A 144,179-nucleotide genomic window follows, 5' to 3' on the forward strand; every position below is an offset into this window, starting at 1 on the left:
TCAAAACGCATCTCGAGAGAACATGCGGAGACAAAGAGACAGATGGCTGAAGATGAGCTAAATCTTACCACTCCATCCTGCAGGGCAAGTCTAACCCCCAGTGCCTCTGCACCATTGCAGCGTGGTATTGTTCTCCCCTTCTGTTAAATTGAACAGGCTCCTACAAGTCTGTGTGACCTGTGCCTTAAAACAGGCTCCTCTCCTCCTCTGGATGCCTGCCCCAGACAACCGGATGGCCTCTGAAGAGTTGATTAATTTGGTGGGTTGGGTTAAGGTGAGCTGGTGGGCAATCTAGGACAGCATTCTTCATCTTCACCCACTTCTGCAGCAGGTGCCTGCCCCACTTCTTAGATCGCAGCCCCGCTGTACAATTAATGTTGCCATCCCCATCAGCAAGGCCGTTCATTTAGCACGTCTAGCCTGCCAAAGCTTGGCACGGGGCCCTGCTTTGCAAATGTCACCATGGCAGAGGACATGTCTGTTTATGAGAGGTGTTGGGTGAGAAGTTCATTTCTCCTTGATCACATCAGCATATAGTGGTTCTTTTTCTCCTATCCAACCCTTGTTTTTACAAATTCAGAGACATCGCCTACAAGCCAGAAAAAAGACTCCCGACAACTGGAGACAAGACAAATCCCACCAGGATGGTAAATATTACTGCTTGTGTGGAGTTAACCTTGCCCCAGCTTATTTGCAATAAGTGGGTCTGGGTTTCCCTCTGCTGGTGTTTCTGTGTAAATACTATGTGTGATTTAACATCCACAAGATGACGCCACACACTCCTAATAGAAGGATTTCCCCTACGGTGCACTTCTTTATCAAACACGGAAGTCATTCTTCAGCCAACTTGTTGCATTTTGAAACTGAATATACCCAAATGTACACAATATGTTGATATTATAGTCAGATGCCCATCAATATTGAGATTCTATTGACCCTATGCATCATATAACATTGGGACTGTTTGCAATTTTATACAACCCTGCATTGCTATTATTAATAACAGCAATGCAGTAAAGGTTTGAGTGCAGGTTTTCTTACTACATCGTTTTGAGAGCATGGTTGGTGGTTACTTAAAATACAACCCACCACAAAATTAACTTAACATAGAATGAGGATGGTGAGCACTGATAAGGGAGAAAACACTGCCATCTTTACTAAGATAACGATTAACTGCATGTCTGTTCGGTTGCATGGTTTGTATTGATTCCTATGTGAGTATGGATATATTTATATCAATAGTCACCACATTTATTAAAAAAAACAAGATATATTTGATTCACTTTTATAAATGCTTAACCATTGCTTTTAGATTTAAATGACTTTGGCAAGCTCTTCTTTCTGGCCCAAAAAGTTGATTTGTTTATTAGATTAGATAAGATTCACCTTTATTGTCATTGCACAACGAAATGCAGTTTGCATCCAACCAGAGAGTGCAAATGTTAGTATTGTGCATAATGTTTTAATACATTTACATAACATGCAATGTTGTAGTAATGAACATAAATGTATATATGAATACATATCATAATCATAAATGTACTTTTATATTAGGCTATTATATCATTTATATTGATACATTTCCGTGAAAGCTGAAAGGAAGATTATCTCCAACACTAGGCTAATTATTTTGTCTAAATATGTTCATAGACGTAAAAGATGAAAGGACATGTATCTTATCTTTGATATAGCTGTTATTTTACAGGGGTATCTTGCGGAAAATTGAACGTAGGCTACAGATCACACATTGGCCACTCATCAAAGACAGCTTTGGCAGAGAGCCTGCTATCTCTGTGGGAATCCAGATATTGTCACATGACCGAGGAAAACGCTGCTATTATGTAACAACATGTAGGCTGCGTGCACCGGCAACTCATCGTACGATTCAGCAAGCGTCAAGCTCGCCATCAAGAACGCACATTTTCATGTTTGTTTTTTTCAAAATAAAACCAGCGACCACAATCATGTGTTGCAAGGACTTTTATTAGCACTACTTCCTTTCCTTCGCTGTGTATCTGTTTTCTTCGGCCGACTTGACGTAGCGCGTCGTGCGTCGTTGCGTCGCGGGTCGCGGAGGCGTTGGCGCATCGCACGACTTCTGCCTCTGGTGCTGCTGCTGCGGACACACAACCCGGCTGTCCTGCACTGAAACGGGGCACGCAACTGACACTGTCACCATCTTAACTGGAGGGGTTCGCTCTGTGGATACAGTTGCACTTTAATTGATCACTCATCAGCTTCACAATGATCAAGAACGGTCATCACAACCACCAAGTGAGCACGTCAGCGGGGAAAGACGCAGGGACGACCCCCAGCGCTGCAGCCTGCAGTCCCGAAAAGAGGAGGCGAAGATTCCGAGTGTGGTGTGACGGCTGGTGAGTAGCTCACCGGATGAACGTTGGTGTAAGGAAGATGATAACAACGTTGGTTGTTCGTGTACATCGAGCCCGTGTGAATGAATGTGTCAGCCTGTGTTATCGTCCAGCACCGGGACAGGCCTGCTGTAGGTTACACAGCTCTCACATGACTGCTGCTTCATTCTCCAGAGACATCAGTGTACACAAAACTTTTAATTTAATATTCTCTTGTATATAGACCATGAGAGCTGCAATGACCATACACATAGTCTCAGTGGATCAAGATGTTTTATCACATTGCATTACTTTTATTTTAAATTATCACTGGGGCATCACAGTCTCAATTGTCCTCCTCAGTACATCAGGACAGATTTACATTGATCTTTACTGCTGAATTGTATCACAACCCACTGTCATGTAGATAGAGTCTTACTATTAACAGCAATGATAATACTCCATCTGGCAAAAACACATTATCGGAAGTGCTTTGGATGAAAGTGTCTGCCAAATCAATAAAAGAGGCAAACACAGTTTTTTTTTTTTACAATTACTACAGGCAACAAAACTATTCAAATCAATAAACCATTATCATCAAGGTGGCTAAATGTTGAATTTAGTGTAAAGTTTCACATATCTTGTAACAAAAATCTATCGATGTGGCCACAAAGTTTGACTGCTTCATCCTCTAAACAGTTCATTTAATGAATGAAAATCATTATAACGGACACATACTGGTATGAAATAGTGTTAGCTTAAGGATAGCTTCGCTACGTGTAATAATCCAAATCTAAACTTTGAGACAAAACCCAGAAGGTCCTACTGCCACAAAGATGTTAACCTGGTGATACATGAAGTTTAAGTTTATTTTGATCTTCAGGAGGCAAAGCAAAATGATTTTAAATCGATGGTAAATATGTCTGACCATGTCAATTTTATACATTTTAAGACCGGATTAATTACAGCACATGCGTCATTACTCAGTTTCAGGGTTCAGGAATGTTGTATGCTAGCTCACTGTAGCTGTGATAACTGAATAGCATTGTTAGTAACACCTGTTCTTCAAACTCAAACGGAATATCCTACACGCACAATGATAATGTACACAAACAATATTTATTTACAATTGATTGACGGAGATGTTCCAACCCAGAACAATAACACATCATTCACCTCAGACCACTTATTTACCAGTTCCACTCGGAACCTACTTAGTTTGACTCTTCAAGGTGTTACTTTCATGAAGACATAATGACACCTCCACAAACAAGGTGTCTTCTTTCATCAGTGTAATGGGAAAAAAAAACAATATGATATGTTGAGCAAGGTGCTTACAGAGCACCAGGTGTGGCCTTTAATGCAATAGAGGTGATTAATGTTAACACAGCTGTGGGAAGGGCAAGGCTAACCGACCACCGATTACTCATTAAAGATGCTGTTTCCAGCCTCTGAGAATCAAGGTGATTGAATGCCTTTCATTTGAAACTAAAAATGGCACGGTTAACGATGTTCATGATGCATAAAACTAATAATTGATAGTGAATGTAATTTAGCTGCAGCCATACAACTGATCAATTAAAATGCCAACTCCATGATGCAGCTAAATGAATGTTTTGAATTTCTGTGCATGTAGGCCAGGATTATGGTGTCTTTCTCTAGTAAAATTCCCACTATTTAGGTGGGGCTGCATGTCCATGCTTTGATGGAATGTTGCAGAATATTTGGGATGCCAGAATATTAACCGGTGGGGTGAGCATGCAAAGAGAGCCAATGTCAACAGAGCCCATGTTATTAACCCACTCCAACCCCCTCCGGCCCACACCTGCTCCGGCCACTGTATCTCGTCACTGAGCACATTGTTTCCCAAAGCCCTGCTGGACACCACCACGCTCTTACTGACACCCAGCACTGTCAGCAGTATGTTAGGAAAATTCCAAGAAAAGAGCATAGTCACTTCATCTGTTGAGACATCTTTGACCCTGCCCCTTCTACTCTGCACAAAGCAATGATTCGTCACAATGAAAAGACGTGATGGGGGCTAAAGATCAGTTCTCAGGGAAGCATCATCACTAGAGTGTAAGGTCCACTTTCACTGTGATTCTGCTGATGGGATTTTATCCAGACATGTCAGTGAATGTCAAATGATTCAATAAAAAACAAATACACTACTTTTCTCAAGTTATTTTAATGTTGAATTTGACATAAAAACTTCACCAAAATGTCAAGAATATCATTTTCGTACTCTCTTAAAAGGTATTTCCTACCTATTTGTCATCACTGTGTCTACAGGTGTCTGTCTGGTGTTGTTCTTGAGAGGTGCTGTTGAGGTGTCCGTTATCAGGCTAAGCTAATTAATATTTCACTATCCCACAGTCATGATCCAACCCTGCTAAAAAATACAACAGGAATACGGTAACACATGTTGGGCATCCAGCTAGTATAACACCCACAAAAGCAGCCTCCTGGCCTTATATAACTCTGTCTGGGTCTCCAAGTTTTCTTATTCATCCACCTCCAAATGCTCCCCCTTACATTATTCTGACCCTGCACTATCCCCTCAGACCTGAACACGTGGATCCCATTTTCACGCATTGACAGCACAAGACACAGAGAATCTTGCGTCCTCCTAAACAAGCCTGTGTTTGTGTTTTTCAAGTAGTGGATACTGAATCACACAGACAAGCCCTGCAGTATGGTAATGGTTGTTTTTGTGTTACAATACACTCAAGTGCAGTCCAGGCTGTTTTCCGTCAGGCTGTGAATAGTGACACCGCAGATGCTGTCTTTCATTAGCATAGCCTGGGGCTGAAAGCAACATGGGATTCTGTTACTGTTGTGGCTGTGTACATACTGCGGCTCTGGCAGCGCTCATCTGTTTTCGTATTGATTTTGGAAAATGCCGTTTATAGTGGTGTTTTGCACTTGACTCCTGGGAGAACTCACGTGTAATTTAATGTACTACAGAGGACACAGATGCCAATTTCAATCATTATTTTTAGACTTCAGCCATCTGAAAAAAAGTTGTGCGTCATTATTGGGAATCTTCAATTGAATTGCTCTCACAGATTTGCCGAGGGTTATAGTTGCTACAGTAACTACACGACTCTGTAATCAGATCTTAATCAAGTTGATGCATCTTCCGTGGCACCTGTGGTCACTTTCATCAGTCATCAAACTTTCCTCTCTTTTTTTTGCTCATGTTTAATTAGAGCAGAAAGAAAAATGACTGATGTCAGCTGTTGGCAGTAGTACAAGTGATGGAAGGCTAGTTCCCATCTGTTTTCTATTACTATGCTAGATTACCATGTTACAATCTCCGTCTCCAATCTGTGCTAATCTAATTATCTACAGATGGTACCATAGCCTGGGTGGAGTGAGACGAGAGGAAAAACACACTGACTTTTATGTTTAGACTTTGATCAGAACACATGATTACATTGGTGGGTCAATAATAATATCAGGAATATCTGCAATTTTGAATGTTTTTGTAAGATTGTTGCATACATATCAGGTGGTGATTGCTTTTTATTGATTTATGGAGTTCTTCTATTACTTTGTCAAACTTCCTGCAAGTTGACAGAATAAGTTATTGGTGTACTTAAATACACTACCTAAGTGTTTAAGAGAAGCTGCCGTTTTTAACTTTGATAACATTGTAAAACTCATCCCAATGATTCATTCTCCAGATGTGTTTGACTGGAATCAAGCATTGTGTACTGAAAAATAGTTGTACTTTGATAAGAAAGCAACTACCAACCCTTTTTACTATATGTCAAGATAGGCTTTTTCTTACAGCTCCTGTAACTCACTACCTCGCTATAACTTTAATGTGACATCTTATCTTCTTTTCCTTCTAGCTATGACATGGTTCATTATGGCCACTCCAACCAGCTGCGACAGGCCAAGGCCATGGGAGATTACCTCATCGTTGGAGTACACACAGATAGTAAGACTCAGATCTATGGAGTTATTGTCCCTCCCGTACTTACAGCACATGTTGAATTACAGCCTTCCCTTTAAAGGAATACTACTTTACATTTGTAAAGAAAACCTCTGCATTCTGAATGTTGAATGAAAAATCAAAAACTGGAGAACATTCTTGATCAATTTGAGTAAATGTTTAATACCATCAAAAGTGAAATAGAAAAGTTGCAGCAAAAAAAGTGTGTTTGAAACTACTTGGGTTAGAGTGCACATGTCAAGTGAAAGTTTGTAAACAAATGTTTTGAACCTAAATTCTTCAGTAATCTTCTCCTTGTTAAAATTGATCTGTTCACCATGGAGGCAACACAGAAAGACACAGTTTTCTCCAAGGATGTCAGGACACATGATAAGTAATTGGAGTATTTGTTTCTAGCTCATCTGCACATGCTGTTTTTATTACCAACTCTGAGGCTCCGTTTCTTCTCTTGCACGATTCAGCCTGTATCTGCTGGGTCTGGAAAGCCATGCTTCCTGTAGCCTCTGCTTATGTTCCCATTGTTAGCTGGCCTAGCTGTGACAGTAGTTCAGCGACTCAGTGATTTTGCCTCACTCTCCTATGGGACACTATTCTGAAACTATGATACCCCAAATGAGTTCGTAGTCCTTGCCAGCAGATATCAGTAATCTATCCCTCTGCATAAGTGATAATACATTATGTCTCTCTTTTCCAACAGTTTCCTTTACGTGTACATGTTTTGTTTTCAAGGTGAGATCGCGAAGCACAAGGGTCCTCCCGTCTTCACTCAGGCTGAAAGATACAAAATGGTGCGGGCCATAAAATGGGTGGATGAGGTCGTTGAAGGAGCGCCTTACGTCACCACCCTCCAGACCCTCGACAAGTACAACTGTGACTTCTGTGTGCACGGAGGTACAGGATATCACCACCTCATGTCCTCAGATACAAAAACAACTAAAGTCATAAACACTTCCAAGAATGTTTGTAGAATGTTGATTTTGTTTATGTGTAAATAGTTGATATACCAGGACTTGATTCATTTCTACACTCGTATGTCATTAATGTTGTTATTTCAGATGATATAACACTAACAGTGGATGGAAAAGACACATACGAAGAAGTGAAGAAGTCAGGGCGGTACAGGTGAGTTCCCTTTGCAGGAGATGTGATAAGACAGGATAAGATGTTCTGTGTGAGTCTCTAAAGCTGTTGATTGTGTATTATGTTGTTCCAGGGAGTGTAAGAGAACCCAGGGAGTTTCAACTACAGATCTGGTCGGCAGGATGCTACTGATGACCAAAGCACACCACAGCAACATAGTGAGTACAACCTTATTGTCCCTGTATGTGCTTAGTACACAACACACACCTAATACAATCATTTCTTCCTCTTTTAGGATAGTTCAGACTATCAGCAGCACACAGACAACTTTGGAAAGGTAGGTAACAAACCCTCGGCTTACTGCCAAACGTTCAACAATAATATATCTTAAATGATTTGCTCTCTAGCTTCCTCCTCCTCAACTGTTTTGTCATTCAAGTGGTCAACGTGGTTATATGTCCAGATGTCAACCATTCTTGCACAAAGGCCTCTACTGGGGACCCACTTTATAATCAAGTTGCAGGCCTTGCCAATAAAACAGTGAATGCCACTTCTGTCCCTGGGTGGTTCAAGTAGCTTAGAATCAACATGCTGGGGATTTAAATAGTGTGATGGCAGTAGAGGGTCGCTTTGCATTTGAACATTTAAGAACTGGCGATGGTTGAATAAATGTGGTGGGGATTTGTGGGACAGCCTTGTGTTAGCTATAGAGCAGATGTGACGTTGCTACTCGCACCAATAGGTGGCAATGATGTAGCATTGTGATTATTTTTGGCACACTGCTTGTACTCATTGTGGTGGTTTCTGGATTACGGGGGTCACAGGGTCAGAAGGGCCACAGTCCCTGGACAGGTGTGTCTCAGTTCCTGCAGACTTCACAGAAAATCATCCAGTTTGCTTCAGGACAAGAGCCCCAACCCGGAGACACAATTATCTACGTGGCAGGAGCCTTTGACCTCTTCCGTATCTTTTGAGAAGCTCACTCTAAATATTATTGGATTTCTGAATTGAACTTAACTAACTGCCATTTGTAAAGCAGTGGTATCATGCACACATAGTTTAAAATATACATAATTATATCATTTGTTGCAAATAAATCATCAGCTTTTTTTAAATGCCTAGTCCTTGACTTGTCACCTCTAAGACATTGGCCATGTGGACTTCCTGGAAGCAGTGCATAAGCTCGCAGAAAAGCCATACATTATAGTTGGGTTGCACTTTGATCAGGTGAGTCACCTCCCATTATTATCACCTATGCTGGCTGCCTGCCTGAGTCTAGTGTTGACATCTCCCTTTTGCTTTTTCTCTTGGTTGATATTTGTCAGGAAGTGAACCGCTACAAAGGGAAAAACTACCCCATCATGAATGTCCATGAGAGGACGCTCAGCGTGCTGGCTTGTCGAGTAGGTTCCTCTTCCACCATCAAAACAGTGTAGAATTATTGTTGGTCTGCTAACAATTTGTGTGCAATTGATTTCTAATTTATTTGTGCATCCTTACAGTACGTGTCAGAAGTGGTGATTGGTGCGCCATTTGCAGTCACAAAAGATTTACTGGACCATTTCAAGGTGAATACAAGCAATAAATGTATCTCTCATCACAATATATTCTCTTCTATTAAGGATGGCTAAAACAGCAACATTTTCGCTTAAATGCAGGTGGATCTTGTATGCCATGGGAAGACAGTAATATATCCTGACAAGGATGGATCTGACCCTTATGCTGTAAGAGCCTAATCACAGTCATAGCCAGCTTTTTAAAAGAAAAACATCTCTATAAAATACTGTGATCTGCAGAGATGATGAGTCTCACTCATCTGGAATTTTTTTCCTTCATTTTCAGGAGCCGAGAAGAAAAGAAATCCTGCGGACTGTTGACAGTGGGAACAGCCTTACGACAGATGCCATTGTACAAAGAATAATCAAAAATAGGTGAACCAATCGGCATAAATAGACCATTTTATATTATATCCACAAGTCAAAAACATATTGTTCTTAGTTTAAATAAATTGGCACATAGTTTTACTACTGCTGTAATAAATATCACATCAGATTGATTCTTATTTTCGATTTTATTTGTTTTGGATCCAGGTTGCTATTTGAAGCAAGGAATCAGAAGAAAGAGGCCAAAGAGATTGCTGTGATCCAGGCCATGAAGCGGCAAGAAGAGGAGAAAACTAAAGAAAGAGTCCAGGCTGTCGTGTAGGAAGGCCGTGTAAACAAGCACCATCGACTAAGTGTCAACATAACACTGATAATTAATCTAAACTCAACATAACACTGACAATTAGTCTAAACTCAACATAACACTGACCATTAGTCTAAACTCAACACAACACTGACAATTAATCTAAACTCATGTACAATGAAATCAGCTCTTACTGTATATGTATGACTAACCTCCACACAACAATCCTGGCTGATAACAGCAGTCCTTAGAGCAGCCCGTTTATAGCCAGAAGGATAAAGTCTGCTGTGTGATCATCAGGTATATAGTGTGTGTGTGTGTGTGTGTGTGTGTGTGTGTGTGTGTGTGTGTGTGTGTGTGTGCGTGCGTGCGTGCGTGTGTGCGTGTGTGTGTGTGTGTGTGTGTGTGTGTGTGTGTGTGTGTGTGTGTGTGTGTGTGTGTGTGTGTGTGTGTGTGTGTTTCTTTGTGTGTGGGGCTCTTCTGTGTATTATATTCGGCATATGCAAATACATGTTCATGTCAGTCACATGTACAAACTATGAAGTTATGGACTGTATAGGTTGGAGCAAGAAAGACAAAACTGTGTTTCTAAATATCCTTTTTTTGCCTTCAGAAATATATTGGGATTTGGACATATGAAGGGCAAGTGTGTGTTAAGATGTGGGCAGGCATTAAACTGTAACAAGGAAGTGATTTGATTAATTAATACCCATTGCTGCTTTTTTCCCAGCAATGGGTGTGGACCCACATCTGATCTATCTACTTATAAATTGTATGTACTGTATATTATAGAGTGATGACTGGCTCTCTGGATGATGCTAAAACCACTAGAGAATTGCTTCACTGAATCTAACTTGGGTTGTTTGACTGTGAGAAAGTGTTGAAACTCTTCCGGGACCTCATGTACATATCAGAACCTTTCTCTAGACTGCACTGACTGCTCAGAAAGTCATCAGAACTATTCTGTTTTACAGGTTTTACAGCAGGTTTTTAACTCAAAAATGCACACTGTCCAGATTTGCACGACTGGCCTTTTGAGTGGAATTGTAATTTTTCTTTAAACACTCCTTATCCTAATATATAGAAACACTACAGAGTTCTAAGAGACTGCTTTTAATCATTCGTTTTCTTAGTATAACTAGAGGACTATGACAGATGCTCAGTGACGTTAACTTAATCATGAAATAGATATTTTACTGTCATTGAGCCTTGAACAAACATCTGTCTCTATATCAAATGGGATTAAATACTATATTTTTTGTAAATGTATATTTTACTCACATCCTCTCCATTAACTATTGTATAGATGGTTTCATATTGTTACAAAAAAGCTTAATAATATGTCTGTATGTCAAGTTGGAATGTATTCAGTAGAGTATAATGTATTGTGCTATTGAAATCTCCCAGTTGATGAATACTGTAGAAACTGATTGGACTACAGCAGTGTATGAAATTCGGCCAAAATAGGAGCTAGACCACAGGGCTAGTAACTTTCAAAAGTTACTAGCCCTGGTGTAAAGTTACTAGACCAAGCAAATCAATGTATGTCGTAGGCACGCGCATCACGTTTTCACATCATACACCACAATTTTCATAATAATAATAATAAAAAAAGTGATTTGGCGGACTTTCAGCTCAGAAAAGATCAAATTGGACATTATTGTTATTTTGTATTTGTGTTTTCAGCTATTTTTGGCATGATTGTATTATCAGTATACTTTAGGCTGGGATAAGTGACAGCGCTTTACATTTTCTTCTAAGAAAAAACACAGCAGATTACAAACAATAATTTATTAAAGTAGAACAACAGACTGAGAACAGGGGACATGAACAATATTAGCAGTGGATCAAACGATCAACATCAGTTCATTTAGGCAAAATGGTAATACAAACCGTAATACTTGCTGTAATAGCAGTAGTAATTGGTCTACAACAGACTACCACAATCATTCCTCATCCTCACCAACAAGACCTCTATCTTCCATCTCACCATCGTCAGAATCTACATTATCCTCCATGTCTGTAAACCAGTCTGAGTCATCAGAGTTTATCTCCTTGGTTTCAGCTTCAACTACTGCACCCCCAGCAGCTTCAGCAACCATTTGAGCACCATCCACTCCGTCAACTCCATCAATCTCTTCCTGCACTTGTTTGGCTCCCTCCAAAGCTGCCATTCTGCCTTTCTTTCTTCCCTCCATGAAGTTGGGTCTGCGATTGTGGTTTTGATTCCACTGGTGAATGGCAGATGATGGATCAAAATCCTTTGTAGGTTCTGAGTGCAGCTGAATTGTCATGAGCATTGTCATGGTGGTAGCCTTCAGTCTATTCCTGTACTGGGACTTGGTAATCTTCATTTGAGAGAATCCTCTCTCACACTCAGAGGTGGCGGCAGGGAGTGATAAGACCAGATCAATTACATGCAGGATATTTGGAAACGTGCTCTTGTAAAGCTCAAACACAGATGGCCAGGACATGGAGTGAATCTTGTTCCCCTGGTTTTCGTACAATGCTTGTTTGAGGGAGGTCCACTCTGCTTCGATTGCACTTACATCTACTCCAACATTGTCGAAGTGCTCCCTGTAGTGGTCGATAATCACTCCAATGAAGTCATCCCCAAAATCATCTTCATGCTCCTGAGGCCATGACTGCATGTCCGCTATTTTTGTAGCTTTGAGGACTTCACCTCCCATGTCACTGAATCTCCGGGCTAGTGAACCAACCAATGCCTCAACGACCTTCTCAATCTGGCCTGAAGAGTAGTCTACCCCTGTTAGGGTCTGACCTTCAAAGGAGTTACAGTCTCCCTGCTGGAGTTTCCGCTGCTCAGGTCCTGCCCTGAAATAGTGAAACCAGCACCAAAACCATCACCACCAAAAATAAAGGCATAAAACAGTTGTGATTTACAAAAGAACCAGCAATAGCAAAGAGCATTTACGTAAATAAGCAAGTGGTTAAACAACTAATTAGAGCAGGAAATGACTTCATGATTTAATGAGCAATGTATCTATATTACCGGTCCTTGAATTTGTTGATGCTGGTCATTGTGGCCTTCAGTGCTTCATGTACATGATAGGTACAAACTTCTCTCTGCTGCAGCGTCTTCGACAGTTTGGAGAGAACGGCCAGAATGTCACTTAGGAAGTGGGCAAAAGTCATGGCATCTTTGGAGCGCAGCGTTTTCAGGAGACCTTTTGCCTTTGCTTGCATACCACTAGCTGTCCTGGTGGTGGCAACCTGCAATTCATTTAATATTTTTTTTAATTTCAATTTACAAAAATGTATTTCAATATGTTGCCACAGTGGATATCAGATGATATCATTCATGCAACAGAAAATTCATCGGGCTGTTAATAACATGTTATTATTATCAAATGTCTTACTTGACTGAGATGAAGAACAATTGCACGGTAACCACGCAACATGTTTTGCAGTGCTGTGTGGGTATGGCTAACCCAGCGTGTTCCTCCAACTCGGACAGGCCAGATCTTGGAGATGTTGGTGGTACTGAAAGCTGCCTTCAAACCAGCGGCCTGTTTAGGGATCCTGTAAAGCTTGTACAGAGCATCCAGGAGGACATAGACTTTGATGAACAAAGAGGCTTGTTTCATGGCTTCTTTGAAGGCCAATTCCACCCTATGGGCCATGCACTGCACCATCAGTATGTCTCCACTGATTCTTTCCCGCATGAGAGCGATCACCCCAGCCTTTTTCCCGGTGTTGACAGCCGCCCCATCGCCAGCAAATCCCACAATCTTCTTCATCATTTCTTCCTTTGGGATCCCCGGGAGCTTTACAGCTTGCATTATAGCATCATAGATGCCATTGGCATCTGGTTTGTCACACTGTACAAGTCCAAGGAAATTGCAGTGAGTCTTGCCATCCACTGCAAAGTGCAAGTAAACAATCTCTTGTTCAGTGGCAGAGACATCTGTTGATCCGTCGGACATTATTGTGATAAACTTAGCACTCTTTACCTTGTCTTCAATTGCTAGACGGGTGATTTCGGCTATAGCAACCAAAAACTCCTTACAGCTCTTTTCATTTCTGTAGGTGCTGCCGAGATCCAGGCCCTTCTTCTCATCCATCTCACACATCCATTTGAAATCAGAAACTGGTCTGCAGTGCATGGCAAGGGCGTGGGCATTTATGAAGAGTATCTTGAGCTTCTGAAATACTTTAGTATTCAAAGTCTCAATGGTCTTCTCGGCTATGCTCTCACCTTTCTTCTTATTCCTGGCCTCATACTTCTCCTGGGCTTCCTTGTGGCCGTCAGATCGTTGGTGACAGACTAAAGTGTCATGCTTCAGGTTTTGACACCCTTTGACAAAGGAACCTTGACTTCGCTTTCTGAAGATATCCCTCTGTTGTTGGGTTTCAGCATGGGGGCCGTATACAGTTTGACATGGCAGGCAGAATAAAGTTTCACTTTCGTCCACAATCAACCAAGGAAATTCTGCTTTCCATGCAGGCACTACACTTCGTTTCCTTTTAGTGGCATCGTATGCCTTATTCACTTCCTTTAAATCCATTTTCTTTTTCTTTTCAGGTGGTTGGTTAGGCGTGAGACCACACCACTGACGGAGCATGATTTTGCTTTGTTATTGTCAACCTCTCTTGCACAGCATCTATAAGATTGATTGTGAACATGTATTTATTCATTCTTTATACAGTACATTTAATGCTAGTTCTGATTATATTACTACTATTACTCACAGACTTGCAGTCAGGGGAGGCAGAGGAGGCAGAGCTAAATGTGGTATAGGGCCAAGCCCTTGGACTACTAAACTTGTTGACTTGTTATAGTCATTTTTTTTTCTATAGGCCTATTATTATTATTATGGTGGGTGTATGGAGTTTGGAGTTTTTTTGTATAATAATCTGCGAAATCCCTAAGACAAACCTTAAATAAAATCAAAAGTGAATAGGGCCATTACTAGATCAACTGCAGTGAAAACGCAGAAGGGAGGCAAACACAGTAGCTAGCTCTGCCTCAATGAGGGGGACGTGCGAGAGCGCACCAGTCGGGGTTATGCTTGTTCTGCCGTTGATCTGAGCTACGTTATGAGGCTACGTTATGTCTTTGACGTTTATGACCTTGTTCGTCAAAATGGCAGATTTTATAGTGATTAAGATAGGCCTACTCGTAAATCTGACTGAAAGTGGAAGTGTCTGCCTCGCCAGCCACGAACCTCACCGTATGTCACTGCTAGATCTAACATCTCCTCATTGACATCTCCATCCATTTTTTATGTTTTACAAATGATTTAAAAGTGCTAGTTATACAAATCACCCAACATTTAACAGTGTACACGATTAGCATTCAGGCAAACTCATTACAAATATACTCCTGTGTGACCTTAACTTCTAAAACCAAGATTATGTTCACCGTAAAATGACGTGGCTTACCTATAAGATTGAACGCTAACTTTATTACATGTTATCGTGGGCAACACACAGCATGAACCCTACGGGTTATCAGAAGGGACAAAAACATTTGAATAAACAAATTATTAAGACACGAATGCAGCGTGTGCGAAATAAGACCAATCTTATGTTGTGCAAGAGAGGTTTACAATAGCAAAAATAGGTTCGCGATGACGGCCGTAATGCTTGTAATAGACGCTCCGTGCAAAGGGGCTGTAAAATTGCCAGACACACGGGCAGGCAAGTGCATAGAGTTACTAGCCCGGTAAGAAAGTTACTAGACCCGGGCTTGCGGGCGTGTCGTTATTTCGAACCCTGACTACAGTATACTAATGCTGGTAATAACAACACTTTAATCTGAAAGGCTATGTTTCATCCCTTTTTCCCTGAAACAGAAAATGTCTTGTTATAGAAACACTTCAATGTCAATGTTTTTCCTACAGCTTTTGAGAGAACTGAGCAGGGCGTTTTTAGGTTACATTACAAAGTATGGATTTTTTAGACACAAAAATGCTCTGTATTTTGCATCATATCAATGAGTCACGTTGGTAAATGTCAGGCCATTAAGAGAAATTTGCTTCAGTAGCAGCTTGGTAAATAGTAATGTTCTGAAAGCTTTTCCCAAAAATATTAAGGTGCCTATGCATTTTGATCAACGTGAATGTCTGTTTAATCAGAAGCATATCCCATGCTGGCCTCTACCGGTGATATTCAAGCATGCTGCAATGCTTTGAGTGACATCTAGAGAACTTTTTATGAAGTACATCAAGCAAGCGGTGGTGGAAGGTGGCGTATTGTTGTTTTTTTTAGCGAGGCAACGGCAAAGAAATAATACTCTATTAAAAGTACAAATCATCCATGCATGTGCCCAATAAGTTTTCCAGTATATTTACAAGTGTGCGCACTAACGTGAAATGATGCTCTTATTTTGAAGAAAAGCTGTTCTTCCTTTTCAGAGCAGCTCCGCTTTCAAAAGACAGGCTGTGCACACATGCTCCCAATTAAGCTAATTAGCCCTTCCGTGTGTTGCTAGCTCTTTTTGTTGGCAGTTCAGGCTGTGAATCAAACGACACCGTGATGTTTTGTTGTCTAAGTATACTGCCAGTCCCACTACAGGTAAAGCGTTCATCTAATTGTACAACTCATTTATAAATGTTTTCTGGTAAAACTAACCATGATTTTGGTTGATAATTTTTTCTAACTTGTAAATTGCCTTCCTATCTAAATTGATCTATGGAGTAAAGCTTCAAGTTTACAGTTCAAGTAAAACTTTTTGTCAAATGTAAGTTTGGCAACTTCTCTACATCTATTACACAATTTATTAGAAATAAACGAACTAGCCTGCCATTAAAGGAGGCACGTAAGCTTCTTTTGAGCTAGTAAAAATATAAAGAAAAATACATTGGACTATTTTAAGATGACCTTTATGGTACAAATGCCAGAAAATGTTTTCTTGATGCTTATTTTTTCAGGACTGTCTTATGCAAATGAAATGTGTGTTAGTTTGAGGAGTATTTTTATTTTAAAGTAGTCCCAAATCATACATGTCAAAATGAAAATCTTCCTCAGGCCTGCATGGGAATGTGCCCGGATATCACAGAAGAGGGCAAGAAGGCTAAACTCAAGAGCTCTAAAATAGAGCAAGACATTTTTGAGCAAGCCAGGACTGAGATGAATGTGGTTAAAATTCTCATGCTCGGTAAGTTAAAAGCATTTGAACAGTACTGCAATGCATCAGGTTTCTCTGAAGTAGGCCTGTTGGCCTTTTTGAAGTTAATATTTTTATCTGGTTTGTCTGTTAGGAGCTGCAGAGAGTGGAAAGAGCACCCTCATCAAACAGATTAAGATAATCCACAGTCATGGCTTCTCCAAACAGGAGCTCATAAGTTTCAAGGTACTGGAGAGCATTCATTTTAACACCCTAAAATGGTATAACAATCAGAATCTAAAACAACTTGAAGCACCTGAGTTATGATGAAAAAGGTTGATTGTCATTCCCTCCACAGCCAGCAGTACTAGACAATTTGCTGACCTCTATGAAGTTTGTTCTTCGAGGAATGGGGATGCTGAGGATTAACCTTGCTAACAAGAAGAACAAGGTAAGGAATGACAACACAGTTTTAGATTAAACATAAAAATCTGCTTTGGTGGTAGACTATTTCTGTTTGCAGTGCCTCTTTGTCACACTAGATGTCAGTCTCCATCTGTACACTACATTTGTGAGTAGAGAAGATCTGGATTGTAATCCTTATAACTTCTGATGTTGAAATCCACAACATATTGGTCCTCTTGTACCTTAAGGCATTATATTATTTTTCATTTAGGAGGAGGAAAATGACATAATTGACTTAAAATGTAAATGTATATAGTGTCATTATCTAATGACCTTTTGTCCTTTACTACAGATGCATGCTCGCTCCATCTTGTCCTGCGGTCAGTGTTTGGGGGACGACGACGAGCTGCTTCCTTTCGTGGCTCATGCCATATGTGCACTTTGGGGTGATCAAGGGGTGCGGGCAGCTGCAGCCAGAGGTTACGAGTTTGAACTGAATGACTCTGCACTGTAGTGAGTAGAATGACCTTAAGTGACCAATTATGACGGATGGGGGGGTTATGCACAGTAAGAGTTGTGTCGTCACACCTTATCAATACAGAGCATCAGTAAAGCAGGTGCTGGAAAAACCTTGTCTTCAGGAAATTATTCATGTGACATTTGTGGATCGGGATGCCTAATTGGGAGCAAATTAAAAAGCAATGTTTGCAGATATCCAGGTAGATGGGAATTAGGGTGGAGAAGATGAAAGGGACTTCATTAAAGAGTCTTGTTTAATGAGAAAGAAGTCAACAGTATCATATGTGTGAAGCTGTTGGGTGAGGGGGAACTCCTGTAGAGGTTTTGTTGAAGTAGCATTAGCTTTTAATTTAAAGTTTTTAATATAACTGTATTTTCAAACATTACATCTCACTGTTTGTTCTTTAGAGACCATTTAACAATTGTAAACACTCAAAATATCTCCCAGTTAATGTCCTGTTGCAGAGCAAGGAACCCATTAACTACATTTATATATTTTAGATTTTTGCTGTTGCAGTGTAAGTGAATAACATCAGCTGACAGGAAGGAAACATGGACCCAAGCTGTTTCTAGAAAAGCAATTTAATTCAAAAGGTATTTACTAAGCAAGTTTCCTAGAATTAAATTTTAGAAAAAAGGCGATATGTCAACCTTGCTCACAGTATCGCACTAGAATTCCATATAATAAATAGTATCATTAAACAAATTGCCAGATTATCGCCAACACACATCCTAGCAGAACCGATTTTTTTTCCAACCAGTGTCCTTCAGTAGTTGTGCCCTATAATTTGTTTATCAAAAGAAAAAAACGGCCTGTGAGTGTCATGAAATCCAAGCGTACCCACTCTGCATGGATCCTGCTGCTGAGTGTGTGTTGTGTCATCAGCTGAAGTGTGGATCATTAGCTGAAGTGTGGACACATTTAGCTAAATGGCATTTTTAATTATTTATTTAAAGATACTCCAGCTTACCAGACTGACAGAAATGATGTGACGGATACAATACCAGAACTCTATTAGTCTTGGTGCTGGAGGATGATGTGAAACCCACTAGCAGTCTTGCAGTGTTCTCACTCGGCTGGACCCCACACTGATTTCTCCCTCCAGAAATATTGGATTGTACGTATCGTGAGACACTTGACTTCTGCAGGACCTGAAGGCATATCAGTGTGTAAAAAAACTTTTTGGACATTAGCTTTGGCATCAACCGAACTCTTAATGTTGCTGCAACGAAATTTGAAGTTACAGGGAATTAACGATAGATTCAACCTGTATTTTAAACCTTTTATTACCTTGAAAGGTTTCATGAATGTAGATTCATTCAACCAATGACCCTACTGCAAGTCTCACTTTGTAATACCTGACATGACAAACATTTTTACTTGACCATAACTAATGGTGTTAAATCAATATTAAAAAGTGTATGTATACAACAAAGGTCTAACATAATACACTTTCCTGCTGCTAGAGCGCCACACCTGGTGGACAGAGGGCAGGTTACGGCACATATTGGTGCTTTGACTAAAGCTTTTGAGTTTTTATAGATCAAAAGTGCTCCATAACTTTAACATTTCACTCTCATAGCATTGTCAAACCCATGATTGACAGCTAGAAAGCAAAAGATACAAATGTTGTTATTTTTTTTCCATCTACGCGTTTCTTTGCCTATCAAAAACTCAATGTATGTCGGCTTGATAAAAGTACCATCACTTAAGGGAATTTATCAGAGTTCAAGCATCTCCCTCTGGAGTCAGGCAATACTTTTTCCTGCTCTAATACTCCCCAACACCTTTTTAGCAGACTTTGTGTAAACTTATTGCACTTCGCTTTAACTTCCTTACCATGTATGTGTCTCTCAAAAGCAAAAACTGGATGTGTGTCTCCTAACTGACTTTTTAAGATCCTAGTCTCCACTAGTTGATGCAGTTTCTCATTTTCTTCCCTCCCCAGTTTCTTCGAGAACATGAGTCGAATCATTTCTCCCAAATATGTTCCTATGGAGACCGATGTTCTGAGGGTGAGAGTGCGGACCTGTGGAATCATTGAGACGCAGTTTCAGCTTCAGGACGTTATCTTCCGGTAAGCAGTGGTTGAGAAAGGAAAATTTGAAATAAAATAAAACCAGAGGAGGATTGGGAAGGGTAAATCTATTTCCGACATTTTAATTATATGCCGAATTGAAAGGTGTACACTGTGATTTGGATTGTTCTAATTTGTATCAAACTGTATGGTAACTTTTCACTGAAACTGGTTTTATCAAGGATTTTAGTGTTCTTTTCCAGCAGACTTCCTTCACTGTTCATAGAGTTGGTCTACGCTCTTTACAATTTCTGCTGTCAAAGCTAGCTGCTTGTTGAGCCTCTGGAGCTTCAGCCTCGGCACCAACTCTTGAAGGGTCGCTGAAAAAAGCTGAACCCTCCTGAGCTGAGGGAGGCAGCTGCCTGAGGTCCCTGCCTGAGCATGACGCAGACATGAAATATTAATGGCTTCACTCTGCCTGGTTATTCCAGGAATTATAACACGCATGTAAAGGAAGTGTAGACATAAAACATACAACAAAAGTCACGTTCCTTTCCCATTGGACCATTTTTATTTTCAGAGTAAGCAACCATTCAGGATTCCCCTCCACCGTGTGCTGTGAAGGCATTCAGTGTGGCTTGTTATAAGAAATCTAATCCATACAGATAATGACCTGATTTATGTTGCACTTCTTCGTAGTTAGAACTGCATCACAATGCTTCACTTAAGAGATGTGAAATAATTGGACAATTTTATAACGCTTTCTTTTTAGACCATTTCAAGAAGTATTTTCTCAACAAAACAAAAGTACATCTTTTAAAATGATGATCTAGATCAGGGGTTCTCACTCTTTTAAAAAGAAATCGGACACTTTGGGAAGACACTGTGCTTGAGTGAAGATAATGTGTTCTTGAGAACAGACATAGCACAATAATAAGGATGGCTGAAGTGAACAAGTCTTATGTCTTGGTTAGTTTCCATTTGATTGCTAAATTCAATAGCGATATTTTCTTTCGTATTCTGACCTGTATACGTTTCAAGGACTGTTCTTGCTTGCATAGGAAAACGTTAAAAGCCTTCTTGTGGTCAGGTGTGGACTTCTTTCTTTCGTAAACGCAGAAACTATTACAGTCAAACGCCACAGTTGAGGCTTTTTGTCCCCTAGCTTGTTAAACCTGACTCTTGCCCCGGAGTATGCTTCATTGCCTTCATTGACATGAGTACTGCAATCAGGCACCTGGAGACTGTCTGGCCCAAATGGGAACTCATTACCTGTGTCAGCAAGACCCTCCACTTCACTTAGTGCCAGATCTCTTTTGAAATGGATTGCCCCAATATTTGAAATGGGTTTGGATTATCATTATCATTTTGTATTGAGGGTTATTTTCTTATTTTGCCTATCATATAAGGTTTTATTTTTCATATAACTCTTACGTTAGATCTTGCAAAATCCGAAACATCTTTTGATACTACATTGAGAAAAAAATTATGCTTTTTATCAATGTAAGCACATGTTTGTTTAACATGTCTTATTCCTTTCCATTTTTATATTGCCTTTAGGGATTTTATTTACTTGTGTTGTTTATTAGTTGTTGGCTTTAATGTTATTGTAGGCATGAAATGTTTTGTTCCGGTTTAAACTATAAACAAAAAGCACTTTAAGTTGGTTTTAAGAAATGCTGTTTAAATCAAGTTTATTATATAGTTTATTTGTTATTGTTCCTTAATTATAATGTGCTCATGTGACTACTCGCATGTGAAATGGTCATGCACAATGATGCAAACTTTTCTATGTTCATGCACAAGTTGTCTGTGACCAGTTAAAAGCAACTCGTTGTATGGATGGATTTGTTTTTGCTTATTTGCAGGATGTATGATGTCGGGGGTCAGCGCAGTGAGAGGAGGAAGTGGCTCAGCTGCTTTGACTGTATTCAGGTTGTGCTGTTTGTTGTGGCCCTGAGCAGCTATGATATGACGCAGACAGAGGACCCTTCAGAGGCATGTCATAAAAAAGACAATTTGCCTGATCACATAAATCAAGTGTTTTTTTTCTTTCTTCAGAATATAAATGTAATTTCTATAATGTAGTTCTCTGCCTCTCCTTTTCATATTTTTAATTTTATTAGAATCGACTGCAGGAAAGTCTTGAACTTTTTACATCCATCTGCACCAGCACAGTCTTTAGCAGCACTTCACTGGTAAGTTTATCTGCATGTTTTTCAGACGGCAGTATGCTTAAAATAAAATACAGTTTGCATACTGTAGAGCTATGTGTTTATTGCCTTGCCTGTGTGTTATGCTCTTACTGTCCAACATGTCTGTTTTTAAAACTCATCTAAATGTTTGGAGGTCACTGAAGCACTGAGTGGAGCTTTCGGTAATCTTTCATGCCAAACAGACTGGACACAAACTGACTATGATTGTGTCTGACGCGTATAATTGGCAAACCAAGTTTAATTGATCTGTAGGGCATTAGGTTTCTGTTTAGTAAGCCTCGATGTACAGCAGGATACTTCCTATGTATGTACTGTGTCCCTTGTGAGTGGAGGGATTCATAATGTCCTCATTTCACAGGATGTATCCTGAAATCTGTTTATATACAGCACTACGGGAATTCAATTTTATTTATGAGGGGGATGCTGTCATTTCTTATTTTCAAACTTTCAAACTAATGTTATGCTTGTAAAACAGCCTTTGACAATAGTACCAATGTAACACTGTTGCGTGGCAGGGGCAAAAATCCACAAGGTAGTACTAGCCACTTTACAGAGTTTTTGTACACTATTAAATTAAACTTTACAATGTTGGTGTATCTCTCTCCCCCTCTCTCCTACAGATTCTGTTCATGAACAAAACTGACCTTCTCCGGGACAAGATCCTACGTTCCGGAAGACACTTGAGATTTTACCTTTCTGGTTACAAAGGTAACAAAGACTTTTTTTCAAGTTTGTATGATGTGTGAGCTCAATTCTTACTACTCTGGTTGCCACCTTGGACATATTCTCTACAGCCTCAAATTCCTTTAGGAATTGGTTGTATGTGTCTTCTTTTTTCTTTTTTTGTTGCTGGATGTGTCAAAGGATACCTTCGGTCTGTGGGGTAATCAGAATTCCTTCTGGCCAGATGTTTCACACAGTCCTCTTTCTGTTTGTATATAATTTATTCTGGCCTGTCATGGTCATGCACATTTCCAACTCAGTCGCAGCAACTGACAGGTGAACTCTGCATCATGTTTTAATTGGGAATTTTGGAATTGAGGAGGAAAACCTTTGTACAGAAGTACAAATCACTGTAAGCCATGTTCTTGTTTTATCGATATTAATGAATCAGACTGGGTATGTGGGGTTTGAACTCATCAATTTACTGAACTCTGTTGGTCTCAAGATCTGTCAATATTTTTCCTTGATCCTCATCCAGGAGCAGATGGTGACGTGGATGCTGCAGCCCACCACATAACTTCCATGTTCTCCTCGTGTAACAGCAGTCCTGACAAGCCTGTGTACCACCACTTCACCACTGCCACAGACACCTCCAATGTGAAGGTGGTCTTCCACATGGTCATAGAGCAGGTCATGAAGGCCAATGTAGCTGATGTCCAGCTGCTATAATTCTGCTGAAGGCTGTTGAAATTGTTAATAACTTTGAAGTGAATTTTATTTAGTTTTCCTGTGAAAAATGTTTTTACTTTTTTAAAATTTCATTTATACATAATTTATTTATGCAGCTAATAAGGTAAATATTATGAGGCTGAACTGTCCCGAATTCATTTTAAGACATTTTAAATAAAAATATTTATTGATATGGATGGCCTTTTTTTAAAAAGCGATTTATTTATGAAATCTCTTATCCATTCACTTTTTCTTTTACAGTTAGAATAAAAAATCACCATATTTAACACATATGTTTATTTAGAGATGTGTTTGATAAATGAATGTAAATTATACCTTTTTTAAAGAAGTTGTTCTGGTTCAAATCTTACACATGTACTGCGTTTTGTCATCACCCTACACTGAACTTGTGTGCTGGTGTACAGAATGTAAGCTGAAAAAAATATAATTACATTCTGATTTGTTTCGCATTAAGTACATTCAACACAAGGTTGCAATATGATTCATTTATTAATGAAATCTCAGATCAAAAATGTACATTAATACATTACTTTTACAGATTAATGTTTTAAAGACTTGTATAATAAATAAGTGAAATGGTAAACTAAAAATAGCATGTCTTCTAACTAATACAACATGGCGTCAAAATAAGCTCACTCTAAAAGTGAGAGATAGCCTACAGTTTTATAAATAAGTAGTCTTCATCATCCGGCCCAGATGTCGGCTTCATGGCTCACTCTCCTGCACAGTCTGCGGAGTCCAGTGTGAGGAGGACGTCTGCTTTGCACTTAAACGAACCCTTGCTTTCCTGGAAGAGTTCACAGCTCTGCAGGTCGGGTGTGATGTCTTTGATGCAAACAGGCTGTTAGGAGACAAAAATATAAATGATGCTCTTTACACACGTTACCTTTTTGATTAACCTAAACTAGTCCATGTTTGATTCCCTAACGTACTGTATATTCCTGCAGAAAATTACGCTAGTAAGGTGTTTATGGAACTAATAACAATACTTATTTTTCTCCTCTTCATCTCACTACAGCCCAATGACGCCTTACTATTTACTACCTCAATGTTTCCATTTTTCCATTTCACTGCCCTTTGTTCTATACTATTGACGGTTTCACTTACTACTAACTTTGCCGAATGATTTAACATTTAAAAAACATTAAGCTAATAAATTGAATGTAATTTATTATTATTTAAAAGAAGGATATAATATCGTTGAAATGATCTCGACCCATACCAGCTAGATTAAATGCTAAATGTATGCCTCAGTAATAAATATTATGTAAATATCTAAAAGTGCCATTCTGCTACATACTGTAATGAGCCCCTTATGTACAGGACTTTAAATTGTAATTAAGTTGTTCTGAATCAACTTTTTACCATCTTATTCATCTTTACATGTTCTAATAGTGCATAGTCATTTCAATGGTGCTGAGTTGTGGAGATGTAGAGGATATTTGTTTTTAAAAAATATATACATTGATATAATAGTGTATTTAATCCTGTGCTCTTTTTCTTTTTAAAGATTGCCAATATGATCTTTACCATTTGTAATTTGGATGAAAAGTAGCCTACACTGTTGCACTCTTCGCCAAGTTACCTGTCGCCCTGCGTAATGCGTAAAGGCAATCCCATCCAACCCGATGTTGCCATGATCAAATAGATCCCCACTCACCATCGTCTTTCGGAGGAAATTGTTCTGAGCGAGTTCAGGAAACACGCTGTTGGTCGCCAGCTCGTCGCTGTCTGAGGAGTCCGGCTCGGCTCTCCTGATGTACGGTGATCTGCGGATACCGGACAGCAATCCGGACGCCCTGCCCACCGAATAGTAGCTTGGACCAGCCACCTGCTTGTACCATGCCTGCGTCGGACTGCAAGCCACCAGCGCGGAGATGATCACGATTGGGAGCACGAGTTTAGCGTTCATTTCCATGTCGAGATTTTCAAGCTTGTTCCTGCGCACCTCTAACTCTCTGGTGGTCCTTATGGTCACCGCTCACCGCTTCAGTCTTTATAGGGACCCCGTGATCATCCTCACACTTTCGTCAACGCAAACGGCTCAGGAGGGGGTGATTTACACACGCACCTTGGATAAACCCACCACTCATGACTAACTTTTAGCGCTGTCTTATTTGTCACAAAAGCAATTAGGACATATTTAAATTCAAGTCTCATGAAATTAGTCAGAGCAGGTAGTAAAAAACTCGAGACATTTTTGTTATAATTAATTTATAGACCACACATTGTTGCCTTCAGATTATTCAAACGTGAAAATCCACATATCAGTCTTTAAGATGTTTTATTATACACCATAAGCTCTATAAGTCTGATGTATTATATTATTTTTCACCACTAACTAATAAAGGTATTGTCAATATACAGTACGGTGAAGGAAATAAGTATTTGATCCCCTGCCGATTTTGAGGGTTTGCCCACTTACAAAGAAATTAGGTTACAAGATCACCAGCAAGCAGTTTGGTGAGAAAGAGACAACTGGTTTGATTATTAGAAAATGGAAGAAGCACAAAATGACCATCAATTGCCCTCGGTCTGGGGCTCCACGATCTAAGATCTCGCCTCTTGGGGCATCAATGGTCATGAGAAAGGTGAGGGGTCAGCCAACACAGGAGGGACTGATCTCAAGGCAGATGGCCACCAAGAAAACTATTGGTAACACACTATGCTGTAATTGGTTAAAATCCTGCAGCGCCCGCAAGGGTCCCCTGCTCAAGAAGGCACATGTACAGGGCGTCTGAAGTCTGCCAAAGAACCTCTGAATGATTCAGAGAAGGCTTATGAGAAGGTAATGTGGTCAGATGAGACCAAAATCTTAGGCATCAATTCGACATGTTGTGTTTAGTGGAAGAGAAATGCTGCCTATGACCCCAAGAACACCATCCCCAGCGTCAAGCATGGCGGTGGAGACATTATGCTTTGGGGGTGTTTCTCTGCTAAGGTGACAGGGCGATTCAGCGCATTGAGGGGATGATGGAGGGGGCCATGTATTGTAAAATATTGGCTGATAACCTCCTTCCCTCAGCCAGGACACTGAAAATGGGACGTGGATAGGTCTTCCAGCACGACAATGACCCAAAACATACGGCCAATGCAACTAAGGAGTGGCTACAGAAGAAGCCCATTAACGTGATGGAGGGCCTAGCCAGTCTCCGGACCTCCATCCCATAGAAAATCTGTGGAGGGAGCTGTAGATTCCAGTTGCCAAGATTCAGCCTCCAAAACTTAATGATTTTGAGAGGATCTGCAGAGAGGAGAGGACCAAAATCCCTCCTGAGATGTGCGCTAACATGGTGACTAACTACAAGAAGCATCTGACCTCTGTGCTGTTCAACAAAGCTTTCTCCACCAAGAACTAAGTCATGTTTTGCAATGGGATCAAATACTTATTTCCAACCATTAAACGAAAATCTATTTTTGCATATATTTTTGATGTACATTTCTGGATTTTCTTTTTGATATTCTGTCTCTCACTGTTAAAATAAACCTACCATTAAAAGTATAGGCCATTCAGTTCTATGTAAGTGGGCAAACTAACACAATTGGGGGCAGGGGATCAAATACTTATTTCCTTCCCTGTATATACAGTATTGAAACTGTTCATGACAATGACTGTGCTCAGACCACATCAAAGAAACATAAGCTTGCCAGCTATACACAGGATGTGTTTTCTCCATTCAGTGCTTGTTCTCACACGGAAACAAAAAAAGCTGAGGTGCATGTCACCCTAGAGCTCGCTTTTTTTTTTTTTTCCATTTCAGGAAACAACACAGCATTGACAGAGATGCACAGATTGAGAAGCACCTGAAGACACAGAGTGTGCAGCCTTTCACAGTCCATGCATATCTTTCACAAATATATATATATTTTAACTTAATGATTCAACTCAAGTTATAACCGAAAACATGCGCATTGAAAAAATAAACTTGACATGGACTCTGATTCCACTGTTTCTGGCAGGTAGGTACAACATTTACATCTCATTTCATGTTTTATTAAAATGATAAGAATCTTTCAGGATATGAATCAATCAATCTTTTTCAGGTGTTTTCTGCAATACATGTAAAGTGATATATCAGCAGCAGCGTATCTGTTCAGTGAAAGGCTCTTCCGTTATCATCCCTTGCTCCTTTTACTATCCTGAACACCTGAGAGTGAAGGGATTCTGGTGGGGTCATGTCAAGACTAATCATTCCAAAGGAACTTTCATATATGGCAGGAACTTTAAAACAGTCCCCATGAGGTTCAATTATATTGGTGACAATCGACACAATTGTTCTTTGAAAATACACCCAGTGAAGGAAAATGATGCAGGACAATATATCTTCATGTTTACAACTGACTCCAAAAGCTTCAAATCGACTGGTACACTTGGTTCAACATTAAAGGTTGTTGGTAAGTTGCTTTTCCATTACATTACTATAGCTGTGAATAATCTCTTCAGTCTGTCAGGTTTGAAACTGAAGCCATACTTAACTCTTCTAGATTTGAACGTCTCGGTGACAAATCCTGATGGAAACAGAACAATGCAGGGCGACTCTTTGAATCTCACCTGCAAGAACAGCTGTGACGGCGGTAACCTTTCATCTGCCTTCACTTGGTTGAAGAACGGAGAAAACATAAATGATGGATCTATTCTTTATCTAAGCAACGTGACTTCCAAAAACTCTGGAAAATACACTTGTTCTCTAAAAACACACGCAGGAGCCACTTCAGAAGCCATACATATTGATGTCGAATGTAATTATTGGACATAAGTTCAACACCGATGGAGGTAGAGGCCGGGACAAACGTAAGCCTGATCTGCAGCAGCCATGCAAACCCCCCAGTGGAGAATTATACCTGGTTTAGAGTAGATGCCAACTTTAGTATTGATGTTAGAAACAAGCCTGTATTTTTTCCTGATGATGGTGGCCAGTATGTATGCCGTGCCACCAACAAACACGGCAGCCAAAACTCCTCTGTTGTGATTTTAAAGCTAAAAGGTGAGTAGGTTAACATTGTTAATATTACCAGTTGTGAGACCAGAAAGAAAATAGCAATTGCAATATTAGACATGTGTTGTAAAAGAATATGTATGAATGTATAGATTTCAATCAAAAATAGTATAAAGAAAAGACCCCAGAAGAACCTCAAATTAAACATTTTTTTTAAGATTGATTAAAAATGATGCCCCTAAAATACATAGCCCACTGCCTTGTTTCACAGCATATTGGACAACCCTCCCCAGAGATGTAATTATCATTACTGCTATTGCTGTACTTCTAATTGTGATTGCTCTTATCGCCATCAGCAGGTAAGCTTTTATTCATTTTTTTCAGATAGATGAAGCCATTAATGTAACAAATCTAATTTCTGAAACGTAGATAAGGAAAAGAGCACACTCACTAAGAAGGGAGGCCTGTGAGTGAAGTCTTAGACTTTGTTTGTTGTCACCGAGCAGCGATAAAGTACATGTGTAGAAACATGCAAATACAAACGCTCATACTTAATGAATCAAGTAATGAGTCCCATCCATTGACCTCAGATTAACTCAAATCCCATTAGCAAGTGCCATTGTTGATTGAAAGCATCTCCTGGTTTACAATAAACATGGCCTTATGTGGTAAAAACTACGACAGACCACAAATGAGGTCCTTGGAATGAGTTATTCTTTGCTCAGGGGTCTGCCGATGTACATCACAGCATTGATTAGGCCATTGTCATGATTCTGTTCATGTGTTACAGATTCCACAAAGCAAGAACCTGCACACCAACGTCAGACTGTGAGGAGAAAATACAGGTGATTTTTTTTGTTATTCAAGATTGCATTATAGTCTACAATATATTACAATTATGGCAATCTGTTGCAGTTCAGTTTGCAACAGAGTTCAGCAAAAGAAAGGCACTCCAATCCCTATCTTAAGTGTCTGCTGTATGACAGATACCATGATGGGGAAATGCACAACATTGGTTTTGTTGTGGGTAAAACTGAAGCTCATGTTAAAACCATAAAGGCAGAATTTGACTTCATTGTTCCACAAAAATGTATGTTTTTTTATATTTTAGGATTGTATGCAGAACACAGACTATGTCAACTGGCTCAGCTGTGACAGTTACCAAACACAAGAGGGACATCAGAGTGAGGGAGGAGCAGAAATCATCTATACGACGGTATACTTCCATCACAGAAACAGGTTTGTATTTTACAATAAATCTTATCAATGTTTTCAGTATTGTTGATTGATCATGTATCACCTGCAGGGAGCAGCAGATGGACTTCCATACTAAATAAGATTTATGAACATCACAGTGTCCAGGTAAAGCTTCTGAAAGATTTACTCATTATTACATATTTTCTATTATATAAAACAGCTTGTGTGTGAAACATTTTTCTTTTCTTTGTTTAAGGAACCAACTGTTGATCCCTTCACATATCAAGCCTCCATACTTTGGTTTTCGAAATGTGAAGATACAATGTGTTGAGGGTAATTGGTTTATGAGTTTGTTTGGAAATATGTGAAATAAATATGTATCTACCACAAAAAAGGCTTTCCAACTTTTTTCAAATGCAGTTGTTCTTCAAATAAAATTTTATGTGTAAAATGTATGTTGTTTAACAGCTGGTGTTGTGTATTAATCAATACATTATATACAAATGTACAGGTTCAACTACAGATCACATATTGCTATATTAGTGTGCATTTAAACACAAAATTACCAAAAGTAAACTTGGATAGGGAATAAAAAGAGCTCTTAAATAATTACTTAAGCATGTTTACTCGCTTGGTAAGCTCTTTGTGAAAAACAAAACAAAAACCATAATACCACAGTGCTGTGCTGTGTCGACCAAATTACGAAATCATTACTGCATGACATTTCCTCTAAGCAGGGCCTGGTTTCATATGTTGACGGGCATTCGTATTACAATTGAAGCCATGCCAGGCAGTCTGTGGTGTAAGTGACCCAATTTTAGGGGCTTTTACAAGACAATCCAAAACTTTACATTAAAAAAAAGGAAGCTTTGCTTCACAGAAGAATAAGAGTAAGAGAAAAGACACACCAAGTCTGCAAACAGTTGTAGCCAGTAGACATTTTAAGATCAGAAAGAAGCTTAAGGGTTACTTGACTGAACTTGAGTCTCTGGTAAGGTATACAGAAATGATATCAACTATTATATATACAGTACAGTATACACTACAGTGTGTATACTGTACTGTATGTCACACAGATTATACTGCTACACTGAGGATGTCTGCAACCATGTTAAAGTTACTAGAAGAAAGTTTAACCAACATGAACTTGAATTAAGGAAAGGAAATGGTCTATGTGAGATAATTATTTGAACCGTTAACGATATCTCAAATAATAATAACAATAACAACAACAACAATAATAATAATAATAATAATAATAATAATAATAATAACATAATATATTGCAATGGAGGCCTATGTTCTCATTAACTGTATGTCCTGCAGGAGGGAGCATATGCCTTTCACACCAACTGGAAAAAAAATGTGTAAAAGTATCACAAAAATTCTGATTCAGATTTTAACATGATGTTTGGTTTTCTGCTGGCACCTGAAATGAATGTCAAATAATCAAACATATTTCAAGGTTTCATCAAAGAGAAAAAGACAGTTCAACTACCTGCCATTCAATCTATCATCGTGTTTCGGCTAAGGTGCCAACAAAAATGATTTAGACATAAGTCTTGTGAACTTTATCTGACACAATAAACACCCTCCTGACAGTTCTTTAATAGTGTGCTATTGGGCTGATTTTAGTTTGAATTGACGAGTGCATGCAGTAATTTCAGTACATTTTTGTTGCACGGTGAAGACAGGTTTCAACATCTTTGGATCTGACAGCCTGATGTCATACACTCCTGACCTGGGAGTGCAGTCTGAGTTACCATGGTAATACGCTCGCACAAAATGAACCTGGAACATTTGAGATAGGTGTTTCAGCAAGATAAGTTAGGTGACTCATTTTTTTTAGACATCATCGTCCACGTTTTAAATCCTTTGGTGAAGGGGAGAGGTCTAGCTGCAGAAAAAAAACGTCATACATATATCTGCACTCCTTAATGCATTGTCACCCAGACTGTCAGACTATCCTGCCCTCTGCTGACAGTTTTAGAGTATAGCATCCTCCTTTTTTTACAAATGGAATTAATTTACTTTCATATACACATCTGTGTAGCAACCCTGACCACCTACACTGACACACCCCCATACAAACTAAAGTGGGAACTATTTAGCGAAAGGTTAAGTTAATGTAGAAAATGGATACATGTACATAAAAAATACATTAAAGTTGTGAAAATTGCAGTTATCATCATATCTGTCATTTTTACACTTTGTAAAGTCATCCAGCAGGCCGGATTGGTCCCTCTGGCAGGCCGTATGTTGGATACTTTTATAAAGCATGCAACACACAACTTCCCTTAGCTACTGGAGAACTTGGTGACATGTGAGAGCTGAAGAGAGGCAAAGCACATAACCGGATAAAATGTCATACCAGATGCATCACATGATCTTAATGTAACACTGCACAGCTGCATGTTATCCATCTAATGAGAAATGACTGGGACATGTCAGTATGGATCTTTAATCTAAAGCAACAATGCCCACATTGTATATTTTTGTGTGTTTATGTTTTTCTTATTAGCTTACTGACAGCAAGAGCATAATGCTAGAGCTACAAACACAGGTAAAATAAACCAAGATCCAGACTTAAATTGACAATGTAACAACACTGACGTTGCCAGGCTGAGGTGTGCATAAACTGTGCTTGTGCCAGGTCCATGTGCTGCTACTTTGAGTACATTTTATACTGTGGAATACACTTAATACACACACTTTAACACATCATGGAGGAATTTCTATAAGCCTGCAACCTGAGTTATGTATGGGTTATCATCACTGTTATGCTCAAAGTCAAAGTGAAAGCAAAAGACAGCCACATGCAGTCTTTCTATATGAGCCTTAATGCTTTTTGACCATAGTGAATGCACTGAACAGAGTTTAAGATATGAATGCATGCATGGTTGGGTAAGAATGTCCTTGGAACAATCTTAGTTTAGGAGAAATGTAGGCAAGACTTAAAATGTATCACTATAAATGCAACAAAACATATGCATTGATGGAATTCAACAAAATGTCACCCTTCATGAAAGGTGTTCTAAGGAGAGAGCGTAAAGGCTTGATAATATATGAACCATACTGTCTTAAGACATCTTTTTATGTTCTTAAGAAAATCCCACAAACAAATGTGTAACTAAATCACTTGATGGACCATGACTTCATATCAGCCAACCATGCTTTCCATTGTCCATTCATAATAGGAAAGCATGATTACCCCTTGGATTGTGCCATGACATATACTTAGTCTGTTCTTGTGTTAAAAAGTAGAAGACTTTATCACTTGTTTATGTATCAACACTATAATTATGGAATTGTCAGGTCGTGTTAACACCCCTTTGTAACAGTCCTAAAAAGAAACCTTCCACACCTGTGCATGCACATTTGCCCTGGCCTCGTTACCAGAATAAAATACTGATATGAATAATTGAGAAATATATGAATTGACGCCCATTTTCAACAAAACGAAACTTTAGAGCACATGCGGAAATGAAACGATAGTAGGTCTGTGACTGTCGGTGCATCGCTAGGTCTACAGCAGAAATGACTCCTGAGCGTTTCCTTTTTAAAACAGAAGAAAGGTCGCGACTCATCTAGCTCAGGTAGGACTGCTAACATGGCTGTTAATGCTTTGTAGAAAACTGGATGTCAAAACGTCATACCTCACCTTGTGACACATAAGAAATACACTTATTCGGTTAGCTGGAGCAGCTATCAGACCTCGCTGTCACGGGACATTTCTAGTGAAGGATGTGATGTCATTTAGATTAAACTGTTTTTCACCTGCACATGATGTTGCTTTACTGTTAAACAGGTCAGAGAAAGCCCGCAGACCCGTCTAATAACTGTCACGCAGCTAATTAAACAGGCTGTCAAATAACAAGTCGATAAGCTAGTTAGCTAACTTGCTGCCAAAATGTAGCAAAGCCACTTCATTATTGTGACACATAACTGCTGCCGCAGTTAATACACGTGTCGTGATTATACAGTGATAATGGTAGCTTTGCTGCTGTGTGTTTGTGAAGTTAGCATTATCGGTTTTCGAGGCTGGCTTCGAAACAGGAAGGATTTTTACGAAGCAAATAATGTGATTGGTTAAGCTTTGGAGCCAAAGATCTTTTGATTACCAAGAGGTATCACTATGTGTTTGGAAATCATTGTTCCATCTTCTAGTTTGTAAATATGATTACTCTCCCCATGCAGATAGTATATATGTTTGAATAATTATGTTGTTTTACAAGTGTTCCCAAGTCAAGACAGTTTGGAGTACAAAGTAAAATGTATTTTGTTTTAATACCTAGTGTCAACTGCGAACCTTACCTCCATGTCATTTTCGCATTGGACATATATTTCATGCATGTCCATATTACATCATTTATCATTTGCTGAATTCAGTCATTTTATTTTCATTAGATAAATGATCCCGTATTTTCACAGTGAGAGAGAAAGCTGAGACTCACAAGATTTAAATATATTCTAATATGTAAAGTAGGAGGAGAATAAGGACATGAGTCTGCCCCTTATTTCAAAGGCCCTGATTTCCTAGCATGTCACTACATTTTAAGAACATGTTGTGCTAAATCCTGACCCGAATGAAACATATTTGTTGATGTTCTAGCAAAGTGCAAAATTGGGTAGGTATGACCAAAGGCCGATGTTGAAGTAGTACTTTTTACAGTGTTTCGTTTTTTCAACAGTAGCTGATAACTTAGGTGTGTCTACTATAGCTACAGACAACTAGCAAAGATAAGAAGGCAGACTGTCTTATAAATGCACTGGCCAGTTTATCTACTGTAATGGCCTTTGCATCCTCAGCAAAAGTGCAGCAGTATGTGATAAGTATTTTATGGAAAGGGACGTTTATTTTTCTTCTACTAAAGAGTATTTTCCAATTGTTTTGATAGTTGTTTTTCTTCAAAAGCACCAGGGTATGTTTTAGTGCGCAGTGAGACCTCGTTATTTCCCTTTTCTTTGTCTGCTGTGTGTTTATTATTGGATGTTAGTTAGCGGGACTAAAGCTGGGCGTGCCCATAGGTGCCATGCAATGGTTCGCTGCCACACTGGCATAGGGGTTATTTACCTTTCAGCCCTATACGAAATGCATATAGGTCAGTATGTTTGGCAAGACTGCTCATAGTCCGTGCCTATGAATTGAAAAACTCTTGGTTGTTTGGCCAAATGCGCGCTGTTTCATGAGGCCTCAAGGGTCAGAAATGAAAGTGAAAGCAATCTGCAAGTACCATAAAAGCAGTTAAACAATCTTTCTTTTGCAGAGAACACTGACTTCCCAAGATGTATTGCCCAGATTGTGGCCATACGATTTCGAAGAAAGCAAAGTTTTGCAGTGAGTGTGGCCTGAAGCTATCTGTTCAACCTGCAAACACACAGGGTAAGTAAGTCATGTGGTGTAACATTATACATTTCCATAGAGAAATTTATTCATGAGGTCCACACAATATATCATTACATGGTTGTATTGTTTTGTTTGTTTATACAACATTCATCATTTGATTTAAAGAACCTGAGGTATATCTTGTAGACTGTACATTAATATTGTTAATCAGTGTGCCATAGGACTCTCTGACTGACTGTATGTTTTTTCTTTTAGCTGGTAATCGCAATGCCATAATATTGCCACAATCTATGTTTTGAACATAAAAACATAGCTACATTTAACTCTATCCCTAAACGATAAGTACAACAACTTGTTTGTAAAAAAAGGGAGAATTTTGAAAGCTAATTAAGAAGTGGGTTCAACTTTTCAAAACCTTAATTTTTGCATATTGTCATGACATACACCCATTTCAGAATCAGAATCAGACATCATTTATATGGCACTCATGAAGTTCAAACAGGTAGTGCTGGAGTGTTAGTGTTTTTCTCTTCATTCGAGATGGCAGCGTCTCTTCATTATCTGTTCATACATTTTAACACAGCTGGACAGATTGAGAATAAATAAACAGCATTGGAGTTTTTTAAAAAACTTTTAATTAAAGGTTATAGGCAAAAAATGAATGCAATTTGGCTGGAATTCAAATCAGACTTTGACAATGCACTGCCATTTATAACCCTCTGAGCAGACAGTGCTTTGTAGTTATAATTCTTTCTAATAGTCACACTGGTTTATACACATGTTTGGAAGTAGTCTGACTTGTAACTCCATATCTTTATTCCAGATAGAAGTGATCAGCCCAAATCCTTGGTAGCAGACTCAGAAGGTACAGCAGTGAAATCAGTTTCACAAAATATTGACCCACCTGTGGACAACAAAGAGTCCAATAGATTCCCTAAACGACAAAATGATGAGACCATCAATAACCCAAAGAAAAAGGTTAGTGTAACTGTCACTGTGTGTCCTCCCTTTTCATTTGTTCTCTCTTCATATGAGTGTGGTTTCTTTTGGTCCACAGTGACTTTATGAGTCACAATCACATGTTAATGTAACGTCTAACCTACCCTTTTGCAATTTAAAGTCTGCAAATGGTTATCTACTTGTCTTTATGCTAGAGTTTAGTCAGGACGTATTCCTACTTGTTTGTTATTTGCTAAAGATGGAGAGTTATATCAAGGTCTGTTCTACCATTGTGCTAACTGTGATGTTATTGCATGTTATTATGTTGTACATAATTTAGAAAAATGATAAGAAATAGTTTAGAGTTTTAGAAATCCAGAATGTTTCTTGTCCATTAAAACAAAAACAAAAAAATGTTCTACTTGATGTGGCGTAGTTTTACATAAGCAGTAAAGGATGGATTTGTAAAACTGGTTTTCCACTGTCTGCTGTTAATAGAAAAAAAAGAGGAAGAGGAACAAAAAGAAGAAGGAAGGCCAAGACATGTCTCATGTCTCACTGGGAGACAACCAAGGAAAGAAGAATCAGGGCGGGCGAGACTCTTCTGACAATGAAAGCTCAGATACTGCATTGGATGAAACACCAGACTCACTCCAAGATGGGCCCTCCTCACTAGAGAGCCAGCCCAGTTCAGTAGCAGCTAACAATCCTGCGGCCCTGTCTGAAGACAAACAAGTGGTTCAGAGTGAAAAAGAGGCTTTTGCATTAGAGGCAAGAACTCCGATTAATTCTGGGGACGCTCCAGGTGTCACTGTTGAGGGAGAGAGCAATGCACTAAAATCAGCTCAGAATCAGAATCTCAACTCAACACCAGCTGACAATCCGACTCCCGTCTCAAAAGACACCAAGAGTGAAGCTTCTCAGGCAGGTTCAGGCAAGGCAACAGACCTAAAAGATCAAAAGACTGAAATGGAAAGCTCAAGGAAAAAGAAAGACTTAGATGTCAATAAACCACAAGCAATGGACCAGAATGCCAACATAGAGAAAAATGACAATCCGACAGGACTAACCAAACAGAAGGGAAAGAGTCAGCAGGAGCAGAAACAGAATCAGATGGTGTTTGACCCTAAAACACCTTCAAAGGTAATGCAGAATAAAATTTTAAAAAGGAAATGTTATTGAAAAACTGAGTTTTTTGGGGGATGAACGTATATAAATTGTTTGTATTGGGTTCAAGGTGCATATTGAGCATGCGTGTTTAATAATACTTTTTTCCAGGCTGACCCCACAGGCTCCAGTATGGACAGGGGAGAAACCATGGGTGTTCCGCAGTCTGGCAGCGAACAGGACTCAATGGCAAAACCATCCTCCAACAAGAGAAGTAAACACGACAGTCAGGAGCCCAGCACCCATGCTGAACCTCCCCCCGAAAGGTGAAGAAGCTCTCTCATACGATGACACACACTTGCATTGAATCAGTTTTATGAGTTGCATAAACTCTCTTTTATTTGTTAAAATGAAAAGCTCAAAGAAGAAGAAAGACTCGGCTGCCAATAAATCACCTGCAATGGACCAGAATGCCAACATAGAGAACAATGAGAAGCCGACAGGACAAAGCAAACAGAAGGGAAAGAGTCAGGAGGAGCAGAAACAGAATCAGATGGTGTTTGGCTCTCAAACACCTTCAAAGGTAATGCAGAATAAAATGTTAAAAAGGAAATGTTATCGAGAAGCAGAAGTTTTTTTGTAGAGAATTAATATAATTTAAAAAAATGTTTTCAAGGTGTATATTTAACATGCATGTTTAATAATGCTTTTTCCAGGCTGACCCCACAGGTTCCAGTGTAGACGCGGAGGTAACCAAGGGGGTTCCAAAACCAACCTCCAACAAGGGAAGTAAACACGACAGTCAGGAGCCCAGCACCCATGCTGAACCTCCCCCCGAAAGGTAAAGAAGCTCTCTCATACGATGACACACACTTGCATTGAATCAGTTTTATGAGTTGCATAAACTCTCTTTTATTTGTTAAAATGAAAAGCTCAAAGAAGAAGAAAGACTCGGCTGCCAATAAATCACCTGCAATGGACCAGAATGCCAACATAGAGAACAATGAGAAGCCGACAGGACAAAGCAAACAGAAGGGAAAGAGTCAGCAGGAGCAGAAACAGAATCAGATGGTGTTTGGCTCTCAAACACCTTCAAAGGTAATGCAGAATAAAATGTTAAAAAGGAAATGTTATTGAGAAGCAGAAGTTTTTTTGTAGAGAATTAATATATTTTTAAAAAATGTTTTCAAGGTGTATATTTAACATGCATGTTTAATAATGCTTTTTCCAGGCTGACCCCACAGGCTCCAGTGTAGACGCGGAGGAAACCAAGGGAGTTCCAAAACCAACCTCCGACAAGGGAAGTAAACACGACAGTCAGGAGCCCAGCACCCATGCTGAACCGCCCCCCGAAAGGTGAAGAAGCTCTCTGATATGATTGCACACATTTGCTTTGAATCAGCTTTATGTGTGTTATATAATCTCTTTTATTTGTTCCTACATTTCAGGCTGACCAGGAACAAGAATATTGCTGCAGGGGACAGACTCACAATATACTTCCATGCAGTTCTCTCAAAGGATTTCAAATTTGATCCTGAAGAAGATCATATCTTCATCAGGGCTGGGGCTCCCATTGGAACGTGGGACAACAATGTTGTTGAGCTTTTTCTGACCAGGTATTATGCTTGCACTTATTCTTGGATGCATCGTCAGTTAAGCTCAGGTGGTGGCCTGATATTGTATATGGGGTTATGAAACATTAATAATAAATCCCCCAAATAATCTTCCAAAATCCAGTTTTCAGATAAAAAGTCTAAGTCTTAAGGCTCCCACCCAATCATTGCATTCACACATGCTACACATAATTATACAGCTTGGATTGTAAATGTTGTATAAACTAGCTGTATCTATATCTATAAGGCCCAACTTAGAATTAAACTGCCCCACTCAATGGCAGAGTGAATCATGACTGGATTTTGACCTGACTTTCTTATGTTCTTTCACAGGGATCTTGGAGATCATGGTTTTCTGGTTGAGGGCAATTTGCCTACTTTCAAAACTCAAGCTGAATCTGTGTCAATACCGTACAAATATATTGTCTATAACAAAAAAAAGAGCAAATACGAGTATGAGTACATATACAAACTGGATTCTACTGCCCACACTACCAACAGATGTTTGTTTGTGAAACGTGGCCTTGTCAATGAAGACGGTAAATGTTATTTGTACTTAGTCAAATTGTAATTATTCTTGCCTGCATCCAAAGGCTATCTGATGGTTCTATAGTAATGAATTTACTTTCAACACATGACATTTCTTTTGTATTTCCTTTTGTCAAGGGGACTGGCATCAATATGATGACATCATTTGTGCCGAGCCATCACAGAACATGCTCAAACGCCTTAAAGAAAAGTTATGGCCTGATCAAAGGAAGAATCTGATTCAAGGCAGAGAGATCGCAGGGAACATCATGCTGGAGTCCATATTTGATCTACTCAGGAGCTGGACTGATACCAATTTAAGAAGTTTTTTGATCCAGCTGAATCAGTTCTGTCAGGTTTATGGAGAGCCTTTTGTGTATGAAGAAAGACAAAAGAAGTGGTACTCCTTAAACTATGGGGAAGAGGATGTAAGTTCATAATTGTTGTGTAAAGACACCGCATGCCCCAAGGTATGGCTAAACCATCTTACTCCTCTGCTTCTCTGGTATAATTTCTTAGGTGAAAAAGATGCTAAAGGAATTCATGCTGACAAAGGTTATTCCTCAGTTGAGGAAGGATGGAGGCGAGATGCTCTACACTCAGGATCCCATGAGAGCAGCTGTGATCATGCTTTGTGTATGGAGACAGCATAAATTCAGACTGAATAATGGTGAACTCAATCAGCTCTGCAATGTACTCTGTTCACGCAAAAGAGAAAAAGAAGAGTTCCTCCGTTACTGGGCAGAGTTTTCTCAGGATGTCGCTATTCTCAACAAAGAGTATGTCCTGATCTTATAAATAATTTGAACAATCTAAAGACTTTTCTATTGAAATGCTCATGTTATTTTCTTTGTTGTAGTCTGATAGAAGGGTTGGTGTTTCTGATAAAAGCTGTGAAAACAGAGGGAATGCCTCGATGGATTCTGGTCCTGCCACTCCTCCACCTTCTCAAAGGCTCCATTAAGCCCTTTGAAGTACCAACTTCTGGTAACTCAAAGTATGGTGTAGTCTGGGCAGGGTTGCAAGGCCTTGAAATTGGTACCTCAGCATCATACATGAACAGTGAAGACAGGAAGTAAGATTCATGTCTTTCAGTACTTTTGTTCATCTAAGATATTGCTGTACATATATTTACTTACTCCTCTACTTTTAGATCTATAGTGAATCTGATGAAAAGCCACAGGCACTTGATGGATGTGGATGCACTTTTTGTGCGATCCTGTATGTACCTGATCCCATTAGATGATCTGATGGAGTGTAACATCATTGACATTGAGCTTTTGGACATGCTTCATGTTTTCAATAATAAGGCTCCTCAGGAAATTACGAGCGGTAACTACCAGGTGAAGTGGAACAACTAATCAAAATAATACATTTCAGGGTTTTAGCACATTTCACTAAATTAATTAATGTTTTTGTTTTCTGCTTTTCAGACAGTGTCTCACATTCTCTCACATATCCAAGAACGCCTTGTTGAAGAAAAATACAGGTCATTTTACATTCTGAATGCAGTTTTTTGCAATTGAAAAGTATAAAAACATGCAAGAACAAAACATTTGCAAAATGCATGAACAGAGAGACACTTGAGTGTTGGCATTATTTTTCCAGGTTCCTCCCACAGTCCAAAGGTAGACAAATTAGGTCAATTGTTAACTGTAAAGTCAGAGACGGACAAATCAATTTGTTGGTTGAGTTATTATCATACCAATAGTTCACATTTTAAGACTTGTGCTTTGTTCTTTCTATATTCTTGTATGACTAGTTTACTTTCAGAAAATGAAATCAAATGTGTACACACAGGGTAATATGTTAATTAACTTTATCGATTTAACCCTCTATTGCTTTGTTTTTGTTTTAGCCTTTTTACTGAGGCTTATAGGAGAGAGTGCCTTGAGACATCAGTGAAACTGTTGGACAAGCTCTGCAAAGGAGTCAAACCGGCATCATATACCCAGAACTACCCGGATATAACTGTAGCTTGCATGAATCTGGTTGCATCTGTGTCAGACTTTGTTCACTGTAACAAACCACAGGTATGTGAAGTGAATCCTATAAGGCAAGCTGTTGACATTTCATAGAGAACTAATTATTTTTTATCTCAAATACTGTAATATTCCTTCTTATGTAGGAGACTCAGAAAGGAGAGAACGAGCAGCAAAATGCTAAAGAACTGATCTCTCGGGCGATGTCCATCATGAGAAACTGGGTCAGTCAATCCTACAGACAGAGTTTGCTAAACAGGAACTTTTCATCCATGTACACCCGCGTTGAAGCCACACCAGAGACAGAAGTGAGCAGTTTATTTTTTCATGAAACACAATACGTACAGACAACCGATCATCAGTAGAGAAAGTTGGACAATGGTTCTTTTGTTTGATTGTGTTTAACAGATGTGGAACAACATCTTGTCCATCCAATTCAACGATAAAGACTGCACAAAAGTATGGAGAGAGACGTTCACATTGGATTTTGAGGGCAAATACAAACAGGTATGTGATTTTTCTTGAACACGTCACTGTTAATTATCTGTAAACAAAAAAATATTAATTATATTCTCCATGCATCTACCTTTAGGAATCTGTTGTGGATCAAACCGAGTTTTACTGCACAAAGATAGAGGAACTCAGTAAATCCTGTCCACTCGTTGCTGCAAGTGTTGAGAGGTGTGCTCTTGAGGCTGTGACAGCTTTATGCCAGGTTTGACAACTTCTTAAAATCTATAACCTGTGCCATGTACCATGTTTCAGTCCTGGCCGGATATAAAAGCTGCACAGTTATGTTTATGACTGTTTTTCCTCATAATGTAGACTAAGTCTGAGGGGAAGCTGTTTGACAAGATCAAGGTAAACTGGAAGTTCGGGAAACTCATCTCAGCCATTATCGAGAAATCCTGGCCAAAAGACTGTCAAGGAAATTATCAGGAAGATGAACAATTGGTCCTTCGGCACCTACTCTCCTGGACTGCCGCCAAAGACTATTTCAAACTACATGGTATCTCCACTTGAATAAATAAACCATTTAAACATGCACACACCGAATATAAATAACCTGTACAGCTACGATGCTTAATATAATAGTAAAAAAAAATGTCTAATGTCTCACTTTATGATCTCATGGCAGAAGATAAGCCTTGTATTTATAGGCTATTGGTTTTAGACAAAAAACTGCCATGTCATTTCTGTCATTGCAGGTGCAGATGAAAAGCTGATCAAAGAGCTCTCTCAAGATGCCAGGGATAGAATTGCCATTGCCATATCATCATTCACAGCCATCAACAATCAACTGGTCAATGGAACCATTAAGACCAGCCTGCTCAAAATCATTTTGGAGAGGAGAAACACCTTCTTAGATCTGCTGAAGATTGGTAAAACAGTCTGCTTTGCATCCAATTTATAAAAAAAACAAAACTGAAAATGCTATTTCATTCCTTTGTGCATGCATAATAGTAATTTGGAGATCTGTGTGTTTGAATTGATATTTGACAGAATGCCTCTCTGAGAATGAACAATACAGGGATACTGGCAAAATGAGGAGGCTGTTAGACTCGAGAGAGGATGAATTGAAGGATGTGTACCATGAGAAGGCTCTTGTGGACATTGTCTTAACAATGTGCAACAAACTTGGGGAACTTATGACAGGTATGGTGGAAAATCCTTCTGTTTGATTTTCTTATCATAGTTGCAGCAGAGCTAACGTATGCTTATTTAATTTCCATTACAGTTGATCTTGAGGACATGGCAGAGAGACAGCAGGTGAACATCGAATCAATGCAGCTGAACGATTTTATGGAGGTTCATCCATTTCAACAGTTGCCCTCACCTAATGCGGGTATTGTCACCTACTTCAATCTGGGCGAGGAAATCAAAAACATGGCAGAGATTCTGTTCACCTTCACAGACAGTCATATATTCAAAGTGTGTTGGGAGAATCGAGCCAAACTCATGGTTGCTGAAGAAATGGAAGACGCCGACGCTGTTGAACTTCAAATAGCTGACATCAATGCAACACCAGAAATGATACATGAAAACATTTTCAAGCCTTGTTATGATGAATACAAAGACATCTACACTCGTCTGAAGAATGGCAGTATAAGGCTCGAGGAGGTAAACCAGCTTTTCCGTGATTACAAGGGCAGGTACGAAGAGCTTGCAAAGGACCTGGACATCATGTGCAAAATTGATAAATCCACTGACAAACAGTGGATCCACAGCAGGGTTCAACAGATCGAGCAGTATCATGAACTTCATCTCGCTGTGGCCTCGGCTCAAATCATAATGAAAGTCAAAGAGACGCTCGGTCTTCAGGGGGACTTCAGGGTTCTGGAGACACTCACGGAAGTTGTAAGTGGCTAGGAACTAAGTATATTGCACCAAACAAAGATTCCACGTTATGTGAAAATCAATACGGCTCTATGAATTTTTTATATTGTCTTTTCACATTCTTCTCCCTTCAGAGTCATGCAAACTTCCAGAACGAGCAGCTCAACCGGATTGACAATGACTTGATGCAGGCAAAGATGGTGCTGGTGGACATCACAGATGCTCACAGACTGTGCCTGAAGGAGCTGGAACTCAGAGGACACTTTGTAAACTGGGTCAAAGATTCACTTGAAGGTGAGAATAGTTACAATATGTTGTATTCACAAGGTTGATTGATTTTTATAGCTACTTCAGGCAAATTAGCTAAAACATTTATCATTTGCTTTCAGATATCAATGAGTTGAAGGTGTTCGTTGACCTGGCTTCCATCTCTGCGGGAGAGAATGACATGGACGTGGATCGTGTTGCCTGCTTCCATGACGCTGTTCAAGGATATTCTTCAATGCTATATGAGCTCAAACCAGATGCTGGTTTCGATATCTTCAAAGAGGTGCTCGAGAAGCTCTGGAAAGCTTTGAGGAATGACAGCAAACTACCTGATAAACTGGTGAGATAATTCCATGCCAATACTACTTCTGAAATATTAAAACTTCAAACATACTTTTGTCAAAAAATAATCCAGGTATTGACATTGTTTCTCTGTTGTTATTGTATAATTCACTATTGGTAGGACTTTGTTGAAGAGGACAATCCTCTGCAATATAATCATAATAATAATAGTGATTGCAAACAGTAAATGAACTACCAACAATCTTGTGAACGTTTTTATCATACGGTCAGGCTTATTGGGTTAACCCCAAGCTTTTGACAGGGAAACTGAATATTAATCAGCATAATTGACAAAGTTATCTTCTTTTGTAGCGGGACAGTGCACGCCATTTGGAATGGCTGAAGACTGTGAAGGACAGTCATGGATCGGTGGAGCTGTCATCTCTTTCCTTAGCATCAGCCATCAACAGCAAGGGTATCTACCTCATCAGTGCACAAAATGTAAAAAAGGTAAACAACAAAATCCAAGGTGATAGCAACCCTATGTCCATGAAGTACAGAGGTTGTCTCTGAAAAAGGTCCTACAGAATTATGTATGAGATTATATTTCTGTTTTTCGATCCAGTTGAGTCTTGACACCGCCCTGAAGCTCCAGATTCCAGAGGAGCATGATGAGGGTCGGCAGATGCGCTGCTATTCCCTTGAGGACCTTCGGGAGCTCCAGAACAAACTTATGCTCATGTCCGGGAAAGGAGATCAAGGGCAGAATGAAGTTGATCACTTTTCAGAGGTATATTGAAATGATTCCCTCGTAGTTTATCAGCTAGGTCATTTTAGTTTACCATAGAAGCTGAAATGCTACCACTTCTTTTATACATCCATACTCAGAATAATTATATAAATCACAAGATATTTCTTAATTCCGTTTTTTCTATCTTTGAAGGTTCATCACATTTCTTAAATATTGAAGATTCAATGTGTAATCTGACTATAGGTTTGTATTTATTTTTCAGGTTTTTGCTAGTGTTCAAAGACTAACTGAGGCATTCATTGCCCTCTACACTGCTGGGAATCCTCTGTTCAGGCACTGGAAGCACAGATCAACTGCAGTTTGAGCAGTGTGAAACCCAGTATTATGATGGACTTCAATCTTGGCAGTGTTCTCAGTGTTGTCACTGTGGAGGGCAGCATAGAAGAGCAGCTTCCTGAATTTTGCAGAAAAATTGAGAAATGCCTAGATTATTGGATGAATTTTGTGGACAAACAGAGGTCTGAGCATTACTACCTGAACTACTACACTGCCGAACAGATTGTCTACCTCTGCAGCCAGTTGACACAGCAAAATCTGACCAAACTTGAAGACCAAGTTCTCATGATGCTCTCATTTGTCAAGCCAAATTGCAGAGCCTCGGACTTGAGCCAGGTCTGGCATACACTCAGGTATGAGATCATCACCAAACCACAAGAGCAAAATGAAGACATTGAGTTTCAGACTTTTGTTATGGTGCCAAGAAGTGAGCTGGGTGACACAGACTTTGCCAATGAGTTGGATTCTCTCAGTCTTGTGGTCCAAGCAAATGGTGTGCAAAAGTTCTATCAGATATGGAATGCTTATATGAAAGACATGAAAACTTATCTTCCACACATTCTTGATATAAAAAGTCTTGGAAGACTGTTGGAATTACTAGCCAACAAAGAAGAAGATAGTGAAGAAGATGAGAGTGATGAAGACATTTCTGATGATTACACTGGAGATTTCATACTGAGGCAGCTACCTAAAGGCATGGCCGCCGGAAATCCAAACCTCATTGTTTGCCCGCACGATGAGTGTTGACATCTTGCATCTCCATTTACATGAGTAGTGTAGAACAGTCACTTCCCACCTATGATGAAGTCCTTTTGTGCAACTCCTCAACATCGTACGAACAGGTGGAGCTATTCCTCAGACGCTGTCTCAGCCAAGGGTACAGGGGACAGAAGATATACTCTCTGCTGTACGGAGATCTGCTCACTTATGATGTGAGCTCTAAAGTTGAGAATTTTTTTCAGAGAATGAAAATGCAGAGCCGAAAAGACTATAGACTTGTCCTCATCTGCAGCTCTGAAAGAGAACATGCCTATCTTCCTTCAGCCTTCAGCCAGTACAGATTGCACATGGATCCCCAGCAGTCATTAGCGAGGATCGAGAGATACCTCCACAAACACTACGTTGTTCCAGCAGACCAATGCAGTGCTGCAGCTGTGTTCAAAGACCGATTGTCCGTTGGTGTCGTGTCATCCAAAAGGGCTGGTGTTGGTGAGTACATGTGTACAGTACTCAGCTGTTTCAAAATGATGATTGTAAACCTAAGTAAACTCTTAAAGAGTATTAATACCCATAATAAAAAAGTGTATTTTTTTTAAATGCAGGTAAATCTCTCTACATCAAGAGGTTGTATGAAAAACTGAAACTCTCCACCAAAAAGCCATCAATGATGAAATGCATCCGCCTGATTGAACCAAATGTTGACGAGAATGTCATCCTTCAATCTTTGTTAAACACCCCCAAAGGTGAAGAACTGAAGATGTTTCACTTTGACATCACATCATCGGTAAATATGAATCTTAATCTTAATACTGATCTTAGTATTAATATTTAGTATGTTGAAAGCTTACATAAAAGGTTGATTGGGCTGTGTTTTATGTGGTTTAAAAGGTGCGGAAAGGTCTCCATGAGTTCCTTTTCAAATTGTTGTTCCTCCGCTATTTGATGGACTCTGAGGGAAAGACGTGGAAGTGCAGTGACAAGCATCTGTATCTCATCGAGATGTTAGAGCCGACTGTCATGTCAACCAGAAATGTTTCACGGCAGGTAAGACTTTTAACTTTTTGGGAATTATGCTAATAATTTTTCATATGATTCCCAAACCTTTGCTTACCCTATGCCTTATGTGTTTTCATTTATCTTTTTCTGCATAGGCCGAAACTTTGAACAGCACATTCACAGGTGTGTTTCCAAATATTTTCTGCCGACCACCCAAAGAAGTGCTAATGCTGGAGGTCCAGAAGCAAGATCCTTCTTTTGAGGGCACTGAAGAACCTCTAATGGATGAAGAAGAATACAGGAGTGCAGCCTTTCAACGGCCATACCAGTATCTCACACGGTTTCATAACCACAATGATCTTGATTTGTTCAAATACCAGGATGTTGAAGGGTCACATGTTGAATGTCTTCAGATGCTTCTCATGTTCTGTGGAATGATGGATCCATCTTGGGCAGAGCTGAGAAATTTCACTTGGTTCCTCAATCTTCAGCTGAAAGACTGTGAGTCATCAGTTTTTTGTGACCCTGATTTAACTGCTGATACTGGATTGACTGGATTCAAAACCTTTGTGGTGGACTTCATGATTCTGATGGCAAAAGACTTTGCCACTCCATCACTCAGCATCTCTGACCAGAGTCCTGGCAGACTGCAGATGGACCTGACTGGTGTCAGAGACGAAGACTTGGCTCCTTTTCTGATCAGAAAGAGATGGGAAACAGAACCACATCCATACATCTTCTTTAATGATGACCATATGTCCATGACCTTCATCGGCTTCCATCTTCAGCCCAATGGACCGAACTCTGTTGATGCCATCGATCCCACTTCTGGAAGGGTGATAAAAAAGAATGTGATGACAAACGCATTGTATGAAGGCCTCAAACTACAGAGAGTCCCTTTCAACATTGACTTTGATATCCTTCCAAGAGGAGAGAAAATAGAGCGACTCTGCAATGTTCTTGGTATCCAGTGGCCCCTTGACCCTGATGAAACATATGAGCTTACCACTGATAACATACTGAAGATGTTAGCAATCCATATGCGGTTCAGGTGTGGCATCCCTGTCATTATCATGGGAGAGACAGGTTGTGGTAAGACAAGGCTCATTAAATTCCTTTGTGAATTGAGAAGGGGTGGAGTGGCCACGGAGAACATGAAACTGGTCAAGGTGCATGGGGGCACAACTTCTGAGATGATTTACACTAAGGTCAGAGAAGCTCAAGACCTTGCTTCTATCAACAAGGGAGACTATGGATTTGAATCTGTTCTCTTTTTCGATGAGGCCAACACTACTGATGCCATCAGCAGCATTAAGGAGATCCTCTGTGATAAGACAGTCATGGGGGAAAGTTTGACACCCAACTGTGGATTGCAGATCATTGCAGCGTGCAACCCTTACCGAAAGCACACAGATGAGATGATTCAGAGGTTAGAATCTGCTGGCCTTGGGTACAGAGTTCGGGCTGAAGAGTCGGATGAAAAGCTTGGGTCCATTCCTCTCCGCCAGTTAGTCTATAGAGTTCAAGCATTACCACCAAGCATGATTCCTCTGGTGTGGGACTTTGGACAGTTAAACGATCACACAGAGAAAATATACATCCAGCAGATTGTGCAAAGGGTGGTTGAAAAACAGGCCATTGATCAAGCTTACATCAAGTGCATCACTGATGTCCTCTCAGCTTCACAGATGTACATGCGGACAAAAAAGGATGAATGCAGCTTTGTCAGCCTGAGAGATGTCGAGCGCTGCATGCAATCTTTTGTCTGGTTCTACGACAACCACATTATGCTGTTAGCAGAGCTGGAAAAATTTGAGAAACAGAAAACCGAGAAGAGTGAAAGGCATCACAGACAGCATGAGATCAGAGACCCTGTGCTCTGGTCTCTAGTCATGGCCATTGGAGTGTGCTACCATGCGTGCCTGGAGAAAAAGGAAAAATACAGACAGAAAATCAGCAAAAGCCTACCATCACCATACAGCCCAGAAAAAGTAATGCAGGAAATCACACTAATGCAGGATTTACTTTTGAGCGGCGTTCCAATGGGTGATACCATTGCCCGAAACAGTGCCCTGAAAGAGAATGTCTTCATGATGGTCGTCTGCATTGAGCTAAGAATCCCTCTCTTTCTAGTTGGGAAACCTGGGAGTTCAAAATCTCTCTCTAAAACTCTTGTGGCTGATGCAATGCAGGGCCACGCTGCTCATTCGAGTCTCTTCAAAGGGCTTAAACAAATCCATTTGGTCTCCTTCCAGTGCAGCCCTCATTCAACACCAGAAGGCATCATTAATACATTCAAACAATGCGGACGCTTCCAGGAAGGAAAGAACCTGGCTGAGTACATTTCAGTTGTGGTTCTTGATGAGATTGGGCTGGCTGAGGACTCTCCAAAAATGCCACTGAAAACCCTCCATCCACTACTGGAAGAGGGATGCATTGATGATGAGCCACTACCACACAAAAAGGTTGGATTCATTGGCATCTCAAACTGGGCTTTAGACCCTGCAAAAATGAACAGAGGCATTTTTGTCTCACGTGGTGACCCTGATGAGAGGGAACTCATTGAGAGTGCTAAAGGCATTTGCAAATCTGATGCCATGGTTTTGGAGAAGGTCAGAGATTTCTTCCAGCCCTTTGCAAAAGCCTACTTGAACATCTGCCAAAAAAACGGCAAAGGCTTTTTCGGCCTACGTGACTATTACAGCTTGATCAAAATGATTTTTGCAGTGGCCAAAGCTTCTAAAAGGAAGCCCACTGCAGAAGAAACCATAAAGGCAGTGTTGAGAAATTTCAGTGGCAAGGATGATGTTGACGCGGTTTCCGTCTTTACCAAAAGACTGCATTTTGCAAAGGACCTGGATAACATCAGTGCCATTGAGTTTGTGAAAGAAAACATTCAGGCAGTTGGACAAGAAGAAGAATGTCGTTACCTGCTGCTACTGACAAAAAACTATGCAGCACTACAAATCTTGCAGCAAACCTTCTTTTCAGAAAATGGGCAGCCAGAAATAATCTTTGGATCCAGTTTCCCAAAAGATCAAGAGTATACCCAGATCTGCCGCAACATCAACAGAGTGAAGATCTGCATGGAGACAGGTCAAACTGTTGTGCTCCTTAACTTGCAGAACCTCTATGAAAGCCTCTACGATGCCCTTAACCAATACTATGTCTGTTTGGGAGGACAGAAATATGTGGATCTTGGACTGGGAACCCACCGTGTGAAATGTCGGGTTCACGGGGACTTCCGGCTGATTGTCATTGAGGAAAGAGAGGTTGTCTACAAACAGTTTCCAATACCGCTCATCAACAGGCTGGAGAAACATTACCTGGACATCCACACTGTCCTTAAAACTGAGCAGACGAAGATTGCGGAAGATCTGGAGAGATGGTTGAGACTCTTTGTCTCTGTCAGCAATCAACACGCAACAGTAGCTCAGGCTTACAAGTACCAACCACCAGACGTCTTTATCGGCTACCACTCAGACACATGTGCTTCAGTGGTACTACAAGTTATTGAAACGCAGAAGGACAGTTTGGAGATCTCAGATCCTGAGAGGAGAGTACTGGATGAGGCGAAACTTATACTGCTCAGATGTGCCACACCAGACTCAGTCGTGCGGTTGGACTGCACAGGCCTTCCCAAAGTGGAGAGTGAAAATCTGGCCAGAGTCTACTTCGAAGAGCAGAATAACAGCTGCTTAGCTGACTTCATTCGTGCTCACACAATGCAGGAAGTCCATTGCCAATCCTTCTTCACAGAGGTAACCTAAACATTGTTATGTTGTTATAGTGGTTTCAAATACATCCTTGCAAGCATTTATAAAGCCTTAATACTTCCCATTTCAAACCACAGGTGACAACATTCTCCAGACTTCTGACAACTTCTGACCTTGATACACTAGAACAGGTTTTGCAGAGTGTTGAGCTTCTGTCACTCCAACAGTTTGACACTGAGTACTCCTTCCTGAAGAAGATAAGGTTTGTTGATATTTTAAGAAATGTATTAGTTGGCATTTTCTAACATGCGTGGCTCCGTTGAACTGAACTAACCGGAACGTGTTGGTATTCTCATAGAGTAAACTGCAATTAACACAGTTATGTAGAAAGGACATTTTCTTCTTAATAATGGTGTGTTATGTTGTAAAAAAAAAACAATACTAAAGAGAAATATTGTTAGGCGAGAGGGAAATAAAGTACAAATGTAATACAGTTAGCTGGCATTTGGCATAACACATTTTTTCCCTTTAGGAAATGCCTCCAACTTAATGTTCATAAATATATTGACTATCTGGGTCATAATATCTGGAAATATACTGTATATGGCTGTGCCCATTATATCCAAGCTTCAGCAACGTGCACCTAAACAATCTGTATTGATAAAGCACTATAGGCAAATTGAAAAACATGTCATGTTGTTCTTGTTGTGAACGGTCCCTTTTTAATATCCATTAAATATATCATTTGGTACAATATTTTTAAGGTGTATAATGTATGTTCAGAAAAGCATTGACCAATTATTACCAAGAACATACACTTCTGATGTTTTGGTACATTATCAGTCTAAAATTCAATTCCCTGTTTTCCTGTAGGAACTTCCTCACAGCTGATAAAGGAAGTAGTAACACTGGACCTCCCAACAAGATCCTCCTCATTCAGAGTGATTTTGATGAAGCCTCTCATAGTGCCAATCTCATTGCATCTGCAAAGTAGGTCCAACATTTCCTCTGTGTTGGTTGTGCGCCACTTTGGGATTTGCCATATTGAGTTTTGCTGTTTATTTTTAGATATTCATCCATGAACGAAATCAACAAGATAACTCACGAGAGCAACGGAAGCAGGGTGTTTGTCTACTTTATCACCCGACTGCCAAGAATGGAAGGAGGGACCTCCTACATCGGCTTTCATGGAGGTAAACTTGTGATTTTAAATTTTTTATCGAACTGTTTAAAAAATAATCCGACACATGTTAATATTTACAGGCCCCTGGAGATCAGTTCACATTGATGACCTCAGACGGTCAAAAGACATTGTTTCAGACATCAAAGCCTTGCAAAACATGACAATCAGTCAAATGTTTGAAACAAAGATGAGCCAGCCTGAAGGTAACGATTCATAAATAACTGGAAGCAAATAATCCTTTCCTCAATGTATAATCTCTGTGCCATTAAGTTACAAAATGATTCTTCTATAGCAATGGAGGTGGATGACATGTATACTGAGGATCAGCATGAGGTGGATGACATGTATACTGAGGATCAGCATGAGGTGGATGACATGTATACTGAGGATCAGCATGAGGAAGCAGAGTCTGAGGAAAATGTGAGTACAGACCTATACAACATACATTTGTTGCTGTTGGAAGACCACGCATTTATAATACTGTGCATTTAATTTGCCATAAGTTTCAAAAAAAATGTGCACATACAGTTTAATCAGGATCAGTTTTATTACCAAGTAGGTTTACATATACCAAAGCAATTCCTTGCATGTGTAAAACTACTTATGATTCTGATTCTGGTTCTAATGTTTGAAAGATGTGCTTTCAGTCAGTTGTCTGACAAAAATGATATGTCATGTTGTTCGGGGTTACATCTGCTACCAGCTTTAACCAGTGTATTCTCCTGCTACAGGGCTGGGAAAACGCTGTGGACACGACAGCACTGGTGCGGAGCTGTGTGCAGAGTGCAGTAGGCATGCTCAGGGACCAGGTTGAAGTTGGCCGCAGTACTCGGAGAGTTGAGATACTGCTGACACTCCTCAGTGACACTGACGAAGTAAAAGGTACTATCAACACTTTTCTTTAAGTGATTTTGTTAGTTTACAGCAGTTGCAGTATTCATGATGTTATCTTACTTTTCTCAGGGGAATTTTTGCAAACTGTAAAAAAGCATCTTCACTCATTGCTTGCAACTTATGATGGTTTATCCATCAAAAGCAACTGGGTTATTAAGGAGGCCTCAAACATTGATGCATTGCAAGAGGGGGGCACCTTCAGGTCAGTGCCACAGAATACACATGTTCTGTTTGCCTAAATATTAATATTTTTTTATGAACAGCACTTTTAAAGTTTTGTGTGTTGTAACAGGCACACATTATGGAAGCGCGTTCAGGCTGTGGTCATCCCACTCTTGGCTCAACTGGTTTCAGTCATTGACCGCGATCAAAACTTGAACATCCTTCTCGATGAAAAGTGTGGTGGATTTGTCAAGAGGCTTTGGTTAGATATCTTTGGCAATGATAAGCTGCTGGAAATCCCACCCCTAACACTGGACCCTAAGTGAGTAATGGTTATGATGAATAAAGGTTGTAAGATTTACCAAACAGTTTAACATATTTAAACTTTTTGCTGTTTCTCTCTTTCGACAGCTCTCAGACAAAAAACATCCTGGTACAGAACTACATTGCCCAAGACAGGGACATGAGCTGCAGCATGCCCTTCAGCTGGAGGATCAAGGACTACCTGGAGGAACTCTGGGTTCATGCCCTTCAACGTGAAGGTAATGGCCTGTTGTCAGGTACTCTACATTTGTGTTATATATGTACATGAGTAGATGTCGTGTAAACAAATATGTATGTCTGTTAGGCCAAACTCAACAAGAGTTTGATGAGTTCTTTTGGAAGACACCACTGGGGCGATACATTGAGAAAGCAGACCGAGAGACACAGAGAGAGTTTTTCCAACGCTACCTTCAGGATTTCATCTCCATGACAATGAACGTGACATGTCAGGAAGATTTGGAGGTTGTTTTCTTTCTTGAAACCATTGTTGTTCTAGATCCGTGTGGTGTTTGTGCATTTTAATACTCATGCACGACATTCTCTTTTCCAGATCCTTTGTGGTGCCCTGAACTGTTGCGTCAATGAGCTGTGTTTGCAGTTCAATAACACGGATACAGTGACATCTCTTCCATGGGTCCATGCTGCTTATCATCAGTTCAAGAACCGACTTCAGAACCTCTCCAGAATGATTTGCATTGAGCCCCAGGTGACCCAGCATCTCTTGAAGAATCATCATACCAGAGACGGGGTTGAAATGGTGAGCCTCAAAAGACCGTTTTCTTCAAGGTTTTTGAAATTGCCAAGCATATCAACTTATGAATGTTTGGTATTTTAATATTATTTTTGTGGCCTGTGATGTGTAGTCATTTATTTCCCTCTGTCTTCAAGGTACTTGATGTGTATGCTGCTTTTGCATGTGTGGAGTACCTGGAGCCTAGATCCCTGGACACAGATGCCCAAAGACAAGACTGGCTCAGACTGGTCAAAAAACTCCATGTTCCCATTGAGTTGATCTGCTCTGAAGACAGTGTGAGCCGCTATGGAGAGAGATGCAAGGCTATTGTCCACAGAGTACAGTAAGTCAAGATTAATTAAATGATATTGTCGAAAAGGTTAGCAGTAGAAACTGCTTTAGGTACATTAAGATTGATTGTTTCTGTTTCTTTATTCTTAGAGCTGGATGGAATCGGATATTCTCTCTCTCTCTGTTTGTGGAACATATGTTGTTGGGCATTGAGCTGGTGGAGAAGAAGCTGACACCTGTGCTTTTGAAGCATACCAAGGGGCTTTGCCAGGTTGATAAGTGTTCTTTATTTATTAAAGAATGTTAATAACACAAATGTATTTGAATTGCATAAAACCAATGACCACAATGATATACAAAGTATTATGTTTGCTTTCTCATAGATTCTGGAAAAAAATTCAGACCTCAAATCTCAGGAGTCTTTTGAGGCAGTAATCAGTTTGCTCAAAAAATGCAAAGATGGAGCCATTGAATGCATCTTCAAGTAAAAACTCAGATTTTACGTTTTTTACATTTTATCGGAATCACCCCTACTGTTCTTCGCCTCCACCTGCTATCTTCACTTATTTATTTTTTCTTTCAGGTTTGGTCTTACGCTGTGCCCAGTTTGTATGGGAGATGCCCAAGATCCGGTCTGCCTGCCATGTGAACACATCTACTGTTTGGCCTGTATCCGACAGTGGTTGATTCCCGGTCAGATGTACTGTCCCCTCTGCATGCAACCAGTTAGCGACGACTTCCCCATGGTTTCTTCAGATGCCGTAAGGTTGGTAACTCCTTTGATGTGCGATACTATTATTAGAAACGTCGTGCTGTGAGAATCTGGTATGCAGTTTTACCTCAAAACTGTTAGACTCAAGCATCTCTTATTTTCTGCAGGATTGTTATCAACCAACATGCTCAGTTCAGGAAGCAATGCAACGCTTTCTTCATTGACCTGGTGTCCACCGTGTGCTTCAAAGACAACTCTCCCCCCTGTCCAGCTGTCATTCTTAATTTGCTGTCCTTACTCATGGTGGAGGCCAACCATGTTACAGTTTTCGGAAGTAGGACAGGTAGGTTTTGTTTAAGACATGTTTTGAGTGCCTTTATTTGAAATATAGCGTAAAAGGGGGAGACAGAAGACAGGAGATTGCCTGTAATGTTCAGCCAGCTCGGGATTCAAACCGGCTTACTAGGCAGCGGTCACCTCATATGGGCTATCAGGTGGCCCAGGCAGGACACTTGTTTCCACAGCCATGTCTTTGCCTATACATTCATGTCAACTCTGACTATACTTTTTTCTCTCCAGTCAATCGGCAAACTCTGACTAAGGTGCTCTCTCCGTTTGATGACTCTGTGGATAAAAATCCAGTGGTTCGGTCAGTGGTGCTCAAACTTCTGCTGAAGTACAGGTGAGGTGATGCTGTTGCACTTTCTATAAAGCTTACTTGTGTACAATTCTAAGATTGTTTTGCGTTGCTTATTATTTTTGTCTGAATTGTTCTTTTTCCAAAGCTTCGATGAAGTTAAACATTACCTGCAACAGCATCTGGTGGTAGTTGAGCAGAGCATCATCTTGGAGGATTCGGACAAAATTGAACTCTACTCTATGTACTTGAACTGCCTGGAGGTACTCATGAATTCTTGGTCTGCTGTATATTTGAAATAAAGCCTGTCCTTTTTTTCAGCAGCACTTGTTAAGATAAATGATATGCAAATCTGCTTATCAAACATGTGAATAATAGTGTCTATTTTCCATTCTTTAGGATTCCATGTTTGAAAGGTTGCAGTTCAGGTCCATTGCAGAGCAACAGCTGTGTCTGAAGGATGAAGGTGCCTTCCTGACTGACTACCTGCTATCACTTGGCCATTCTGCTGAAAAAGCCACTATGGAGTATCTGCAGCTTATGGCCAGAGTGCGTATGGACCTCGATATGGCTGCAAGCCTCATTATGGAAAAACTCAGAGACCCCGGTGCGTAATTTAAATGACATATTGCATTAGTTGCACACATACTATTAAGGACCATTTGGGATTTGTGGTTATTTAAAAAATGTGTTCAATATAACAAAATGTCATTCTTCTTTCTCGTTCTAATCAAAACAGAGGCTAAGGATACTGGTGAAAGGGGAACTGCAGCCTTCCTGACCAGTGTGGTGAACTTGTGTAGGCGCAGTGGAAACGACTGGTTTCGAGTCTACCTGATCCGTAAGATCTGCAGCCAACATGGAGTGGAGTTTGTCCTGAAACTCCTCAAAGTGGACGACATGCGCTGGCTATTCCCCGTAGAAGTGCTGCAAAAGGTTCCACATTCAGATTTGTTAGTGTTAATGCCCAGATAAAAGCAATGTTGTATTCCAAAACTGAAACTAAATAGTGTGGATTTATTTATGTTAAACACAGAGTGAGGAAGCCATCCCTATAGACCAGTTTCTTGTGTGTGGGGAAGAGTACAGGACTGTTAGGGATGCTGTCGCAAAGGGACTTATGGAAGGCAAACTGGATGGACTGGACAAGATTTGTGCGGTAACGTCACATCACGTAACTGAGCATTTGGTTAGGACTCTGCTTTAGTTTGTGAGTTTACATGTGTATCTTGTTTTTCTTCTTCTTTATAGGGGTGCAGATGCTTACCACAGGCTACAACAGTTAACCTTCTGTTGGCATTGTACAGGGAAGTCACCACTCTCTACAGAGAAGCCAATGCTAGCTTCCATCCCAAGCCAGAGGTAGATCTTTAAACCCTCTGATATAACTATATGTTTATGTAATCAAATCATATGATTTTATATGTCATTTGGGTACGGTAGCCCACCATAGAAAAGCTTTTCTTTACTGGACTCTTTCCTGTCTTTGTCAGTAAACTACACATCTATATATCTTAATGAATCTATTTTGCCCACAGCAATTGGACGCCCTAATGACCTACATCCGGGACTCCAAATTCCTTGCCACCCCACAGGTAAAGGCCTTTGCCAAAGCTCTAGTGACCAACGAGCTGGGGCCGTTGGTTGTTTGTCTCGGGGCTTCTGCTGCAAAGTGTGTGCTGGTGGACTTAACCATTCACCTGGCAGCTGTCCTGCTCAACAGTAACCAGGGGATATTGGCCCCCCTGCAACAGCTGGCCATGGCGCCTGCCAACATGCAGGTATGAATATATTGTCAACAGCTTTCAGTGCTGGCTTTGTCTTCTTTGAAGTGCACCTCATTTTTTTTCTTTTGGTACAGGCAGCCTTCTTGCCAACTATGCCTGAGGACATGTTAGCAGTGGCTCAACAAGCTATGGGGCCGTTGCAGTGGTACAGTAAGTCACAGACAAAATGACAGTCACATTTGAAATATCCGTGAAAATACTATACAATTAATTTGGTATTTACTTCTACCATAGATTGTCCAAATGGTCACCCATGCACCATTGGGGAGGTATGTTATGTTCTGTCTGAATCATAAAAATGTTGTCATTTAGTTGAGTCTCTTTTTTGGAGTATACTTTTCATACATTGAAAAATACATTCTTGCGTCCTCTTTGTTATCCAGTGTGGCCAGCCCATGCAAAAAGGTTGTTGCTTGGACTGTGGTGCTGAAATAGGAGGAACCAACCACATTGCTGTAGCGGGATTTAGAGTTGTCGGGTTGCAGTAAGTGTTCTGTGATTTAATTTGAGCCATTAATCTAATATAAAACATCACTTAGTGTTTGTTTTGCTTTCATTTAAATGTATTTTATGTTATCTTCTTCTCACAGGGGTGACCGCACTCAGACTGGCCACATCCTCGGCGACCCCCGACGCAGGGACAATCCAGACATGCTGGACACAAAGAGCATGTCCCAGGTTCCCTTCACCATGGTCCGCATGCTCAATCACATGGCCATGGTACTGGGTGCCTACAGCAACGCACAGGTAGTGGACAGTTATGATGGACATCCTCTCTTTCTGCAATATTCTTGGAGAATCAGCTGAAAAAACAAACAATACAAACCCCATAATTTATGTGATATAGAACTGTGGATAGCCTGCTGTTTGGGTTTAAGGCAATGGAGTCTGGTCATTCATCCACTGTATTTGTGTTTCTAGTCTATCTCTGCCATCATCAAGCCTCCAGTCCCTGACCCAGGTGCATTTGTATTTGCTCACCTGCAAAAGGACTTACAACATCTCATCAGATCTCTGGGTAAAGGGACAGATGACACAATCAGCACTGTTCACCTGCTCATCAGCAGCCTCCTGGAACCCAAACAGCAACAAACATGTAAGGAACAACAAACCTGTAAAACATTCACATGCTTTGTCGATATTTTGAGATATATAATGATACCAACATCTCTATCAATATCTGAATATCAAACAGTCTGCCACTTGCAGCTTTGTCACTGTTTTCATTTAAATTAACAGTAGTTAGTTTAATGCTCTGAAACCTTACTATACCTTGTTACTGTGCAATTGCAAGCTGAGAAAAAGTCCAGCAAGTAAGTTGTGATATACACAGTGCCAGAAAATAGGAAAAAGAGGGGTGCCCTCTAGTGGTCAGAGGTTTTTTGTACATTTTGAAACTTAAGGGCTATTTTGAAGGTGTCACATTAAAATCAAGTCAATTTAAATCACTCCAAAACAATGTGACGTGTAAGTCCAGAAAGGCATTTGAAGTGCTATTTCTAGCTTTTTGATGCGGTGACAGTGTATCTTACTATAGAAAACTTAAGACCGCTTTAAATAATGGGCAACATTTTTTACCTGTGCTACTAAGTTACATTTTGGCACTTTTTAAAAATGACACAATCTATTTACTGGATTACCTTCTACTGTTTAACACAGCGACTCTTTCCTTTCAGGGCCTGCTCCTTTTGACAATCTGCTCTCCACCAAAGATGCTAGAAATAGATGGGAGATGGAAGTGAGCAACACTATCATCACACCTCAGCTGAAGGTAGAAGTCTTCTTCTAAATTGGAAAAAATAATATGCATTATTACATTCCAGCACATTATTTTAATTTCATGTAATTTTTTTCATCCACAGCACTCGGATAGACAGCTAAAGGAAGTGAACAAATTTATCCAGGCTGATGCTCACGTCTTTGCCAATCCAATCATGAAGCTAATGTTTGGAAATCCCAGCCTCTTCTTGACCTCACTTCCCCAGAATTCTCTGATCCATGGTTCTGCAGTTTGGAGCTGCAGGGAGAAAGTGTCTCTGCTGAGCCTTACTCACATAGTGGAGCAGAATGATGGCAAAGACAAGCTGCCGGTGCTCTGGAGATTTCTGCATAGGGTAAGTTGGTATTCAAATCGCCTTCTTACGTGTTGATGTCAATGTATCTAAGGACTAGGTGTTATGGAAATCTCAAAACATTTCTATCATGCGAGCACAATTTTTCCTCTCTTTGTGCATTACACGCACTAAATAACACAATATTCAGAATTTGAAATAATGTATTACTTGCTAAATGTATAATTTGATTTATTGATTTATAAAATGTCCATATAATTTTATTTTTGCTGAAAAACTTCTGACTTCATTGTTAATGGTTCCAGAATTACCAGAAATGATACATCATTTTGCATGCCAGAATATGTGCTGATAAATACAAATATTCATGTGTAAGGATACTGATCGGGCAAGAGTGGCTTAAACACACACAACACATTTTCTTAAATTGTGGCTTCTTTAATATTCACATGCTTACCCAGATCTTAAACATAATTTTACCTTCCATTATCTGAACACATCAATTCTCTTTTTCTTCTTCTAGGAAGCAGAGCTCCGACTAGTGAAGCACCTTCCTGATATCCTCACGCTCCAGAGAAATCTGGTCAAGAAGTTTCAAAACATCACTGAGCTGACTTGTGACACCATTACCGAGTTCCTCAACAGTCAGAAAGCAGGTACTGAAACTAGCTGCCTACGCCAGTGCTTCTCAACTTTTTCAGTTGTATGACTCACTTACTAAGAGTTACACATAGTTCCTACTTAAGTCTCTCTCAGAAATGGAATAGCAAAATAGCTGGCAGTGTACAGTTCAAAAACCTACCTGTCAAGGAATGAGCTGATTTAACCAGGAAGGAGACAAAGAGCTATTAGACACGTAGATGTTTTAATATGCCATAGTCAGTCCTCTGTAAGTAAGTTTACAACTAAAAGGCATTTGCTTCGGTTTGTAATAAACACAGAAACTAAGTTGGAAAATAAAAGCAGTTACAAAAAGATCATGTTTTAACCAGGAAGGAGACAATTATATTATTATATTATATTATAAATTAAAAAGAGCATTTTTACTAGCAATATAAATATAAAATAATAAAGCATAAAGCACTTTTCCTACAGCAAGTGCTTTACAAAATGGCACACATCTCAAATTAAAAGAGATTCCCCTCAGACCAGATGTTAAGACCTTTTGAACATATCATAGCAACATAAAGTAGTATTTTAACACAAGAAGGTAAAAGGTATGATAATAAAATGAAATACAATAAAAAAAATACAAATTCCTCTGAAAAATAAAAGAAGACAAATGACAAAATATAAGATAAAATACACATATATACACAATAAATAATAATAACATAAACATAATGATAATTATAACGAAGGTTAAACTATTAAAAGATTAAAAGGCCAACTTTAAAGGAAGTGTTGCTAATAAAACTGTCAGATAAATAATATAAGTTAAAACCTATACAACGTTTAAATATAAATGACTGAAATTTCATTTAAGAGGAAGAGCTGTGCAGTTAGTAGAGGTAGCATTGTGGAGAACATGGACAATAGTCAGAGGACACAAACATGTGTTTACACTTGGGATTTCAACTATGTTTTCTTTTTTCATGTGTGCAGTTTCGCTGAAAGCCTGGTATGAAAAATACATCAAAATCTTCCTAACAACATGGAATCAGCTCAGAGTGTCTTTGGAAAATAATGGTAAACACAAACACTTTGATACACTGACACTGGTGTGTCCGACGTGATGATCCAACCTAAATTAAAATGTTGTCGTTCAGGTGAAATCAAGATCCCAGCGGAGTTCTGCCAGAAGGACCTGGACCACAACAGTGACATAAAGGTGCTGTTACCACGACGACAAGGCCCAGGCCTGTGCTCCACAGCTCTTGTCAGCTACCTCATCGCCCTGCATAATGACCTGGTCTACTGTATGGATAACCACACCGGAGAGGAGACCAGGTGGGGGCGCTCATGCCACATTTAGTCAATTGCACATTTGGCTGTCAGAAAACATGTGCCCCAAACATATACATATATACTACATTAAGGTATTGGCTTAACTGAGATATCCTCAAAGAATGGAAAGATAACTATTGACAGCAAGTCATAGCTTGAAACGGTTCAAATTAAACAAAACATGTTTGCTGATATAGTCACATAATACTTTAAGCACAAGCTGCACAGATACTGATCTGATTGGCCTTTTTTATCCCTCTACCCAGCTACAAAGTGAGTCCTGCCGATCTGACGGAACTGCACGTAATTCGGTACGAGCTGGACAGAGACCTGATGCCCCTGGTTCTGTCCAACACCCAGTACAGCATAGAGAAAGGCCAGGAGACTCTACATGAGTACGACTTGCCCAAGATCCAGCAACGGATAGTCTCCCACTTCCTGTTGGGCAAACCTCTCATCACTCTCAATGTGAGCAGTAAAGGAAAGCATAAGACACTCCCAGAACTTTGTCGTGAAATGTGTTAATATATTTGCCTCTCTCACCTTTTCCCACAGGGCATTCCAACACTGGTGACAAGACATGAACGCAACTACGAGGTCATCCTAAAGGATGTAAAAGCAAAAGTCCAGCAAGTAAGTTGTGATATTCACAGTACTAGAACTATCCTTCCTTTTCCACATAAAGTATATTAAACATGGTGGCTCAGCATATGCTTCACCATGTTTTCTTTTGATTACTGTCACATGATCACTCTGTTAACCAGAATTTCTGAATAAAAAAAACGATGTTACTGTTTCTGCTTTTAAAAAGATTCCAGGGTCCATACATTATTTCGGAATCCAATTTTTCCCTTGGTTACCTGCACCCGAATTGTCATCAGAATTAGAATCAGAATTCCTTAATTCATCCCACAGATAGGACATTTTTCAATACAGCAAAGAGACGATAAAAAACTGAACACTATAATATAAAAGGCATGCACGCATTATTTAAAATAAAAGATACAGTACACATTCATGCTCACACTTAAGCACTACTGCTGTAGATAATCTCCTCATGAGTTGATGCGACCTGTGACCGTGTGCCAACAGGAGCCTCTTCAGACTCTCACCTTGTCTGCCATGGCTGGGGAGCTTCACTCCTACAGTGAGGTGTGTGAGGCCTTGTCCACACTGGAAGTGGCCCTCGGTTTCCTCGCCATGACTGGGGGAGTGGCTCACATGCAGCTGTCCTGCTACCTGGAGGAGGTGCTGCAGATGGGAAACCAGATGGCTCCGCATATCCTCAAGGTCAACCTATCTTTGACACTGATAATTTTATCCTGTTGCATGTTCTCCCGATACAACAAACATTTCTTCTATGATGTACACAACCCTTTCAATTTGCCAAAACTGCCCCAAAGAGCTACTTTTAGTTTTTTGTTGGATGAACATTAACAGATGTCACTCTTATTTCTTTTATGTTATATGTTCTTGTTAATATTTGCACTGTGGGACTGACAGAAACGGTATTTTAATTTTCTGCATGTATGACACGTGGACATTTTGACAATAAAGTGGACTTTGACTTTATTGTTCTCCCTGTTTTGCTTACAGGCGCTGAGCATGTGCTGTCTTAAGCATTGTGTGGCTCTGTGGCAGCTGCTGGCCTCACTCAAATCAGAAAATATGCTACGGCTCAAGAGGGTAGGTCATCAAACACAAAGGTGGTGAAATGGTATTTATTATTCATAAGTTTTTTTTAGTTTTTTTTAAATCTTTAATGCTTTCTGTCTTCTTCAGGATCCATTTGTGGAAGTCTCAGTAAAGTACAAACAGGCCCTGAGCGAGGAGGATCACAGGCTGCTCATCGGCTTCTTCTCTAAGAACAGCGCCGACAGTTTCCTGCTGGAGATGCACGAGTTCCTGGTGCTTGTCCTTAAAAAGTCCAATGCACTTGAAACCTACAGGCCTGACTGGAGGTAAAAACTAAATGTTATTGTTATTGTGTATATATGATTTGCACATGTCTATGCACTCTCTATTCTTGATAGTATGTCTTCAATAGAGGCCTGTTCATTTAGGAAGTCTTTGCTGAGGTAAAGTGGATGGTTTCACAATCCCACTTTAAGACGCTTTGACTGAATTGAACGTCTAACACACTAACAAACATGAAGTTCACTTTGGTTGGACTTGGTTCTATATATTACAACTGGTTACATTTCAGTATTGCAATATTTTCCAATGAAACCATAAAGTTGAAACACTATCCTAAGCACATACTGTACAATTGTGTAAAATAGGTTTTCACTTAGTGTTATGTGTATCAAAAACACTCAATGTACTTTCAGTCTTTATCCAAGTGTGTTTTGTATTTTAGCTACATATTAATTATGTAGGGCAAAACAAATAAAATAAAAAAATGATACACTGGAGTATTTATATGTATGTGTGTGTAAGTTATTGTGATGTCAGTTCACATGTATAAATTATACATTTTGTCTTTTAAAAGCCTGAAAGACACATTGGTGTCTTACATGGAGCGCAAAGACTTGGACACCCCCCCTGATGTAGAGGAGCTCTTTCCAGAGGAGATCTGTCTGTCCCAGTATGTTGAAGCCTGGAAGTTCATCGTGGCCTTCAAGCAGGAGCGCGGCCAGAGACAATGAAAATGTGATGCAAGGGATTTTTTGTCTGCCTTCATGTGATACTATCAAATCCCTTAATTTGAAGTTTACAATCATGATGAATCCATAGAATTGAAGTGGTATACTGAGGTATACTTATTTACACAAATATATGCAGCGCTGATGTGCCTTTTTAAGAGAGCTGATGTTAAGATGCATAGTTACTCAAAATATTAATACTCTGAAAATAGTCATAGTCTCAAAAGTCTGCAGTTCACACTCACTGCTCAGTTGTATGAAGATCTGATCTTTGAAGATTTATTTTTGATTAAATGTTCTTGTTTTGTGATGTTGACTCTTTTCTGCCAGCATGTCCAACTTTTCCATAGAGTTTAAAGTCCTCTTTTTTGCACTTAGTTGTGTACATGTCTGTCCCAGAGGCAGAGAACAATCTGAATTCTACTCAGGAACAACATGTGGAATACCTCGGGGCTCTGAAAATCACTTTGGTTTTAACTGTACTGAGAGTACAGTATAATATATATTTTGCCTGTGCTTTAATCAATTGTTTTGTAATTTCCATTGTTTTCTCACTGTTTAGAAGAAGAAGAAGATGGATGTTTGGGACATTCTGTTTTTTGATGCTCGTAGAAGTTATATTTCGCCTTTCTTTCACTTACATTAATGTTCTTACATTAGTAGCAAAAGTTTCCTTAAGTTTTATAACCTTTTCTTCCATTTTTGAAAATTTGATTTGGATTTTATGTTCAGCATATTTTCAGAATACAATATATTTTTGCTGCTCATTACTAGCTAGTTATTCCTGGTATGTGTGCATCGTAAAAGATACTGCTTCCAATAAATGATTACACCTTCTGCAAGCTTATTTTGTCCTTTATGAGATTGTACAATAACATGAAATATATCTTGGTCACATAACGCTGGTTGCGTAGTGCTGCCACATCCCCTTTTCTGTCCTATCATTGAGTATTACCGTGATTGCCAATACGTCACAGCAGGATTTTGGTGGATTGTAAATGTTTCCATCTGCCATTGTAGACGGGATTAAATCCTTAGTCAGCTATAAATTGGTCTTAATTCCTGTAGTCATGGTGGAGTTTGACAGTAGATGCTTTGCTCAGCAGGGGTTTAGCAACAAGAACAATGATGAAATGCGGGTGTCGTGCTTAGATTTACCTCCTGTGAGACAAACATCATTTATGGTAATAAGCAGATTCCATTGTTGTTGTTTTTTTATATTGTGTAATCATCCATCAGTTTAAAGTGCACAACAAATAACAGAAAACATAACATATTTTCTCAGTATCTGCCCATAGAGATATTTTGTTTTACTTGACCAGTTTTGGAAATACCCATCTCTGCTGTTCTGTTGCTGGCCCCTATATGATTTCATGTATACAGTTGTACCGAGAATGTTTTACAGAACATTCTCAACGGCAATACCAGCCTACTGTAACTCACAAGTAAATTACTCTATATTTACATGTTACATCACTACCAAAAGCCAACAGAGTCTTTCCATGATGGAGTGCTCAGGAAATGGCTGCATGCCTAAGGTTACGTGACTTTCTGACCCTCTGTTGGTGGCAGCTCAATGTGTTTCTGATCAGGCTGATGGAAATGATAAGGGCAAGACTGCTGCTGGATCGCTTCTTAATTCAATTTCCTCTATACCAAAGCAGTGTTTAGCATAACAATGACAAATGGAAGCATGCGCTGTGAAAGAAACCCGTGCCAGCGACCACCCTCTAGGCTGCAGTCAGTAAATATGATATCCGTTAAGGCCCTGAAGTCGATTAACTGACGTGGTCAAGTTGGAGACGTCGATGAGCGTGTGTCGGCACTTTCCACAGCTGGCAGCAAAATAAATCAACGATTGGCTGTTCACCTTAAGCCAATCCGCGAAGGGGAAGAGAAACTGACGAGAAGACAACAAACAACTTAAGTCAAGAGGGAACACACGGAGGCTCCTCCGGTTTAAACAATTCATCTCATATCCATCATCGAAAAAGAAAATGTGCTTCATGGCTGTCTTGATTCAAATGAAATGGTGAGTAGTGCTGTGAACATGGTTAAATGCTGCTTTGTTTTAATGTTTCTGTCATAACAATGGCCTGTGTATCTGTGTTTTCTTTTACCCCTGACCACGCTTCATTTCCTCTCACGCTGGTTCGGAGACGTGATTGTTGGCCATATAGGTTGTTGTTTTTGCTGTGTGTTTGGTTCAAATGCAACTTTTTGGCCTAGATGCAAGCAACATGAAGCTAGTTTGTGATGGTTTGGTGTGTCAGTGCCTAGACCAGGGGTGTCCAAACTTTTTTCACCGAGGGCCACATACAGAAAAATATACGGAGAGCTCGGCCACTTATAGAGGTGAGTATTGCCTCAAAAGTTAAGTTATAAGTTAGCAAAACAAATCAAATGTGAATAATGCACAATACTTGAAAATGCTTTAATAAAAAAAAAAACAGCCTACATCCCATCTGTCTTTAGGGTTTCATTTATTTTGTTGGCAGCTCATTCCTTAAAACAGAAGCCTCAGATTGCTTATAATAAGAGAACTTATAGAAATACGTTATTGGTCTTTTTTTATCAACTCAGATTTGTTAGAAAATGTTTTACATTCTAAATGACTGAATCTATTTGAGAATTGGGCTCATTAATATATTTGAACATATATATTTGATAAGTACAATATAAGACAACAAAAGTTGAATTTATGGGCCATATTCCATTATACTTTTAGAATTTGCAGAGGGCCGATTCAAAATGGCCTGCGGGCCGTAGTTTGGACACCCCTGCTATAGACTGTCAGGTTCCAGGATATTACACAAGACCCTTATGTTTTTACTTTATCTCAGTGCCATACTGATGCATCTATCATTTAATAATTGTCATGTCGACAGACTGAAAACCAGCCCTAAGGTGATGCCTACTTGCAAATGTAGACATGTTATGTACTGCTCATTAGCAAACCCAAAATGTGGAAATACTGTACATGGGGTTAATAAACACCCACAAATGGGTCATGATGAGGCATGATTTGTGCAACTTGTACTGTAGAACAAGCCTCACTGAGCAAGTTCAATCACTTTCACTTCCACTCCTGTAGGCTTCAAAGCCACCATGCCAAGGGTACAAAAGGAAGGATACAAAGGGGCACATTTTTTTGTTTTTGTCTCTTGATGAGGAGGAATTAGGGGCAAAATTACTGTGGTGGCTCACATTTAATGATATTCATCGTTGATGGACAGTTGGGATCAGGTCACAAGCATGAGTGTTTTTCTGATTAACATAGCTGGATAATGATGTGCAAAAATGTCCCCTTTTGGTTTGCAGCTACAGCGTGTTGGAGCATTTGACTGCTGTTGCTGAACTACGAGCATTTTGTCTTCAACTAAGTAGGTCTGCTGGGTCATTAATATGCCATTATTCACTAGTGTATATAGTATTAAATACTATGGGAAACCTGACCACTATTAAAATGATGATGATGATGATCTGGTTTTGTTTAGAAAACAATTAAAAACAAATCTGTTTTCTGGTTGTTGAACACATTCTTGGTTTAAATGTCTCCAGCAAACTTTTTGAATCTAGTCATTTATTTGTTTTCCAAACTGTCCCTGTTGCTCTCTTTGTGAACCCTTAAGGAAAGGTTAATAGTGTCACAAAATATGACTTAAATCTAGATCAGCAGACTTAATCATTTCTCCCCTTTATACGTGCCCTACGAACTTTACAGTCCAGCTAAAATAATAGAAAGATCAGTCTTGAATCTTCACTGTGCCTTGATCTGTGGAGGAGCTTCAAACTTAACTCTTTGTAAAACAGCCTCTGATATTCATCATGTTTACACCTTGGGGATCCAATATCATTTGCAGGCGCCGTCGCCAGTCAGGCGCTCTCAGCCAAAAAGGAACTCAGATTTTAATGATTGTGGTATGAAATCAGCACCCAGAAATACCCCTGAGACCTCACAAAGAACACCAACGGGCTACTGTATTTTCAATTGGGCATTACATATGCTTTACCGCCGGTCTGGGGAAATGTTTTTTTTAAATTAGCCCTAGGGTGGTGCTGTTATTGCATTATTATCAAATTAGTGTATTTTAATTACTACGTCATCTGAAATGTATTTGCCAATAGGTCACAGTGGGGTGAGAGCTGAGAGCGTGTCCAGACTCTCAGGTTGCTCAGCTTACTATGCAATGCTGAAATGAGTGAGAGAAAGAAAAGAAAGCCTCAGTGAACACATCTGTGAATTATATTAGTTAATTGTGTGCACTTCTCCTTGCACTCAACACTAGGGTTGTGCTCCAAGCACAAGGAAGAAATTAAGAGCACTGCTGCCATGTTGTTCTATTAAATATGTGAAGAAAAAATACAATTACTAGTTAAGTGGGAACATACCACATGGGATTATGAAAGGCACAACATTTCACAATTGCAGAGGGAGTTCATGTTTTGCCATGCGCATAATCGGGTTTCCAAGCTAGACCATTGAAAGATCTACATGCATCATGTACAGAACATTAATTAAAATGTTATTGCATTGCAGTCAAGGAGATTACCAACTCTGATTTGAAGTCAGGTTTGGTTGGTCACGGGGAACTTGCCACTTTTGTTTAGTTGAAAAACAGGTAAAACAATTAAAAGTCTTCCAACGAAGTGATTACCTACACAATTATGGGTATCCCTCAATGGAATATAAAATACTGTGAGTCCAAGTGGACCCTGCTACAAAACTCAGTTTGGGGAAGAAAAATCCTAAATTCATCCGATGCATTAGCTTGAATTTCAATACCAATTTTTTTTATAGGCAGTCAGCTCAGCCTTTTCCATAACAAAGGAAACCACATATTGTATCAGATTGTTATGGTAAAATGAGAGTATGTTTGAGAAGCTCAGATATATGTCAAGCATTTCAATAATGAGAAGAAGCAAAGGCAAGACAGGGTTATGTGTGGCGTACTGAGTTACATGTACATTGTAAAAAGCTCATGCTGATATCACTGACTTTTGTTTTGGGAAAAGGCGCTGCAAAAAAGGGAAAGGTACTGGATACAATCAGATTTCATGATCCATGCATTGTGTTTGGAAAACAATTTGGGACGGTGTCACAAGGCTTGGAGACAAACTCTCTTATGTTACAGAATGGGTTTCTACAGAATGGTGCTCTAATCCCAGTGTCTTGTTCCTTCAGCTATTCATATTTGTTATCAGCTGCCAGTGAGTTTTAGCAGAATCACGCTGATGGCTAGTGTTCCTACCGTCACCGACACGTTTGCATTTCTTTTTAAGGACTATTACTGATCAACATGATAATATATTGCAGCTATTGTTCACGTTAGATTATAAATCTCCATCATTTAAGACTATTGCATTAAGGAGTAGTTGAAATCTGCCTACCCTTCCTTTTTTATGGTGGTGAGTACAAATATATTTGAACCCACTGACCTGCAAGACAGCCTAGGCTACCACTGAGCAGATGTTGATCATTCTGCTACTCGTCAGCAGATCTCCAGCTGTTCCCAAAATGTACACTTTACGTCATCTGCCTGGGCTTGACACCACACAGAGAAAATGATTATAGATGGTGCTTAGAGCCACCTACCTTTTTGGCTTTTGGCAAGCATGTCTACATTTGACTGAGGAGGACTTAGCTGTCAGGTTCCCCACCCAGTTCCTGCCTCTCAACATGTGTGCTTTTGTCCTTAAAAGCCCTGACTCTATTTCTCTTTTCTGCCAAGGGATGCATTGCTGTTTTCGAAAAAAAATACTCAAATTTTACGGTTTTAATCATGAATGTCACTAAACTTTTGTTACGTGAGATTTCCAGAAAATCGAAACTAGATTTTCAATCTTGGAGGGGTTTGTATTTTGTAATACAAATCAGCAACAGAGTATCATCCTACATCAAGACTGAGAAATGCCTGGAGCCTTTACAACACGAAACTCTCCTTTGAAAGAGAGAAAGAAGTTGCTGTCTGGCACACAGCAATGAGTGTTATATAATACAATTAAATGCTTCTCTCTCTCTCTCGCTCTCTCGCTCTCTCTCTCTCGCGCTCTCGCTCTCTCTCTCTCTCTCTCTCTCTCTCTCTCTCTCTCTCTCTCTCTCTCTCTCTCTCTCTCTCTCTCTTCTTCTTTGTCCCCCTTGTTTTTTTTTTCCAGTTTGCTTTCTCTCACACTCTTCTCTCTTACTTCTCTTGGACTTTCTTGCACATCCCTTCATTCTTTCTCTTCTCCATGATATGCTTTGTTATCTGACGGCTTTTGGCTGTGAATAAATAATGACTGTGCAAGAGGTTTTGTTTACCATGGATACCGAAGAATTAGAGTGATTACTACTGATGCCAGTGTTGTAACAAGCCGAGGAAGCCTTCCACATTCTATGGAGGTGCTGACAGTTATCCTGTACAAGATTAGAGAACTAGGATTATGGGTTGTTATTCTTCACCTGGTGATGAGAGAATAGAACAAATGACTGAACATTACAATGGCAATTCCCCAGGAGAGCCGCTAGCCTGGGTGAAAGTAAACCACCAGCCTCCATGTTTAAGTATTAAACATTGGGTTGTTCATTCTTTAGAGGTGTGTTAGCTCTAGCCAACGATACTCAGTCTTAGTTAGAAGTGACGTCACTTTTTACCTTGACCTTCCACCTTGATATTCCCTGATGCATGCGGTGGTCCACTGAGGAAGATGCCTCCAACTAAGCTCTCCTGTGGTAAGGGCCCAAACCAGTGTTCAGTTTCACAGGGGCTCTCCTTATGGCCCCAGCACAAATACACAACACCCTCTCAGATTGCACTTGATAATATTTATACTCAATTATAATTCCACAGATATGGATTCTTGAGTGGAGTACAGTGGCAGCAGACAAAGCAGAGCGGCCTTGAGCCTCCAACTACTCCGTGCTAAGGTGGTTTCCTCCGTGAACTCCAGACAATTCATGTTCTCTTTAGCAGTGGTGCAAAATAAGCAATGTAGACATTAAGAGCTCCAATGCAATGGAGAAACACTCGGTTGTATATTTGGTCATGTGTTGAGTGCATGCATTGCTAAAATGAAATAGGAAACCAGCTAGAATACACTCTAAGTGTCACACGTTAGGGGTGGTCACAGTTTATAAAAGCTTCTTTTGAGCTTAAGCGTCATCTGCTAACTAGGCAAAAATGTCAAAGATAAGTGTATTGATGACTTTAGTTAAACAGAACGCATAAACCATGAAGTACTAAATAGGTAAAATAAACAAAGGCATGACAATCAGGTGTAAACCAAGAGACTAACCTCAGTCTTAGACATAATAATATCATTAACAACAACTAGATGACGCATCATTTTCAGAGTGGAAGCAACATTTTCAGACTGTTGATTTTGCATGCAGATGAAGGTTCAAATAAGTTTTTGGGCAAAAGGAATCCCGAAATTGTAAAAAAAACTTCACAAGTGTCTCAAGATTATCTGTCTTTTAGAATTGTTTTTATCTCACAGAAATATTAGGCAATATAGCAGCTAGAAATCAGAGCAGTATACCAAAACATTGAGCTAATTAACGCTACAATGCTGGGTAGAAAAAAGAAAAGGAGTGTCAGGAGATTGTTGATACGAGTGAACCCTTTCATAAACAATTAGTAATGCAAATAACTGAAAGTAGTTAGTGTAGCAGTATCAGGTTTAGCAGTTTTCACATTGTCAGTTGGAGAAAGTGTGCTTAAAGTGCTGCATTGAACTCATTGACCCCAATATCATGTTAGCAAGCAGCTCTTTACTTCATGAAGTAAGACTTAACTTTGACTGCGAACGAGACAGAACATGTATTATGGATAAGACTCCAATCTCTGTTGTACATATAGAGTAGTGCTTAATAAATCAAAGCGTATATACATGTTATTAAAGGCCTTATTCCCTCAAACTGTGGCACTCCATATGTCTTGAGATCACCCGTCTCATTTGTGGTCCTCAAGCATTCAGTGTAAGCTGGAGCTCTTATTGAGGATCAGCCTGTGATTTGTTGGTTGTCTTGGCTATTAGAGATGGCATCAGAGCACTTAGGATTTTCTAACAGGGGAAGTAGATTGAAATAATGAGGGGAAGGAATGGCTGCCAGGTCCTGCTTTTTTAACCTGCGCATACATAGAGATCTGTGTGTAATATTGTTGTTTCTGGCAGGGCCTATTTTGGGCAAGTCAGCACTACCCAGTGATGCCCAGGAACGACATGCCTGTCATTTCCTGCCAGGGGCAGTCATTTGGTTATTACGGCTGCTCACCGGCAGCCCGCTCATGTTCTGTCTTTGATTTCCAAAATGAAACATGTATATTTTTCTTTTGTCGACAGCAGCAATATTTCCAAGCAAATCAAGATCGAGGTTTGGGGTTTTAGAATACTTCAGCTATAATGAAACGTATGAAATGTCTGAAGCGGGCCATTTATAAATATTCTCGTGAAGTGCTCGTGGCTTTGAAAAATAGCGTGTTTACTCTACCCAGTAGTGCCCCTTAGGTAGAATTTCCCAACTGTAAACACAAAACTTACACAAACAATAAAGACTAATTACAATGTATCTTGAGTTACATGATGTTTAGCTGGTGATAACAGGAAGGTTGCATGTACTTAAATGTTATTAATGAGCATACTGACTAAAATGAATGTTGTTTGAACGTTTAGTATCTAAAGTAAATCAGCTCCACCTTTTTTTTAACTAATGTATCTTGTAAATTTCATCAGCCTGATGCGGCCATTGTCCGCTTACATGACATCAAACCATTAGAGAAACAGACATATGGTTTGGATACATTTTTGAGGCCCATTAAGAGATCACTGTAGTGTAACATTTTTATGTTATGTACAAGGTTTTGTGTTAATATTATTCTGGGTGTCACAAAAGACAATGTGCCTGCCTTTGCCAGACGATAAGGTTCATTCTATTCTATTTGTTTTATTTTATTTTTCTATTGTAGTAAGATCAATTCCTAATGTGTGACAAATTATTCAATTGTCAGTTAAGCTATTAACATATTGATGTCCAGTTGTGGGTTTAATTTTTAAGAAGGCTGTGCATTTGTGCAAAGCAAAAATCACAATAAAAAAAATGTCGGTGGTACATTCCCCATAACGGATTCAGTAATCATTTTTCGACCAGACATGGCACAACCCAAAAAATTGAAATGGATCAAATGTGGAATTTAAAATCCACTCAATAAAGTGTAAGCGTTGACTTAGTCCACCCAGTTTAATGGCAGTTTATTTGATTTCGGTCACTCATTATTCGGAAAAGAAACTGAAAAAACAAAGGTGACTGACATGAATACTGCTTTGAATTTTTTGCCTTGAAGAGGCAGAAGCTTCACCCTCACAGGGCCCCACAGCTGATCATCAGTATTCCACAGCCATCAGATAGTTGGCCTGGTCCAAAGCACAGCCGGGGATGTGGGCTGTTCGCCAACAAAGGACAAATGGCTGAATTACCGGCCACAAGCAGCTGGGCCTATCAAACTAATAGACACAATGAGAGTATATGTGTTTGCACTCTATGCACTTTTAAAATCATGATTATGGAAGAAAGCAACTGCTGAAAGTAGTGGAGCCACTCTGTGCTGTAACATTACGTGTTGTGATATGAGACGTTCGGAGACATGATGTGCAGGGAAACAGCCCAGAGATGTCAGAATACACTCACACTGTTAGAACATGGGAGGAAAGTTCATGTTAGCCTCTTGACCTCAGGGTCTCCGGCTCAGCTGAGAGGTTCTGCAGGATAACAGCTATGAGCTCACAAATAAAGAAGATACCACACATGAAGCTTGAGCACATTATAAAGCCTTTACGACCACATGCGTTTTTCAAATGAAACAAAAAGACATACATTCTGAAACTTCTGAAAGGTACACTATTCTTTTGTTAGTTTTATTCATTTCTAAAGCTAGAGCAACTGGGGGTCCTGTAATTAAGAAAGGAGCAAAAATACTCTTGAGTTGAACAACTGATTATGGATACACGTCATGTCTGTTAATGGTTATCTCTGAGCAGATGGAAATGAAGGTCATATTGTAGTTTGTGACTTTACCCCCTTTGACTAATTGAATAGACTTTATCAGTCGGCCTGGGCCTCTATGCAAACCGTTAGACTCTTCAAGGCGGAGAGGATAAGCAGCGGTGGAGGAGGCACAGGTGATAAACTAGAAAGGCCTCTCGCCCACGCAGATATCACACAGCTCGCTCCTAACTCAGCGATAACCAAGGTCAGCTTATGTGGAAGTCAACTTTGAAGTTCGAGCAAGATGAGCAACTTTGAATAAGTATTAATTTGGTATTGACTGTTGTGTGATTTATTCAAGCCCATGTACTCTGAATAAACGCATACTTAAGCGCATGGTCCTGATATTGATTTAGAGTATGTATTTTCTGACAAACAGATGATATGTTTACATTCATGACTTCATAACAAGATGAACCGGATCAAAGTCTTTTTTTTTTTTATCGAATGGAAATTACGGACAAAATAGTTCCTCTTTGAAGCCATCAGATCTGTTAGTCAATGTTAGATGGACCTTAAAATACTGTATATATTTACAGTTTATCATTGTAAAAATATACTGGTGCTTTGTGCATGAAAGTGAAAACAACTTTAAGATTCCACAGGGAGGAGACCAGCAGTTTGTCAATTTATGGACATGTAGACACATTGGTAGATCCTTTTCAATCCTCTGGGTCAAACTAAGGACCCAGCAGCTCTCTGAGTCAGTCTTACTATGTCAGACTTTGACACTGGTCCAAAATATGATCAGCCATTTAAATCTCTTACATAAGTTATGCAGACAATCTCAAGAATAACATCAATAAATCTGGTAATGGTCAGGATGGGGGGACTTGGGGCAAAAAGTGAAACAGAAATCATATAAGAATTTCATTTCCTTTTGAACTTGAAGTGGAGAAGCCCCGGCGTGCGCCTGCTTTACATCCCCATGTGATGACTTTACCACACAGCCTTCATCCTCCTTTTGGACTCATCCATCTGTAGGTCTTTAGTGCAGATAGGCAGACAATGAGGGATTAAAGTTCATGCCAAAGAAGTGTTTAACATACCACCTTCATCACTGCAGACAAAGTGCTCCCATTAAGTCATAAGGAGGGACACATAGAGATAAGGGGCTATGTCATTTCTCATGCTTACAAGATTTATACCCACCATGGCCCTCGTTCTGACAAAAGACATTCTGTTGATCTGTTCCTACGTTGCGAGCATGTAAATCTATTTTTCGAAAAAAAAACTAACACTAATAATTCAACAAAATGTTCCCATTTGGGATGCTTCTCTGAGTTCAGAGGAGATTTATGCCTATCCATACATCTTCTCCCTGCACTCCTTATGATCTTTATCTATGATAACAGACAATGAATCTCCCCATTTTTTTACTGACAGGACCCATTACTCCCAGCACATTAAATAAGCCTCACAGCTCTGTTAAGTTTCAAACAAACACAGGTAAATGTATGACTCTGTTATGAGCAGCAGAAAAATGACTCAAAATCAAAGACATACTTTTTGATAATGATTAGAGATCCTTTTGATTCACCCCTGTGAATTTCTAGTCTGAAAGCTGTGGAACTGAAAATATGAAAATAATTTTCAGTTTTATTTTGTGTAGAAACCTTTCTTGTACATCTAATGTTGTAAACCTTCTCAAACTTCACGTAATCTTTCGAATTTGATGATTTTAGTGGCAGAATTTATCAAATACAATTTTAACATCATCGTAGAGTTGATGAAATAAAGCTAACTTCATGCCTCCTCTACACACTATAATAACTTACTCGTTCGACCCCAGATGCCAACAGTATAGCAGTTAATGCGTTACCTTACACACAGGCAGCACACACACAAACACAAAACAGCAGGAATTTGTGTCCTGTTGCGCACACACACTAGTTATTCCCAAACGGTGGCTCAGATTCCAGTAAACGAGCTTCTATTAACAAACCAAAAAGACCTTTTGTCTTGTTTTTTCAGAGCCTTTGTCCAGTAATCAGCAGAGATGTGGAAAGGTTGTTGATACTAATTCTGTACGGCAGAGCCTTCCGACGCGCCGCTGATGGACTGTTTGCTTGGACAGTTCACCTGCGATTGAGAGGTGATGATGGCCAGAGGGAAGTTGTCAGTCAGAGTTGGCCGGTGCTAACAGGTGTGAATGTTTCACCATTTTGATGTATTTAGCTGAGCTGCATGGAAATGCATATGTTCAACAGCTGCAGGGAGACGGTGTACGTATGTAGGCCTATCCTAATGGTAGGATGGTGGGATTATACTTGGAGGGGAGGAAGCCATGTATCCCTCCCTCTATTTTCTGTCAGCGCAGCAGCTCTTCAGGGTCTCCATATACAGTAGTGAAGCAATATGTCAGCTATATTCTGCTTCTAAATGCGGGTGTGTGCAACTTCGCTACAGGAAAGCTTGCGAAAAAGAAATAAATAATATGAGTCAGTTAACTGTGACGGCGGTTGTGTTGCAGGCTATTGGAAAAGCCAACTTGACTTCCTTCGTGTCAGCCACGAGAAGCTGTGGGTTTTTAGCAGATTTTGGTAATATGACAAAAAAAAAAAACTTGCGGTTTTGGATTGGCCGTGCCATATTATCTACTGCACTGGCTGACCTAACAGAACAGCAACTTGAGCTCTATCCTGAACAGATTGTGGTCCATGGCCCTTAGCTCCTTTAGTCTTAAGTAATACACTTCTCGTTATGACTATAAATAACATTTTGGCCGTATGCTTTACAGGCTAGTGGTCTGAACCAAAACAATAATAAAGCAATGCTTGAGAAGGAAGGTTGGATACATGTGAGATTGATCTCCAATGCATGCTGTATGAATTATTCATAACCTTTGAGACAGCACATTCTGGAATATGATTATAATTTTTTGTATACCAAGTACACTGTTGCATAATACTTAAGCTGCAGTCCGAGTGATTTTTGGCCACTGGATCTGACTACAGACATTGTTACATTTATTGAAAAGCATCTGGATTTTTTTTTTTGCCATGAAAACTGCTGGTGGTATATTGGTACGTCAGCCATGCTAATCATCACATCATCCTGAGGAAGCTTGAAGGCGCCAGGGCATGATGGCATGCCTGCTGTCTCAGCATGGGACAGAATGAAGTAATCTGTCATCTAGGGAACTCTTTGACTCAGCAGGGGCCAGTTATACCAAGTATTACTTTTTTTTTGCTTTTTCTTCTTCTTTCTCCATGACTGTTGGTGTCCTTGACGTCAATGTCTGGTTTTATTTTATTTACTATTAATGAGTAATTTGGATTTAGCTAAGACTGTTGACATTCATACATTATTACATTGCATGGTGGATAAATGTACCTTCTCCAATCCCTTATCTACAGTATTAACTGTTGATTTCTAACTATTGCAAAAGAGACAGGTACAAAAAAAAGAATATTTGTTGGTGGGGGGGAAAAGTATCCCCCCCCCCACCCTTCAAAAGTATTTTAAACTGACCTTGATCATTGTATTGGCTGCACAGGTTAATTTGCTTTGCTTTCCTATGGAGGAAATAATAATATGTGCAAAGCAAAAGCTGTGGGCCCAGCAACAACAAATAATTGCTCTGTTAAAACATCAATTAAACACCTCCCAGAAACAAAACAAATGCAGTGAACATTAATTAACCTCATGCTATTTTTCTTGTTACTAGAATGTTTGAGTGACAGAAAGAATGTAGGAAATTGGGCCTTGAGGCAAAACTGTAACACCACAACTGTTTCACTTGTGTCTACAAGCAGAAGGAGCACAACAGTCATCTCTATCCTGCCTATGAAATGTAACAATAATATACATTGAAAATGATTATGACTGAATATCTGTAATCAGCATGCAATTCATTGTATTTCCCAGCAGTTGTGCGCATGTTCTTTAGGGGTGAATAGAGGGGTGAAAAAATCTGATTACACACTGTATGATTAATGTGCTCGTTTTGGACTCGTACCTTTTGGACTTTGGATTAGTAGCCACATTAAATAAATACATTTGCCATAAATCTGTTTGCCAGTGTATATGCACAAACCCCTAAATGTCTCTCTTTCCATTCACAAAAGGTGTGATTTAAACTACGATAAAAAGTTGAGTCCCAGCTTTACTGCCTTGTTGTAAAATGAAATAGGTAATGTGTCTCTGCTGCAGTACCCTTGCTGATCTAGTGATGGCAATCTGGCTCCATTCAAACAGGTACGCTTACACGGCTTGACACTTTTTAAATGGGCCTCTGTCCCAGCATGTTCAGTCAAGCAAAAGGAGAATTACAATAAGTTATTAAGATGTATTGACACCAGATGTGCCCTGGACCTGTTCTCGAGCTAGAGCAAAAAGTTTCAAGCTCTAATTGGCCGGTCGACCAGCCAACATGGTTCATAAGCAGTCATTGACACATGCACATATGAATACTTACCTGTATGTTAACACACATGTGTTTCTGTAGCGTTGGGCTTGCATATTTCAATAATAGACGATGATATTAAAAAGAGACCAATAAAATAATGGGAAGAATTACATTAAAAGATCTAGTAAATTAGTTTTGTAATGTGAGTACAATGCATTTATACATTTGAATTATATGAAGAGAAGCAACAGTATACACTTGTTAAAAATGACCTTTGACAAAGTAATGTGTGTGGGAGTCCTGGGTACATTAATAAATAAAACATTACATTATCTAATTTCCTTTTATGATTTCAGATCATAATGAGATTTACTCCTATTTAGATACACATGGAAATTAAATATAAGAAACCTCTTTCAACAGAATATAATTTAACACAACAATACTACAAACTAATAGGAATTGGATTACAGTACACATTTCTAAGCCTCTGGTCTCCAGTTTTTTCACACACACACAGACACACACACACAGTTGTAAACCTTGGCTGTTATCATAACTTATTGCAGCATGTGAGGTCAAAGGTTATCAGTGATAGCCTCCCCTCTGAGATGATGAGTTTCAACATAAACACAAATTGAAAACATATCCCAGCCCTGACACACATTTATGCGTTTCCCCATTCAGTAAATCTGTATCTTTGTTTGCGATGTGCTTATTTACATAATGTTTAAAGAGACCACCCCTCAAACAAGATGATATCTCTCTCAAAGTATCCTTTAACTGCTCATCCTTCTCCAAACTGTCACAGAACAACTGCCCTCTCTGTCCACACAACACCTTGGTTTGTTTGAGTGTTTTAGCTGTAACTTTTTAAACTGACAATGCATTTTGTAAAACACAACTAAACTGAACATGCTTTTACACAAACAAGCTTCTATGGCTGTACGTAGTTAAGTTTTAAACAAAGCATGCACATTAAAACTATCTAAAAGCTTTTATTTGATTATTAGTATTTCCTTAACCTCATTGAAGTGGCACAATTTCAAAATAAACAATTTAAACTACTGTTAAATACTAGGATCTGCTAATGTGCATTAACGCAATGTTCAGGACACTCAGCAGGATGTCCTTTTATTGCTCGTAATATGGTTAAAAATCATTTGTTCAACAGTAGTTGAAAACCTCCTTGGATTGTAGCGGGCAGGAGGGGGCTGGACTTGGCCAGGGTTAAAACGGCAATATGGGCCCAAGGTGCCATTAGTGGCTGTGAAGCAGCTGGAAGTGATTCCAGAAACATGGCGAGGAGGAGGCAGTTTAAAACCACATGGTTTCAACTGGGTTTTCACACTGTTCTTGGCAATTTACAACAAATGGCTCTATGCAGCCTCAATTAAACTTTGTTTGTGTTTGACAAGAAAGACAACAGTGAAGACCAAATTAAATATGTGCAACCACGGTGTATGCACAGTACAGCAGTACTGCTACTGTATGGTAGGTGTTAATGGGCTTATGGAGAGTATATGATCCCACATGGAGAGTGAAGAAAGGCCATCTGCTTCCTGTCCCTGACTCAGGGAGAGTTTGATTTGAGTGTCCAAAAGTACTGCCCTGATTTTGTTGTATGTTTAGCACAAGCCAAATGTTGATTTTGATTTCTTTTGAGAGTCATTTTTGTGGATTCAAATGTAAGTGATGGAAGCAGTAATTTGGTGATGAAACCTGAATCTTAATGTGTTGAGCCACAGATGTTATGGTTGTGTACCAGTGGAAAGCACCTAAACACCCTCCTTTTGAGGCTTTTATGCTTGGCTGTCTCTCATACAGTATAGAAAGTAGACAGGCCTGTTTTCAAAAGCCTACCTGAATAAACTTCCTGTGCTATCTGCTCCAATTATGGGATTATCCTTCAGGAATTCTTATGAACACAGCAAAACGAGAGATACACAACCACACACAGTGTAGTTCATATGGTACAAAATATTCAACATGTAACGGTAAGTATAATATAAAGTGTTATAAATAACTTTATGCAATGAGTAAGTGACGTAACGTTTCATTACGTGCTTGTCATTTCTTATTTAAAAGAGCAACATGTCTACAAAATATAGTCTGTGTTAAGAAAAACATGTTTGGACTCATCCTGTAAACTACTATGAAAAACCTTTGAGTGCCCCCAATCGGTTGGTCGAAACTAAATGACCATTTTTCAGTGTTAAATTTACCGGATCCAAAAGGCTATGAGTAAGATTGAATTTATCAGATGTGCAATGTTATTATCCAATCTAAAACAAGAATATTTTCTCTCTCAGTTTGGCCGAACACACAAACACAGGCCCTCCACTGTAGATTGAAATGAGTGTGGTGCAATGTCAAACTAATCAGCTTGTTGTTTCCATGTCTTTGAAAATAAATGGTCCTAATAGCACATAAATGTAGCCTGTTTTGTTAATAGCTGAACTGGCTATTTCATCCACAGTTCAAATAATTTGTTCGGTATCTCCGTGATGTTTATCTTGCATGTTTGCAGTCCATTTGCACAAGGTGGTTAGAGATCAGATTTGTGCGTTCAAACATTGTTTTCTGTAATTCATGAGCTAAAAACCTTGCCAGCAACCATATCACAAACTATAACTATCTGATCTTAGATTCCAAATACTTCAGTGATTTCATCTCAGGCCACTAGGTCTTTAAATTACCTATGGAATTATCTCAAGATATGCAAATATATAAAATGCATGGTGTTCTGTTTTTTTATAAACAGTAGCAACATTCTAGAAATCATGGAGGAGAAGAGGAGGACAAACACACACACACACACACACACACACACACACACACACACACACACACACACACACACACACACACACACACACACACACACACACACACACACACAGAGGTTAATGGTTCATTGCTTTCAGTCCCAGGTCCACAGTGAACACTTCTTTTCCTCTGAGTCTTTTAAGCGTTAAAATGAGTGTGATGCATTGCTTCGGGGGTATCTCTCATGAGAGCCAAATAAGCTTCTGTAGGAAAGCATTTTATTGTAAATGCTCTTTACAGTCAGTAGCAAACTGCAGAAAAAGATCCACTTAAAATTATTTAAAATCATATTTCTTTCCTAACTTTACTTCTTAGCAGAGCTCAGACCGCAAACAGTGCCTGACTACCGACCTGTTGCATCATCTTGAGAGATGCTTCTAGAGTGAAGCCAATCCTCTGAGGCCTCTGCTGAAACCAGACCATATATTTCTCTTAGAAAAGCCATGCTGATTTACATTTATGGACCATGGCAGCCTTACTGTATACAGTCCCAGTGCATCAGTAAAAAAAAACAGACTTCTCTGAATGTGCAAACGTTTTTATCTCTAGCTTCAGTCCTTTTATTGTATCCCTGTCAGCACAAATGAAACAGAGGGACAGAAGATCTTATTCTAAAATACAAAGATATCATTTTTATGTTTAAGACTCGAGATTTAGTAGTTACAATATGTCTTCTTTGTAGCAACATATATACTCCGTTAATGTTTTTTTATGTCTATTTGCATGTATATATATATATAATAACTTGCAGTTAAATTAGGTAACAGAAAAATGACCCTGCATAGTTATTGTTGTTTATTTAAACAGATAAGATACTTATCTGTTTTGAAAATAGCTGGGCGAACAGATGTTTCTGTTTTGTTTCTTTATTACATCGTAAATGTTTTCCTTGTGATTATGGCTGAAAGAATAGTGATTTTTATGATTCATCACCACTGGTCGGTGAAATTAAGGGTTAGAGTTACTTTGTTCTAAATTCATGTACTTTAATCTGTCTGCCAGGAAATGAACCATTTGACTTTTAAACAACTTTTGGGAATTGTGAACTCATGATCTCATTTAGTTTGCTTGGCAACAGTGTGTTTCAGGCATTTAGTTTAGTAGTATTAAGATAAAAGATAGCAAATGATGTAACCCAACTTAATGTCAGACTGCATACAGAGATAAGTGTTGTAGAGTGTAAGCATGACCCACAATCGCCCTCTTTCATAAGAAATACTTGAGGGTGAAATGAACCAGGATTTCCTCCTATGCGTCTATTTCATCTTAAGGGTTTGATGACTCAAGATGGGGTCCGCAGTTTGCTTATGGGAGGGGAGATGGAGGTTAAGGGGGTAGTAGTGTAAGACATGTGTCTGTCATGCTGGCAGTTTCCTGGCCTTGACGAGTGTCTCCACCACCTGGGGATGATGGGATATTTACAGAGCGTGTGGGGCGGATGGAGTGAGACCAGAAGGCGGCCAGGCGCCCCGACTCCTGCATCTCGCACGCATGTGCAGGGACTTCTGTATTTTTAACATATGATGTGTTTGGGGGAGCGTATGAACGTCCAAATATTTTCCTAACTGATTTTCTGTCAGCAGCTTTCTCCAAATTATGCGTCTGATTAATTCTGTAATGGATGAAAAGGTCCTTTCAGTGCGAGTGCAGGCGAGTCATGACCAACCTGAGCTTCAGACACAAACACTAAAAACATTTTACTTTATTTAACCATTGTTTAAATCATAAACTTTATGTCCTCACCCCACTCTTTCTGGCATTAATGCAAATTGCTCATTGAATAACACACACCAAACCCCCATTTTTACTGACAGCATTGCTTTCTCTATTTGTTGCTAGGCAGATCTCAAATATATAAACATTGATTTATTCAGCCACTTGGAAAATCTCCTTAAATGATGTGTAGGCTGTAAAGATGACAATCGCAGAGGAGTGCTTTATAGGTGTGTGAAGTGCAAGAGCCAGGCAGGGCATTGTATTTCACTTTAATTTCCTCCGCAGACGGCTGCTGCTGCCCTGGCCAGGGAAACTCAAGGATGTTATTGCTCCACTTTCACAGTCTGATACTGTACATGATAAGAAAAATAGAGTCTCTTGGCCGAGAGGGTACAGTGTAGTTATTTAATGAGCTGCTGAATGTGGCACTTCAACAGATATTTTAAATCGTAACACGATATCTTAGAACGTGCTTGTGTTTATCTTATGCTGTAAAAACCAAACTGCTGATATACCTAAAACAACTTGACAGATATTATTTTACTAGAAAAACGCTAGGAAAAGTTTTTTTAGGGTAAAATATAATGAAAATATAAAATGTTTGACTTTAACATACACTACATTTTTCATCATTGCTGATGGGAATCCATGGGAAGTCTTTAGGGCCGCTGATGTTTAGGGTCTCTGTGTGACTTGACAATTAATGATGCTTTCAGGAGCCTACATTCCAATGTGAAACGACAATATGAGGGGTCACAGCCTCGGATGACTGAACCTTCAATTTACACGACAGGCCAACCTTTCAGACTACAGACAGGTCAGATTTTGTATGTATTTGCCATGAACTAACGCAATATGATTTTTACACGTCACACGATTTCAGATTTACAAATTGAAAATGTCATACCTTATTTGAAACACATTTTTTTATTTGCAAGCTAAACAGGCCCTTCTGATATTGGTACAATGGTTGCATTCACACTTGAATGCTCCAAGTTCCCACAACTTCGTTCCAAGCTAAAAGGAAACAAACAATATATTGTTTTCCTCCTGAGAAAAAACTTTACAAGCGTCCATTACTGATTCTGTTGACCTGGAAATCTGTTTTTTCTTTCAATAAAAAATAGGTGCCGGTAAAATGATCACATCTGCTGTCGTTAACTTCAACACAGAGATACTAGTTGTGCCACTGGTTTAATGTGAGGGCATGCACGCTGCCATGCGTCAAGGATTACTGTCCAGGATTAGTGAAGTAGTGAATGTAGCAATTAACGCCCAGCGCAGTGGTGTTGTCAACGTTATGAGGTGAGTGACATGAGGCAGACCATGACTATAACAGGTGGAAGCAAAGGTCAGGAGGCAGCAGGTTTCTGCAAGAGGCCGTTATCAAACCTGTAGAGCTGGAAAGGAAATTGAATTTCCTTACTGGCCACTGTTAAACTACTGTTGGCTACCTTCACAGTAGCCTAAAAGTACCTGACTACCAGGTCAAATTTGTGTTGATGGGGCTCCACCACTGTAATATCACTCTTGAAGTCAGTCATTTGTGGCTTCTGTTGCAGTTACCCCGTTACAAAAATTGAAGTTATGGCATTTTTAAGCACCCTGATAAACAAGTAGTAAACAAGGTAGTTTCCCCAGTTTCTTTCACGTCTATAACCAAGGTCAGAAAAGTCTAAAATGTTGGATTGGCCTTCACAGTTCTCTAGAGACCTGTATGGCCCTTTGTGCAGTATGCCGCAGTCCTGCCCTGCATGTCTAGACAGAGGAAAAGGCAGAATTATCTGCCAGCATGTACTGTAAAAGGACTCATTCTGAGGGGAGGGAGTTTAATTACTTTTTCCATCCCGATAACCTCTTATTAACTCTGACATTTACTTTCTCTTGCCAAAAACTAAAATAGACATACAGTTAATACTTCATTTAGTTGGAAAACAAAACAATTCAGTGCAAAGCTTGATTAATGCACTGGACATTTGTTGACATGCCGCATCAACGTTTGTCACCAAATGTGACTAAGCTCACTTGGTTGGACCAGGAGACAGAAAATGTGTCATCTAAACATAGTGGCTTGCAAAGTGACATAAAAGCCTTGTCCGAGCCTTACTCTTTGATTCCTGGCCAGTATAGTGTATGTATTACTATTTTAGCCAATTGAACAATTCCAACAGTTTTTTTCCAACTAATGCAAATACTTAACTTTTCCTCTCTATTGCTTGTTAATTAATACTTTGTACTTTAAGAACAATACTACTTGTCTTTGGCACTCACTGTGTGGCCTGTGGATTTTAAATCCCCATAATTAACCCAAAAATAAGAAACACGAAGCTGATAAAGTAAATGAGTTCAGCACTAATGTGATTTGAATGTGGCAGTGTTTTGTTCATCTCTGTCAGTTGCCTATACCTTGCTGAGCCAACCTAGGCTGATCAACTTTCAGTCGTTACAACATTTTAAATGACTGGCAGACTGAACAGACGCTGTCCTGCCTCTCCCTCTGTCTCACTGGCCTCTGAGCATCTCCTGTCACCAGGCCTCGCAGAGTAAAACCACCGTTTGAGTTGGCCGTCATGACTGGCAGCGGAGAAAAAATAAACAGCCTGGATTATGATAATTGGTTGGTCAGCTACAGCTCGAGTTCAGCACTGGAGACATGCTCAATTAATCAACTGTTCCTCTGAAACCTTTTATTATGGGCAAAACAATAACCTTTTAACAGATGGGAATCATTTTCCTTAATTAAAAGTAGAAATAAATATTGCCCTATGACAACAAATCCACCCTGGTTGTTACACACACTTAAGCCTTCTCCTCAAGATGTTTTCTAGCTAAACCACGGTAATCATGGCAATGGCAGAGTGTGTCTTTTTATGAACTTACGCTTGTTATGTTAATTGGACCATAAATGTCGCTACCTTTTCAAAATATACAGAGATATGCAGCAGTCACAGAAGACTCAAAAAGCTAATTCAGTATTGGGAAACACATTTGACAAAGGCTGACGTTAGAGCTAAACACTGCGATATTAGCATTTACCGTCCAGCAATAAAGAATCAGTGCATACGTTGTTGGTGTGTGTGATAGCTGCAGCAATTATGGTTTATTTAAACATTTCTCTTAACTGCAACATCTAGCAGCACTTTTATTAAGTATCATCCGATATTAATATTTGTATGCACTGTGAGAAATATTAGACTAAACGTCTTGCCATTACACACAGTAAGTACCTGTGCAGTGAAATAGTGTTAAATATATAACCAGGCAATACAAACATTATGAAAAGTATAAACATCATGTACAATGATTACATTCTTCATGTAGTTTTGGTAACACGGATGTAGCTTTGATAATAATTAAGAGGGTGTTTAATTAGAAACGTTGTCAGTGTTGCACCATTACGGGAAATAATCTTAACATTAAGAGAAAGTTGTGTCTTAAAAACAGTCCTGTTTATGCAACCATTCAGTTCAGCTTGTTTATACTTCAAAACCTTTAATCTCCCTCTCAGGGTGGAGCTGTTAGCAGTGAACCAAAGGCTACTGTTAGACTGTCAGGACATTCATCTAAATACTAAAAGCTGAAAATAAGTTTAAGAATGGAATTAATAGCAACTTTACATTGACCCATCTGAAGAACTGTATTTTCAATGTGCAGCGTTGACTACAGATGGTTTGTGATATATGATTGTGCCGATCAGAATGAACTGTAGTAACTTTGTTGCTTGTTTTTACCTGAGCTAAAGCTAATGACATTCAACTTTCTAAATCAATATGCCGAACATGCCACTCGAAGTCTTGTAATACGTACCTTTCATTCATAAATGAATATCATGGGAGCTTTTTAAGCTGTTTTATACACTGATGGAGCACCTCCATCAAAGTCAAAGCTGTCTGGTCCCCACCGCTACAGTCGCAAACTCGCTGCCCACCAGCAGACAGGAGCTGTCGATCTGTAGAGGTCACAGGCACATGTTGACCGTCACTCCCTCTGTTTTGGGTTCCTATTTCACTCTACTTTTCGGACAAACACACCCTCTCTCTTTCTTCTCTCCTTCTCTCTCAATCAACCCCTATCCCTCAGTGGTTGAATAAAAAAAAAAAAGCCACTGTGACACTGAAACCACACTCAGTCAGACAGACTTCTTTGTAAGAGCCTCTCTCACCAAGTCTATTTCTTCAGAGTGACCTGGCTTTCTGGCGCTGGGCTAGTTTAGAGCGGACTTTGGGAGGAGACAGACTGTAATCTCAGTCATAATCCATTTTAATCAACAAAAACACTCTACCTTCAGTCCCAGGGCGAGGCCACAGCGCCTTTCTGAGCCCCAGATTTACATCTCAGTGAGGCAATGCTGAAATATGGCTTTCATTTATTTTGGTTTTATTTGGCACAAATTTTCTAAGTTAAAGATCACATAGCCCCTTTCCCCCGAGGCATTAATAGAAAGTGCTTAATTGCAAAAAAATTATTTCACCTGTGCAGGATGCTAGTTTCTAAAGTGGCTGCTTTGATTCTAAAAATGACATTCAAGTTATACATAATTTTTGAGAACTCTCACAGACTAACTTCAGACTTAAACTAACAGGTATTAAGGAATTTGAAGAAAAAAAATGCAGATCTGATGGATGTTCCATAGAAAGTATCCCAAGAAGATTGATATTATATTTCAGCTATTATCATATTTCATAACTCCCATTAAATATAATTCAAGTAATCATTATATTATTCTTTCTGTAAATTGTAGTGTGTTGATCATGTTATATGATTCCAGGAAAAAAGGATTTATAATAATGTCAGAAGCACCTTCATGCAAGTAATTCTGACAGGTGAATCATTTTAATAATGTTGTCCACATCTGTAAACTAATATTTCTTCTCAAATCTCAAAGATATTTTGATATTAGAGACATCTTATGTGCACCTTTGTGTCAATTTTAATCAATAAAATCTTCTTAGAGAGGCATAACTTTCCAAAAATGCTAAAATGTCTAACTTCTATCATACAGATCTCTTTAAATCCAATAAAAGTTTGCACAATTTCAGCCCCTCTATGCTTTTAAATACAGGGAAGTTGCATCCTTCCCCATTACACCCTTAATACTGGTCCCATCCAACCTTGACAAGCACCATCTTTGTTCAGCAGGTATTCAAGTGACAGGATGTGTTAATATCACCTGGTTGATTGGATGCGATAAGTCTTGCACACTGCCAAGTTTTTTTTCTTGTGTATTCAGGCCAAGTGTCCACCAGAACGCTCTGCCTGCATCCAAATCACTCGACTGGCTCTGAATTGGCCTCTTTGTCCGTTCCTGCAGATCCAAATCATTAAGGCCAACGCTGTGCCCTTGTGCGCTGTCGCCATGGGAACGGGGACTGCGGCTGCCAGCAGTTTGCTGTTTGCTTTGGCTGGAAATCAAAGCTTGTGTGGAGGTGGGGTTGGATGGGGTGGAGTGGGAGGTGATGTGGCTTGACGTGGGATGGTAGAGGTGATACAGCGTCTAGAGGTACACCGTGGCTTTGTCCCGCTAAACAGGAAGCTACAGTACACTGGTCCTCCCTGAGGAAAGAGATCAGATTTTCCTGACTACCTCTGCCTTGTCATCAACCCAACATGCGTCTCCTGATGCTGACAAGATCTGAATGTGTCACAAGCTACAACATGACCCCACCCCCTGCAAACTATCGTTCTTTCAATTTGTTTACTTTAGCTCGCATGACTGGACTTGTTGGAAACAGATACAATGTGCTGCTTTTAATGTGACAATATTAACCAACCTCCAAAGAATAAATAAAGCCGCTGTTTGCAGCCCATTGGGTCAACAGGTCGTGTTACATGACTGTATGGCGAGATTGTTTTGCAAGTGACAGATAAGTTTTTGTTATCATAGAGAACGCTAATCACTCTCGAAGAGACTGAAAGCAAACAGGCTATTCTATACCAGAAAAGCACTCTGTTTCTGTTTCATTTGCCACAGGAGATTTTTCATACAGAGTTCAGATCATTTATGTGCCAATTCATCAGGTGTTGAACTAGAATTTTTCGTCAGCTCGACCTTCAGTCGTTGTACAAATAAAGTTATCTTGCTTTGTAATTTTTGTGGCCGCAAATTCGTATTCGATGTACAAGGCAATTTATCACTGTCAGAGCCATGACTCGCTTAAAGCCCCTTCACCAAAAGAAATCCTTGTTTTGACAGGCGTTCTGCAGGCCGACACAGTTGAAGCTGGGACAGGCGCTGTAGGGGGTCTTCTGGCTTACAAGGTTCTGACATCCTTAGGCCCTCTCACATTCAGGTGTAAAACCCCTGGAGCAGCACAGCCAGGCTAACATTGCTTGGGACTTGCAGCGCCACAGTGTCTGCTGCAGCCCACCAGTTTTCCCGACTGCTACTAAAATAGAAGCAACCTCACACCGAGAAATGGCTTCACAGCTAGCATATAAAAATCTGAATATTCAAAGGGTTTGCAGCACATCCATCATTTTTGCAACAAATCTGATTTAGTTTTTTTTTCCAGAAGCACAAGTACAGAATGTTGGGCAAACTTAATTAAAGATTGTTTAATGTTCCATATGTTTATTGCCTCTTTCTTCAGCCTGTTTAATGGTTTAGTTCTGATGGTGAAAGATCATACACGTGCCAGTCACAAAGTCACAGTCAGTTATTGTTGTTGCAACTCTTTGTTGAAGTCTTCTGTAGCAAAAAACATATTTCAACAAGATTTTTTAATATATAATTATTTTGATTTTGTAAAACTGTTATAGGATGTTTTTCTATAGGATACAGGTGGAGCCAATTCAGCCAAATATCCCAGATGATCAACAGATGATTTCCCATGCCATTCACCTCTGTTTCCTGTTCTGCAGCATAGCGGATATCAAAACCACACATGTTCCTTCAGTGCTCTAGATTCTCTGTCTGGGAATGGCCCCCTGAGGGTCAAACCTCGGCTTCTTCCTCCTCTTCCTGCTATTTGCAGGTCAAAGGCGACGGCCTGCATGGCGAGGTGATTCCCAGCACAACTGCTGAATTCACTCGGGAAACCTACATGAAGGAAGAGCAGTGACAAGTATTGTGCATCAGAAGACGCCATAGCAGATACAATCTTGTAAGTTGAGTTGAGTTGATGCAAAGGAGCTTGTGTTCACTAAAAACAAGCTCAGACACAAGCAGGGAATGTATAACCATCAGCTGAGCCCAGGAGGAACTGAGCAGATGGAAGAAAAGATACCAAGCTCTGTCTCATTGGCTTTATAAGAAGTTACAGCATGCAATAGAAAGGATTCAGCACATGATTGTTGTCTTGACAATATACTGTTTTTCCAATAAAACGCATTCTCTGAAAAAAACCTGACATGTTTGTTTGACAGATTAAATCAATCTGAAATAACCTCCCAGCAGAATATAAGGGATAAGGAGAATTTGACTGGATCTCAGAGCATTTTTTTTGGGCCTCATTAGTGTCATGACTGATTTCCCCTCCAATATTGAGCCCGGGTCTCCTTGAGGGACCCCTTTACCATGGAAGCGGATCTGTCGAGTGGAGTGATGATGATGGGAGCCTTTTGACACATGTGTACTTTTACAGTGAGAGGGCATGCATAATGCATGTGGCTTTAACCAAACATCCAGTGAAGTGTTATCTGCTGTGCGACTTGGATTCTCTTCCTGAGAGGGATGGTGTATCAAATTCCTGGAGGCCCTGCTTCCTCCAGTGTACACATGTAAATACTCACAGGCTGCAAGAATATACACACACACACACACACACACACACACACACACACACACACACACACACACACACGCATGCAAGAAAACACACATACACCATACACAAGCATGCGTCTCCCAGCTGATTAAGCACCAGATGTTGAGTTGCAAAGTCCACATGCTGAGTTTAAGAAGTTGAAAGAAACTTTTAGATTCACAAAGGAACAAAAGTGGCTACGGTCACTTTGAATTATTTCCTAGTGCAAGCCAACCAACTATTCTGACAAAAATCTGCTTGTCAGGAGGATGTATTTTTAATTTGGATTTAATATTTTCCTGAAAAAGCACCACACCTTAGCTGTCTTTAAAGCCAACTTTAAAGATGTTCATGGAAGCAAGAAGGGATTCAGAGCCCCACAGGGTTCTTCCTTCTGGCCATCAAACAGCCAAGTCGGGTCTGTCCCCTGAGCCCCAGTGCAGGCTGCGTTGGCTAACTCTAAGACATCTGGCACGATAATATGTCTGCACTGTCAGGTCAGGTTTGCAGAAACAAACACTTAGAGATACAGGCTTATTGTCAGAATGAATGTTTGCAGTGAAATTCTGTTCTCATTTACCATGAAAACATCTAAAATACCATGGAGGAGCAGACAGAATTCCGATGTTATGTAATAAGCGAGGCAGCTGGAGGCATTTGGTTCGTGCAATAACAAGTGGTAACGTTTTAATGATGCTCACCATGTCCAAAGTTTGCTTTGCATTTCAGATTCACACTGCATGCCAGAGAAAGTGCGTATGTGGCTGTGAGTGGGCAGATTTTGGAAGGTCTTTTAAATCTGTCTTTCTTGAGACTAAGGACTTGAGCAATTTTTACCTCCATCCTCGAAAAACACTTCCACCAGCTTCTTCTTAGGGGGCTGCTCTGTTAAGAGTTGAAATGCAAGAATGATATTTATTTCAGTGCACACAGGGACGGAAATATTCTCTAAAGTTTTTCCCATTTTTCCTTTCACTTCTCAGGCAACTTAAACTCAGCATTAATATCAACCTGAACCGTGATGAAATCATTTAAAATATACTGTTAATTGCATAGCTTTGAAGAATATGGCTATTTAATATATCACAGAAAAACTTGAGATCTGTCATCAGGGCCTCTTGTAAGCCCAGGCTAGCCCCACAGCTATCCTAATTGCCAGAGTTTTCTAGGCTTCAGCTGAAAGGGAATCATACCCAAGGTGCTTGCAGGGCCCATTTGACTGGCTTTTACGCTCTATATGCATTATATGACCGCTTTGTGGTTTCAGCCAACTGCGGGCCTTCCCTGAAAATGAACCCCTGACTGTGAGGAGCCAACTTATATCTGTGTGTTTATATCTGTCAGAAAAGGCCAGACTCAGTGCTGTGACTGAGGCTCCTATGCTGAAATAAAGGTTTTGATACTTCTCTGAAGCGTGGAAGTACCCTCCAGCTACCTTGCTCTGATAGGGTCTAGGGAAGCCTCCCTCTGAACATTGTGCAAGTATACCCATGGCATCTAAAATAAGCTTTTAGAAAATGGAGAATTCTGCAGCTTAATGATCTTGAGAAAAGTGTTGAAACCACAATATATGTTGCAGTGATCTGTGAATGGGTCCAGAAGGCAGTGCTCTTTCATGCTGTTATTCTTCGTTTAGAGGTTTTATGTCCATCTATATTTTGCTTTATTCAGTGCTCTTCCCAGATGCCCGTTTCATTCATAGGAACTTTTCCTGAATAAAAAATAACTTATTTCCATTACCATTAATAACTATTTTAGAAGCTTCTAAATGAAAGTCCACTGCAGATACTTTTGGTTCTTGGTTTCTGACCCCGCATGGGCTGTCCCACCCAACAAATTCCATTAGAGCTTATTTGTGAATCACAGTTGCCTGTTTATTTCAGTAGATTATTAATTAGTGATCACTTAACTGAGTTTTCTGTCAGCAGCTGTGTTGTGATTTTAAATTTTAAATTTGTTTTGCAATCTATTAAAATGAGTGAAAACACGAGGATGAGGACAGGCAACATGGAATTGCAATCCATTTGTGGAGGGCGCCCTATGTTCAGTATATGATTCACATAGCAAGGCTAATGTTGCTTAATGCAACTCTGTGTAAGACAGTGAGTGTGGCGGCTGTAAGTGTGTGAAGTGCCGGGCTGGGGCAGCTTCCCCTCTCATTTACAGTAGGGTGTGTGAGATTATGCAGAGCGCAAGTCTATGCCTACTGCTGCTTATTTATTATGGAGCAGTCACTGCAAGCAGACAGGAGCGAGAACAGCAGTCAGGAGGGGTCCCCCAGGGGCCTGGCCCGGGGGCCAACACAGTGTCTGACAAAAGCATAAACATAAGGGACCTCAGAACCCACAGGGCTGCATGACTGCCAAACACCGCCCACCATAATACTGCCACCGTCACACCACCGTTTCAAAAACTTTACTTTCCCAGCAACAGTTTGTTTCAGAAATAAACATGTTGGGCAGGAACCTGATACTGCTTGTGTTGTGATTTTGTTGCCATGCACTAATTAAGCATAACATGAACTGTGGACCTGATGAAACGCTGAGGACGATGGACAGAAAAGAGGTCCATTAAGTTTAGTGTGTTAATTTATGCCTCACCTGTCAGCAAGGCTGAGTTAAATCTCTACACCCTGCAATATCCTGCCAATGGGCACTAGAGAGTGCAGATACACTGTACTGTATTTTACTCCTAAAATTCTAGTTTTGGCTTTGGACATGGACTTTTTTCGCATTTACAAAAAACATCTGATCATCTTGAATTTAATTGAATCCATCAGTAATCTAAACAGTACTCTGGGGTTGTTATACTGACACGATAAAGCCTTATTCAGGAAGTCAGTGGGGACATGGGCGACTTATCACTTTAAATTGTTCCTATGCCTGTCAGTGGTGCAGCCTGTACTGATGTATGTGGGTGGACAGCCAGAGGCCTGCAACTTCTCTTTATTTAGTACATTTGGTGTTTCCACAGTTGAACCCTGCACTAGCTCAGACAGCATTTCAACACTGTGGAGCTTGTCTCTGCTGCAGTCAGGACAGCAGCTTCCACCCCCTCCCTCCCCTATCACTTCCGGAGGAAGAAAGAGAGATGTCTCAGCTGGACTCACATCAAAGAAATAGGAAGAGAGAAGCGGAAGAGCTTTGACGGGTCTCAAACTACTCGTGGGGAATCACTTCAAAGAGAGAGATAGCTGCAAAAGGCAACCCCTTTGGTCGAGTCAATGTAATTCTGTACCTCACAGTGTCTCAACAACAAAAGATCTGTCAAAGCATCTTTAGCTATTTTCATTTTTTGTTTTCGACCAACGCATTGCATTGTCTTTTGGGTCTTTCTTCACAAATATGAACAGACTTTATTAGATTTGGTTTTAGCCTTTGGCCTTTGAGTCATTGCCCACTGTAGAAACAAAAGATGACTGTATGTTTAGTCTGAGGTGCCCAGCCAGCAGGATCTTGCATTGTTAAAATGCAGTGGAGCAATGAAAAACAGCATAACATCCATAGCAGTCCCCTCATTGGTGCTTGGCTGTCAGTCAGGTCCAGTCAGACAATAAGTTGACACACTTTCTTTACAATAAATGTATGTTGAAGTTTTAAAACCAGTGTCAATCCAGTTCACACACGATCCCATCAAATTGAAAATTCTGCCAATATGATCCAAACACACTGAGCAGGAGAATCCCTCTTGTCAGTCACGTCATATATTTGGACATTTGTATTATTCCTCCCCTACTCTGGTGGCCTGGTCACGCTTTAACAATGAGGGCTGACTGACTCCAAGACACACAAACGTATGTGGTGGAATGCGTCTCATGTTGTGGAGGGTTTCCTACGGTGAGCTAGCAGGCCAAGAGGTGTCACGTTATTTAATTACGTACAGCTTACAACTCCTGCCTGCCCATGAGGCCAGCCCTTTCCTTCATCTGATTTAATATGGTTACCTTTGTAGAGAAAATATGAATATGAGCTTTTGTTTGCATAACTTTAATTAGCCCTTAATTAATATTGTCATCTCAAGAACAGGCCTCAAATCAGGCTGGCAAATTTAGGTGACAGTGTGTGTGGAATGCGGCTCCATTTTCAAGACAAACTGAAGTTAGAGACAGCGGACGGAGAGGGAGAAATCGTCTCATTATGAAAACAGAATGAAATAGATCCCGAACTCACGCATGGTCTTGCTAACATGACAAGACAACATCTGTTTTCATAGGGCCTCAAGGCTCAGCCTCCAGACAAAATTATGTTTTTTTAAGGAACTAATATTTCCTCCTCAGTGGTGTTGAGGATGGAAAGTGGTTTTGTGTATCAGAAATTGAACCCGTTACTTGTTGAAATTGGGAGTTACCTCAGTGATGGCCTTGTCTTTGTCATTATAGAAATTATTGAAAACTAAAACCATGTCCCACTGAGGGAAATCAGTGTTTGTTTGTTGGAGAAATCACAATGTAGCTTTGCTCCTTTCCAATTATTCCATCCTAAATTGAAAGGATAGGAAATGTATAGTAGGCCTATACTGGAGCAGCAGTGGGAAAGAAAGACAGCGTAACTGCAGTTAATGTCAAGTGTGTAAATAACTCTTGTGCCTGATTTTGGGTCGATGTGGTCTTACTGCCACCTCACATTCTCATTTCCAGACACACAAAACTAGAAGTAGTCTCCAGGGCTGAGTGAACACCACATGAAGGCTGTCTTTGTCCTCAGTACCATAACCTGCTAACAGTGCACTACTGGCTACCGAACAGTGTGTTACCCAGGAGGTGTCAGTGCAAACGTGCTGGTGACTCTGACATCAGCCTCTTTTTTTCATCACCTTGTTTGTATTTTCATGTGTGCTTGCAAGTACTTGTCTCCCTCTGTTTTTGATTATGAGTTTGGATGTGGATGATAGTTGGTCTTGTTGGGCTTTAGCTTTATAAGTGTGTGTGCTTCCGTAGAAGCATTGGAGTCCCTTAAAGGTTTTTCCCTGCTCTTAGCTCACTTCAGAACAGCAAAGTGGTATTGTATTTATGAAGTTAGCATTACATTTTCTGCCACTGACACTCTACCTTACAAGAGCTATAAACAGACCCCGGCCACCTCCTATAATTATTCGCTCACTTGACCCTGAGTGAACAGAGAAGTTGCTTTCTGGATGCCAGGTGGTTTAAGATTTGCATTAACACAAGCATGTAGTCCTGGGTTTTTGTGTATTTGTATGCCAAATTGTGTCTCTCACACACTGCACTGTGCATACACTAACACACACAAGCAAACTTACCGTACATGCTGGTGGAATCATTATTTCCGAAGGTGTATGTTGTCGTAGTGTTTTTACTGCTTCAGTCCTGCCAGTGTCATGCTTCTATAAAGCTGTCAGTGTCAGTGTAGGCCCCTGCATGTCTACTGGTTAAAATCCCTCTAAAGGCAATATACTTGTGTTTCTGTGGACCTGTTTATCAGCTCAGGTGAACTGCCACCTTGCTGGGTCACCTAATAAGCTATTGGCCTGTTCGCGACATGTTTCTCAAGAGTGTAATCTGTTTTAACTCACTCAAGCTGCAGGTCTAAAAGTGTGTACAATATGAGTATTGTAAATATTTAGTAATATAAAGGTACAATTTGAATAAAAGCGAAATAATACATATAATGATACAAAATGATTAATACTCTGATAGTTTTTCTAAACATACAGATTAACATACCTACCTTGTGTCGGGTATCTTAAATTACTAACCTTGTTTTTCGAACTTGTAAAAGTCTCAGACTGTGCTACATTCTATCGCCCATGTCTCAGTTTGGCATGTAGACATAAGTCTGGTGGGAACCACTTTTTCCAGAAGTCACATGACATGTTTCCAGTTAATTGGCAATGCCAAACCAAACGGCCAACCTGCATGCACACTATACAGTACATGCAGCTGGTTTAGTTCCAAAATATTCTGGGAATGGATCCACCAGCGGTGTTGTGTGTGTGAGTGTCAGTCTGTCTGTGTGGTGTAGCCTGTGTGTGTAATGAGTATGTATGCACAATGCCAACTTCGAGAGCCCACATCCACCTATCCAGCAAACTGTAGTGCAGTACACATGTCCTGTTTATGCCAATCCAAATAGCTGCTTACCCTCCTTTTCTCCCACAGCCTGAGAGCCGGACCAGCAGACAGGCACGCTCCACCTCTTAGACAAAACAGAGGCCAGATACCACAGCACACCTTGCTAGCAGTACATAACAGTCTACCACAATCAACCACACTGTGCTGGAAGCCTCATTGGACAACGTTGGCCATTTGGTGGATGGTTGTATTAGAAAAAGTAACAGTCCAAATAAGAATTTAACCCATGTTTTTTTTAACAAAAGCTTGCCGGCAGCTTCCATCAGTGTTTCTTTTCTTACATATTCCTATTTTGTAGTCTGGATCAGTTTTCAACTTGTGCATTTATTGAAACTGCCCTTTAGGAGCAATCCTCATTGTTTAAAGTATCAAATGAAACCAGTAGCATGCAGTTGAAAAGGTCAAGAGTTTGAAGAGTCTTGCTGCAGTAATAGGCTTGCACAGGACAACTCTGGCCTCTCCAGAGAGAGCACCAAACACCTGACCTTCCCACAACATTCAGCAGGAGTTCAGATTGTAAGGATTTATGAGAGAAGGTGAGAGGTTCTGGCATAGGCTCTACCCCATGACCGACCCTCAGGGGTCCTGCTCTCCCTTGTGTGTTGACAGTGTTACTGCGCATGTGGACCCCTGAAAGATTTGGTGTGCTTTTCTCCCAATTGTTCTGACCCCTATAAACCGTGGCCTGGCTACCAATAGGCTTTTCCGCTTGGCATATCTCACTCTTAAATAGATCTCTCAGGTATAGGGGCCTCTCAACGTGTGCCTCGACTTGGCAACAGGAGCCCCAGGACTGGGTTCATTAACTCTGCATTGATTGCTCAAGCTTTGAAAACGTCCGGCAACGGCAGGGATAATATGACTCTATTAAATGGCATAGGGAGTCCCCGAAGACTAATTATGGCACAGACAAGTAAGTTTGTAAAGGTTTAAAGGTGTGCCTTGTATAAAATCCACATTTCTCCAATTTGAATTATGAGAAATCTTGTTTGAGTAACAATTCCTATTGACCTCCAGATTATCATAACAAGAAAGTGTTTCTTTGACATTAATGCAATTTTTTCTAGATAATACAAATAATGGTAAATGTTCCCTTGCTTTTGTGTTTTGCAAGTTTCTTTCTTATCTATATGACAGTGATACTAACGCTATTACATAAGAAGATCCTGGTCAGAACATGAAGTTGCCAGTTATATTTTGGGAGCACTCAACTAATGCTGTGTCAAGCTGTCCATGCTTGTGCCTGTGGAAACTGGCCTAGGTGTGATTGATGAAGGCCCTAATGTGCTGGGCCCTCCAAGGTGAGCGGGCCCTCAGAAGAGTAGTGCTTCAACGCGCTGTGCGATAACATTGGAGCTGTCCTCCTTGCCACCGTCCTGCTAGGAGCCTCATTCATCATGAATATGGGATACTGCTCACTTCACAGCGGGGCTCAAATATGATTTGACCACTCTTTCCAAGGGTGTTACGGGGGAAACACAGGAATGGCACTCCCAATATGACTCAGCTTTCAAAAGAGCATCCTAACCCTTTTCACATAATCCATATTCAGTGTCTTTCAGTGTTTCTATAAAAAGACAGACTAAGCCTCCAATTCTCCTCAGGTAATAGTAGTTATTGTTATTCTTCTCAAACAATATCCCGAAACAAAAATGTTCTCCAAAACCCTACTAGCCTCACCAAGGAGTTTGTGTTTTTAGCTTGTTTTGTCTGTTTCTCTGTCAGCTGAATTACGAAAAAAACGTTTTTATAAAACGTATTGAAAGGGTAAGCTGAGATGAGCAGAAGTAAGCCGGGTCATGCCACAACCTCCCAGGCGCCATCACACTTTTCATTGCTCTTTCTGCTAGAGAAAGCAGTGCGGTTTCCAGGTCCTGATGGGCTCTCTGGCAGATAGGACTGAAACTCTCACTGAGCACCTTTGTTCCAAATTGCTCTTGGTGAGGCAGGGATTGAGTGCGACCACCCGATTGTTTTTGATACTTCTTGACTAGTTTACTAAGGTGCATGCAGCAATTATTGTGTGAATAGACTTATTATACAAGTAGCTCAACCACTGCTCCAGAAGAGTACATCAAAGAATTACCACAAGTGACACCACATACAGCATCCCCTGTTGCTTCAGAAATGGACCTCTTGCCTGCAATAAAACATGTTATACAGCTGTGTGTATACACATACAGGAGGCTTTTTGCTAAGTCTGACCCCTGGTTAACATTACAATGTTTTAGCTGTAACCATGTAGGGATATGGTTTGAGTGTTGGTTCAGCCATTTGTTTTATTCACATACAATCACACATGTGAGTGTTTTTAATGCAATGATACAATAATTTCAACTTACCCATGAAGATTTATGGAAAAATACAACAGAATCAATAGTATTATACACAATTAAATAAGATCATCAATGTGCATGCCTCTTGCTTAATCCAACCTGAATTTCTATTTTGTTTTGATAGTATAGCATTTCTTCATTGTAATAAATCGTTCTCTGTAAACAATGACACGGCTGTTGGTTGTTGAAAAAAGTGTTGATCTTGGTGATGCATTTGGTTGCCACAGCCCTTTGTAAGCACAGGACACATGTTTCATATTCCTCCCCTTTAATTAGGCCGGACTGGAAAAACTGACCACACATCACTTAGGCCTGTGGAAAGGTGTGTGGTGGGCCTGAAAAATTAATGCATGCATGGCATCTCTCTCTAGTACCTGCAAGATTTATAACCAAGTTTTTTGGCTCAAGTAAATGCTCAGACTTAAATGAAACATGTAAAACAAGTCTTAATTTCAGCATCTTACAGTTTGTTACCAAGCATTTACCACTAATATACAAACACACTGGCCTCTAAGTTTAAATAAGGCAGTTATTGTTAAACCATAAACTGTTAACCACAATATGCCTATATTTGTACTGCATTTTTTAACTGAAAAGAGTAAGTCTAAAAGAGTGAGTGTTTTATAAAACTGGTTGTTATGTCTCAAACAGAGAAACAAACAAATTACCCATTTTTTTTCAATTAAAAGACATGTTAAGAAACGCCCCTTCATGAGGCTCCTTCAGCATGTTATCCCTTTAAATTCAATAAAGTTCAGGTTAGTCTAGCAAACAAAAATGGTAGAAGTGTAAAACAAACGGGTTTTTGTCATCAACAAAGATGACACCCTGAGTCATTATGTATATACAGCTATGATCCCTGTTTTTCTCTTGGTTGTTAGGAGTCATCTTCTAATGGAAAAGTCAAGAGCAAAGCCTTGAGTGTAGGCCTCACTGTTCTTATTCACTTGGGTCAAGTTTATATTTAGTCACTGCAAATCCAGTCAACCTTTCCTGTGTGAGACAACAAAACAGTAAACCAAACCAAACTGCTGTCTTTGTGTGTTTAGCCCGTGCAGAGCTAGGGACTTACATATTTGGTGAGGCAGAAGGAATAGGGTTAAAAAAAGATTGTTTTTGATTCTAAATACAAACCAGTGAGTTCATAGCGCTTATGACACGATGATTTGATGTTGCATGGCCATCATTATAATGTATGAAAATATGAAAAGACATATGTATTAGATTTCCTTAAATAGAAACAGCGTAGAAGAGCATTTGCCAGCTATGTCGACCAAGTGCAAATGTTTATTTTAAAAGAGATGTTTGAATATTGTTTTATTTCCATATACTTGTAGACTTGGCTCAGCAGGTGAGTCTGTCTTGGAGACATGTTTGAATTGAGAGCCTGGATTCAATTCACGTACTGTAGGAGTCTATACCAGGACAATGTGAGTAAAAGGAAAGCAGTGATAAGAGAATCTGTGTCACTGTATCCAAGTAAAATAAGCAAAAGACTGGCATACTTTATTTTTGAACCTGATCATCGAATATCAGGCCTGCCCAACTGGAAAAATACCGCAGGTCAAATCAAATCCAGGTTGTCACTTCTGAAGTCTTCCAAGACGTTTTGGGAAATTTTAAGTTTACTTTTCATTATGTTTTTACAGGATTGTGTTTCAGGTGCAATAAAACACCCTTCAGGTTAAAATATGAAATTGTTGAATGTGCATTGCAAAGTCTGCTGGCACAACTAAAATTCTGCCTACATTGGAGATTTTACAAATTGACTTATGTTTTTAAATTATAAAGGTACTGCTGTTCATCCATGGGATATTATTCATAATGATCTCTAGATTCATGCAATTGAAAAAGACGACGGCAACTACTTGGTTTTTCTAACACTCTCACATTGGAACAATTATTATCCCAGTGAGGATGATGATGATTAAGTAAAAATACTCAACTTTGCTGTAAAAAGGGCAGTAAAATCTATCAGTCAATCATCCATGTAGCCAGCAAGTCATCTAGCAAGCCAGCAAGTGTGACCAGGGTGTGTTAAAATAGTGGTCTTCTGTCTGGACGCTATGGGAGGCACAATTTTCTATTCCTCCTTAAGTAAATACTACATATGCAGTGGGTATTAGGCTCCATCACAATCCCTGGTTATTTGGCAGGCTGTTGCTAATGGAAGCATGGTCTTGAGTGAACGTCACAAGCACAAGGCTGAACAAAGAGGCCCTTTCTGTGGGCCAGAAGGTGCTGAAAGGCAGGCTGAGGGTGGCAGGTCTGCAAGGAGCACCACTATCATGCTGGGCGTCATTTACCAAAGCTCATAGACAAAGGTAAGGCATGGCATTACAAGTTCATTGCCTCTGCTGTGTGGTAAGATTAGTAAATACTTTTGCAAGAAAGTGATATGATAAGGTAAAGTGATTCCACATCTAATGCAAATGTGGAATCTGTGTGCCCGACACCGATGTAACCTCTTTAAAGGACAACGGTCAATCTTGGTTATTATATGCATCTAACCACTCATTAAGCATTTACAGTCAAATACAGGAAGTGGTGTGTGCTGAGGAAGGCATGAAAAAGTTGCATTCTGCCCAGTTTCCTGGAGTGAATGATGGGATTGCAAAGTAGACATGGCAAAGTTTCATACATCATTGATTCTGTGTGCCACAGTGTTTTTGCATCATGTAACATCATAATTTAGACCACATGTGCCCACACAAGCCCTCCTGAATAGGAAGAGGTGAATGTCTGAGACAGTTAACAGGGAATGTAAAACACAGTCAGTCAAAACACTTACATTTGGTTTCTTCAGTTTAGGAATTAGGAAAAAATGCAGTAAGGAAACAGATTCACTACCAACTTATATTATTTTCAGCTGCTGAGCTTGTAAAACACGACTGCCTTGCATCTGCAAAGCTCTGAATCATAAATGCTCTGCAAGAAATGTCCAAATTGTGTTCCCTTTAAAGTTCTTCAGCATCCTAACAAAATAATAATAAACTGAATGTTAAGAGGGCTTAACACCACTTACCATTCTTAGCATACAGCAACTTTACTATGTGTAACTTTATTTAATGTACTTCTTCATAAATCCATTTTTTCCTCTGTGTACAAACAATAATAGTAGGTGAAAACAATTATGCTGCTTCCATAGCCAGAAGCAGGACCACTCATTTATTTCCTAAAGTCATCCATTACTTATTGAATGTTCATCCCTAATGTTCAATAAAGATTAAGGATTGAAAATGGATGTATTTTACACAAAATGTAATGCAAAATTCAAAGATACTCCCAATTGGAAATGCCTTTATTCTATCAAAAATAAAACAGGAGAGAAATCCAAACACAATTAGCTTTTAACCTTGCTTTATTACCGGTATGGATTTTAAACACATAAATCAGCATGGACCATGATCTTTCCATGACCTCCCCATAAGCTGATAAGCCCCAGAATGTTGAAGTACAGTAAACTTGCCCGCTTTCATTATTACTGTTTTCGTTTAACGAAGGCTGGTATTACTCTTTCTTCTCTCAATAGCAGAGTGTTAGTGAGAGGCAGAGCAATGGGTGGCCATACTGTATCGCACGAGGCCGTGAACAGGGTGGGGCCTAAGCGTGCTAACCAAAGGAAAGCCTCAGGGCCACGCGACAGGACCCGTGGAGCCACTCAAGTGATCCCCTAGCCACCACATACAGTCTGCCTTTTACCTCCTTGTGTGTACACAAAGGGGAACTTATCCCAGTCCGCCCTCGCCCTAACCTCCCCTCCTTCTTCCCCCCCTGCCCTTCATAATGAGACGGATTCAGGTCCTGCCACTGCATAATAAAAACCTGCCTCCATTGCCAAACAATCACAGTAGGCCGGGAAGGAGAGATCATCTAAAATCAATCCCACAGAAGCGTCCTGATACTGCCGGCAGCAAGTAAAGCACAAAGGGGGACACTCACTTCCACCTCTCATATAATGTGAGAGCAGCAGAGCTCCACATGGATCTGTTCATTATTAAAAGGAGAGTTTAGACTTCTTGTCAGGCAGATGTCTCACTCTATAACACTGGTGTAGGTCATTTATCTATGGAAAATAATCTGCTAATCTGGCCAAAAATGTGTGTTGGTATCTGAGTCTTTTAACTTACAGCCCTGAACTTTGGAAACCTCTCTCATCTGTGGTCCCATCTGAAGTCTGAAATCCGTCTCACACATTGTGTCTGAGCTCCACCGGCCACGTGTGTTGGATCTGTCACCAGAAGGGAGTACTGTAAAAGGTTACGTTTCCTCTGGCAGTGCCTTTACAACACAGGAGCATGGAGGCCACACACAGCTCCCAGAGATCCAGAGATGAGAGTAAATAAACCAGGGGAGCCATCCCTGACACCATGTGTGGCTACACACAGCGCAGACTGGTGGGAAAACAAAGCTGGGTCAAGCGTGATTAACGCCTCAACTTTTTTTACGGATGCTTTTATGGTAGTGTTTGGTGGACACCAGAGATTGATCTACTAAAAGAATCTTGACCAAAGTAATATTATAATATGTTTTATATTCATGTGGAGGGGTCAAAAACTCATTTACAATTGACAAGTTTTAACTAGTTGCTACTTTGTGGTGTTTTTACAATTTAAAGCCAAAGCATGCAATAATAAATAATGTTTATTTAAGTATGCTCATGTTTAACAGACTGGTGTTTAACCAAAGGATTTATAAAAAGCTGATTATTCCATGTAATAATTGTTTTATGATCCACCATTACTAGAGTAAACGTTAAAGGATGAAATGCTATCAAGCAAAGTTAAGGTAAAGATCATGGTTTGGGTGAAAAAGTACTTGGCGTTAATGTTAGGGAAGGTTTGTTGTCACAGTTACAATAAATAAACTTGTATAAGGCTAGGAATTGATCTAGTTATGGGGTAAACAACAAAAGAACAGAGCTCTCCCGGCTGATGTTTGTCGACCCCAACCTTCCACCATCGTTCTTCCCTGTCACATTGATAGAAAACATATGTCCTTACGAGGGTTTTTGCTAAAACGACTAATTCTGTCATTTTTTTCTTGTCTATTTACTTATGCAGTGCTTTGGTCATCAGTTAAATACATTATAGCAGGCCCTGCAGCCTTTATTTAGCTGTTTGTTACACTACGTATAGGCTAGTATTACAACTGTTTCCATCATTTTTTAAATTGTGGTATTAACGGTGCAAGAAGTGTAATGAAACTGTGCATTGGGAGAATGTTAGAGAAACTAGATGGACTCTCATTTTAAAAGTAAATTCTGATCATGAAATGATAAGATCGAACAATCCAGGTTTAAATGAATGTAGATTAATAGTAAATCAGATTTTTAATGTGTACTCAAGAAAGTGCCAATCAAGGGAGACTGTTTATCCAAGGAAAGCATGTAAACATGCTCCCGAGTTCAACCCCTCTGCAGGTTCTCTGTGAATGTCACAAGGTGCCGAGGCACATTCACCTTACAGTATTCCAGAGCAAAGCAAGTCATCGTCACCAGTATTGAGAGTGACAATGCTGACATTTCACCAGCAATACTCTCTAATCTGTATTCCTAAGTGGGATTTGCCTCCAAATTGCCCCATTGCCTGTGGTCCTTCTGTTTGTTGTCTTCCATTGCTGCACATAGACTTTAAATAAACATAGCTTTGATAAGCTGGGGGCCAGACAGTCACCTCTGACCCATAGCAGTTCCGATCGGGGTCCTGGGGCATGAGGTTCACCAGGTGACACAAGCATAGCTTTAAATTAGCGGCCCTTCTCTATAGAGGGAGGTTTATAAACACTGCGAGTGGATGAGGGAGTGTTGGTAGGAAATTGACTTTGTCCAGAGTGTGTTGACCGGGGAGAGAGCAGAGGTTAAGAGGTACATGACCTAAAATATGTTTGAGAGGTCATCATGGACATCATTCATGAAAAGGAATAATTTACAGCCAATGATTATCCAAGTAGTGTTAAAAAAATCACTTAACATTTATAATAAAGCTTTAATTTTGTTTGATATAAATTGCTGTGGTGTCACTGTAGTTGTTTCATAGACGAGTTTGTTAGCCGAATATTTTCTTTCCTACTGTCATACTCTTACTGAAATTATTAAGTGTGTATTTATACACCTCTAAAATTTAAACAGTTTCCCAGTATGTCTGAAGGTAAATTCAGGAAAATAATTTTATATTATACAAATATTTCCTTCTACAGAATAAGGTTCCTTGGCTTATTTGTAGTGGACGTGGCCGTAGGTGAAGCCAGCCAGTGGCAGTCTGAGGCCTCTTTGTAGGCCGTCGAACATGCACCTAACCACAAATTATCATTGGAGCAGGACAGGCCTCCTGCACCATAACCAGCCAGCCTCCCCAGAAACTTGGGATTTATGGCATGTGTCCAAATAAACATGTCTGAACATTGTGGCAGAGAGGAGCCGTGGGTGAGCATGCATACGGTAGATCAGATCTCACACCTGTATGATTGATGTGGGTCGCTGCCAGGGAATACAAACGCACACTTTCTTAAATAAATCTTAAAGGATTAATTCATGTATGCAGACATGATGTTCAGTATTTCTCCTTTGCCCTACGTCTCTTGCTTTTAGCTTTCCTTACCTTTCGCCACTTCCCATTCCCACCGTGTCTTTGCTTAATTCAGTACACTTTTTTTCATGGTAAATGAGGTGTGCTGTAAAGTAAACGTTGCTTAGAGATGTTTACTTTTGTCTCTGTATAATTTCTGATCCGTACAGTAGTCACACTTGTGCAGGTAGAGTGCTGAGTGGAAATGTGTCCAGCGGTTTTTCGTCATTTGTGACCATCGACCAGGGTGGGATTGCTCATTTCAATATTCCCTTTCCCAATGAATAAATTAAGAGCATTTCTTCTTCTACTGGTGGTTTTGCAGGTTTAGACGGACTATTAATGTCAGAGTGTCAGAGAGGAATCTGTGTATATTACTGTTCATATATCTAATGCTTTACAGAAAAGTAATTCTATATAAAACAATGCCATACAGAAAATGTAATACATTACAAAGTGTCACCAATGTCAGTTGTGTAATGTTTTTTTATTTAAATTATATAAATGAAATACTATCATTAAAAACACTGCTATTACAAGCTTTTGTGTTGACTTTTATCTTTAAACGTCATATAAATACAAACTTGTACATTATCAGCTTCAATTCATTGAATTTTATTGTCCATACTTACCAACATTTTAGGGATTGTGCTTTTGCCCACTCAGTCTTACCAGCATGCTGTAGGCGGTGTCAGCCTATAGGTCTATAGCGTGCACCAGCCGTCGCTGAAATTCAGTTTTTGGCATGCCGTGTTGATGACATCAGTAATTTGCCACTCTGCAGACACACTGTGATTTATGACTTTTCCCATGCAGCAAAACGTGCCCTTGGTGTTTCTTTATTACATTTAAAACCTATTACTGTAAAATAGGGAGATTACTGCATAATACATGCTTCGAAAAGAGCTGCAGGTTGAGCAAATATGATGTGTTTTATACTAATAAAGTAGCTGGGTTATGGGTAAATGTTTTTATTATTTAACAGCTTGCCCTGAGGAGGGAAACATTTCCATTTAAAACTAGTGATGAATGTGAGTAATTACCTTGAATGGTAAGCAATATACTTCACCCCCTAAAGCTTCACACTGTTTAATGATTTGGTTTTCACAATCACAGACTAATGTTTGAAAAGGTCTCTATTTGTTCCACTTGTTTTTCAGTTTGAGTTCCAGTCAATATCATGAATAAGTATATGGTGTTGATGTTAAACAGGTGTGCGACACCAGACCGCTAGGGATTCAATTACAGCAACACCTTCCCTACATGGATGCTAGTGTGTGATGAGAGATGCACAAGAAACAGGAAGTAGGTCCAGGCAAAAAAAATATGTCCTTTGCAAATCAAATGGATCTCTTAGGTTTTTTACTAAAATTCCTCAGAGGGATAGAGCATCGACAACCAGTTTGCCGGGCAACTAGCAGTTTTGTATATTTGTCCAGTTAGTGATTTGCAGAAAGACATCCTTGTAAAGGCCACCGTCATGGCTCTCTGAGGGCACTCAGGGTGCTGACACATCATGTCTATCAACTCATACATGGCTGTCAGCGCAGAGCAAACCATCCTTGCCAGCCAATTCTCCCCTACTGCTAGCTGGTATTGTACAGTATCTGCTGAGGTGACCAAGAGACAAAGAGTTATAGAGCAGACAAAGATGTCTTTTAGCTGATATTGAAACACACTCAATGATTGAATTTAAGTGCTGAAGGATTGTCAACACTAGTTATACAATATAAATAAATGCTGTACGTTGGTACGCGTGGATCCTGCTCGAGGATGTTTATGTGTAGTGATTATTTATGTGTTAGCAAGTTCCCATGTTGAGTGAATGAAACCCTGTCAGTTAACAACAAAGCTAAATATATCCCAAAGGGTACAAGACATTTTAATAACATCCTTTTAAGAGGACGTGAAAAACGAAGAAAACCAACACTTTCCTTAAGACATTAATAATTAAATCGTTTCTCCTATTCTGTTCTTTTTATTGCCTTACAGAAGTCAGGCACCCTCAAAGTGGAGCCCTATTATGTGCTGATAGGGAGAATGAGTTGTACAGTTGTCAGCGCTGGATTGATGAGAGTCAAGGGAGCATCAGTGTTGATCCTGAAGGGTTTAACGTCAGCTCTGAGGGCAGGAGGCAGTCTTTTCTGGGAGTCCCATCACTGTGGTCATTCTGGGAGCTGTAAGAAGTGTTCATTAATCATGTTCCTAATTTGTTTTCACACTGCTGTGCTGACACAGACTGAATATTATTACAGCAGCAGTTGGGTGGGAATTGCAATGGTGAGAGTTGTCATTGTAGTGCATGTAAAAGGACCCAGTGAATCTGCCCCACTGTTACATGTGGCAGGTATAGGTAGGTATGTGGAGATGTTAGCCCTCACTCGTTTTTTTTTAAAAAAAGATATCAGTTTGTAGAAAACTTGATAAAGTCAAGCTTAAGTATAACCTGCTGTTGTATCTGAAAATGGTAACGTTAAATAACCAATTATTTATATTCTTAAAAACGTAGCAGTCATTTGAATTGTTTAAAGGATATCAAGGTTCAACGTAGCAAATTACGACAAGTGTAAAGTATGTGCTATTAAAAGTACAGTTTTTAATTATTAGCTTGAGTTTCTGCAATATGAGAGAACATTTACTAAACTGAATAAACAATGTTTCTTACACCTGTCCTTTATTTTTTCTTTTTGGCTGTGTATGCCTCATGTTGCAGCAACCTGTGTACACAGACAAGTGTGTTACCTGTTTAACCAAATGAAGAAGACATACTTTTATTAATCCCTTACAGGGAAATTGCTTTCTCTACTCTGTTGTGTTGATACCATACAGTCTATGGTTGATACACATTAAAAACACAGCTACCAGCTCACTCCATATTTTTTTTGGTCCGATCGGGACGTGAACCGGCGACCCTTCGGTCCCAAGACCAAGTCCCTACTGACTGAGCCACTGCCGCCCCATGTATTGGCATGACTCCCAGGAGGCAATAGACTCTAGCTTGAAGGTCACTAAGTCTTGAAAAATCCGCATGTTATTAACATCACATCATAGAAATGAAAGTCTTTGGAAATGTTGGGTAACCACAGCGTGGGTTACAAGGAAGAAACAAAACCTTTGAGTTTGCAGAATTTGCCATTTAACCTAGGGTCAAAGTGGTAAATACAGTATCAAGTCCTTTATTAGAAGAATGCCTTAACAGCTGGCTTCTGTCTTTATATTTTTGAGGATGTTTAGCATTGAACAGATCTACTGACCTAGGAGTTAAACCAAGGAAAACACTCCACATCTCCTCCCTTATGTGCTTTAGCAGTTGGCTCAGCTCAATGGAGTAAAGCCACAGCTTCATCCATCAGAGAAGCTATACATTAAGTCAGTTGATCATTACAGCATCTGAGGAAATGTCTCTCCTAAACTAAGCTCAATTAGGAGGTTAAATCCAGTGGAGAGAAAAAGCAATATATTGTGGCAAAGTCATCTTTTTTTCCCTTTTACCTTTAAAAGTAAATGTGGTCCGTGTTGCCAGAGACAGTTGTAATAACAGTAATAAAATAAATGAAGGAGGCTCTGGTCCATACTGAAAAAGAGTCAACTTTTTTACAGATTCTTACCTAAGAAGCAACAAATAAAATGTATTTTAAAGTACATTTCTACACAGTGAAGATTTAAATTGTATGTTAATGTTTAGGAAAGGTACAAACTACAAACTTAATTATGTTTAAGTGAAATGTAACATTTTTACAACAAAGGAATTCATGCATGGATTTTATGAGCAGGATTTAAAAAGTGCTCATAAAACCAATATATAACCAATATTCAAGGTATGAGCTATTTGTAATGAATGACATTGTTCGCTCTTTTTTAAAAAAATTTAATGTTCACATAAATAGTCGTTTCACTCCAAGTTGCTGAAAAATAAAGAAAGAGTTGAGAAAGTGAAAGACCTCATTGTTTGTCCTCACCAGTAGCAGATAAGGCTAGAGGTTGCTATAGAAACTCAGCCAACTGGAGCCAGAGTCCAATTTAGGGAAACCACAAAGTCAACATGAACGCGTGCTACAGGTTGGGAGGGAATCAAGAAAAGGTTGTGATTATGCAGGCCGTAATCAGAAGTCAAAATATATAAACCAAAAGACCCTTGGATACAGTGACACATCACCATTAATTTCCATCAGTTCGGGTGAACTATGATTCTGGGGCACAGGCGGGGGCACGATGACACATTTACAGTATATATAATGTGAGTCTGTCACTGCTGCAGAAACCATATCCTTTTATTTATCCAAGGCATAGCCAATGCTGCAATGGTTATGTGCTTCCTTTAAATGTTTTAAATCAACCACATCTTTTGCAGTTGAAACCTTGGGCTAATATCTTCATGGTCCCGACCAACGTCTGACATGAGAAACTGAGAGGCAGTGTTAGACTGGCAGGATGTAAGACTGTAAAAACACTGAAGAAAAAGCTGGTTTTTAGTCTTGTTTAAAGAAACTGTAGCCAACCTTATACAATATTCAAAATTAGCTTGCATTCATATTGACGAAGCTAACACTTTAACTGAAATGGTGTATCTCAGGGCAGACTGGTAAAAGATTTTTCATTAAACCGTTTATGTATGCATGTAGTATACGATTTTTTTTACTCTAATCTAATATATGTAATCCAATATACTGTATCTAAGACATAACATGAAACTTGTGGTGGTCACATCAGGTTTCATCTACAGTATTTTCCTAACCTTGGTTTATCAGTCGTTGATATCAATCTCACCAAAACTATAAAAAAAAAGCTTCAACATGAGCACATCATACTGTATGTGAACATATATTCCAATGTGAGCACCTCTGTGTGAGACTCCCTCTGTTTTTCTTATCTGGCTGTGTTTAAAATGTAGCGGGCTGACATTGATCAGACTGCCGTTGCCAAATTATGCCTAACCAGCCACAAGTCTGGAGAGCAGTTAGACTCCAATTAGCACAGGCCAAAGTAATTTCCTTGGTTGCATCCCATGTCGCATGCAATGGTAATTACGATGTAAATATTCAGCACATGCGTTGCGTGAACATGGCTATATCCCGGTAAGGTCTTTCTGCCCCATGACCAGGCTTGTCATAATAAACTGGATTGTTTGTAGAACTCATCATATCAGAAGGAGGTTTGACCACCTATCTTTCATGCAACATGATCAGACTCCTCGATAAGAGTCAGAAAAATATATGAAGAAAGTGTTGCAAAACAAGGAGATGAGGACAATAGTAAAAAACAATCCCAGGAGATGAGTCTTGCTTCTGACTGAGAGTAGCCTTCAAATTGGAACAAATGATTTGGTCAAATTGTAGCCACTGCAATGCAAAGAAATACATGAGTTTTGGATGAAAGTCACAATAATCCAACAAATTCCGATACATTTAATAAAATATCTTCCAAAACTGTAAATGTATCTAAAAATAAAAAATAGCTAAACGCATGATACCAAAATCTGAACCCTGGGCCAGGTTAACAACCACAAAATTAAACACTGCTAAGTTATGATCTTCATTTATAGGGGATCTGACAAGAATATAAAATATTTCACCATTTGCATTCCATCATGTCTGCCCTAAAGCACAGGTTCAAACAAACAATCGTATTCATGAAGCATACCACAATAGACATGGTAATGTCATTATCTCTAGACATTGACTGGGAATTGACGTTAGAAAAATAGGTCAATGTAATTAAAGTGTGTAATGTGTAAATATATATATAGAGAGAGAAAAGTTCTAAGAAACATCTGTATATATTTTAGTAACAACAAATATGTCAGGTACTTCTACAGGTTCTCTGACAACCCCAAAGCATACACCAGTTAGGTATTAACCATTCTCTTCTTGGTCTTCATCACATATTAAGGGAGGAAAACTGCAGTTATTTGGTCATTTCCTAATATGACAAACATGACAAATGGGGCACACGTCAGCAACCAAAACATTCATTATGACCTGTTAAAATTGATAGCAAGGGTGTTTTTTTTCTTACATCAGTCTGGACAAATGTCCTTTACTCTGCCAGTTTTAGCACTGGCGACTCCCGCCACTGGTGTGGTACCTGTCCAAGAACAACTTGTCTGAGGTCGACGCAGAGCTGGTGTCTGACACAGTGATTATAGGTGGTGCCCTTGGTGAGGAAAGCTGCGGTTTTCGTGCTGAATATCTGAGAAATCCATTGTGAGCTTCACCTTTTCTAAGGTAGCTCTTGACTGAATTATTTACCGTAGGGAGGAAGCGAGCGAATCCCCAGTCTGTTACTAAGAGCTGTATCTCAGCCATATGGCAGTGTGGAAAGGCCTGGGTGTTAAGGATGTATTCACATATGTGTTTATCATTTTCAAAGTGTGTTCATTTGTTTGAACAGACAATTCTTTAATAAATACCTAGAGAAACAAACTATAAGTTACTATTTGTTAAAATGGGTCCTTTTTTTTTTTACAAACATTTACTGTGAAATGATGGGGAGATTTTTAGTAATCAAATCTCTAGATGTCACTCACTTTGCTTCACTGCTAAGGGACCTTTTGAAGGGAAATAAACTATCATCCACACACACCAATGGAGCCATTGTGTATGATTACGGTTACCTCATGTGTACCAGCAGAGACCCTCAATGCAAATCTCCATGATGGAGGGATGGAGATGTGGGGAGTGCCTGTGGGTTTGGAAAAACTATATCTTTCTATCCAAAGAGCTATAATGTCAAGCACGTTACAGTCCATCAGCTGGATACCTGCCACAAATAACTTCTACCAAGTGGGCTCCAGGGAGCTGTATCACCAACTTTGAGCTTCTTTTTTTCCTCTCATCTCAGACAGAACTGCCTTATGTATGCTACAGTAGATTCAAAACCATACACTTGACATGTAATGTGTGTGTGTGTGTGTGTGTGTGTGTGTGTGTGTGTGTGTGTGTGTGTGTGTGTGTGTGTGTGTGTGTGTGTGTGTGTGTGTGTGTGTGTGTGTGCGTGTGTGTGTGTGGTGGGTTGGTGTGAGGGTGGGCTGACATACGTGTGGCATGTTTTGGTGGAGAAAAACGGTAAGCACGATGCGTGTACAGAGTGTCATGACGTGTTTCGTGCTGTTCAAGACACATTGTAAACTCTATCAGTCACCCAATAAATCCAGCTGGAGGGAAAACACAACACAAGATATATGGCTGTTTAATGATCCCGGGCTGAGGTGAAGGTGTAGTGGACTGGACTGAGGCTGAATGGGGTGTACGGGTTCAGCCGGAGTGGGGGTGTAATCCACTGGGACTACGCTCAGTTTGGAGAGTACTGGCCTACATGGGGGTAGACACAAGGCCCTAGTCACAAGGGGTTAATTGTAGGTGTTTAAAGAGCACATGTTGTTAAAGAGCTGGTGGGTGGAAAGAGTTCTATTTATACATGGCAGAGGTAATGAGGTGAAATTATTCTGTCCGACAGAGATGGGATGTGACCACAGCAGGCTTGTGGAGACTCTCTTGCCCTGGCTCGGACTCCTGAGAATGTTTTCAGTCCAAATACGGGCGCTGAAACGTAAGCTTGCTAATTAATTACCATTTACATATGGCCAGCTGTGGTTTCCATCGCGCCCTACAGCACAGGCGCCATGTCACAGCAGCAGGCGATTGATTGAGTAATTAATGATTCCCCAGATGCAACAATTAAATTCAAATTAACTTAATAGGCCTCAGACGTTATTATGCCAGAGTACTGTTTTTATTACTCGTGTTTACATGATAACACATATAAACACAGGCGTTCAGGGCAAAGACTCATACGAGCTCCTTAAAGTCTTCCACAAGGATAAGGTTTTTTTAATCTAGACCCCTGGTCAGTTTTAGTGTTTTATTGAGGGGGTTACACTAGAAGTTTTCTTTACACCAATCTGTAGCTGTACTGTAAAAAAGCACGTAATATTGATTATATCCCTGGATTGATTAAACATGCACTTAATGCCCCACTAGAGGGAGCAACTCCATAGGGATCAGATACAGGAGACAGGATGATACTGTCTGATATTGTACCAGTCTCACACTCCCCCTGTAACAACCAGACATTATGTAATTTGTAGATAGTATTACAGACATGAAGTTTCCCTTTAAGTCAACCAGGGCTCATCACCTTAACATCAATTAGGTTAATGTGAAAGACAAAACAATGATATATAGTATAAATGAGCATAGTGGAAGAAAAACACGCCAAAAGAACGAATAGTTTTTAAATCCCTAAGATTGTCTCTTTGCATTGCTTCTGCACCATTGTGACCAGTTCAACACTTTACAAATGTCATTAATTGCAAATAAATTATTTGATATCTGTGGGAATAACCTGATTACATTTTACTTGTTGATGATTGATAATTAATTGAACCAAAAATATCCATTATCGCCATTTTTTTGTTATATGACACAACGTCTTGTTTCCACTTTAAAAGTCATAAAAATATAATGAAGACTGTATAGTGATTTTATTTTACATAACCTTTCATTACTGTATTATATTATTACATGCTTTCAGGATGCATTTTTTCTCTCTACCGATTAAATGAAAGAAGAAGGCTAACATAGTGTTGTGTACTTTACCTGTCAGTGAGGCGTCATCCTTGGCCATGTTTTTAACTGGTACTGTGCTGAGTTTCGGTGGTCATCTGATGGATTATAGTTCCAGCATGTCCACAGGGAAGGTTTGTGGTTGCCAGAATCTGAACATTGGGAAGGCACATGTAACTGAAGAAAAAAGAAAACAGCAAACTGAACAACCTTTCCAAAATCATCATGCAATTTCTTGAGCACTTGCAAAATGCCAAGGGAAGCTGGATCTCCTTCCTTTTCTTGATATTTTTCTTAAATTACTGCTCAACTTCCTTTAAATCCCTGTAAGCAGCATTTCTTCCCTGTTGATTTTAATACATTTGCAGCGGATAAAATTGAGAAATAGCAGAACACTTGGGAAGAGTGAGAGTCTGTGATTAATACATGCAAACAGAAATGAAATCTCTGTCATTCATACAGCGTTCTCCCTTGGCACTCAGGTTCCACAGGCTGAAACAGCATTTGTCCATAGTAGTGAGGGCCCAGTTTTTACCCTTCCTGTCTGCCTGCTGGTAGAGGAGAGAGGCCAGAGCGCTATGGCATGACGGTCAGTGGCACCCGCCCTGCATTTCCATCGGCGCCTGCTCTCCGCGCCAAGCCTGAAAAAGGTGAGATGGCTGATATTTAAACGCTCACACACCAGGCCATCAAAAATAAGTTAAGAGGCCACCTGAGTCTAGACTGGTATACTTTCAGAAGGGAGAAATGTGAACACAAGACAAAGATCCATCCTGGCTTCAGTAGGAATGTGAGTGGATCGTGACAGCTATATCCTTGGGCTTTGGCTGATGTACTCTAAATTGTTCCCAGCATGACACATCATTTCCTTTTGTAACACTGTAGCAGAAGATAAAATAAATAAAACTCATCAACATTTGTGATATGCTCGTTGTGGGCCGGCTCATTGTTGAAAGTTAAAAGGTCATGAGTTGGATACATATTTTATTACCTGTGCTTTTGATTTAAGCACATGAAGACTAACCTTCCTCCGGCGAACCCACACAAAACTGCCTGATTCACGGCCTTTGGGTAAATATTCTTTTTGGCTGTTGTCTTTCGGTTGCGTCTCATGACTTTTCCAGAGTAAGGGTGACTTGCCGTCATCCTATAGGGTCTGTCTGGGTTTTCTGCGGTTCATTAATTCATTTTTGTACAGAATAAACACCTATCTTTCTTGAAATTCATCTTGAGAGAATATTTCTATTTTATAACTATACATGTTAACATATTGCCATCCTTTAACAAAAATCGAATGTCAAATTAAGTATTTGGCAAGCTGTTTCTTCAATAATTTGAACCTTACTTAATATTAGATGTGTAATATTCAAGCTTTACATTAGGCTTAGGCAGATTATTCTGTCACTATCTGGAATGACTGCCAGACGATTAACCAAGAATAAACTGACAGCAGAAAAATCTCAATTTAGTTTCGGTTAAGTGATTTCAGACAAAATGAGCCATCAATCACAATCAGAAGACTAAAGACATAACGACATTAGTCACTTTTATCTTTGCCTATGATAAGCTGCTTGCTAAAGGAAACCTGATATAGTATGAACACACTGAAACAGTTGAAAAACCTTGTACAGTAAAGTCTGGGTCACATCCGAAAAACTGTATGATTATTCAACTTAACGTTACGTTGAGAAGAAAAGATATTAAAAAATGAAATAACTGAAACAAACGCAGACAAAATCAAACAAAAAGCAAGAAATGTTAACGTTGTAGTTCAGATTAGATGCAAATGGATGCATAAGAATGTGATGCAATGCATGCATTAGACAGTCATTGTAAGCTTAAAAACACACTTCGTATTATTTTTAATAAATGAGAATAGTGTCATCCAAATCAGAAATATAAATTATCTGTTATTTGTAACTGCACTTGACTGTATTAAAAGTATCTTTTAAAAATCCTAATCTTTAATAACATGTCATGCTTTTTTAAAGAAATACTCCGAGGTCAAATAAGGGCCAGGGTTTGATTACATTAAAGTGAATCTATTGCCCCTTTTTCAACCTCTAAACTCAGATGGCTTTTGCTGTAGTGAAAAAAAACTATCAAAATATCCCTAAATTATGCCACATTTTATCAGCAGAGATCCAAACAGAAATGATCAAACACTGTTTGCTTCGTTTTGTTTTGGGAACCCTACAGTGGCCTTTTGATGGGAATCCCAGGTCTGTCCTGTTAGGCAGCTGCTGGAGTCATCGTCTGCGTTTGCATGGCACCCGCTGAGAGTCCTGAACATCATGGGAGAGCTCTCCAAGATAATTTCCATAAATATGAGTAATGTGCCCCTTTTCTATTTTGGTGTATGTCCCTCAGGGAGGATGTTGGGATAAGTGAGTACGCTGTGACATCCAGACCAATAAGTTATCTTCAAATGTGTTTCTAGAGTTACTGGGATTTGTTTATTGCAGTTCAGTTGAAAAGACCAACATCTTAATGAGGACAGCATTTGACCCCCTGACTAATAAGCATCCTGTTAGAAAGACATGGCTGTGTTGAAGAGTCAGGAAATTGGAAAACTCTTACGTTAAAGCTATCATTTCTGGCATGTGTGGTGTCTCATATATATGCAGGCACAAGTGCACATCTGGAGACTGTGTGGCATTGTTCTGGGCTGGATAAAAAATAACTAACTTTTCAAATTATCAGTTGCTTCAAAATTTGGATATCATGTTTGTTTTGTATGACAATGAAAAATCACTTATATTCTCTAAAATCTGAAACTTTGGAAACCTCACTTATTTTGGTGTTTTATTTGCTTTCTGATTTTCTTTCCTTTAAACAATAATGAAATACTTTACCTTCCAGTGTCACGGTCCGTTTCATTTAAGACTGTCATCCATGTCATCTTTTCTGTTTTCACTAAGGTCAAACTGTAAACCCTATATACAGTAGCTGCTTTAGGCCCAATTAAATTCATACAGAATGGTCTGCATGGGTCAGGAGACAGCTCATCCAAAATCAAGAGAACCCAATGCTTCTGCCAGTGTTGTCATGAGGACATGTTTATACAGTAATTGTATGGACAGACAGGCACATAAAAACAGTACAAACACAGCTAGAGTATCAAAAGCCAAGCCTCCATACATAATTATATCTATAATTACAAATAAAAGCTAAATGCTGAGAAAGAAACTTTATATTTCAAAAGGTATGAATAAAAGGTAGCTATTATTTCTGCAGGTGTCAAGGTTTAAATAAATATAAAATAAAATGTGCTTTATATGTTTCAACAAGAACTCGGCTCACCCCGTTCTCACTGCAGATTTTCTTTAAGGAAATAGTAAGGTCAGAGTGCAAGTCCTCAAGTATTTGTGATGGTTTGTACTGGATAAACCAGGAATGAATCGATTCCCCAGACGTGAAAATATTTAAGTTGATTTTGGGGTTATTGTTCTTTGAAATGTAATTTGTAAATCTGCGATCACCAGGCTTTATAAGCAATCCCATTACCTCCCATTCATCGCTTCACACACACACACACACACACACACCACGCACACACACACACACACACACACACACACACACACACACACACACACACACACACACACACACACACACACACACACACACACACACACAGTAAGTTCAACTGTGCTCTGCTCAGGACAGTAAATCAAACTCCTCTGAGGAAACCATTTATAAAGGCCTGACATTCGACTTCCTTTTTCTGATTGCTGATTACACCTCAGAGTTTCTGAGTGCAGCTTTGCTTGTCACCTCAGGAGCAGTACAGGATAAGATTAAGAAACCTTATACACTATCTATGGCCTCAAATGTGATCCACTGATCACCATCTCCTCCTAGTAGCTTGTGATGTGAGTCCTTCTTTTCTGGATATGATGAAAGAGAAAAGAAAGCTCTTAATGGCTATAACAGTGTACTGAATCCATGCAAGGTCTATTATTAAATCACTGCTTATATTTTTTACAGCTGGCTAAGCCTTTAATCTCGACTCAAACAGAAGCTTTCAGAAGAAACGCATATTAAACTTCAAAATAAGTCAACATTAGTGCACCAGTGTGTGCCTGAATGGGCATATTAATATTGTTGCATGGCCCTAGTTTGAGTAACGCCGAGGACTGAATTCCACATTACATGTCAAGGTCGGGACTATTTTTTTTACTTTAATGCAGTTGCCCTTAGGAGGTCAACTTTTAAGCGTGACATGCAAAGAACAAAAAACAATAGCCCCGAGGCTGTTTTAAGACTTAGGATCTGTAAATGAGGTGTATCAATGGCAGTATAAATCAGTTTGATTTCTTTTTAATAGTGGGATCTCCTCCTCTCACAAAGTTAAAGATGAATCCACATGCTTGATATGTCCTTTGTGTGAGCAGGTTGGCGATCATAGACAAGCCACGCATTGTAAGTTTAGAAGAGCAAAAGTTCAATTATTTGAAAGAGCTGCCTTCTTGATATTTTGAAAAGATCATATTAATGTATTACTTCTTTATCAATCATTCAAAATGAACTAATATGCTTTATGATAAAATATCTTTCAGTTATGGTATTTGAAACAAAAAGAAATATGTGCCTAATTCCCAATTGTCTTTATTTGATATCATATTGCAAAAATGCTGAATTTTTTCATTCTTGTCTTACTATTTTGAAGCTCTTTTTCCTTCAGCTCTGACATTGCTCTAAGTCCCATCTGTGCCTTACTCTGAACATGCTTTAAAAAATAGGTAAAAGGCCTCTTTCATCAGTAATTGATAGGTGCTTGTTTTGGTTCAGTGGAGTTGTGTCACTCTTGCCACTATGTGTTAGGAATATATCAGAACGGGAGCGGTGTGTGAAGGTGGGGAGAAGGTGGAGAGAAGGTGGAAACAAGTGTGTCATGACCAGAGAGTGGCACATACGCCATGCTTGTCAGGATGACTAATAGCCCAGGGCAACAGGTCTCGCTGTGGGGTGTTAACAATCAGCCAGACATCAGGTTGGAGCCTGACAGCCAGCCACATGACTTGGACACAAGTTGGTCACCTGCCCCTTTGCATATCTTAAAAGACCCTTTGTTTCAAAAACGCTGTAACCAACTGGTTCAACCTTTTACATGGTAAAAGATAACATTGTTCCACGGTGATAAATATCTTTCACACTGCATAAAGGTTTCTTTAAAATGAATAACTGAAACAGCCTTTCAAAGGAAATGACCAGACATGTCATTAAAGACAGTTTTACACTTCAGATAAATCAGATGGATCATTTAATGTTTTATTCAGACGGCAGTTCTTCAATTTAGAGTGATATTCACACCCCCAATGACCCATGGGGGGTAAAGGAGGAAAAGCAAGCTGACTGCCAAACACACTGTGCACCGATATCCCTTTTAGATGTTCAGAAATTCATGGTTACAGTACACTACAGTAGCCAGATCATCAAGACGTATTACCTAATAATGTCATGTGTTTAATCTTGAAATCTGTCATCTTGTTAAATTATAACTTTGGGGTCATTAAAAACATGTTTTGTGATATATTGAAGTGTAAATTATGTTGTATATCAGACAGAAAATAATAATAATGCCCTGTAATTACCTTGTAACATTAGACCATGTTAACTGTAGACAGCCACCGGTTGGACCACTTTGTTAGACGCCCTGGTGAAAACTAAGAAGCTTGTCTGTTGGCCAGCTTCCTGACATGGTGAATTCCCTTTAAAGAATGTGACTTACCCTTCTCTTCCTAGAACTTGTTCTGTCACCGTTTACAAGAAGAAATGAAAACATGTTTCTCTTATTTGCCTGCTTTCTGTTTTACAACGTATTGAAATTGTTTCGTGGAGGCCACAAGTGGAGTTGTTGCACATACTGTACATTATTTAGATCGGAGCAGACACGTCAGCACTGTGCCGAGCAGACCTGTAGAAACCTGTTTTAATTCAGACTTAGCAGTACATGCTGCCATTACACACTACTGTACGTCGGACATTATATACAGCTGGTCAATGTACTACCTTACAAGCTGACAGTGAGAGATGTGTGAATTTGTCAACACAAAAAAACTAAGAAATATGACGTCTAAAGAAAAATATCTAAACAAACATTAAAAATCAGTTCAAAGCTTTAACATAATGATCAGAATTTTAATTGTAGTTTTATTATTATGTTGTATTACCTTTATCGACCTTAATATCACTATGTTTGCTGTCATTTAATACCCATTGTGAAATATCTGAAATTGCAGAACACGAGAAATATAACACCTACCTGAACATGGTGTACAGACTCAGTTAGGTGTGCATGATGTACAGATTACTATCAATGAAATATGATGCTGAAATGTGTTTTAAATGCTATCCTGAGTTAGAAGGCATTATAAAATAAATACAGCTCCACTCCAGACCCACACTCAACTGGTTTCTGCCAACACTGGCTTATTTCTCTTCCATATATGCCTGTTCATTTGCACATTGGTGTGACGCTCCAGCTCAGGTTTGTTAAAACAGTGTTTACAGCCAATTAGTCATGAGTAGAGGTGGCGAATTTTATGTTGCACTGGAAGACAAGCGCTTTCCAGCGGCATTTTATTTTCCAGGTGCGTTAAGCCACTTTTATATGGTGTGGGCAGACAGCCTTGCCCACCCTGTAAACAGTCATGTAGAATGTGTCAGGATGATAAAAAAGGACCACCAGAAATTAGTTTTGAGATTTCATTAACTTCTATTCATGAGTGCTGATCAGCCATTCAACTCAGACAGTTTTGGGATTAAGTGTTTCTTTTTTTAAATGTGTAACATCTGATACCAAATATTGCATAATCATGTTTAAGATGATGTGGAAAAGATGATGTTTCATGACAAAACATAACAAAGGACAATGGAAAAAAAGATCTGACTAACGCTTTAATCTGGCTGAGATAAATAATTATAGGCACACTAAAAACATAAACATGTGTTGACTGATAGGAAGATTACAAATGAACATTTCCATCGTGTTTTCCACATGTATTTTCTTTGTTTGAGGTTTTGCTGGCACACTTTTTAATTACAGCAGTGAATGGAAGTGCCTTTAACACATGTAGTAAGGTGACTTGGGCCTGACTAAAATCTGGCATAAATGCCATGTTATGTTAAAATCTAATTGATATGTGTATTATATTTCTCTCCAGGCAGTTGTTTTTGTGAGTCATGCAGTAATCCAAGGGGAATAGTTTTCCTTCAATCCTGAGATGTGACTGCCTGAGGTCTTGGCAAAGTCCTGCACAGTCCGGGAAAAACTCCACTGAGCACTCTGTGATTAAGTGTCTTTATTTAAGCCCATCAACTCAAACGAGCAATCAGAGCCAAACCAAGGCTCCAAACTTCCTCAAAATCATTTTGCTGGAAGCTCTGAAGAGTGTTTCTGACCGACATCATCATTTCTCTCCTGTCAGCTGGTGCTGCACATTATCCTCCACTTCCTAGATTCAATACAGCTACCAACTTTGCAATTAAATATATAAGATATTGAGCCTTTGTTTTGAAGTAATATTGTTTTGTAGCAAGGGGATACTTTGACATTACATTTAGAAAACAAAACAATCTAAGTTATAGCTAAATCTTGGTTCTTACTTAGTTATATAACTACAACTGAACTAAATTTTTGTCATCATTATTATTATTATTATTATTATTATTATCTTAATTATTATTATTTTTAGTATAATAATAATAATAATAATGTATTTATAATAATAATACATTATTATTGAACATGCTAATGCAGATTTTTGTATAATGATAGTAGTGTCTTGTTCTGATATATTGTATACCAACAGATCTGGGACATTCTGTTTCTTGGCCTAAATCCAGACGTCTGCGGTGGCCTCATTTCATTGTTCTGATGTGCTATCGTGGCTGTAACCCTGTAGTATATACAGTAGTTTGTGTAAGTTTACAAAATAACACAACCTTTTAATTTGTCTAGATTATTATTATTAAATCTGCCCTACTTTAAGACTTCAGAAGCCTGCACATTGAGAATAAAGAGAGACAAGTAATCAGAACAGGTTGAGAGATACGACATGTCTGGATGATAAAGCATGTTTGGCTTTCTGTGGTTTCTATGAATTAATCCATGTTCCTGTGTGCTGGCAGCCCAGTCTTGTCTGCACCTGTTGGACGGTGAAATCCCACATTCTCTCTGTCTTGCTCACATCATTCGCTAGGATGAGCAGATAATGTCAAGGAAGTTGGATCATATGAGTGTTTTTATTTAGTCTACTCAAAATGGTGAAATTACAAAAAATACATCTCATTATTGAACACCAAAAGACTTTCTATTGTTACAATATTCTACAAACAACTCTATTCTCCATGACACTGTGTAAATGATGATAATCTTTAAACAAACATAGCTCAAACAGGTTTAAAGGGATGTGATTGTATCTGCCCAAGTGTGACACACAGGTGTGACAGTAGCTGGGTGTGGGACCGAAGTGGGTGTGGGAGAACAGACAAGTTAAAATACTATTTTTAGAAACATTCAAAAGTGAGATGAGGTCAGAATATGCTGCGTTAAACAAAGCACACAGCTCAGGGTTATTCAGTGGCACTAACTTGTGAAACCTGGTCTGGCTTGTCAGAAACCCGGTCAGTGGCATGACTTTCTTTTACCATACGCAGCATAGCTTTAATCAGAATCAGAATCAAGTTTAGGTATGTTTACACATTTGATTTGGTGTCTGGTGGTGCGAACATGAACAAGCAAGACAATAAGTTGTAAAAGCAGGTCAGAAATATAACGATAATAAAAAGAAAGTATTTTTAAGAAACAATTTAGCATTAAAAAAGAAAATGCTAAAGACAAATATTTATTTTAAGTATTGTGTAAATAATCAAACAACCAAGATGTTAAACATACAGTTATGGTTGCAAAGTCCATCCATCTACCAACTTTCAATTACAATGATATTTTTTTACAAGGATTTAAAGTTAAACTGAAATCACATTTTAGACATTTTCTGTGTAATTAAAAATCCTGACTAAATGCTTTTTGCAACATTAGGTTGGCTGTTACTAAATAAGGTCTCCATCTATATCCACAAAATGAATGTAAACCTAGGAGTTCACAGCATTGAATATTAAATAATAATAAATATTGATATTTTGGTTTCTGATGTTTTCTCAAGGGAGAACTGAACAAGATTTATGGAGCAGATAAGCTGAAGTAGACCAAAATAAATGTAGGGCTTCATTCCAATAGATTTGTAAATTATCTTTATCACTTGATATCAAAGTCAGGCAAACAGAACATGTCAGATATATCTACAGAAATAATGTAAGCATGTCCAAATGATGTATTTTTAGGCCTGCATTTCTTGTGTCATGAAGCAGGCCACCACACTGTTTGTCAGTCATACTGTACACGAGAGCAGCGAGGCATTTTAACCTTTTGTTGATGACAGACTAAACTTTACAGTCAACAGCTGGGAGCTCTGGGGATGCCGCTCTGTGTTTTTGTTTTATCTGCATATACATGTGTTTCTATAAGTGTGTGTGTCCTACATGTATAGTATTTCTGCGAAAGAGCATGTGTCACAGCATGTTCAGACGGTCAACACACTAACCTGTTTAACTCACTCGGCGCCTGAGCCACTGATGGGGGCCCTTTACTGCTCCTTTGCGGGTCCAGCCCCTAAAACAAGCTCCTGGGCTGCAGCAGCGGTTAGGACCCAAACCAAGCCTCCATTCACCTCATCAACCCAGCTGTTTATTTTCAGAGGCATTAGAGGAAACACTCGACAGGGCTTATCAGATCCAAACAGTCGCACGTCTTTGTTATTTTACACACAGGCCTCCTCTCAACTCAGCCTTATTTTCAGTAATTGTTTTCTTTCTTGCTTGGTAGAATAACACGGAGGGCTACATTTAACACAAGTGGTAAGGGAATCCGTCAGTGTAAACAAGGCAGATACAATGCACACTGGGATTTTATCTGAGGCTTTTCTGTTATTCTATGTTTTTTAAGGGCAGGGCTGGAGCAAATATTGGAGTGTACATGTGTTAGACTGAAATTGGTGAAATGAAATACAGGCCATTTGACCAGAGTCTTCAACCTAAACAAACCTATGTTTTTCTCAAATACTGCTTTACTAAACATCAAACCCTATCACTACTCACTATTGGATCTCTACAGATACTACACTGATATGCGTTAGGGTGAAAAGTTTACTTTGAACTCCTTATTTTTAAGCAAACTATGGTAAGAAATATGTTGCTTCTTAAAATTTGATCCCAAAAGTATGTTGTCAAAGGGTTGTTGTGACACTGTAGTACACATGTTCAACATGGTGGCAGTGTTGCACTGTCTTTGGCACACCTCAAGCCTTCGGTGCCACCCAGTACCAAGCAGCTGGAGACAGTGCTGCTCATTATCTAAAAGCCACGTGGATAAACAGGCTGATTCAACAAAATCATGATGTACAGTTTTTTGCACATGCCAGCCTAGTTGTGCTGTAGATTTAGGAAACTTTTCGATTTGAGTTCAGAAGATAGTGGAAGGGTTAAACATGTAAGATTTAATCATTTCTCCATATCAAATGAGGTAGCCTTTTAGAGAAATCAGAGTTTTCAGCAAACAGGAAATGTGTGCAGTCACTCCTGACGGACAACACACCCTCTGTTCAGCCACAAGGTCCTCAGAGAAGCCAACGTTACAGTCCAATATTAAGGCAAACATTGCCCAAATCCCTGAGTCCACCTTCCCCTGCTGCCAGCAGGAGCTCTCGTAGATGGGCCGAGCTCCACTCTGCCGCGCCATAAAATAAACACACAGTAAATCCGGCATGATTAACATTAATCATGATCACGTCACTGCTAATGCAGGGCCTATGACTGAGGGCCATAGAGTGAAATCACACTGAGCTAGACGCTTGTCTCCTCAGAGGACGGGGGCAACAAGGACAGGGGAACCTTCAAGAACTACGCTGTGATAATGAATACAAAATAATTTGATGTGTAATTGAACAGCAGTGTAGTGAATAACATTCAGACTGCAAATGACGTGACCCTAAATGTACAAATCAACAAAGGTGTTAGACACGGCAAGCTTCACTTTATATGTGACCCCTGTATCTTAAGAGAGCACTGCTTTGAAAACATGACATTTTTGGGAAAATAGATTAATTTAAAGGGCTCTTTTCAACTGTGGCAGTGCCAGACATAGTTTGACTTAAAGGTCCCCCAAGACTTGTAACTTATTGTGGAGGATTGGATTGCAGCTAAAATTAGCCATCAGACACAATTTATTACTCTGATTGAGGAGTCTGAAAATGCCAGTAACGGTCTCCCCATTATATTAGCCAAGCAGTATGTTGAAGATATAATGTTGCAATTTAATTCAACCCACATCACTTGTGAGGCAAATGTGTAAACGTGGTAGTAATAGTACCTTAGGGTTTCCCCAAAGTATTGAACTGGCCAGAGAGAGTCTTGGAAAAACAACAAAATCCCTGACCAATTTTATGGATATGGCAAAACAAGCGTCTTTCCTTAGGTGATTTGACTTATTAAAGCCACTGGAGACTGTGAGTTATGAAACAGTAGACCATATGGGCTCAGAACAAAAAAGCACCTTAGCTTTTGGATATGCAAATAATATCTGCTAAAAACATAAAGAGCTGTCATTGATGATCTTTCAGTTCTTATGTAGAGAATTGAACTGTGTTGCAATCATCAGTGAAACAGGGATGACCCTTTGCCATTCATAATGAAATGTTTATGTTTATGAGGCCTGTCACATCAGTTTACCACCATTACTCATTTGAATATCTGCTGAACAGAGTGCACAGTTCTCCGCGCTGTAAAAATACCTCTTTTACATGTGTAATTAACCCTGTTTTATTACAAATTCTTTATCATTGTACTGATCTGTCTGTGAACGAACAGAGGTAACAGTGTTTTTCCAGAGTTTTGCAAACAAGCTCACCTGAAGACAAATGTCCTTTTGATAAAAAAGTAGTTTCCTCCTCACTGTTTAAACACAGGTGTTGATTCTGGTAAAATGACTTCTGCTATATTGCCCGCTCCCTTCATTTGCTATTTTAAAAATGAAACTGGCCTAATGGTTCCTCTGCAGAGTACACTTAGGTAGGACCTGCAATTATCAGAGATTATTTGACATCCCCTTACACCCCACCCCTTTAAAAACACACATACACACCCTTTCTAGCTTTTCCTGTCGCTAAACTCAAACAACATGAGCAACGGGGATCATAATAGTTTGCAGTTTGAACAGGTTTGCTGCTTGAAAGCGTGTACCCGCAATGCTGCCAAGAAACAGTCTGTCCTGCCACGCTGCTGAAGTACACTGAGACAGCCCTGGACATGAACAAGAGTATGGGCCAGACACCACTTTCTCCCCTTTCCCCCTAATGTCACATATTTCTCTAGCACGGGTGGGTCTCAGTATGTTGTGACTGCAGAGCTGACAGAGAGGGAGACAAGTTTGCAGCCTCCCTGATCCTGAATCCTCTAAAATATGTTCAGACAACAACAAGAAAGCACAGAAATATGGCTGTCCAGCAGGTGCCAAAATATGTTAACAGCTTTCTGTGCTTTCTTTCTTTCTGCTTAGATTATCTGAATATGATATTCTTCCCAGGCTGCACTATGGATTCCTGCATGTCTGTGGTTGGCACTAATGCATGTCTCGTGGCACAGATTCTGGCACTGTGGCACTGGCACCCTTTGAGCCCACACCCAGTGCCGTGCTGCACACTCTTCACCACTGACATCCTTCACTCTGACCAGAGACTGTAAACACCAATGTAGCGGACCACACACACACACTCCCACTGTGAGTAAGCTGCTTGGTGCTGTGACATGCATGAAGAAACACACACAGGCACACACGATTCGGCTTAAAGGGCTCTGTTATTTAGTCATATTTGACCATATAAAATACAGGAACATTTACTTGCATTCCAAAAAATTGTAGCAACAAGATTTTTTGTGTTTCTCATAATCTTGTTTCAAAATACACTTTCACCTTTGTTTAAAACCATCACTGATGTAAACAAACATTACACAAATTTAATAGGTTTTATAAAAGTTGGTGCTGCGATCAAATGTCTTTCCAGGTTTTACCCACCAAATTGTATATGGATCTAAATTGTATCTTTTAAATAATTAAAGTAAAATGCTTGCATCAGGTCCTGGATCTTGGATATTTTTTGGGTGTATATGTAATTTAAACAAATATATATTTTAACGCAATAGAGCAATATTATTAATTATGAAACTCGAAAGGCTAGAAAACAGCTGGGGGATAAGTTATTTATTTTTATAGAATTTGTCGAAATAAAATCCGATATGTTTGATTATTTTAATTATATTTGTTTTTCTTTTTAACCCTAATCTTTGGTAATATCCAGTGGCTCCTCATTGAAAATGCTGGTTGTCTTTATATTAACTGTGATACAGTAACCGTTACATAATATCTTACAGTATATAACACTGTTGTAAATCAAAGTAGATGGTACAGCAATGCAGTAGGTGAGGTGCTGTAGGATGTGGGCTGTTTGTACTGCACGACAATGTGTACTTTGCAGGCCTCTGCGGGTTAGAGCCGCGTGTATATAATGGCCAAGCTGTACAGTAGCTGACCGCTTGGTGACAGATGCCAGCTGACAGGTGGGACCAACACCTCTTCCAAATCTTAACGCCCTGGGGCCAGGGCCTCACTCCTCATGCATGTTAGGCACTGCAGCTACTTAGTTACCATTAGATAGAATACAAATATATCAACTCAATTTAAACTTCCACTAAAATATACAGCACACAGGTATCTTGTGGTTCCTTTGAAAATATAGAAAACCGTAAATACCCAATTATTTTCATGATCAACCCAGCAACTTTTGACAGCGGCAAAATCCTTAGCTTGCAGTGTTTAAGTTAAGCACCTTATTAGTAGAAAGCCCAAAGCACCAAACAGTCACTGAAACAGAGGTTTCTGAGTTCATCCTGATACAAGCTATGCAGACTTTAAACATCTTTGCAAACACTTTTGGAGCACCGAGGCATCCTGTCTGCTGTTCCCTCGGACAAGCAGCCTCTCCTCCCACTCCAGGAGAGCGTAGGCATGGTGTTCTATCTTTCCTGCTTTTTTCATTATCTGTAGCAGGTGTGCCTTTTAGAAATGGGGTCATGCTCACTGCTCTTGTTTCAAGGGGTGATGATGAGGCCGAGCTCTGTGTCAATGAGCACAAGTACCCCTGTCAGCTGACATTCATTGGGCCCTCGGCCGCCATCATGCCCTCCAGATGACTCTATTGATTTACCTTGGACATCTGTGGTCAGACTGGTTTTACTGGTGTGGCTTCTTAAGTGCCCTTTGGACTAAAGCTTACGTCAAGCGTGCAGCATAGAGTAAACAGCTTTGTCAATCCATCTAAATATTAGAAGGAGGGAATGAAAAAGGGATCCAAAACAGCTCGACTGGGACTCAAAAGACCTTTCACATGGGCCGAGGCAGGCTGCATCTTGCTCTCATAGCTGGGAGGGAGTTGCCAAGCTGTGTGTGTTGTTTTTTCACCAGTTGTAAATAAACAAGCCCAATTCCAGATTTAATGAACAGGAAAAGCAGGCTGATGAAGGAAATAAATGTATTTAAGGACTGATGCCACATGATAAACTCCGAACTCTTAGCGTAACTTATTATGCATTTTTGGAAGTGCAAATGACGGCACTGATGCCAAGAAGAAAACAGGAACACATTTTTAATCCTGTGAATGAGTTTATAAATGCAATTCGAAGAAATTATACTAAAATATTTTGAGAGATTACGGCCCAAGGCTAGGAAGTAACCCTAATACCAAACTGTTTGTTTGATATTAGGTACCATAACTGAACCAAGGTGAATCCCCCTCGTCTGTCAAAGCTAAATTTGCATGATAGCTAAAGAATTACACAGGTACACATAAACTCAACCAATCAACCATGACAAAAAACTGCTATCTTCATGATCTGTTGACTTGGTGAGCAATGAGTGAATGGTGCTGATAGAGTGTAAACATCAGCAAACATCCTTAGATGAGTTGAGAAAAGATCTTTGTGTAGGAGTTGAAATACAAGTCACACTGGGTGAGTAACAGCAGTGAATCCCCGAATCTTTAAAGTCTTTGTCTTGTTTGACTCAGATGGTAGCTGCTGTAAAACTGTATGTTAGTGTAGAACGAAGGTCCTCTGTGTGTATACGTGTGTATGTGTTTGTTTTAGAGCAAGACCAATACATTTGCCAAGCCAGTGTCTGTCGATCGTGATGAGCTTTTTGTATATATATATATTAAAACTGATGTATATTGGCTGATAAGTCCATAAGAAAGTACGGCACAGGAATATAAAACAGTTGTGAGATAATTTTGAAACATTTATTATATTTCTGATCACCAGTGAGCACTTGCAACTGGATTTTCAAATGTATCATGTGCACTGCTCTTCATAAAAAAAAGACTTGTTCTTGTTCAAATGTTTTAGTTCTTTGTTGTGACTTGCATAAACTGTATGAAAAAATATGAGTTAAATTCTGAAATGATATGATAATGTGATGGGATATGCCATATATTTTACTTTAGGAGGCTTTATGCTATATACTTTTAAAAAGTATATTGACAGTCATAATGGGAGAAAAAAAACCGTAACTTCCTGTAAACATATTAATTGTCAGATAAATCTAAAGTTAAAAGGCGCTCATCTCTCACTACGACAAAATGCTCAGCCAGAAAAGCTTTTTACGTTACATTGGGGAAAAGAGAAATGTGCAAGAGGAAGACAACCCTGACACTAATGATTTTTCAGGGGGTCGAAAAGGAGAAAATATTATAAATAAAATAATAAAATAAACAAAGTACCATGACCTTATCCAGAACTGGCTTTCAGATTAGAAGTATCAAAGCATTACGGCCTGAAGGCGTTTGTCATCCCCAACGTGGGGAGCAGGTTTTGGAAGGATAAATGAGGAAGTCCACTCCGCTTTGGTGTCAGGTGAGTTTCAGGTTCCCTCCCCAAAATGTTTTTAGTGTTGACTTTCACCTTGTTGCCTGCTTCCAGCTCTCCTGGGCCTACTTATCATGTACAACAAGAATGATAGATGACCTTAGGGAGGGATCATCAGCTTCGAGAGCTGATGCAGCAGCCAACTCATAATTCTTCCACTGTGTAGAGATTGAATTAAACTGGAAACCAGTCAACAGCCAGAATATGAAAGGCTATTACTTTTCCAGATATTTTTGAGTCGCGGAGACAATGTAGAAACAGGTGCATGATTTGTTTGCCACCCTTGTTTGTATATGTAAATAACAGTCGGTTTGGCATACGATGTATTTTTCCGTTAATTTTTTTTTTCATCTACATGGAAAAGTGTAATGGTGTTGTTAATGTTTAAACATTCACATGCAATTGTTTAATCAAATCTTAAACACTCATATATTAATCCTTTTTTAAGATGTAAACTAATAAACCAGTTTGTGTTTATCATACACAAACTGGCTTAGCAACATTGTTAAATGGAATGTTTTCTAGAAGAAGAAAGGCATTCAATGGTTTTCATAAAACAAGGAAAAACATGGTGTTAAAATACCTAGAACAGTGCAAACACAGTTAACATCCTTATTTGATTTGAAGCTATGCAAATATATTACAGTGGCTAACTCTGAGCTCAAAGCCAGGAGAGGACTTGGATGATATATGCTGTTTTGCTTATTTAAACCAACAGATACGGGGAACAGTCAACAGGCATTTCTCTGCACCTGCGTTTTGATACCTGCACACTTTACGATCCAAACTATATTTTTCAACATCAGCTATCAAAGTAGATGAATCCAACTTTCCTTTTTACCAGCAAGCAAAGCAAAGCAATTGCTTGATCTCTTTAGTAAAGAAAAAGAAGGTGTTTTCTTAATAAACTTTCTAACTTATATATCTCATCAAAGTTGTTCATCCTTATGCTTTACATTTTTTTGTGGCCACTAACTTTATACTGGTGAATAGATAGTGATCATATCTTTGTATTTTAGTATTACATTTCCATATTTCTATTTATTACCACAGATAATTTCGCAAATTGTTTCTATAACACGTTGTTTGAAGGATACACCGGTGTGATATAGAAAACATTTGAATAGATTGTACGCAGCAAATGATCCAGGTCACATATAAATCTCTAAAACATTGTATAAGATAAAGCCAATTCAATTACAAGGCCTTTAAAAGGATTTAAAGCATTAAAGGAAATAGCTACATAAATGACCATGCACAGAGTTGGAGATAAAGTACCATAGGTTTAACTGTATATCCTTCATTTCAAATTTAAATTGAATTATACACAGGACAACTCGCCAAATGTTGACATAAATACGGCAGGCAGGTGGCTGGCCTCTCTGGTCAGGATAGAGGATGGTCAGAGAGCGTGTCTGCAGACAGGTCAGGCTGGAATGTGGCTCTTTGATCCCTGGATTATAGCTCATCTGCTCTACTCTGATCTAAGGGGCCCCTCAGATCCTATTGATATGTTACCTGTCTGTCATGATGTGCAGATTGTATCACCTGCATGGATCCTCAGCTAGGATTAAACAGATAGTAATATTAAACCATCAGTCTTCCCAGACTAAAATTGTCAAATATGTGCTTTCATATATTTGACACATTTTAGTACTTATAGTGATTTTGTAAACTACCATAATAAAAATGTAAAATGATTGTTTACATACAAATACATTTTGGGTTACAAAAGCAAAACATAAAATACCCTCATACTTCAAAGGTGCAGTAGACTTGGAAGTATTTTTGGCAATTATTAGGTTCATACTAAAGAATTATAAAAAAAACTATCAATTTTCTTTGATACTGTAAAAAACAATACAAAGGTAGTTAGTAATATTAAACAGTAATGAAGTTGGTAATGTACGCCTTGTTACATGGTCAAACAGAATGACCATCGAACTAATTGCCAGCATTAAAGGATTACAACCAATTTAAAAGTACCAGTATTACTACATTAAAGTGAACGTCCTGTGACAAAGTTGAGCAATCAGTAACGTTTTTTATGAGGCACATTCCTGTGCACAAGGTTTCAAGGTTTCAAGGTGTTATTGGTCATATGCACAGCATATACAACGTATAAGTTGACAATGAAAATCTTATATCCCATGCTCCTCCAACAACTCAACATACATGGTGTAAATAAGATAAATAAAATAGTGCAAAAAGAGAGAAGAATATTTACAATAACAACAATAGAGATTTAAGGATGTAAAATATATACATATGTGGAATACATTGAAATTATTTAAATACTTTACACTGTTGAATGAGGAGGTATGGACAGATGCATATATTACGTATAAACAGATGTATATGGCAGATATGTATAATATATATATATATATATATATATATATATGTGTACTACAAACAGATATGTATGGCAGACGTGTATAATATACTGTATATATATATATGTGTACTATAAACAGATGTGAGTAGACATTCACAGAGCTCAGGAGTTCAGCAGTCTTATAGCCTGTGGTATAAAACTGTCCCTGAGTCTGGTGGTCTTGGTCTGGATGCTGCGGTACCGTCTGCCACATGGCAGCAGACAGAACAGATTGTTGCTGGGGTGATGGGGGTCCTTTAATATCCTACTGGCCTTCTTCCTACACTGCTGGGTGTAGAGGTCCTCCATGGATGGCAGCTCCCTCCTGGTGATGTGCTGAGCAGTTTTCACCACCCTCTGTAGAGTCTTACGGTTGAGGGCGGTGCAACTGCCATACCAGGCGGTGATGCAGCCAGTCAGGATACTCTCGATGGTGCACCTGTAGAAGTTGCAGAGTATCCTGGAGTCCATAAGGAATGCCAACCGAGTGACCTCAAAAAGAAGAGCTGTTCTGGATGGGGGCTGAACTATACCCAAGTAACCAAATAGGTCTTACATTCCCTCCATTTATTGGTTCTTATTTATTGACCCCTCTTCTGAGACTGTGCTGTCATAACTGTTCTTTTTCCCTCCTTTGGTGCAGTAGTGATGACCCTGTTTATCAGCAGTGGAGCATTGCTGATAATACTCTGTGGAACCTAGCATTGATAACTCTGGCTAGACCATTAAAAGACCTATTATGATTAAGATTAGATAAAAACATGTGCATATCATTGAGAGAGTAACCAACCTGTGGTTGATTGAATGATGATCCGCATGAGAAAAAAGTATCTAATGGTTCATTTAAAGTGACTTCCCTTTACATTGTAAAAGTGGAAAAGATACAAATTGTTTTCCTGCCTGACACCACAGTAGTTCTCCTTCTAACAGCCTTTGGTTCACAGGTTTAAACTAACAGAGCTCCTTTACATGAACTTCAGACAGCTTTTGGTGTCCACCGCCTCTGACGAAATGACTCTGCATTCCTGGCTAGGGTGAGTCAGATAAAGAAACTGTTTGAAAGCACATGCATTCAGAACAGTACATGTGTACATGAGGGAATTATCCTTTAAACATTTCTGCAAGTTTTGGTCCTGATTCCAAATAACGAAATATTGCACCATTTTAAAAGTTTGCTCAATCAATTTACTACTATCATGTCTAATGTCACATTAGACAGGGTCACATTTTGATCTAGGAAGTCCATAAATTGACTTTCCTGCTTAGAAACTCACAGCTTTCTCCACATTAGGTGCCAATGCAAGTTATGTTTTCCTTTTGGTATAATTAACATGTCAGCACAAGGACTAAGCCATTAATCTACTCTGTTAGGTAAGCGACTGGAAAAAAATAATTTACAATGAAATGTTTATGAATGGGTTATTTCAGGCCAAGTTTATACCATGTCATTGATATAAAAGCAACATAATGTTAAGAAATGACAGTATATCACACTGAGAAGTGTTGTTTCATTTGATCAACAAATTACCAAATTAATGCTTATTCCCTAATCCAACCACTGAACCTAGAGGGTTCAGAACATGTAATATGCTTCACCACTAACACAAAGTGTACCTTCCTCAACCTCACCACAGCTCTTAGACAATAATTACAGCCTTTTCATGTCTCATGTGTTTTACATTTCCTCTTTCAGATGACACTGCAATAAGGCATTCCTCCATGACTCCTGCAGAGTTTGTTCAGGTGTGGTTTGGAGGTTAAACCTTTTATCTGAGTATCTGCTGATCAGACGATACACAACTAAGAGTGCTTGTGTAGAAATGGGCAGACAGAGTGACTTACTGTAAGCTTGACCAAATGTGTGACAAACCGATGTATTTAACATTGAATTCATAGTTATAGGAAAAAATAAACACAGCCAAAAACAAATATTTGCCATTCTCAGGTGATTGGCTGCTGATTCACTGTGCGTCTCATGACTCAGTTTGTCATGTATGTCTTTGGGCTGTAACGTCAACAGAATCAGCCTTTGATACAGCCATTGCCTCAGCTGAGACTTACAGTCTGACCCGGCGTTTAGTTACAAGGTGGGTGTGCTTAGTATATACTGTGGCTTCCTTTGTGGCAACACTCTCATTTGGAACCATGTTTAAGGGAAAATATAAAATTTACCCTGTATTTTTACCCGGCACACATTTAATCCCCTGGCTGTTTCCTGCCGCAAATCCTTCCTGTCACACATCACACAACATGTTAAAAAAATAGCTAATTTCCCCGTAGGCTAGTCCTTGCATTTACACTGCATATGAATAGACATACTATTAAACACACACACTATAATTATACCTGTGTTATGAATGTACACACCCTTCCACATACCTTCGTCTGTACAGTAAGTGGGTGCAATTAGAGCCCTCACCTGTCAACTTTAATAATGGAAGAAAGTACCGTTCATAGCAGGGATTAATCATATTTTAATATAATCAGACCCCTTTGTCCATGGAAAGCATAAATAAATACATGTTATAAGTTTTAACATCCAAGTTAAAGATCTGTGTTTTCTAGTTGTGTACACTGACTGAAAAAATTACATGAATCTTTTTTGGAAGTTGTAGTTTTGTTTTTTTCCTCAAAGATAATATAGAAATATATGTCCAGTGCATAACAATAAAAGAAAATAATAACTTCCTTTCTGATTTTGTCCTTTAGACAATGCATTGGCAGGAAGCCAACAACCTCAGACAGAGAAGGTATAAGGCTGCTGTCTCAGCTAACACTCAGACGAGACATCCTTTAGACCAGGAGTGATTCATTCTTATAGGCTGTCTGCGATTACTCCCACTGGGGGGAGGGGGGACTTTTGATACATTTTTAAAAATACATCGTTGACAGCCAATAAGGAAACTGCCAGAAGCAAACATACAGGGTCTCTTTGTGCTGTTAAGTGAGACACACTCGGCGATACACTTAATGCAGGATCAGAGAGACATCTTAATTTTTTTATTTTTTTTTTGGGCTCCCCTCCAGACCGGCCCGGGTGCAATTGCTCCCTTTGCTACCCCACCTGAACCGGCCCTGGCTGTCTCAGACCCTTTACTGTATCAAACTATTGATACAAAACAAAGGCCCATATAACGACTATAATAGGCAGGCAAAGTCAGCATTGAATTTTTAATACTTTGCAACAATCAGGTTTTTTGAAGATGCTTTCCTTTGTTACGCAGCGTACACACGGTTCCGTTGCGTTGACGCTTGCCGGTCGACGTGTCTGGAGCTTGGGGTTAACGCGACCAACAACCAATCACATTCACCCCCCGCCCCTGACACACATACACGCGGTTTGATTGGCTAGCACTTGTACTGGCATATTTGCATACGCGGGGTTTGATTGGCTAGCACTTGTACTGGCATATTTGCATACGCGGGATTTGATTGGCTGGCGCTTCCGTCGACGCTTGAAAAGTTGAACTTTTCTCAACTTTCACCGCGAGCAACGGAACCAAAGCGAAGCAACGGAACCACAATGCAGTTCGGCAGAGCTTGACGTCACCACATTCAAAGTGAATCGGAAAGAGCGTCAAGCATCTACGCAACGGAACCGTGTGGACTGGCCGTTACAGTGAATCAGTTTGTTATAGGTAGCACAACACATGAAACAAAGTAATAATCCTCACTAAATTTGACAAAGTAACAGTGAGTGAGACTGATAGAGGACACCTGGTCAGACAGACAAAGGAAGCTCACAATGTGTATCAGAAAGAACATTGCTGCATTATCTAATCAGTGCAGAGAAGGCTGTGCGACTGTACATGCTCATTAATGAGAAACTAAAGTAAGTAGGCAGAAACGATAGAAAGTGGCCATCAAAGGGCGTAGATCAATTAAAACATAAAGGTAATGTTTCAATGCCGGAGGAAATTTTGGAAAATATCAAAAGTCGGTGTGTCTTTACGGCAGAACCGCACCTGATTGTGCTACTATTTGGCTTTTGATGTTAATTGAACCTGTCCTCAAAACTGAATATTGTCACAGGCATATTTCATGATTGGGGTCAAAGGTGAAATAAAACTTACACCATTCAACTGCTTTCTGGTGTTCTTTCTTCAGAGGAAAATCTCTCTGTCTGACCTTAAAACACATCTACTTCCCATTTCCCCCCTCACAACCAACGCACCCTCCCACTCATTTGACCTCTGACAACTGGGGCCCCTGTGCCACAGCCTATTGATTCCTTGGCATTGAACTTGAATCTAGGGGCCACAGAGACTACAATCAAAGAGGCATTGTCTCTCTCGAAGACAGATTGCAGACTAAACAATACTTGTTCACTTTCCCTCATTTCTCCATTCATAGAATGGACCACTTATCCTCAGCTGTCCTGGACGTTTTAACTGCTCAGTTCATGTGGAATGCATGCATTTCCTGTGTATAGAAGATGTCCTATTTACTCTGACGGATCACCGGATGATAACAATCTTCATACGCCCCTTGGCGTAACCCGACCAGTGTTGGTGGCAGGAAGTCAGAGAGGTCCCTCAAATCTACTGACAAAGACTAGAGCAAGAAATCCCAACCTCTTACATCTATGTTACAGAATAACATTAAATATATTTCACACCCACACTAATATATTCTAAATGTTGAACCTGAAAAGAATACAAATCTAGAATTGTATTTGTGCACAAGACCACACTAATGAAACCACCATCAACTCACGGACTGTTTCTCATTACAATTAGTTGTCACTGTCATCACCACTGTGCATTGTGACATTAACTGTACATTAAGTGGACACGGCATAATTGGAAACTTCATTTTTCAGCATAATTACAGGAACAACATCTTAATGATTCCAGTGGAACAACAGTATAAACATATATGGTTTACTTTACCTCGAGCTGAAGCAAATAAATAAAACATTCAATGACTTCTGCTGGTGTAAACATGAGGCATCTGAGTTTCATTACAATGAAGAAATGAAATAAGTAGTAGCCCGAAGAACACTAGTGGATGGATGCTTCATTAAAATAAATGTTGTTGGAAAGTGGCTAATTATCATGGGGCACCCTTTTGGTGTACCGACTGTAAACAAATAAATTAATGAATATGTTCTCTGATTGGTACGAGATTAGTCCCACAAATCACTCTGTGAGCATACTGTAGCAAAGCCTTGCACTGAAAAGGATTTAGAAAACTAACGTTGGTTCCACGTTTACAATTTATAATGCACCTGAATCTGTTTCAGTGCAAAAATGTAACAATAATGTGTAGTTAATTATTTGGTTTGATAAATACAAAATGCTAAAACAAACATTGCGCGAAATAAATGATTCGGTCTGTGTCAGTTTTTAACAGAAAGCTTATGTTGTTTCATTTGTTATCTGCCCCTGCTCTACTCCCTTGACCTTGCACATGTTCACACAAGAATGCAAGTTTTCAATGTCTCCAGACCAATACACAGGTAAAGTGTCTATGAAATGTTTGTAACTAAATTAATCTTACATTGTATCAATACCTGCCCAGTCAGCTAGTGTCCTGTCTGCATGTCGTGAACCTGTTGATCCTGTGTTTTGGGAAACTGTGCATGGAAGGTCAGCGGAGGACGCTTAAACTTGAGGAAACTCCTGAAAAACACATCCATGTGAAGACGTCATTTTTCTCAGATCATGTTTCCACCAACGCACTGATGGGAACTCGCCTGCACACCACCCAACACTGCCAACGTTTTTTTTAGAAAGTCAACCAATCCACAGTCTTTGCAATTGTTTAAGATCATTTTTGCCTTGATCGTGCCAACCATGCATCCTCTCTCTCACACTTGTGACTCACCAGGCTCAGCTGACATGCAGAAGTAGACATTAAATCATGTTTTCTTTGTCTTCCACATATTGCCATTACTGGCCACCCATTTCCTGTGCCAATGCTTTAATGGATTTGGTGTTATTTTTTGCTTTTCTCCTCCTAGGTGTCAATCTTTTCCAGCTTAGTCTTCCAACTTCTTAACGATAATACATGAGGTAATAAACTGTTTTCTGAGGTGCGGCATCTTCAGCGCAAGTCGGGACATACTTTTTTTCTCACTTGTTTCCTAGAAATTGAAGAGCATGTGCCCTTCTCTGGATAAAACATATTCCGCACTGTCAAATTGCTGAGTGGCAGTTCTGCAATCTGTTAATGAAAAAAAGATTAGAAAAGTCCTTGCAACTAAATCAGAGTATTAATGTGACCAACAAAATAGTTGTCTCACCACTTATTGTGGTGCACACAGCTCTTAGATAGCTCACTGGCAGCCGTTGCATGGATGATACCATTTAGAAGGCTAGGGGTTGATGCTTCTTTCAACAATACAACACAGGATGCCTCTAAGTCAACATAGCAAATAGATATTAAATCTGTAATACTGCCCTGCTGACAGCCAAAAGCAAATCTACCACGTAAAGTCAGAGTCATATTTCCATTGACTGCACATTGCTTATGCAGAAATTGCTCCTGCACGCGTGTGCCTTTATGGCTGCTGTATGTCAGTAGTTGGGATGCCAGGTAGACAAAACTCTCTAAAGGTTGAGGTGAAGTCATTATGTCAAAACCCATCCATCACACATCAGACTTAACAGTAAAAACATTCAGACAAAACAGCCCAATTTCCCAGCTCTCAGTAGCATTGATCATAATAAGTGTCATAATAATCCATGATAGAAACAAAGATTAATCATCTCATGTATCATTACTGATTAAACATGAGAAAAAAGGTCAACTAAGGCAGATTGGATTTCATGTAGCTTACATAGATAGCATCCCCCCCCCCAATTGTTTCTCTTTACAGTGTGAAATATACGGAGCAACAGTGATTCATATGTCAACCTTTTGCACAATTCTCTAACTAAATAGCCAATCAGGATCCATTTAGGCAGCAGTGGCCTGGAACATGAACTGACAGGCCTGGCAGAGGTGTTCTGCGCCACATGTGAGCAATGGAAGTCCTCAGCAGTCTTAGGTTGAAATCCATACTGTGGTTTGCACAGACACTGCTGATTACCACACTGCTGGTGCAGACGTGCAGGACAAGGTTGTCAGGTCTAATTGTATAATGGACAGAGAGTAAAGTCACACAAATGATGAAAAATTCCTAGAGAGTTGTATTTCTTTCAAGCTTTAATTAATGTGTTGCTACTCCTATGCAATATTTGTTTATCTTATTTCAAGAATGCTTATAATTGTTATATTTGAAGATTCAAACTTTACTTATTTGTTTCATGGCTTTATTTTAGGAATGAAAATCTAGTATTTCAAAATAAAATTGTTGTGTATTTGAAATGGTAATTCACAAGTGGTATACGACAGATCAATGCATTAACATGAAAACAAAAGAGATTGACAAGTGAATTGGTTACGTGGCAAGCATCACTGTTATTTTGATTTTTATTATTTGTATTCATCCCATGTAAACTTCAGCTCTTAGACTGTTGCTCTGCCGCCAGATCACCTTTCAGGAGGCCTGCAATTTCAGTGTCCTGCCTCCACGCTTGGATTAGTTTGGTTTAAACAAACTGGCTCTGGGCTTTGTGAAACCATTCAGACCACAATCATTGTTGAGTGCCTAATCAGACACTTCTACCCAAAAGTCCTCTTACCACTTTATTTCTTACATTTCTGATGCAAATGGCACTATTTGTAAATATATACATATGATGTATAATATTATTATAATTAAACACACTTTTGATTACATTGCTAGAAGTTGACAGTCATTTAAGCTAAAACATTTTTGTATTTGCTGGATTTTATATGTTCGACGTGCCAAGTTACACATTTTACAATACCATTTGAAATATACAGTAATGCTGTAACGATACTTCTCACATGTACTGCACCTGTTGGTGCGATATGCTAATGATATTCAAAGATGTATCATGCTAAGAAATCCACTTAACCTTGATGATATAGAGCTAAAGAACAGAGACAAAATACAGTTTGAATGATATATCCTTATAAAATGTGTCTGATGTTTGTTCTTCAGTGCTGACATGACCTGCAGTGTACTAAGCACATAGGCACCATGATGGCTAGCTTCCCTGTAAAGACATCCTCTTTTAAAAGCAGGACTCCATATGAGCTCTCACATGAAACCCTTTGTTTACAGAAAGTACATGTCAACTTACTTGGCAATGTACAGATTTAAAAACAAAAACAACGAAAAATGTCCTGAGACTCTCCTGTGTTTACTTTGAGAAGTTTGCCCAATTTGTCTCAATTGCTCAGCCACGTCACTGAAACTGTATATGTCCTGTCAAAACCAGGCAATATATGACAGATCACCCAGACTGGATTCATCTAGAATTTGGCATGTTTTGAAGTTGTGTACTCTTTCCATGGCGCCACACTAAACTCCTTAACATTTAATTAATGTTCCTTTATTTACACTTCGACTTTACTTCTCTCTAAAAGAAAAAGTATGCCATGCATAAGTCAGGGTTTTTAATTATCATTGAATACCAATAAAAGTTTCCTGCCAGGAAAACTTGGCCAGTGTTTGGTTTGCTCTGAGTCCAACACAACTACAGCCTCATAAAAACATTATCCATTTACATTCCTTTCATTACCACCTCAGGACATCTTTGAGTGTTGCTCCAAGTGTTCAGAAAGCACAGTTTTAATTTGTGAGAATGTTATGCCTTGTGAGAGTTTACTTTATGATGGGTAATACAGGAACCAACAAATCCCTAATTTCACACTCATAGTTTTCAAATCAATTTAAAAATCTTGGATTCCAAGACGCTGCTTGCATTGGGCAAAAAAGGGCCCGTCTTATATATGGCTTCTCAAGCATTTCTCTGGAATATCCTCCAGGGCTTAAGTTGTTTATTAAATCCCCAAAGCGTGACTGTTTTTACAAACTAACCACAATCCATCCATCATTCCATACCAAGTAACAAAATTAGTCTTCTTCCATCCAGGGACCTAAAGACAGAGTATACTGGGCTTCCTGTATGCTCAGAGGGGATAAAGGTGTTCCGAGAGCCTGTATTTGATGTTGCACAGACACCATGTAAACACCACCATCATCATCATCATCATGATCATCATCATCATCATTCCATGCAGGGCACACAGATGCTACTCGCTGTACCTCATACGTGGAGACAGTGCTATATAAATACTGAAACACCTCTTAGCATTTTTAGCCAAAGATTGATCAAATATCAAGTGCTGTGTTTAGAGTCTGTTACCAACAAGAAGTCCATGTCTAATTTCTTCTACCAGATTTCCAGGAGCGTCTATATTACCTGTGCCAAGGAGGTTATCAGTTTTCACTTTGGTTCATTTGTTGTTTGGTTTGTTTTTACGGAGTATGGAAAAATTACTTTCACGATTTATATGAAACTTAGTGGAAGGGTGTAGCATGTTCCAAGGAAGAATCCATTAAAATTTTTGACTGGATTGCCCTTGGCAGACGTTTGCACTCTCCAAGTGCCATTGTAGTTGTAAATGTTTTTGGCTTTCACAAAACTAGGGCAGATTAATAGGATGCTGATATGTTTGTTTACCTCTTTGCTCTGTATATAAAATGTGATTAGAGTAGAAAACAGGACCTAATTTGACAGAGGTTAGTGTTAGGAAACAGTATTTCATACCAACACACAAGAAATTCAGCTGAGAATCACATAGACTGTTGGACGACTTAATCATTTAGAGTAAAACACAAGGTCCGAATATTCACATTGCACATTTTGTGTGTAGGACTGTAAAAGTACTCCTTTTTACTTTCTCAGGCATAGTTTATAAATCAAACCATCAGTGCTAGGACAGGTTGATGATGTCATTCACGGTTGATTTCCAGCAGCCGGCAGGGCTTTGATTAGCGCAGTAAATCTCCCCCTGTTTGTCTGTTCTCCGGAGTGAAAGGGCAGCTTAATGGTCAGCCCAACATATGTTTCTGAATAGAATCCGTCTTTAACTGGGCTTTGTGGAAAGACTTGTATTTGCAAAGTCTGGAATTATATTTCACGATCTGGAAGCATTACGTGCTGTAGTTGACTTTTAAAAAATGTGGATGATTAGAACAATTTAAATCAGCAAGTTTAAGATTAGTAAGGAAAGGAATAACTGTGCTTTTAGTAGAACCGTTTTAAATGTCAATAATAATGTTCCAGTATCTAATGGTCTGTACCCATACTTCTCTTTTTACGGAAGTTGCAAATACGTTTAAAATGAAGGATATTTATTTCCTATGCACACCACTATACATTTTCAGTTCTGAAACCAACCAGCTTTAAAACACAATGCAGCTTTCTTAAAAAGTATTTAAAAAGATAGCAAAAAGCAGGTCAAATGATTCCCATTGCATTTACTAATTACTTTCTCTTTCAGAATGGGAAATTTCTAATTAGAGAATTCTTTAGTTAAATACATAGAATAATTCAAAAGCCACAAATAAATACCACTAACCTTTTATGCAAACAGCACATGTGGTATTTATCTCAGAATTGATCTGCTATTTTACAACTGCATCAATGATGGAAAACTTATCAGTCCTTGAAACACTGAAATAAGGCTCGTGCCATGGCCTGAGAGTCTAAAGAACGGCAGCAGTGTGAGTCCAAAGTCAGAGCTGTATTACTGTGAAACAAAGGGAGAGGGGAAGGCACTGTGAATATGAAACCAACATAACCTCTACTTCTCAAAATGTGGCTGGTCTTGCATCATCTGATTGCCGACTGGAGTCACATATTCTCCCACTTGCAAAACCTACACATATTATAATGAATGTTCAGGAGTGACTCATTATTCCAATGTACACACAAAGAGTAACATTGCATCCCAACATGCATTTGACTGTTGTCCGAGCTGTCATTGCTCAGGGAGCCTATGCTCTTAAGTGCTCAGTCGGTAAACAAATCAGGGTTTATTAAATACACACTTGTCACTCTCCACTAGCCATGCATGGGAACATTTATTTTGACAAACGTTGCCCCACAAGACTTAAGTGTCCCTGACTGACGCCAACAGATAAATACCTCTGAATTAGGAAATGGATTGAATTTAGCCCAGGTATGCTTTTAGAACATGGATTTCTCCCTATCCTTGTGGCCTATTTAAGGTCAATAAACAGTCAATGAGTGACACATGTAATTGCTTAATCTAATTGTGTTAGTTAAAATGTCTGACTACTGTACATTAAGGCCAAACAGTGAGCTGAGAAGAAGTGTAAGAACATGTTTATTTAAGTGTTAATTAAAGTGTAGGGGATTACCAAATCCAATAGAAAGAAAGAGAGAAAACTGGGCAACATTGAAAATACATATGCTGTCGAAACACTTAAGACACCAAAACAGTACAGGAAAGTATTCTTATGTAAATGTACTATGTGTGCATGCATACATCAATGCATAAGTGTGTTTACGTGCCTCTGCCACAAACAATATAGCATGCTTGCTTGAGAAAATGTTTTTAGGACTGTGAACATGCATTCAAATGCACTCAGTCTGGTGAAAAGGTCAGACTGAACAAATGGGAAATCTTAACTCATGTCTGGGCGAAGGTGCATATACATCACATTCATTTGACACTTTGCATACATTTACTATAAGTGAGGTCAGGAGACTGACTGACTAAAAGTCCCTTCACCATCATGACATCTAGCAGTTTTCAGTTGCCCGGACTTTTTGGGCCACACAGAGGGAGTCCCCTTTCATACAGCCATCTGTCTGATGGTTGTAATACAGCAAGGCTGCAGTGGCACAAGTAAGTTGTCCAACCTGCCAACTAACAGCAGGGGATTGGGCAGTGGAAAAAGCAATAACTGTGTGTAAGTGTGTGTGGCGAGAAGACAGACATGTGCTTGGTTGAGCTGGTAGCATTACATTGCTTATGCTTT

At 39.5% G+C, this 144,179-nt stretch overlaps 5 protein-coding genes and 2 long non-coding RNA genes across 8 annotated transcripts; 5 read left to right on the forward strand and 2 right to left on the reverse strand.

Annotated features, from left to right (window-relative positions):
• The first annotated feature begins 2,082 nt into the window (after window positions 1–2,082).
• LOC134878243 (ethanolamine-phosphate cytidylyltransferase-like) lies at window positions 2,083–11,235 on the forward strand. Of its 2 annotated transcripts, none has more exons than XM_063904149.1 (13): window positions 2,083–2,375; window positions 6,212–6,300; window positions 7,045–7,206; window positions 7,371–7,437; window positions 7,529–7,613; window positions 7,691–7,731; window positions 8,210–8,358; window positions 8,540–8,622; window positions 8,721–8,798; window positions 8,898–8,963; window positions 9,054–9,119; window positions 9,238–9,326; window positions 9,486–11,235. In XM_063904149.1, the coding sequence occupies exons 1-13, from the start codon at window positions 2,245–2,247 to the stop codon at window positions 9,598–9,600; spliced, it is 1,221 nt and encodes a 406-aa protein (XP_063760219.1). In that variant the 5' UTR covers window positions 2,083–2,244; the 3' UTR covers window positions 9,601–11,235. The 2 variants fall into 2 exon arrangements, with proteins under 2 accessions (XP_063760219.1, XP_063760220.1); XM_063904150.1 differs by having other exon boundaries at window positions 2,084–2,375; window positions 7,691–7,732; window positions 8,220–8,358; window positions 9,486–11,234.
• Window positions 11,025–15,318, reverse strand: LOC134878242 (zinc finger protein 862-like). The gene is made up of 3 exons (XM_063904148.1): window positions 12,963–15,318; window positions 12,596–12,816; window positions 11,025–12,417 (listed from the first exon to the last, which is right to left on the reverse strand). The coding sequence occupies exons 1-3, from the start codon at window positions 14,166–14,168 to the stop codon at window positions 11,529–11,531; spliced, it is 2,316 nt and encodes a 771-aa protein (XP_063760218.1). The 5' UTR covers window positions 14,169–15,318; the 3' UTR covers window positions 11,025–11,528.
• A 646-nt stretch (window positions 15,319–15,964) lies between these two features.
• On the forward strand, window positions 15,965–23,304 carry LOC134878244 (guanine nucleotide-binding protein G(o) subunit alpha-like). Its single transcript, XM_063904151.1, has 10 exons — window positions 15,965–16,122; window positions 16,576–16,705; window positions 16,809–16,900; window positions 17,013–17,105; window positions 17,412–17,572; window positions 19,528–19,656; window positions 21,465–21,594; window positions 21,723–21,794; window positions 22,433–22,520; window positions 23,014–23,304. The coding sequence occupies exons 1-10, from the start codon at window positions 16,084–16,086 to the stop codon at window positions 23,202–23,204; spliced, it is 1,125 nt and encodes a 374-aa protein (XP_063760221.1). The 5' UTR covers window positions 15,965–16,083; the 3' UTR covers window positions 23,205–23,304.
• A 426-nt stretch (window positions 23,305–23,730) lies between these two features.
• Window positions 23,731–25,210, reverse strand: LOC134878488 (neuropeptide B-like). Its single transcript, XM_063904537.1, has 2 exons — window positions 24,886–25,210; window positions 23,731–24,066 (listed from the first exon to the last, which is right to left on the reverse strand). Exons 1-2 carry the CDS (start codon window positions 25,141–25,143, stop codon window positions 23,938–23,940), a joined length of 387 nt encoding a protein of 128 aa, XP_063760607.1. The 5' UTR covers window positions 25,144–25,210; the 3' UTR covers window positions 23,731–23,937.
• Window positions 25,211–27,030: 1,820 nt separating this feature from the next.
• Window positions 27,031–27,959, forward strand: LOC134878541 (uncharacterized). The gene is made up of 3 exons (XR_010167691.1): window positions 27,031–27,185; window positions 27,270–27,620; window positions 27,711–27,959. It is a non-coding gene; the product is annotated as an uncharacterized LOC134878541 (long non-coding RNA).
• Window positions 27,960–27,994: 35 nt separating this feature from the next.
• On the forward strand, window positions 27,995–29,754 carry LOC134878540 (uncharacterized). Its single transcript, XR_010167690.1, has 6 exons — window positions 27,995–28,210; window positions 28,434–28,521; window positions 28,953–29,007; window positions 29,274–29,401; window positions 29,469–29,524; window positions 29,616–29,754. It is a non-coding gene; the product is annotated as an uncharacterized LOC134878540 (long non-coding RNA).
• A 3,097-nt stretch (window positions 29,755–32,851) lies between these two features.
• LOC134877818 (E3 ubiquitin-protein ligase rnf213-alpha-like) lies at window positions 32,852–64,504 on the forward strand. Its single transcript, XM_063903479.1, is given in 73 exon segments — window positions 32,852–32,955; window positions 34,627–34,742; window positions 35,530–35,684; window positions 36,144–36,788; window positions 36,924–37,078; window positions 37,170–37,335; window positions 37,469–37,593; window positions 37,685–37,850; window positions 37,984–38,108; window positions 38,201–38,368; window positions 38,699–38,904; window positions 39,032–39,321; window positions 39,413–39,672; window positions 39,753–39,968; window positions 40,047–40,236; window positions 40,327–40,382; window positions 40,752–40,926; window positions 41,022–41,183; window positions 41,284–41,382; window positions 41,468–41,590; window positions 41,701–41,884; window positions 42,084–42,257; window positions 42,379–42,531; window positions 42,614–43,233; window positions 43,347–43,506; window positions 43,602–43,819; window positions 44,134–44,271; window positions 44,387–44,551; window positions 44,775–44,850; window positions 44,853–45,587; window positions 45,590–46,057; window positions 46,171–46,352; window positions 46,457–46,612; window positions 46,720–50,325; window positions 50,418–50,542; window positions 51,154–51,270; window positions 51,349–51,473; window positions 51,544–51,666; window positions 51,756–51,883; window positions 52,195–52,345; window positions 52,427–52,559; window positions 52,650–52,841; window positions 52,931–53,061; window positions 53,148–53,305; window positions 53,394–53,600; window positions 53,732–53,919; window positions 54,018–54,138; window positions 54,251–54,351; window positions 54,451–54,633; window positions 54,747–54,922; window positions 55,159–55,261; window positions 55,365–55,479; window positions 55,616–55,823; window positions 55,956–56,152; window positions 56,253–56,375; window positions 56,468–56,578; window positions 56,755–56,997; window positions 57,078–57,153; window positions 57,238–57,272; window positions 57,387–57,487; window positions 57,594–57,750; window positions 57,925–58,099; window positions 58,680–58,774; window positions 58,866–59,117; window positions 59,599–59,731; window positions 60,681–60,764; window positions 60,845–61,025; window positions 61,289–61,490; window positions 61,578–61,655; window positions 62,115–62,312; window positions 62,619–62,708; window positions 62,805–62,983; window positions 63,514–64,504. Coding segments are annotated over 72 exon segments (16,266 nt in total). The 5' UTR covers window positions 32,852–32,955; window positions 34,627–34,645; the 3' UTR covers window positions 63,671–64,504.
• The last annotated feature ends 79,675 nt before the right edge of the window (window positions 64,505–144,179 follow it).

Source organism: Eleginops maclovinus, chromosome 16 (genome assembly GCF_036324505.1).
Source record: "Eleginops maclovinus isolate JMC-PN-2008 ecotype Puerto Natales chromosome 16, JC_Emac_rtc_rv5, whole genome shotgun sequence".
NCBI lineage: Eukaryota > Metazoa > Chordata > Actinopteri > Perciformes > Eleginopidae > Eleginops > Eleginops maclovinus.

Excerpts from the sequence above, each read along its gene's own strand:
- LOC134878243 (XM_063904149.1), top strand. The coding sequence starts at position 2,245 with ATGATCAAGAACGGTCATCACAACCACCAAGTGAGCACGTCAGCGGGG. Across the intron at positions 7,614-7,690 it reads AAGCACACCACAGCAACATA|GATAGTTCAGACTATCAGCA; the intron begins GTGAGTACAACC and ends TTCCTCTTTTAG. Across the intron at positions 8,623-8,720 it reads TTGGGTTGCACTTTGATCAG|GAAGTGAACCGCTACAAAGG; the intron begins GTGAGTCACCTC and ends GATATTTGTCAG.
- LOC134878242 (XM_063904148.1), bottom strand. The coding sequence starts at position 14,168 with ATGCTCCGTCAGTGGTGTGGTCTCACGCCTAACCAACCACCTGAAAAG. Across the intron at positions 12,817-12,962 it reads TTGTTCTTCATCTCAGTCAA|GTTGCCACCACCAGGACAGC; the intron begins GTAAGACATTTG and ends AATGAATTGCAG. Across the intron at positions 12,418-12,595 it reads ATCAACAAATTCAAGGACCG|GGCAGGACCTGAGCAGCGGA; the intron begins GTAATATAGATA and ends TCACTATTTCAG.
- LOC134878244 (XM_063904151.1), top strand. The coding sequence starts at position 16,084 with ATGTTTTGTTGTCTAAGTATACTGCCAGTCCCACTACAG. Across the intron at positions 19,657-21,464 it reads CTTCAGGACGTTATCTTCCG|GATGTATGATGTCGGGGGTC; the intron begins GTAAGCAGTGGT and ends GCTTATTTGCAG. Across the intron at positions 22,521-23,013 it reads TTACCTTTCTGGTTACAAAG|GAGCAGATGGTGACGTGGAT; the intron begins GTAACAAAGACT and ends ATCCTCATCCAG.
- LOC134878488 (XM_063904537.1), bottom strand. The coding sequence starts at position 25,143 with ATGGAAATGAACGCTAAACTCGTGCTCCCAATCGTGATCATCTCCGCG. Across the intron at positions 24,067-24,885 it reads ATTTCCTCCGAAAGACGATG|CCTGTTTGCATCAAAGACAT; the intron begins GTGAGTGGGGAT and ends GTCTCCTAACAG.